This window comes from Cupressus sempervirens, chromosome 4 (genome assembly GCF_028749045.1).
Source record: "Cupressus sempervirens isolate cs-2001-9-10 chromosome 4, ASM2874904v1, whole genome shotgun sequence".
NCBI classification, from domain to species: Eukaryota; Viridiplantae; Streptophyta; class Pinopsida; order Cupressales; family Cupressaceae; genus Cupressus; species Cupressus sempervirens.
In genome coordinates this window covers 458,970,455-459,114,633 of record NC_143121.1, presented here as the reverse complement: position 1 = coordinate 459,114,633, position 144,179 = coordinate 458,970,455, and the positions used below count along the sequence as shown (strand labels likewise).

The following is a 144,179-nucleotide window of genomic DNA, read 5'->3' as shown; positions in this document are numbered from 1 at the left end:
ACGTAGCCCAGGGATTGGGTGAACCACGTTAAATCTTGGTGCCTTGTGTTTATTTCTGTGTGTTCTATTATTTTCTGTTATTGGTTATATTTGCATGTAGTTTTTTATTTCTATCCATGGTTTTTTTCTAACATAATTTAGCATGGGATTTTGAAACATATCAAACATGGGTCTAGATAATTTTTTGGTTTATTGTTAAAGGGTTTAAGGTGAAGAGTAGTTGTAGAGTTATCGCAGAAAAGGAAGTTCAAATGCTCATTATTGAAGAAGGGGAGGTAGAAATTGGCAGAATTGATATGGGTGGGGACCTGAACAGGATGGAGCCCACAAAGATAGAGAACTTCAAAGATAGGATGGTCACCTGGTTTTTGCTAAAAGAAGGGGGTTTTCTACCCCACATGCAGTCGATGGCAGGATATGATGAAAATTGCGCCCTCCAATTTGTTAATGGTTGGAACGACTGCAAGGTCACCGTTAATGGAATCACCTTCCAAGTGACTAAGGAAGTGATTGCCATGGTGACTGGCCTTTCAATGAAAGGGAAAAAATGGAGAAAGGTCACTAAAACTGCAAACGAGGCCAGTATGAATAATTTCTTTGCAGAAAATGAGGAGTTGATTTGATATAGAGGATAGTTTAAAAGGGACAAGCTACCAGCCCCATGGGACGATGTGTGCTTGGTCCTCATGAGATATCTGACACTAGAGGGCAGGTTCGGTGTCTATTACTACTACCATTTCCCTTTGTTAAATCATTTTAGAAATAGGGATTTCATTTCTCTCTCATTTTATCTTCTACATTCTCTTGAGGATATGGTAGCAGATATTAGGGAAAGAGAAGTAAAGGGCAAAACTATACCATAATCTATCAAGGCCTAATTTTTCACCTCTACTAGTTTCACCTTGCCCTATGTCCCTCGAGGGTGGTGGTGGTGATTGACAACTAGTGCCACCGCCAGAATTCACCCCCGAGCACTAGTACTGGTACTAAAATTCACACCCCGCCCTTCCCCTGGTCAAGAAAACAAGAAAAAGAAAAAACCTAATACGATTGTGAAACAAAAGGGAAATAAAAAGATTAAAGTTGAAAAACCCATAGAGGTGGATGAAGAGGATTCAGAGGAGGAGGTTAGAGGCAAGGCAAGGAGGAGATCTGGTAGACTTGCCTAATCCCAAGCAAGGCATAAACAAAAATCCAACAGATTTAGAGTGGAGGAGGTTGAGGAGGAAAACTTAGAAAATAATAAAGAAGAAAGAGAGGAGGAAGAAGAAGAAGGTAAGGAGGAGGTGGAAAGAAGTATGAACTCATAAGATAATTCTATTGATAATGCACAGACTCAGGTTTCTACTAGTAATGTTGATACCATGAAGATTACACATGTGTCTGCAAGCTTCTCCCTCCAGCCCATAACCTTCTGTGAAGAAAGCAGCAAAATGGACACCTCCCCCATAACTATCTCATCACTAACCAAGGAAAATTCTAAGGTTTTTACTAATCCAAAGGTTTTGCAGGATAAAATCCAAGTCAAGAAAACTGAGGAAGCAAAGAAGGTGGAAATGGAAACCATGAAAGAGACTGAGGAACAGGTGGAGCAGTATGCCAAATTAAAGAAGAGGGTTACATTTTTAGAGGAAGGTTTCTTCACCTTCTCTAAATTTAACCTCAAAGTCACCCACGTCACAACCACCACCCTCTAGCTGTTGGTGCAGGAAAAGGAGGATACGGGAATGGATATGGAGGATCATAAGCTACTCTTCAAATTCCTTGCTAATGACTGGTCTCAGATTCTACTGGCTGCAAAGGGGAAGGAAAAAAAATTAATTGAGTTTTTTAGTTTAATGGGATCCTCAAATCCAAGACTTTTATGTTTATCTGTTGTTTTTGGTTTTGTTAGTATCCAGTTGTATTTAAGACTTAGTGTTGGCTTGTTATGCCAATAGTTATCTCGATGAACTTCCGTAGTTTTAGATATTCTAGTCTTTTTAGTTTAGTTGTTCCCAGTACAATGCTGATTAGTTTCTAGTTGAAAGATCTTTGGTTTTTTTAAGCTTTAGTTTTTGGCTTGCTGATTGGACATTGCTGGTAATGTGTTGGTTACCAGCTTTTTGCTTGTAAGGGCCGACCCCCTAGTTTTGGTCGCTTTATATTTCAAAAACAATATAATGGGTAAATATAATTTAATCAGTAATATTTACTAGAGCATCTGATTAAAATGTCAAAAATTAAATTGAACTATATAGTTAATATAGTCATTAAGTGAAAAATCAAAAAGTAAACTCAACTTAAAAATATAACATAAAGTGCACTATAGTTACTTTAAGTGAAAATTTAAATGATAAAGTAACTTAACAACATAACATAAAGTGAATTTAAGTTATATTTTTCAAAAAATGAATGTTAAATTAAAAATATAATATGATATTTTTAATTCGTGTTGTTGCATCAAAAAGGTCCACTTTTTGGGCACTAAAATGGTCATATTTTTTTACTAACAACTCTAATTAAGCTCTAAGTTTGATAAAATCAAAGGTTTAACCGAAAGCAATGACTTGAGCAAAACCAAAGGACCAAAAACCAAGAAATACACACTCAAAAATGAAGAAAAGGACATTCAAGGCCTCAAAAATCAAGCATGGGCTTGACAAACAAAAAAAGAAAAAGACTTGACGAAAGCCTTCTATAAAATAATTTTCTACATGAATTGGAGTTGATTGATCGATCAATATTAAGCAATTGAATAACAAATTCAGCTTAGAGAAATGCGAAACTAGTTTGAAAGAGTTTTGTATTGTTACCTACATTTTGTGGTGACAAAATGCAGGACAACAATCCTCACAGTTCAAGTCTATTGGACTTTTCCTCTTGGGGTTTTATGAGATATTTCCAATTTTACCATTACCCCTAGTGAAAAAGTAAATCCTAGAACTTTACCCCAATCCCTTATAAAATCACATAAATAGGAGGCAAAATCAAGAGCAAAGGACCCACATTTTATGCATCCTTACTATAGACATTCTAGAGCTAACAGTTATCAAGTTATTAGTATCATTACTATAGAGTATTTTTAGCATTATTTAGCATCATTTAACATAATTTAGCATCATATTAAGAGTACTTTCATATATTTATCTTGATAGATCCATCATTCATATAGATCTCATACAACTTGTTCAAATATTCATCATATCATCATAGATCTATATGATAACTTAGTCCTATTCTAGGACTGTCACTAAGATGTTTATCTAAGAGCAATTTTAGCAGTTGTAGTTAAGGAAACATGGGATGTTCATGAATTGTTAATTTGGTAGTTATTTCTTGGGTCTACTTTAGATTTACTATCATTCTCTAGCACTTCACACCAAGGTCTCATGAATATGTGTTTCCTCGGGTACAAGAAGTAAATCCATGTAGTATCAAGGACATCTACAATACATAAACCAATAATATGCAAGAACAACTCTCATAACAATTCTCTAACACTCTCCCAAGTTTTCCACAACAAATAAAGAAAATAGATGAAGGAACAACCATGTTATCTCTCACAGAACAAGCATAAACACAAACCAATGATCACAAGCTCCAATCAATATTAAGACAAATGTAAGTGAAATCAAACATCTAGGAAGATAAACAAGACCAAAGAGAAAAAATGCAAATCAAGCCTTGTATCATGTCCTTCTACACACACCTCTAGAGGTAAACTATGTCAAGTATGATCTCCTCCATAAAGCCTAACTATAAAAACCACAACAATTCTCAAGCTATAATATATAACTAATCATGGATGTAAGCCTCTCACAAGAAGATCAAACCTTTTAATCATTCCTAAACCAAGGAATATGTCCAATATAAAACCATCTCCTAAAATCAATGAGAATAATGACATTGGCACACGGAGATAACCAATGTGCATTAAAATCATCTCTCAAATGAACCCTCTATAACTGACTCATATACCATAGCTCAAGATGCATATGAATGAAAGACAAGCATAAACATAATGCACCTAAGAGAAACAATGGGTTATATCTCTCAAGTAGTAAATTTCTAAGTAGACCAAGAGTGGGGAATGAGAATGCTCGTCAAGATATCCAAATATCCAACTAAAATTAATCCAAGAAAAATCTCCTCTCAAGTCCATATCAAGTAAATTCCCCTCAGACTTACTGCTAAAACTATCAACTAACCCAACAAATCCATTTCTTATCCAAGAGAAATCATCGTTACCACCATCTCTAAGTATTTACAAGCACCTGTAACCAATCAATCCTTGCCAACTCCAAATGCAACATAGTAATATTATGAAGTATCCAACAATTGATCAATGTACTGAATAACAAGAGACTAAACCAAGATTAATGTCAAAGTTCTAATCATGGCCTTATAAACATAAACATAACAACATGATCTAAAACATCTCAACCAATGAGATAACATGCCCCATATGAACATACCATGGCATATCAAAACTCTAAACACATATCAAGAGTATACCATGACATAATAATGAAACCACCCTATCACCAACGATAACAGGATGAATGAATGTAATGCAAAGATTTACTAAGTTTGTCAAACTTTTTTTTTTTGAAAGATAATAACTTAACAATAACAATTATAAAATAGCAGAAGTAATAATCACATACATAAAACCATTGTAAACATATTAAAATTCTTAAGGGTCACATGACGTTGAATCACATTTAAGTTTAAAAAATACTAAAATTAATATAAAATAATTCCACATTTAAATGATAACTATAAGTACAAATTCTATTTAAACAATATACAATTACAGGATGTCGCTTGGCAATAAACAGAATGCATAACCATCCACTATACAAGTCACAGGGTATGAGAGGTTGAGATAATATATGTCATGAAATAGATTACATCATCTTGTAGGATCTATGAAATCAAGTACAATACAACAAGGTATAACCATCCAATAGAAATATAAGATCAAATAGAAAGAATCAACTACAGAGATACATCTAGCAATGACATCCAATGGTCAGATCTCAATGGTATAATAAAATGAACTACCACCCGACCTCATGAAACCCAAAAAGGCCCACTCCCACAACATTAAGGAGATAGTCTCAAGTCCCAAATAGGATAATAAACTCAAAAGTCAAAACCAACATCTAGGTTCAAGGAATCACCTGAAAGAAAACTATCTCAAAGGGTACCAAGACACAAGTATCAACTAATCCTAGAGGAAATACAAACACATAGGAAATCTACTATGTAGGTGGGCAAGTGTCATCGCATGAGCCAACTCTAAGGTTAGCCAATCTAGTCTTTTAATAATCTGGACCGCCTAGTGCCTCTATGCGGCATTAATATCCTTTCGTACAGACAAAGCATACTAACAAATCAACTCTAAGGTTAGCATGGTATTCTTTTAATACTCATGACCCCCTAGTGACTTTTTGTGATAACAATACCTTATTAATTCATTTTTGAAATGTTATCACTTATTAAAATAACATATAATGGGTTACCTACCAGGCCTCAGCCTCCATTGCAAGCACTTCCCAACATGACATACAAAAAATCTACCCTAAGCTTAGCAAAAGCAAAATATCACCAATGACCATAAACCACACATCAATTCTTAAACAAGCAACTGGAAAGTACTAAAATATTATCAATCAAAATCACAAATTCCACCAATACGATCATCCTAGTAGGATTGATCCAAAATCAAGTACACATAAATCAAATCCATGTCACCACATGACTTCACCAAAACAAATCATTTAATCACCTCAGTCCTATACAAGCAACTGAGGAGCAATCATAGATAACTAATCGAAGACTGAAAAGGTGATACCAGAAAAGTCGCACCATTCACTTCAATTCGGAAAGCAATAACAACCATTTGAACAAATTCCTCATAGAACACACATGATGCATTACCATGGTCAAGTATAAAAGATCGCAAGCAAAGCATCATCATGACTTCACTGAAAAAACCTCCCAAGCCTCTAGTAATACAACCTGATTGGTCAAAGCTAAGTCAACCTTGAAACCCAACACACAAGAATGTATACAACTAACAATATAGCCCTTAGTTTTCTTTGGTTTTTAAAACACACAATTTGAATTAAAAAAATAAGGTTCAATTTTTTTTTTCAATGTAAATTTTCAATTTGATAAAGTTTGTAAATTTCCCCTATAATAGAACCCATTTCAACTTTTGAATATAATCACCCAATTACCACTAATTCACAACATCATGTCTCTGCTAGGATTATAAAATGAACTAAAAAATAAAAATGAATTTTATTTAATTAATTTTGTTCTAACATTCTTTTAACAAATTAATTAATTAATAATTAAATTATTTTATTAATAACATAATCCTTTAATAAAATACTTAGTAAATTGTAATAAAAAACTATTAATAATATATATATATATATAATTAAATTTAAATTAATTTAAAATTTAAAATTCAAATACAATCTAAATTAAATTAATTAAATTTAAATTAATTTAAAATTTAAAATTCAAATACAATCTAAATTAATTAATTAAATTTAAATTTAAATTTTTTAAAATGGTATTTAAGGCCTGTCGACTGGCCTTTAAAAGGGTTGTTGTCGCAGAGGTCTACAGCCGCAACACCTGTTGCATGTAGCCGCGACTAGTACCATCATTGGGAGGGGAGGTGGGGTGTGGGACCCGCCTCCCTCCCTATTTTATTTTATTTTTTTAGTATATAAATATTTTTTAAAAAAATCCAAAATAAGACCCCTCGTTTAATTTTTTATATATTATTTTAAAAAAATTGTGAACAATACTCTGATAGGGAAACCCAAATAAACTAATCAAATTTACATTCTAAATTTTGATTTTTAAACGAAAAAACCCCAACTAATTAAAATTTACTAGCAGAGAGATTTTCCAAAAATTCCATTCTTCAAACACAGATAACTTTGAAACGAAAATAAACTTAGATTCACAATAGGATTTCATTAAAGAAATCAAACAAATCAACAATTATCCAAGAATGGATCTATCTAGACACGAAGTAGACAGAAGATTGGAAAATGGAAATCTTATTGCATAAATTAACCACAAGATTCTACCTGAATCTGATGCAAACATGCAAACACGCAATCGCATGAAGAACACGAGAAAACCCCTTTCTTTTGAAAATAGCTTCTCCAAAACCTAGTCATTGTAAAATGAGCTCCAGATCTTTGATAAAGAGTTCTCCCCTAAATCTAGGGCTCTGATTATGCAATCACGAGAGGGAACTCACTGATCAATTTCTTTTAATATTTTATGCACACTTTTTGGCAATTTAAAATATTTTTCTTTGTCTTTTTAATTAATTTATTATATTTTAATTTCATGCATAATTTTTATGAAATTTAATTAAAATAAACTTTATTAAATTATTGCTTACTCCCTCTTATTATTTTGCGAGACGTTTTAATAATATATTTATTAATTTAACTAATAATATTATTTAAAGTTTATTATTAAAATAAAACTCCTAAATATTTATTATTAAATTTAAATATGCCTAAATTAGAACTTTAATAAAATCTTTAAATTTAATTTTTTTATTTAATTAATTTCTCAATTAATTAAATATAATAAAATATTGAATTTTCTTTATAAAATTTTCCTTAAATTAAATCATTAAATTATCTTTTAATTTGATTTAATTATAATAGAAAATCATCACACACCCACAAAACTAAATACGACAACTCAACTGAAGACAAAGAACATAATCAAACTCTAGGGTCAAAGTCACGAATTCATGTCACTTGACAAATTCAAACAGGTGAAACTAACTTACATACTTGTCCTATTTTCTAGGACAATTGACATAGGTTAGGATTTGGACTCAAGAGTTATCTCCCCACTTATACCATCGAAATATTGTGATAAGGTATGCTCATCCTAGCAATTCAGAGAAGTCGATACCTGATACTTGTGATTTGTATAAAATCCACACATGTACAAATACATATATTCTAAACTAAATAGGCAATGGTAGGAAGTGGTACATCATGTAGATTCCAACTAGTAGGTGACTGCTACTCCCTTCCTCAACCACATTAGAAGCATCATACATATAGTAAAATAAATAGGTACACCATACACATGCAAGTATGGGGTAAGTAACCATAGAAATTGCATATAAATCATTCCTCTAACTAACATCATGAAATAACTGAAAGTCATTGAATGAAAATATATATCATCATCAAAATAATCTTAAAATAACTAAAATAACTTAGTAACTCGTCACATATATATAAACTGAGTATAAAATACATTTAATCTAATCTAGTAACCAAGTGTCCATAATCATAGAACATAATTAGAAAACTAGCCTAAAAGAATTTGGCAATACAATAGAAAACTCAAGTAGGGGTAGGCATTAAAAAATTATAAACTACACATTTACCAAGAACCCTATGAGTCATCAAGATGTGACCATCTTCACACACCATGAAGATAACCACCACCAACAAGTGCACTATGCAAATTTTTAAGATGCTTCTACAATAACAAGATCTAAGACATCCTCCTACATTTGCAAACACTCGATAAATATATCAATACCAATAACTCCCACTCAACGGTGGTACCAAGTCACCCACGACATCATAAAATCCAACTTCTACATGAAGATCCCTAAGGTATACACACACAACCTAAGTGTTATTACCAAGTGAAACCAAGATCTCCAAACAAAGGAAGATCCAAATTAAACTAGGAACTAATCTTGCATTACCGCATCATCATTGTCACAAGCTCCTACTAAATTGTGTATCCAAGCTATGCATGACATTATGATAAAAAATGTTCTCTAACCATAAGCATCAACCAAGGCATTAAACCATCAAATAACTCTCCTCAAAGAAGAAATCACACCATGATTATCAACTAAGAAGATATACCACTATAACCAAATTGGGAATCCAAACCAATGAACATTGACAAAGTATCTATATATATCCAATCATGTCATGCAAAAATCCATGGCACCATGATCCCATTCATGAACCAAACAACTAACTCTCAAAGTGTCCAACCTGTTAGCATAAAATAATCAATCAAAATCATCTACCATGACTATGCCTAGTATCAACATCTCATCCCTTCCACATGAAGAAAAAACATGTGACTAAGGGCATAGACAACCCAAATCCAAGCCACTAGTTTGAATATGCATACATAATAAAATATCAATGGGCAAAAATAACCTTTATCCTAGCTATAAATGCAACTTGTAAGTAACACACAACTTTCAACACTACACAACTTGCAAACCTAATAAGTCATTATACATATCCAAATCAAACACAAATAACCATGTCAAAATGAGACCAATTTGGTATATATACTGAGTGTACATTGACATAAAAATCTCAAATATCCAAAAATATACCATGTCATAAACTCATAATGTTACCATGGTCAATATAAACCATAAACCATTAATATCAATATATTTCCAAATAAACCATGCGAAACATGTACCAAATCTAAATCAATGTGTAGAGCTCTCCCAAAGCTTTCCATTGGCTATTCAAAGTCCAAAATCTCACTCTATGTGCCCAAAATTGTGCTAAAAATAAACAACATCTAACTTTTGGGCTCATTAAATATGACAAAATGTCAAAATCACAGAATTAATCCTATACCAAACTATAGTGCTTTGAATAATCTTTCCAATGACTATACGAAGTTTGAAATCTGATGTCTTCAGTGAAAGTTATGGTCGTTTTAACAAGACGACCTTTTTACTTTTTTTTTTTAAATGACAAATTTTTTAAGAAGATTAAATTTGATGACCGTCATAACCTGCAAGTATTTGTTTTTGCATTTTGTCTTACCACGTCCAAACTAGGGCAAATTATTTATCAAAATTTATGAAATGACCAACCTGTATCTAATGGTGAGGCCTATTTTTGTCTAGGAGGTCATTTTTGCAAGCTCCCTTATAAAACTGTCATTTACATGATACATCCAGCAAAAAATCTTTTTACCAATTGTTTTACATGCCCAAAATTTGTTAACAACCCATCATAGCAACAAACCCATAACTATCATATATGCAATGAACAACCTACAAAACCCATATATCTTACCCTTTCTTTTATTCTTTCACGCATTCCCACAGATTTAATCTAGGGTTACAACAACAAAACCATAGCTCTGATACTACTTTCGCGAAAACTTGCAACCAAAAACATCATTGTTTCCATATAACCCATAACAGATTTGAAACAAATAAATGCTTGGACTCCAATGCTAGAGAATGGACAACATACTAACAAAATGTGAAACACAATATACTTTAGGAAACCCTCGTGGATGGGAAAAAACATAGCCTATAAAAGCATTCATGATCAAAACACAGTCCAGGAAGATGCAGAGGGTGTTGGCACAAGCAAAAATGGGAAAATAACGAAATCCATTTTTTTGGTATTTTCTATGTTCTAGTATTTTACATTTCCAGAGGCCTCTGGGGCATTTCTAGACTTCAGTGAGGTAAAGAAGTTGAAGGACCACACTTGAGATTTTAGACGACAAATGTAGAATTGTGGAAGATCTTTCTAGAAATTTTAACAGTTCGTGATTTCAAGCTATGACTAGAAAATTATGACTTCTACAAGTAGAAGTAAATTTAAATATAGATTTTTGTAGTTTTTATAGTTATTAGAGTTTATTTTGTAATTAATCAGCTTATGGACTTTTCTTTTTCATATCCAAAGGATGATGGTGACCCTTGGGATCCATCAAACTTGTATAAACTCTATTTTTTGAAATGAGTGGATCACTTTTTGACTTGCAGAAACATCTACTGTTGCATTTAAATTGCTTTCAATTTAGTCACAATACTACAGGTTCTACATTAGGTATTGCAATTTGAATTCCTAATTCATATCAATTTGTCACCATGTATTATTCAACAAAACACCATTATAAGACAACCATGGAAGCCTTTAAAGCATAACCACAACCTAGAAATCTATGTAAACATGCATGAATCCGCACATCCCATGCCATGCTTCCAACCTTTACAAATGTTGCCTTGGATAACTTATCTCTCCTATCTTACTTTCTCACATCAACAACTACCCTTTTAGTTTCTTTTATAGTATCAAGATCACACAAAACCACCAAGTGGTACTACATAAACCATGTGTTACCTAACCCCCATTGACCCACATTTAATTTGAGCATTTAATTATTTTTCTCCATTATTAAATAATTACATCAAATATTATCACATTGTTTTGATTAAATAAAAATAGGTTTTAAAGGACTCGAAACCATTATACAAAGTATCATAGAAACAAGAGCATAGAAGCTTAGAAAAACATAAAGCCTTAGAACCTAAAATATAGTAGATAAAATAGACTAAAAACAAGAGGCCATAATACAAATATGCCAAAAAAGACAACAAAAGGAAAGCAAAAAGACAACCCTGAGACACCTACAGAGTCTTCAGAAGGTCCACTACTTGGTCTACCAGGATGTTCATGTTTTCTATAGAGGCTTTCATATCATCCAACTTTTTTGCTTCAACATCCTCACTCTTCTTGGAATTAGCCCTTGTACACTTGCTAGGACCTTGGTCCTCTTTTATATCCTTAGAGCCTTGGCCTTTACCTTGTTCAAGCTTGTTCAACAGGGTGTTAAAATTGTCAGCCACTGTCTTCAAGATAGTGCAATTTCGATCGGCCAATTTCTTAACCGTTTTCTCTAAGTTAACCACTCTATTTTCTAGTCCATCCACTCTTTTTTGTAGGTCTTTTTCCTAGCTAATCCATATTTTTGTTCTTGGCTTCAAGTGGTGGAACATGTTTCATCAAATTCTTCACCTCTTCAACATTGCCTATAACCTCAAATAGTCTGTTAATGTGTTGACCCAACCTTCTCTCCCCCCTAGTCGTCCTGCTGAGCTGATCAAAATCTCTCAAGATGTCCTGCATCTGCTACTTTAGATTTCCAATATCCTTCATCATAAGCCCTGGTTACCAAAGATTCTTGTCAGAAACCCCTAGTCTTCCTCATCCCTATCATGCACAAGGTAATCCTCAAGCCTCCCCAATTTGTTCCTATCCATCTCAGTCTCCTTAACCCCTTTATCAACATCCAAATCCCAAGAAAGCTCTTTTTCCCTATTTTTCCATCCTATTAATTAGGATTTCATCATCAAAGGGAACAAAATCCCTTTCAACAATCTTCCCCTTGTTTCCTAAAACCTTGCCTAAAATCCCTTTTTTCTCCATACCCTCTTCCTATTCCTCTTCAGAATCAGTGTCTTATTCATAATCAATCTCCTTATCCTTCCTTTTCTTCCTATATGAGCTCCCTAGATCACATTTCTTCCTCTTCTTTATCTCAACCTCAACAACCTCATCCTCTATATCCTCATCAAATTCCTCCTCTGATTCGCATCCTTCTGTCTCATGATCTAAAGATTTCTTGCTCTGATGGGGTCTATCCACTTTTTTGGATTTCAAAAGGCTCATAACAAGAACCATTAAGCCCTTAAGACAAGCATGATCATCCTCATAATCATTTTGAATGGCTAAAATAGTGTTACCGAATGATTGTCTGAGGTAGAAGGGTAAATTGAGCCTAACCCTATGCCTAAAATGGTTCATAAAATTGTGTCCATATATCTTAGTAAATTGGCCATCTAAGGTAATATACTCAATCACCACAAACATTACAAACCTCTAAGGGTGAGAAATGGAGCCAAGGCTAAAGTATGAATTACCAATTTTCACTAGTCTGTTGCACTCCTTAGTTGTATCCGCAAACTCTTCAGCTGCCTGATTTGAAAAATTATCACATTGTTACAATACAACTCATCAAGCATATCCATGGGAATCTCTACATGTTGCACATCCATCTAGGCACAACATTACATGTTAAAATAAAGTAATATAATATAAACAATATTATGCAATGTGTGCAATATACACAATCTTAGCAGAAGGTTCACATAAGAATGGATGAATGTAAATGCAAATGAGGAAGTTTTAGGCTTTAATATGTTTTAGGTCTATTGACTTGAGTTTTTTATGAAGCAAAATCTATTCATTTTATTTTTACTTATATTTTTATGGATTTAATTAATAAAACTATTATTACATATTAATAATATATGATGTATGTGATGTATAAATTATGTTCAATAGATATCCAACAAATGTCTATTAAACATGACTTATAAATAACATATATCAATTATTAAAAGTAGTGACTTACAAAAAGAGGATTTAATACAACAAGTTCTAAAACTAGGCGGAGATAATTACACCTTTGAAGATTTGAGAAGAGATATGTTAATAATTGAGGATGAAGATAAGAGAAGTAAAGCTTTATAGACAACCAAATCTAGAACAATAATAGGTCAAGGAGATGGTACTAATTTGGGCAGAACATGGAGTATACCAGATTTAGCAAATAATATACATATAGATAATCAGATAATCCTTGTAGAATAGATAATGAAAGAATTAGAAAATGAAGAAAAAGTCAAGAAAGAAGGAAAATGATCTGAAAGTGCTTTAAATGCATAGGAGAACATAGAGCAATTGGGTATTTTGGTGAATAAAGAAAGGATAAATACCCCTAAATATGGTAGATTGAAAGCTAAAAGAGGAAGGAAGTCTCTTAAAAAACTCAGAGAAGTAGATGGGCAAGTAAAAGAACAACAAAAGATTAGTCAGTTACTTAATCTAGGGAAGTGAAGAACCTTCCGAAGGCAGCATGAAGATCACTACCTAGAATACTAGGGGCTTAAATGTGCCTAACAAGAAAAGCTTACTAAAACATAATTTAAAACAATTTTATTCTAAAATTATTATGTTGCAAGAAACAAAACTGAATAAGGAAGAAGAATTAAGCTAGAAAAGATATTAGGTATTTGGAACATTAACTTACATGAATCGAGAGGAGCCTCAAGGGGATTAGGAATGATTTGGAATCCCAAGAAAGTAACTCTAAATGTAGTAAATTTAAATAATTCATGGATGAGTAGCAGAATTAAAAGCATAAAGACTAACTTATAGCTCATTTTAATAAACATATATGGACTGACCCATAACATAGATAAAAGAAATATATGAGAAGAAATAAGTCTATTTATAAAAAATCACAACAATGAATGCATTCTTATAGGTGGAGATTTTAATACTATCATGAATATAGGTGAAAATTTTGGAGGCATCCAACAAATTTCCCACGCATCTATGGAATTTTAAAAATGGATAGACCTTAATAACCTATTTGATATTCCTATTAATAATGGCAAGTACACATGGAATAATAGAAGGAAAGACTTTTCTTTTATCACTGAGAGACTAGACAAATTCTTTGTCAAAGGTGAGCTAGGTGAATTAGATTTAGATTTTCAAGCCTCAATTCTACCTATAGCAGGATCGGATCACTATCCTATTAGAATTGAATTTATTGAACCTACTAAACCTTTTAGAAATCCTTTTAAATTTGAAAAAATGTGGTTTTTAGAACAAAATTTTATGGAACTCATAAGAGATTAGTGGAATCAAGCCAATTGTAAAGGCTCTAAAATGTACATATTTGTGTCTAAGATGGAAATGATTGAAGAAAATATACTTAAGTGGAATAAAGAACAATTCAAAAATATATTTAAAGAAAAAATAGATAATGAAGAAATCTTAAAAAAATTAAACACGTGCGTAATTAATAAAGGTATGAAAATGAGAACTTTTTTCTAGAAAAAGAACTACTCGCTAGGTAGGAAAACATTCTAGCAAATGAAGAAGTCTCTTGGAGGCAAAAATCAAGAGAAAAATGGCTAGAAGGAGACCATAATACAATTATTTTTCATAATAGCACTCTGTACAACAGAGCTAAAAGCAAAATTATAAAAATTAAAGACTTGTCAGGCTCTATCACTAAAAATCCTGACAATATAGCAAAGGTTTTTGTAGATCATTCCAATAATCTATTAAATAATTTTGATATCTCGAATATGATAGCTCAAGAAAATATGCTTGAAGCCATACCAAAAGTGGTGTTTGTAGAAGATAATAATGTATATATCTCTGGAAGAAGTTAGATTTGTGCTACTCAACGTGACTCCTGATAGTTCTCTAGGTCCAGCTAAATTCTAAGCTTTCTTATAACAAAAATGTTGGGATATTATCAGAATTGATCTTTGGAAAGCCATTGAAGCATCAAGAAATGGTGGATCATTACTATGAGAAATTAATAATACCTTTCTCACCTTGATGCTCAAAAAAGATGATCTTGAAAACCCAGGGGACTTTAGACCTATAGCTCTTTGCAACACCACTTATAAAATCATATCCAAAATTTTAGCAAATCAAATGAAATTGATTCTCCCTAAGCTTATATCAAAAGAACAAACTAGTTTTGGTACCAAGAAGATCAATTCTAGATGGGATACTCATTATAAAAGAAACATTACACTCAGCCAATAAGAATAAAATGGTAAGCATGTTCATGAAACTAGATATTCAAAAAGCATGTGACATGGTTGATTGGAGGTTTCTATGAAAAACCTTTGAAGCCTTTGGATCCTCACACCAATGGATTAATCTTATCTATCAATGCATCTCAACAACTAAAATTTTTGTTCTTATTAATGGAACTCTTGAAGGTTTCTTTGACATATCAAGAGGTATAAGACAAGAAGATCCCCTATCTCCTTTCCTATACATTACCATGGCAGAAACCTTCGGTAGAGCAATTTCATAAACTCACATTGATGACAAAACAAGTGGAATTATCATAACTGATAATGTTCCTAATATAACTCATCAACAATATGTAGATGATACCATTATACTAGGAGAAATTACAATAAAAAAAGCCTTAGACCTCAAGTCAATCATTCAACAGTATATGGAAGCTTCAGGTCAAAGAGTGAATGCTAAATAATAATAAAAAATTCATTAACACCAAATTTGAAATAGAAAAATAGATATGTAATATTATGAGATATAAAAGAGGCACATTCCCATGTAAATACTTGGGAATAGAGCTAGAAAAACGTAGTAAAACTAACAAGGGATGACATAGTATCCTTGATAGAATGGATAAAAAGATAGGAGGTGGGAAAAAAAAATGCCTCACAAAAGCCGGTAAAGTTACAAAGATCAAAGTAGTCTTATTTTCCCTCCCAACCTACCCCATTTCTTGCTTACCTCTATCGAAAAGCATTAATAAGAAGCTTGAGGCAAAACTCAAAGCTTCTTTTAGAATGATGCTAAAGAATATAAAAAACTACCTCTTATAAAATGGGAGAACTTATGTAAACTAAAGGAATTAGGAGGTCTAGGTATCAAAAACTTAAGTTGGCAAAATGAAGCATTAGGGGCCAAGGTGACTTGGTGACTATTCATAGAAAGAAATAAAAAATGGGCAATTTTTTTGTATAAATAATACCTAAATGCATCCAATCCTTACTCCTTGTTTAGAATGAGGATCCTTCCTAAAGGATCTGAAAGCTAGAATTTTATAGTAAAAAGAAAATATTTGATTAATAAATATCTTACTTGGGATGTTAGTAATTGTGATGAAGCTTTCTTCTGGGAGGACTCTTGGGATAGCCACCCCCCAATAGATAACATGGGTATCCCAACTATTCTTAAAGATCAATTAGTCAAACTATGGGGGTGTAAGGTCAGTAATTATAAAACTAAAAAATATATTAATGGTAGTATAAGTTGGGAATGGAAAACTTTGGAAAATATTGACTTGGAACCAACAGTAAAAAAGGTTTATGAAAACATCATTGATAAGAGGAAAATAAAGCAATTAGTGAGAAATGACAAACTCATATGGGCAGCATCAAAAGATGGTAGGTATAACATTAAAAATGGATATAGAGTAATCACTCATTCCCAAAGGTGGGAAGAAGTTAATACTCCCCTTAAACTTTGTGTGGGGCTCTTCTTGCCTGCCAAAGGCAGGCTTCTTTCTATGGACTGCCTCCCAGAATAGGATTCTAACTACTGACAGACACAAAAAGATGGGCATTGAGGGTCCTTCAAGATGTGTGCTATGTAAGCATGACAGTGAAGATACTGATAATCTCTTATATGATTGTCCATTTATACAATATTGTTGGGAATGACTCTAACATATGCTGGGTTGGACCGCTCCTTTGCTAGAATCTCTGGATGATCTTCTTAGGGGATGGTCAATTGATAGTAGTAGTTGTATCTATGGTAAACTCTAGAATATTTGTCCATCTATCCTTGTTTGGGAAGTATGGAAAGAAAGAAATAGAAGAATATTTCATGATTAGGATATGACTGTATGTGAGCTTACTAATAAAATTGAGGCTTGTATTATTGAAACTTTAAACTCTCACCTTAAGAAAATCTCGAAAGAGGAAGGATCATTTTCAGAGTGGGATGGTCTAATTAAAAAGAGTTGGAATAACCTAATTAATCCCCTGCTTGTGTATAAAAAAAAGGCGAGGGACAAGTGTAGATGGATTCCACCCCCTAGTGGTTGGACCAAATTAAATTTTGATGGAGCCTCGATAAGTAATCCTGGTACTGTTAGAATAGGATGCATCATTAATAATGATTCTGACAATTGGATTTCTAAAATGGCCAAATCAATAGGATCAACTGCACGACAACCTCGCTAAATTAGAAGCCCTTCAAGAAGGTCTCCAAATTTTCCTAAATCTAAGTATCTCAAAACTTATTATTAAAGGAGATTCATAGATTTTCCTAAACTCCATTAGAAAAAGGGAGACACCAAACTGGGTTTTAAATTCTAAACTGGAAGAAGTTCTAAATCTCCTGGACCTCTTCGAAGATATTCAGATTCTACATATTTTATGGGAAGGTAATAAAGTGGTAGATCAGTTAGAAAATAAGGGTGTTAATGGTGAAAATATCTTAATCTATAATTATAAGTAACTTAACTAGAAATTGAATAGTCTTCTTAACCGAAATTGGATAATGTAACTCTCATTCTTACTAGTTAAATTATCCCTAATGGATAATTTAGATAATAAGGATACTAACAAATATAACTTTTAGCTGCTTCATAACTTTGGATAATATTGACTTGGAATTAGCAGTTAAAAAGGTTTAATGTTGGTAATTGTGACAAAGCTTTCTTCTAGGAGGACTCTTGCGATGGCCACTGCCCAGTAGATAACATGGGTATCCCAGTTATTCTTAAAGATCAATTAGTCAAACTTTGGGGGTGTAAGGTTAGAAATTCTAAAACTAAAAAAGATATTAATGGATAATATTGACTTGGAACCAATAGTAACAAATGGTTTATGAAAATATCATTCATAAGAGGAAAATAAAACAATTAGTGAGAAATGAAAAACTCATATGGGCAGCATCAAAAGATGGTACGTATAACGTAAAAAATGGATATAGAGTAATCACTCATTCCCAGAGGTGGGAAGAAGTTAATACTTCCCTCAAACTTTGATGGGACTCTTCCTGCCTGCCAAAGGCAGGCTTCTTTCTATGGACTACCTCCTAGAATAGGATTCTAACTGCCAACAAACACAGAAAGATGGGCATTGAGGGCCCTTCAAGATGTGTGCTATGTAAGCATGACAATGAAGATACTGATAATCTCTTATATAATTTTCCATACATACAATATTGTTGGGAATGACTCTGACATATGTTGGGTTGGACCGCTCCTTTGCTAGAATCTCTCGATGATCTTCTTAGGGGGTGGCCAACTGACAGTTGTAGTTGTATCTATGGTAAACTCTCAAATATTTGTCTATCTATCCTTGTTCAGGAAGTATGGAAAGAAAGAAATAGAAAAAATATTTCACGATCAAGATATGACTATATGTGAGCTTACTAATAAAATTAAGGCCTGTATTGTTGAAACCTTAAACTCTTACATTAGCAAAATCTCAAAAGAGGAAGAATCATTTTCAGAGTGGGATGGTCTAATGAAAAAGAGTTGGAAAAACCTAATTGATCCCTCGCTTATGTATAAAAAAAAAAGGCGAGGGACAAGTGTAGATGGATTCCACCCCCTAGTGGTTGGACCAAATTAAATTTTGATGGAGCCTTAAGAGGCAATCCTGGTATTTCTAGAATAGGATGCATCATTAATAATGTTTCTAGCAATTGGATTACTAAAAAGGCCAAATCGATAGGGTCAACCGCTGAAACCTTGCTGAATTGGAAGCCCTTCAAGAAGGTCTCCAAATTTTCCTAAATCGAAGTATGTCAAAACTTATTATTGAAGGAGATTCACATATTTTCCTAAATGTCATTAGAAAAAAAGAGACACCAAACTAGGTTTTAAATTCTAAACTGGAAGAAGTTCTAAATCTTTTAGACCTCTTCGAAGATATTCATATTCTACGTATTTTTTGGGAATGTAATAAAGCGGTAGATCAGTTAGCAAATAAGGGTGTTGATGGTGAAAACGTCTTAATCTATAATTATAAGTAACTTAACCAAAAATTGAATAGTCTTCTTAACCAAAACTAGATAATGTAACTCTCATTCTTATTAGCTAAATTTTCCTTGATGGATAATTTAGATAATAAGGATACTAACAAATACAACTTTTAGCTACATCATAACTTTTAGATATCTATGCACATATATGTATACATTAACATATTATAAATATTTGTGTGTGTGTGTGTACATGTATAAACTTTGGAACATTTGCACCTCGATCTTTTTGTGGGAAATCAAGAAAGAAAGAAATAGAAGGATATTTTGTGAAAAGAATTAACAAGTTCTATGCTACTCAATAAAATAGAACTGTGTATAGTGGAAGTGATGAATATGCATCTAAGCAAGACGCCAAAAGTAGAAGGGGCATTTTCAGACTAGGATAGTACAATGAAAAGAAATTGGAATAATTTGATCAACCCACCATGAGTGTACAAAAAGGAGTCAAGAGGCAAGGGATAAATGTAAATGGGAACCACCCCCCTTAGGTTGGTCAAAACTATACTTTGATAGGGCATTTAGAGGCAACCCTGGGATCTTAGGGATAGGATGTATAATAAACAAGGACTCAAGGAGATGGGTTATCAAAAGAGCTAAATAGATGGGTAACATGAAGAATAATTTAGCTAAACTTGAAGCCCTCTAAGAAGGACTCAAATGATGCTTTGATTTAGGTATCAAAAGACTCATTATTGAAGGAGACTCTCAAATTGTTCTTAACACTTTAAGAAAAAGAAACATCCCTAATTGGGTATTAAATTCAAAATTAGAAGAAGTTTTAAAGATTTTTTATCTCTTTGAGGAAACCAAAATCCAACACATATTTAAAGAAGGAAATCAAAAAGCCAATCTTTTAGCAAACAAAGGGGTAGATGGGGAAGAATTATTAATTATTAATCAAGACTTTTAAAGATTTAAAAATGTAAATTTAAAAATAATAATAAAAAAGGATTTTTAATTTAAAAATAAAAACAGTTATGACAATAAGACTTCCATATCTAAAAGGAAATCATTTTAAGAATTAGGAAATTAGTAAGTTTATCTAGGAACATATTTTTGAATCCTATAAGTTTTTATCCCTAGTTCTAATCTTTCTCTCGGCCTCTTTTTTACAATTTTTTTGTAACTTCCAACCTATGTAACCTCTTTATTATTCCCCTTAATTTTTCATCATTGCTTGACACTAGGTACCATCTTGTATCATCATTAAATGATTTTCCTTTATTTGGCATCAAAAAATGACGTCAAGTAATCTCAACTCTTGTGGATCCTTCCTTTGAGATTGTTAGTTTTCTATTTAAATTTGTCTAAATTTTTGTTGCTTATTTTGCCTTGACTCTGTTGAGCCTGATTTAGCTATAGTATTAGTATGGAGACCAGTGTTAATTTATTTCATTCCTTAGAGGTTCGTACCATGGCATTTAGAGGTAACGTTAAACCAGAAAGATGGAACCATCTTTTAAATCCTGTTGATGACATGACTAGGATCACTATTAACCGTGTCTTAGAGGAAGATGTTTTCAATTACGACTTCTCTTGGAGAACCAACAACGACATTGTAGGTTCCTTTATAGGGTCTTTGGCCAGAGCCGAACTGGAGAAGTGGGTGATTACTAGGCTTTGCTATAATGTATTCAATCCATATTAGTGTGTAGGTCTTGAAGAAGTTGTTAAGAGTATAGATAAGAAGCTTAGAATCCCTCTGTTAGAGCTTTACACGGTGCATCCACTTGGGAGCTTCGAGCTGGTCATTGTCCTTAGATGATCCTCTCTGGTAATTTGAAAGAATGCCTTATTTTTTTAGGAGTGGCCAAAAATGGAAGCTAGTATCCATTTTCTTCTCAGGTGGAGAGGGATTATAGAAGATCATAAAAAGGCCTAGCTCAGGCATTATATCAACATCTTCAATTCCTATATTAAATTAGGAGTGGAGCTCGATAACCAGGAAGCTTTGGATTTTTGTATCCCAAATATGGAAAAGTCCAGTAGGGAGAAAAGCTCCTACAAATTTCCACCCAAACTTCCAAACCGAGAACCCTAAGGACATAGTGAAAATCATCATCGTGTACTGGAAAAAGGAAGCTTAAGTTTGTTGGCTTCTACTACTTGATAGTTTTTTGTTTTTTTTAGATGTTGAATTGTAATCATCTCGACCGCTAGATGGAGGTTTTTCTCTTCTTGTTCCTCCTTTCCTGCCTTTTGGCTTCTCTGTGTTTTGGACGGTATCAGATTATGTCTCTAAGTTTTTGCCTTGGTCATTGTTTGGGTCCTATTTTCTTATTTAGGCCCTTCCTTTCCGCCTTGCTTCTGTTGTTGTCTAGTACTGATAGGATTCTCTTGCCTTAGGCACACAAAATTGATGTAACCCTTGATCATCTCATTTCAAAATAGAATTATAGTTCTTGATGAATTTGGTTTTTAGTTTTGTCAATATCTGTATGATGCATTTAGGCTCTTCATATTTGTTTTCTTCTAAATGTATGAATAATGGTAGAATCTTGGTATTATCACCTTCAGAAGCTAGTAATATCATTTTGCCAGTTTGTATTTCACATATTTCAACTCATGTAGGAACAATCATATTTAAATTAAGAAGTTCAAAATTTGAAAGAAACATATAAGGAAATAAATCAATCAACTATAGCAAGCAACATTAAAGAGGCAATGAAATCTTTTAATGAAAATTTTTAATCACTCCTAACCCTTCCAAATATAGTACAAGTATAGTATGATTGGTTTATTCACTAATCTGGACAGTCTAAGCTCGTATAAACATCAAAAGAACACTAACATAAAAAATTGATAAATCAACCAGTATTTTACCAATTCATAATAATCTACATATAGCTAACAAGAAAAGTGTTGAAATTTGTTATAGAAAAGGTTCTATTATCCAATCTTGTTTTTGATCCCTTCATTTATTCTTTTGGACTAGTACTACTAACCCCCTTGTGGAAAGAAAGGTCTTCTTTGATGTGTAGGTTAGTAGAGAACTACTATCTCAGGAGGTATATTCAGTTTCGACTAGCATCATAAGTCTAAATTTGGAAGACAAGTTGAATATTACAAGAAAAGTTATTCCTGTCAATATAAGATCTAATAAATGGACATTGTAAGATCTTATTAATTTTGAATTTACTGGGGAATGACCCTTTTAAAATCTATATAATATAAGACTTTGGTCTTGGGAAAGATTGGAGGTTTTCTTGCTCCATTCCTTCCTACCAGTGCCCATTTGAACGAAGAACAATGTAACTTTATTTTTAACACTTAAATATAATATAAAGGCTTCGACCGTTTAATGATTATATACATATATATATATATATATATATATATATATATATATATATATATATATATATATATATATATATATATATATATATATATATATATATATATATATATATATATATATATATATATATATATATATATATATATATCAATATCAATTATTATTATTAAGTAATAATTTTCCATCTAATACATGCAATATTGAATTAATTATATTATTCACTAAATACTGCATATTATTAGATAAAATTAGGTTTTATGAATTAAATCTTATATATAAACATATAGTGTAAAGATTTAAAATTAATTTTTTAAGAGATTATACCTTTGTATATATGGCAAAAAAAAGTGAATGTTTTCTCACAGATCCAGTACACTTCTAGAGGGAGATTTCTCAGTTGGGGGGTAATTTTGGGCAAGTCGGTTATAGTTTTAGAGTGATTCCTGGTGATCAGTGAGTTAAAAGCACTTTCTTCTCCATTAGATCATGATTATTCTTAGTTGTCGTTCCCTTTTCCTGGGGCTTTTTCTACATTTGACCCAATTCATTTATGATTTTTTGAGTGGTTGGAGTTTGATTGGAGTAGAGTTTCCATTATACATCAATTCAAGGAGTTCTTGGCTTTGTTAGCATTCAGTTTCTTGCAGTTTGATCCCTCATTTCTCAAACTTCTCAATTCCATTCGACCCTCTGAGTTTGATTTTATTTTACATGATGTATTTTTTACCTCATTTTATGACTGGCTTTATATTTTTCTTTCCTTTTTCACATTGCAATTTTGGGCATTATTGTATTGGAACACATTTTTGTAGATTCTTGGTGATGAATAAAAGGTACAAATTTCCTATCTATTGCTTATGATTTTATGCATGGTTTTGAGTTATAATTGAAACTTTGTGAAGTAATTTTCCTTTTTAAAAATAATTCCTTACATTCTTGATTCAGGAAACACATATTATAATACATGACATTAGGTGTGTTGTTGTTTTTAAAGATTTTTGTTGTGAAATTATTAATATTTACTTCAAAAAATTTGGATCTAAGAAACCTCCTGATTGAGTAATGTTTGTAGAACATGCTCAATGTGGGTGGTGAAAACAGCTTATCCATCTCATCATTTTGTGATTGTGCAACTTGTATATCATTCTAAATTTTGGTGTATAACCTTTTAGTCATAGTTTCGTTTCAATCCATTTTTTCCCATTTCCCTTGAGCTCTAGTTTATGTATTTCCAAGGAGAATTGGCTCACATCCATAGATTGGTCCTTGCGAAGGCTTTACTCACAAGTAGAGGATCTTTCCTTGTGTCATGGAATTGTTGATTTCACATTCGACTTATGGGTGGAATCCCCAACGATAACAAAATTATTATCTTGACTAGACGAATAAGATAGACCAACACAAAAGAAAAAGAAATTGGAAATGTAAGCCACTCCCATCACAACCAAGCCAAAGACTCATGCTATAAGATGTTTTCCAATCTAACTAACTCTCCATGTTGAAGAGTTAATGCCTTCTTGGAAAAAGACATGGTTAAGCCTAACACTCTAGGCACCATTTGTGATCTACCTATCCAAACTCCAAAATATAAGAACATAACCCTTAATGTGCTACCCACTATTAACATATGTGCCTTCACTAAACATGAGCTCTTTCCTAACACACTAATACCAAAACTAATTAGAGTAGCCAATAACAAGCTCCCCCATCTCCATGCTCCAATAAATATGTAGGAGAAAGACCCCAATTGCTGGTTGGTTTATTGTATCCTTCACATAAGAGATCCTAGAGAGGGAAATACTTCCCTCAACCACAACTTCCTTCTCCATAGCAAATGCCCTTACAACTATAGGGACCATGGAAGAAGACAGAGAAGAAATCCTCTGGAGCCATTCAACTCGGTGGTAAGTTGAATTTCTCCCCGATCTAGTAAAACAACACTTGCATCAATAATAAGCATCCACCACAAGAAAAGGACCACAACAAGTCCTTCTAGAGTGTCATCATACGATTGACCATTCTAGAAAACAAAATTATTGGTCCCACAAAAAGGATTCAAGAGCTTGAAAGAAAAAGGTCATCACCTCCAAAAAAACCAAAAAGAAAAGAAAATGAAATGAAACACACCAAGTCCCCCTCTTGGTAATTTTAGAACTCCTCTTCACACCAGATTAATGTGAGCAAACCATAAATCACTAAAGAACCATGAAGAGCCCACAAACCCTATGATGAGATACTCCATAGACATGTAATACTACATGAAACAAAGAGAAAGTCAAGGCCATTCTCATTAGATATGTCCTCAAAGAAACCAAAGGAATCCATGTTTCACTTCCTTCCCAAACACTTAAGGATGAAGTTAGTCACTGTTAAACACAATCCCCTATCACTAGCAGGAACGCCTTCACAATTCTATCCAAGGGTTCTCTCGTAATAAGTACACAACCATGGAAGAAGCTCCACAATAAGACCCATAAAAGAGCTTGAAACCAAGGAAACCATAAATGAAAAATACAGAAGAAAAACAACAGTGAAAGACATACAAACATAGCAAGGGAAGAGAGAGAAAAACACCAACACTTGACAACTAGGTAGTGCTTAGACCAAGGAAGAGCTTCAAAGCCCAAGTCAAATCACTTCTAGCACAGACAGAGTGGTGCAAGCATCTTCTTTAACTCAAGAGACCACTAGGGTGAGAAATAATCATGAGAGAACCAAAGATATGAATCATGAACCCCACTGAGCTACTCAACAACAAAAGCCCAACAAATAGAGGCCACTTCCACGTAGGGCCCAATAGGAGGATAAACATCAAAGAACAAGGCCAACACCACCAACAACCAATACCATGAGATGAGAAGGTCTTTAAACTTCACACGATGTCAATCACATATTGGGGCTCTAAAAAATACATCTCCAAACCCCTGCGAGTAACAAAGACCACACCAAATCTATCATCAAGGAAACCAACAACCAAAAAAAAAATAGGGCCTCCTAATAGCTTGAGAACACCTTAAAAAAGCAACATGGGGCAACATGAATAAAATCCAAATTATTAGTGCAAACATCAACAACCCATGAAAGAAAAACCTTCCTAGCACTCCTCACTTGCAACACTCGATTACTCTACCACCCAAAATCATGGCTCTAAGTTCTCTATTTAAGAATGTTTTAGAAGCATAAAGAATTTGAGTTACTTGAGAGTTTTTATACAGTATATGTTAAAAAGATGTCATATTATATGTTATTATTGATACCCAATTCTTGTTTGGTTAGCTAAGTCAAACTATATCCAAACAAGAGCTCTTGTAGGGTCGGAGTCCCTTCCTTATGAAGGATTGAAAATAATGAGCAAGAGATAATATGGAGACCAATGGTTCCACTCCAATATATTGAGTACAAGAGAGTGAACGAACTTAGAGCATTTGCATGAAGATGGAAACATAAAATTGAAGGCACAAGCATGAAAGTACTCACATGTTAAGGCATTCCAATTCATGCTTTAGTATAGTGTAAATTAATGGAATCTCTATTTTAAAATCCATCACATAATTATTATATATATTTGGATTGTCACAAAGATTCAAATTTTTAATTTTTTCATATTATAATTAACACATTAATTTTATACTTAGATTTTTACTTGATTATTTTATCACACATAAATATTATTAAAAAATTGACTCAGAAAAATTTAAATCTTAAATTTAATTTTAGATGATTACTATTTCAAAGATCAAAGTTACATTTATATATTAATTTACAATATAGTTTAAAAAATAATTATGTAAACTTACTAATAGGTTTAATTACTTTTTTCAACAAAAACATAATAAATGAGACAAATTAATAAGAGTTCTATCAGAGTAGGAGAATAAGAAGAGAAAAAAAGAAAAGATTAAAGTTTTGTCATTACAAATTAAGAATATTATATTTACTTTTTAAAAATTTAATTAATTTAAATTTTTAAAATAATTTTAATATATTTGATAGTTATTTTCTATTGTTTAAGCTTGGCAATCTAATTAGAAATTTGATATTTTATAACTTATTAATATTTAAATAAATATTTTATTCATTCAAATAGGCTCTGTTTCCAAATATAAATAAAAAATTACAACTATAGAAACGTGAAGATAGCCAGGGTTGGTTGTCCATGTTGCCAACTGTGGATGGTGGTACTCTATTTACAATAAATACATTAATGCACATGCTCACTCTTTGATTGTTGTATTTAGTAAATTTCAAATATTATTATTTTATTAACCAAATGCAAGAGATAGATAGATAGATAGATAAAAATTTAACGTCCACGAGGCCAAAAAAAATAGCCTATGGGACAGCAAGACAACTCAAGCAGACTTAAGTAGCGATGTTCGCCTCTTGTGTAGACTAATGATGAGCCCCCCCAATTGCTCAATGTACTCTTCGTTGAACAGGTTATGCCAAGAACTGTCACATATAGTATCCGCAAACTTATCCCTGCTATCCTTGTAGGCCTCACATTCTAGAATAAAGTGCTGTTCAGTTTCCACTTTCCCAGAATTGCAAAATCTGCAAATTCTCTCTTCCCAAGCCTCCTTTGGCCTCTTCCAACGCTCGGTCTCACAACGAAGTTGGTGAGAGTTGGTTCTCAGCTGAGCAATAAGAATTTTAGCTCTCCAAGAAATGTTGGCTCCTATGTACACTTTTTCGAGTTGATCACAAGTGGGGTTGAACTCATTTATATAATATAGTTTCTTCCTCCCAATCTCGCTTCCCCAATTTCTCTTGTAGAATTTCTCCATAACAAAGACCTTTATTTCTTTATTACTTGTGGGGCACATATTGAAATGAATATTCCATTTACTCATCCACTTGATGTTTTGTTGCATCCATGTCCTTTTTCGCTTACATAGTGTGTCACTAAAGACAACTTTCGGCCATCTATCCTCTTCCATTTTTTCGATTCTTTTTAGATAGCTTAAAAGGCGAACCATAGCAAGTGCCTCAATAGGCGCAGCCCCCATTTCACTTAGCATGATGTCATATGGAACAGTGCTTTTAATTTTAAACTTGCTTGTAATCAAGCGCTTTTGGATTCCTTCGATTTGTTTCCATTGTGCTATAGTAGTGCTGCTGGCCCATAATTCACACCCATAAAGAACAACTGGCAGCACAAGAAGACCAAACAAGGTTTGAATAGTTTTCCAATCCCACAACTCCGCTTCACGGCACCTATTCTGAAGAGCGTAGAAAGCCTTCCATCCACCTAATGTCCTTTTATACACACAGCTAGACCAGCTTAGTTTATTGTTGAAATCGATGCCAAGGTATTTATATTCCGCAACTTCTTCGAGAACACCTCCATTGTAATAAAATTCATGTTGATGTTGTTTTTTATTATTAGAGAAAATCATAACCTTGGTTTTGCTGATATTGACTTGCATCCCCACCATTCTACAAAAGCGCTCGAGAGAAGATAGATGGTCTTGCAAACCACAAGCAGATTTGGCAATTAAAATGAGGTCGTCCGCATATAGGAGTAGCTTTATAACAAATTCCCCTAGCTGAATGCCTTCACGCTCTTGCGTGTTTAACCACTCTTCCAGTTTGTCAATATATAAACCAAATAAAGTAGGGGATAAAGGGCAGCCCTGCTTGACCCCGATGTCGCTCCTAAAACATTCTGAAATGCCATCTGAAGTTCTGATTTTGACTTTCACCTCTTCGTACATTCTATGAACAGCAGCTCTGAGATGCCTAGGAATCCCCAATTCTTCCATCCTCAACCAAAGCTTGTCTCTCGGAACGGTATCAAAAGCCTTTTTGAAGTCAACAAAGCAACAAAAAACCTCTTCTTTTTTCTCCCACTCTTTTTCAATAATGTGTCTCAGAGTGACACAGTGATCCACTGTCGAGTGCTTTGGCCTAAAACCAGCTTGCCCTTTAGCATGTTTATGATTTTCTTCTGCCCATTTGCTGATCCTAGTTTCTATCATACTGCCAAAAAGTTTAGCAAAGAGGGGATTGATCATTATAGTCCTGTAGTTGGAGGGATTGTTAACATCACCACTCTTAAAAAGTGGTATTGCAAGGCTGATTGTCCAATCTTTTGGAAACCCTTCCTGGCAGATTTTGTTGAAGATTTCAGTGATGTGCGGTGCAAGAGTTTTCATACCCCACTTCAAATATTCAGCTTGAAGCGCAACAAGGTCTTTTGCTTTGCCTCCACCCAACTTCTTAATCCCTGTCTCTATCTCTTGCACAGTAAAAATATTTGTGGTATCATTGACCAAAGGTGGCTGTCCCACTCCACCCTCTTGTTCATAAAGTTTCTTAGCATAATCAAACCATTGGGTGGCAGTAATATTATTTTCAGTTTGCTTCCTCCTTGGTTGGAGTTCTTTCCAAAAACGTTTGGGGTTATTTCTGCCCAAGAAAATTAGCTCCTCTCTCCTTGTGGACATAAAATCGATTTTTTTCTTCTTTAGGATCTGTTTGTAGGTCTTAATGTCAAGGTTAGTTTTATTTGACTCCCTTAGATTTCTCCTAGCCCTCTTGCATTCTTTATCAAACCATGCATTGGCTGGAAAACAATTAGTTTCAGATTTTCTATTTTTTGCTCTCTTGCATTTTGAAAGAGCCTTGTGAATCAGATTTGATAAATCATGACTATTAACACCATGCTTATACATAGGGTGTCCCATACAAAGTTCCTCAAGAGCAGCCCTGAAAGTGTTACTATTTTCTGAAGTTAACAAAATTCTGCCCTGAGAAGGTGGGTGTTGAGGGCCTTGGATTTTTGCCCCAATCCGTCTATCCTTTGCCCAATACAAATTTACGTACAGTGGTCTATGATCTGATTTGAGATCCCAAATGTGCTCTCCAATTTCAACTTCTTCAATATTGTTATACAAATGCTGCGAACAAATTACATAGTCTACCACACTTGCCCCGTTGTATGTGTTGCAAGTGAAATTGCCCGACTTAGCCCATCTAGCCAAACCATTACAGATTATTAGATCAAATGTGCCACACAAAGTGATCAATTCTTCCCCAAAATGATTGCAGCCTTTAGCATCTTCGGATATTCTATCCCATGGATGATTTCTCTCTTCTGTGAGCCAAATAGGGTTATCATTTACTTCGGAGCTGAAAATACTTGCTTGCCAATTTGCTGTCCTAGCATTGAAATCTCCAACGAGAAGGACATCCCCACGTTGTGAAAAAACAGCAACATCTTTCTTTAACGTAGCATAAGGGTCATTGTGATCTAAACCACACTTTTTATAAATTTTAGATACTTGTGGAGCAAAGTAACAAGCTGCAATCCTGAGAAGAGTGTTATTTTCCACGATTTTGAGCCATATAAATTGTTTATTAGAATCAGTCTTTTCTAGCTGAATGACACGACCTTCTTTTTCTTTTACTAGAACCATTATACCTCCATAACCTTTACCATTTCCCGCTGCCTCATTCCACACTGCCATCTTCCAGTAGCCTTCAAACAATGGGGTCTTACATCCCTCATGCTCATGTGTCTCTATGAGACAAATAATGTCTTTGCCTTCCGCAATAGGCCCTAACCCAGGCCCACGTCTCCACGGATAACCTCTGCAATTCCAACAAACTAAACTTAAGGACGCCTGGGTTAAGCTTGATTGCTATTTATTTTGATGCGAAAGACTCAAAGTTGAGTTATTATCGCTAGGTGTGATTATGGATCTTGTTGTATCGCTGCCTGTTAAGGTGTTTGTTGTTGCACCTTTGTTGCCTTCTTGCTGCCCTTCATTGTAGCGGTGGCCAAAATGAGCAATAACTGCTTTTCCCTTGAACATCCAAGCTCTTTTGCCTTCATTTCTAGCTGATCTGATTTTTTCCATTTCCATCCTTCTTTCTACTTGCTGTCTCATAGTTAAATCCTCCTCTAAAACAAAGCGAGAACCCCACAAAAGCTATTTTTTGTTAAGTAGATTTTGTTTGTCGCTAATGCTGAGCATGACTACCTTGATTGGCCTATTTCTCTCAGCGTGTGGTTTGCCAACCCTCCAAGCTTGGCAGATTTGTCCTTGCCACAACAACACATCTTGTAGGAAATCCCTCGTTAGGTCAAGGGTATGTTCGCCTTCCCCATAGTCTTTTATCCCCTTGATAATTATATTGGATGCCCTAAGCTGCCTTTCCTTGACCTCTTTGTCTTGCGTGTTCACACGAATCTTTGCCTCTTCTCTTGCCATATCAGGGTGTTTGCTGTTTTTGTCCCAAGTTTTGGTGACTTCTGCAAAACTCCTTCTCTTCTCTTCACCATCTACCTTTCCTGGCAAACTAGTGTGAAGAATCGTTTTCTCCTTATTATGAGATGACTCGGTATTTGCTGTGACCTTGTTTGTTTCCAATGTCACATTCAGGTTTTTCCATTCATCCTTCATATTCTGCCATTCAAGCTTTCCGGCTAAAAGTGTTTCTTGCAACGTTGAGATTTGAGCTTTTAAAGTGTTGTTATCATCTGCAAGAGTTTTATTTGTTGCAATTAGCACCTGTATATTGCGGTAACTTTCTTGCTCCTTAGCCTCTAGGAGCTCCAACCTCCTCTTGGCCCTCAAAAGTTCTTGCACATAAAGATCTGGGCACCAAGCGAGAGGTGTGGAGGTAGGGCTGTAACTGACAGACTCATCGAAGTTATTACTACCATACAGATGACTGTCACCACTTAAGTGTGGAGGAGGGCACATTTTGACTTGTTTATGCAATCTCTGCCCGTGTTTTTGCTTGTCCTGTGACCCTTTCATACGAGCAAGTCTACGTTTTAAAATGCCCTTGAACTGTTTAACATTGACCCAGATATATTTTCCTGTCTTGCCAAGTGATGCCATTTTGACTTGCCCTAAATGGTTAGTTTCAAAGTGTACCATAATTTCTTGACCGTTTTTTACCAATGAGATGGTTTGTTTTTCCATGGTTTGCATATCCACCGTTTGTTTTCTCATTTGTGTATCCTCAATTTGTTTTTCCATTGATCAAAAGAAAGAAGGGCGAAACAAAAGCTAACAAGAGCAAATATATAAAACAAAACCAAAAAGTGCACCTTGAAACCCCTGGCTTAAGGCCTGCCACTATCTTGCTGTGAGCTGGGCCCCAGTCTTCGTTTTATCCTTGGAAACGGGCCTACCTAGGATCTGAACCCTGTCTGGTATTGTGTCTGCTGCCCTGGTCCCACTGTTTCTTACAGAAGCGCCCACGCTGATCAAAATGAAAGTTTAATAAAAAAAAAACCCTCAAACACCTGTCCCCGCTTAAAATGCCCGCAAAATCGATGACAACGCAGCGAAAAGCGTTCACTGGTGAAAATGACAACCGTGCCTTTAGCTTAAAGTGTTAGCATACATTTTCCACCAAAATAAATCCTTTCACGACCGCATTGACCGTTCTTTCAACCATTTTTCGCCAGAAAGCTGTCAGAATGCAGAGAAGTTGGTCCCCTGCGCTATTAACTTCTCTTCCAGCGATTTTCAGACCCCTGTAACCTCCATTTCCGATGCCCTCGCATTAATCTCCGAACGCATTATGCTAACGCAGTATTCTTCAATCTGCTCACCTGCTAACGAAGTACCTGAAAGGAGGACTCGCTGATGATGAGTGCACCCTCGAGATCAAACTCAAAGCCGACCCCTTTTTGAACACAAACGTGGGAGAAGAAATGGGGCAAGTTGAGGAGAGGTTGTGCCCAAAAATGAAATGTCTCTACTCGAGTTGGCTCCTTCTCACAAAGAAAATAATTCATAATTTTTTTTCCACTTATTTTCTATATTTAAAAATTAAAATTACTTGCAAGAAAAATGTTCTGACCAAAAAGATAAAAGTTTTTTTCCTTAAAACTTGATTTACAAAATATTATCGATAAGAATTTTAGAACTAAAAATGATATTTGTCATATAATTAATTACAGGGGTCTCATGAAAATATTAGTTTATATAGACAATGACTAATAATTATTATTTAAAAATATTTTTAGTTCAATTTTTATAAATTGTATTAATGTCTAAATTTAATTTTCATAATATAATGTAATTATTATAAAATTGATATTATTTTATATCAATTGTAACAATATATTAATTAATTATAATAATATGAGATACAAAAAAAAACCAAATTTATTCATATTCATAAATGATAAATATTATGATATTTAATATCTCTTTACATATTTTACATGTTTAAATAAAAAATAAATTCTAAATCTAGTTAAGTGAAAGGGCCCTTGATCTAGGGATCAACCCCCCAGTTTGAATTAAATGACATACTCGATCTATTTAACCATACAAATGGAATGTGAGAGCAGAAATTAATTCTAGAACAAATGATTTTGGCGGGAATTTATGGAATTTGAGATACGAAGACAGCGAAGGAAACCCTGAAGAGAAAGGGTGAGGGTGGATGGGAAGGAGCAATGGAGGATTTTGGCGGATGGGAGGATGTGGACTTGGACGAGTCTGACCTTGTGAAGAAATTGCAGGCCTCGCAGCGCCCCCCGCACAATCAGCGCAACAAACAGCCTGTTTCTCAGCACTCAACTCCTCCTTATAACAAGGCTTCTGAGGAAGATACACGAAATGTCAGGGCGCCTCGCAGAATCCCTGGCCCAGCTGGAGCCCTTCTGAGAACTTCTTATTCAAAGGACGGCAAAACCTCTGTAAATGAGCAGCCCGGACCTCAATCTTCTGCTTTCGGCCCCCAAATTGACTTGGATTTTGAACAAGGTCCGTGGCTCTGCGCAATGGATTACTTGCACAGGGAAGATCCTGGTAAAATTTCATATGCCTCTTATCCCCCGATGCTTTTTCTTGCCAATGGAACCGTGGGAGCTTATATTTGTTATTGTATCAATTTTTAAAATATGATATTGAGAGTTCGTGAAAAAGGGTATAGCTATGCTACATTCACATGTCGAGTCACGTGGGGATGCGAGTGTGGTTAAAGGTACATAAGTGTGAGTTTTCCGCTGGCTTAAAACTGTAAAGAGGGAAATAAGTTTAATCGATCGTAGCATAAACCTCAGTGACTGTCAAATTGTCAAATATCGTAATTCTAATACATTATTACTATTAGCAAAAAGACATATTTATGGTTGGTTTTTTTGTACGAAGCGTAAGGTTGTGAATCTTTGGATGCCTAATTCCATTTAGCGGTTCTCTTTCCACTCGTATTTCTGCGATGCTGCAACTGGCAGCTGAGTTGCCCTGGCCTGGTGACAATCCTGTTGGCTTTCACATGTCGCCTTCCTTCATCTAATGACTAAGCTTAAGTGTAGCCGCAGCAAAGGTTCACTGTTGGTCTAGCAGCATGCTCTCTACTTCTAAATTCAGGCGGGCTTGAGTTTTTGTGGAAAACGTACCAATACAAATAATTCGCATTTATAAGAGAATTCAAGGGAAATATCCCCCTTTGCACACTGTCTCAAAGTAATTTTTCTACTAGTTTCCCGTTCTGAATGATAAGCACGACAAGGTTGTGAAATTTTATCCGTTATTTTTATCCCAATATCGACCCATCCGGGGAATCGATCATGAAAGTCCCCATGTAAGCCTGCTTATATCACCGACTGACTGTAGAAGAAGCTGGACTTTTTCTCCGTCTCTTGCACGCATTGAAAAACTTTAAAACATTTTTAAATAATTACACCGATCTGTGAATGCCCAGGACTTGGTGTTATTAATGTCGTCCAATAAGATGATAGTGACTTCTTTGACAGTCACTTTCGCATCTATGTGAGTCAGTACTTTAAATCTCATACCTACAATGAGTGCAATCTGGTGGAAAAAGGCTACAAGGCTGCAAAAACATAAAAATATCGGACGCATTGATAGGTCAATGACAGTGCCAGAGATCTTCAAAAGTCCAAGAAAGACGCGAGAATTTTCAAGAACGAAGACCAGAATTTTTTATGCTCCCCTCATATTCTCCAAGCTGTGAAAATTAACACTATTGCAGTCACTGATTATTAATCTCCTATTGTAAATGATTATTAAATTGTTGGAAATAATTCCCAACTAATATCAAAAAATAATACAACTGCAACTTCACCAATAAAAATACGGAAAGAAATTCACAACACAATGAACACAATATTTTCGGACAAATTGTCCCTGGAAAAACCCCTAAGGAAAAACCAATTCTACAGATGAGGAATTATATTAAACTTCAGCAAATCAAGAGATACAAAATTCTTTGCCTCTCACTGGCAGAACTCCGACAACCTCCTAATTTCTCTTGTTGATATTCCCCACTCCTATTCCCACGCTAACACTGTGCCCTTGCGAACACTGCAAGACAATTTGCTATCACTGCAAATGCTTCTACAAAACTTGTTTTTCCAAATGACCCAATGACCTTTTTTTATACTACTCTGTTGGAAAACCAACGATCGAGATTAAATCAAACCAACGGCTGAGATTAACACAACTCAACAACCAATTATAGAATTGGTTGCAAGGTGTCCAAAAGGAAATCACTAAATTAGTAAATAATTATCCTTGCATAATAACCATTTACTAATTCTCGGCAAGTGGACAAACAGCTGTCCAAACTACCCATAACTAATGCTGCTATTTTTAGGTAAGGACGAATAGTTGTCCAAGCTACCCATAAATACTACTACTATTTTCGGGTCAGAAATAATAGTTGTCCAACTAACAATAATTAACGCTCCCTCTTAGCGAGGAAGCTGTTTTGAATGACACCCATCTTATTTTTGAAGAAGATAAATTTGGCCTTCCCTAAAGCCTTTGTCAGAATGTCTGCTACCTGCTCTTCTGTAGGTATGTATTGTAGCTGAACAATACCTCATTGTACACAATCCCTAATGAAGTGATACCTGATATTTATATGTTTAAACCTATCATGAAACACTGGATTCTCAGACAACTTGATGCAACTTTGATTGTCATAATGTATCACAGTAGTCTCAACCTTCTGACCAAACAAGGCTACTAACAACTTTCAAAGCCATATAGCTTCACATGTCGTCATGCTAGCTGCTATGTATTTTGCTTTTGTTGAAATTAGAGCCACATACTTCTGCTTCTTGCTGAACCAAGATACAACTCCTGATCCCAAACTGAAACAACACCTTAAAGTGCTCCTTTTGTCCATTGTACTTCCTGCCCAATCTGTATCAGTATAGCCTATCAACCTGATACCTTCACCTCGGACATATTTGATCCCATACTCAACTGTACCATGCAAGTAACGCAATACATGCTTGCCCGCTGTCCAATGCATTCTCTTTGGTTCAACCATGAACTGATTAAGAGAGTTTATTGCAAATGCTATATCTGGCCTAGTGTTGACCAAATACATAAGCGAACCAATCAACTATCTATATAAGGTGGGATCTACATTCTTCTCCTTAGATGTATCTACCTTCCTCCAATTCGTGATCATGGGTGTAGACACGGCTTTGCGATCCTCAATCCTGAATCTCTTCAAGATTTCAATGCAATATTTCCCTTGACCAAGGAAAATCTCTCCATCAGTCTGCCACACCTCAATACCTAGAAAGTAGTGCATAAGTCTCAAATCCTTCATCTCAAACTCTTCAGCAAGGTCCCTCTTGCAATCCTCTATGCGCCCTAGTGAACCTGTAAGAAACAAGTCGTCCACATCAAGAACAAGAATGATAATCTCACCCCCGACCACCAAGTAGTAGAGGTTAGCATCCGCTTCACTCTTCACAAAGCCCATTTCCTGCAAATATGTATCAACACACTCATACCATGTTGTGAGAGTTTGCTTGAGTCGATACAAGGCTTTCTTTAATTTGCACACGTGGGTCTCTTTGCTGTGTGCTACAAAGCCTTCTGGTTGCTCTATGTATACCTCCTTCTTTAACTCACCATTAAGGAATGCTGTCTTGACATCCATTTGATGAATTTGCCATCCCATCTGTGCTGCAAACGAGATCACAACTCTTATAGAAGTATACTTGGCCATTGGAGCAAATGTCTCCTCGTAGTTTATTCCCTCCTTTTGAGAGAACCCCTTGGCCACGAACCTCACCTTGTATTTCTCGATGCTACCATCTGCACCATGCTTTATCTTATAGATCCAATCTGATCCAACTACTGCTCTATCTGTTGGTCTAGGAACTACCTCCCACACATCATTCTGCATTATTGAGGAATACTCCTCAACCATAGCATCTCGCCATACCTGATGCTCTGCAACCTCCTAATAGCTAGAAGGTTCACTATTTACCTATTGACTAACTAATGCCACATAGTCATTGAACTTGGCTGGTTGTCTTTGCTATCTAATAGTCTTCCTAGGAGCTCCCACAAACTCCTGAGTATCCCTTTGTGTATCTAGAACCTCATGGTTCTTGCTGCCAGCTGTAGAGGATGAAATGTCAACCTCTAAATCCTTTAGATGCATTTCATGTTGCACCTGTTGCTCCATACTCTGTGAATCTTCACTACCTGAGCCTACACTTGTACTGGTAATTATACTTGAGCTTTGCTGCCCTTGTCTTGGCTTTGGAGCTTTTGCTAGCTGCTCACACTAATCATTAGCAAGCAAATTTCTAGATCTCCTAAATGCCTTGTCCTCCATGAACTTGACATCATGTCTGACAATAATTCTTTTAATCCCTGGAATGAAGATCTTAGATGCCTTTGAGGTCTCACTGTACCAAACAAAGTACCCCCTCTTTGTAGTCTGATCTAACTTCGTACGTGTATCTCCAGGAATATGACAATATGTCAAACTCCTGAATATCCTAAAGTGACCAATATCTGGCTTCTTCCTTGTGAAAGCCTCCTCCGGTGTCATCTTCCCTAGCACCTTGTGTGGAACTCTATTCTGAATATAGACTGGTGTACTACACACCTCTGCCAATAAGTAACAGGGCATGTCTTGGTCATGTAGCATAGCCCTTGCTGCCTCTGATATAGAATGGTTCTTCCTCTCAGCAACTCCATTCTATTGTGGATTGTGTAATGGGCATCCTGGAAATGCTTTGGTACCATTGTAATGTAATGGGCTCTGATACCACTGTAATGGGCCCTTGTAATGAGCTCTGATACCACTGTAATGGACACCCTAGAAATGCCCAAAAATTGAACCAATTGTTGAAAGCGATTTTAATGTCTTTGCGTAGGTTTCAATCCACATAACATGAGCAAGAAGGAATTTATGCAAATTGAAGATAAAATCAAATACATAGTTCTCAAGATGATAAAATCAAATACATAGTAATGTATTCCAAAGGCCAAACTCGAAGGGAATGACGTCTAGAATGTTACAAGAGAGGATGAAATCTAATGCCAAGACTGAATCTTTACTCACACCTCCAAGCTTTTATCAAATGCAATTCACAATCATCTGATGCTAAACAATGACTCTCCCACCTCTATTTATACTTTTCCTACCCCCTTCTAGAAGGAAATCAAATATTAATTAATTGCAAGTACTAGAAGCTTCCCCCTTTCGATAATTAATGCACTCTCTAGAAACTCCTCCCTTGCAATACAATAATTAATTGTGCTTCTAGAAAATTAAATTACTAGAGGCTTCCCCCTTTCCAATACTTAATACACACTCTAGAAGCTTCTCCCTTGTAATACAATAATTAATTAAATTAATTAAATATAAAGTCACTTTTTAATTTTTTATTTATTTAATGACTTAATAGTAATTTAATTTAATTTCATGTAGCATAGCTCTTGTTGCCTTCGATATAGAACGGTTCTTCCTCTTAGCAACTCCATTCTGTTGTGGATTGTAAGGAATAATCCACTCTCTCTTGATTCCTTCTTTGGTACATAACTCTTGGAAGACATTCCCTTTGTACTCACCTCCATTGTCTGACTGAAGAACTTTTATCTTCCTTCTTGTCAAATTCTCCACAAGAGCCTTAAACTCTTTGAATCGACTGAAAACCTCATCCTTGGTCTTCAAGAAGTATATCTAGGTCTTCCTGGAGAAAAGTACTCATATCCTCTAAGAGATTTTGTTGACATTGGTCCACAAACATCTGAATGTACTAGATCAAGAACACCCTCAGATCTGGTGTCACTCCTTGGAAAAGATGCTTTTTCAAACTTCCCCAACACAAATCCCTTACATACATCATCATGCTTTGTGCTCACCTTTGGTACACTTATCACCGTTTCATGAAGCAATTTAAGTGCTCCATGATGAATATGGCCCATCCTCCTATGCCATAACTCTCTAAGATCTCTAGGATTACTGCTGCTCACGAGTGCCTTAGGAGTATCAAACTGCAACCTATAAAGGCGACCACTCCTAACTCCAATAGTTACAGGTGATTTCCAATCCTTGTGCTTAATCAACAAATTTGTCCCTCTAAAGAGTACATTATACCCCCTATCCTAAAGAACAGATACAAAAATCAAATTCATACTTAAGCCTGGCACATGCAACACATCATGAAGTGGAATTATCTTTCCATTCTCCCTTTGAAGCTGAACAATCCCTTTCCCAACTGGGTTGAGTTTGGATAAGTTTCCCATAGATATCTGGATGTTGGTGTCCTCCTCCTTGTAATTGGAGAAGTACTCTTTAACTCCTGTCATATGAAATGACGCCCCACTATCTATATACCAAACACACTGTGAGGTTGAGCTAACCATACAAGCTATGAGTGCAAACTCATCTTCCATTCTACTAGAGAGTTCTTCCACACTTGCTGAAGCTGCTACTTGCTTCTTACCCTTCTTCCTTTTTGGGCAATCACTAACATAGTGGCCAAACTTGTGACATCCAAAGCACTTGACCTTAGAAAGGTCCTTCTTCTTTTTCTCACTTTGTGAATTTGATCCTTTGGTAGATCCCTTCTTTGCTTTCCCTTTACCCGCTAGGGTAACGTTTTCCTGTTCCACCTCACTTTTTTGACTCTTGTTGGCTCCATTGACAAGACTTAGTCTAAACTCCTCCTAAGTGAAATCAGTGCATAGTTGATCCCAACTTGGTAAACTATCTCGTCCACTGACAACTTGAACAAAGACACTCCATTGTTTAGTAAACACATTTAGGGCTATTTTCACTAGCTCGTCATCATTGGGACTATCTCCAACAGTTGCTAACTCGTCCTTGACAAGTCTAAGCTTGGTGAGGTAACTTGTAACGTCTTCTCTCTGGTTCATACAGGTATTCTTTAGCTTCTCTCTAAGAATCATCTTCCTATTGGTGGTAGCATTCTGGTACTGATTCAAAATGGTGTCCCACATTTTATTCGCCGTATCTAGATTTGAGATATGTGGAATAATATGATCATTGACACCATCAAGGATAGTCCTCCTCGCTTTGGCATTGTCCTTATGTGCTACAAGCTGTGTTGCATCCGTTGGTACAGGTACAACACTGGTAGCATGATCCTTGATACCATTCTCTTCCAACAATAAAGAAATTTTGGCCTTCCAGACACCAATATTCGAGGCACCATCCAATCTGTCCTGATCTCTCAAACCATTTGAAACCATCTCAAGGGATTAAAGCAATAATAAATCTAAAGAGATCAAAATTTCTTTCCTAGGGCAAAACTCTTCTACCTTTAACGATGCTCTGATACCATGTGAAAATTAACACTATTGTAATCACTGATTATTAATCTCCTATCGTAAACGATTATTAAATTGCTGGAAATAAATTCCCAACTAATATCGAAAAATAATACAACTGCAACTTCACCAATAATAATACGAAAAGAAATTCACAACACAATGAACATAATATTTTTGGACAAATTGTCCTTGGAAATACCCCTAAGGGAAAACCAGTTCTACAGATGATGAATTATATTAAACTTCAGCAAATCAAGAGATACAAAATTCCTTGCCTCTCACTGGTAGAACTTCGACAACCTCCTAGTTTCTCCTGTTGATATTCCCCACTGCTATTCCCACGCTAACACTGCGCCGTTGCTAACATTGCAAAACAATTTTCTATCATTGCAAATGCTTCTATAAAACTTGTTTTTCCAAATGACCCAATGACCCCTTTTTATACCACTTTGTTGGAAAACCAACGGCCGAGATTAAATTAAACCAACAGCTGAGATTAAGACAACTCAATAGCCAATAATAGAATTGGTTGCAAGGTGTCCAAAATGAAATCATTAAATTAGTAAATAATTATCCTTGCATAACAACCATTTACTAATTCTCGGCAAGTGGACAAACAACTGTCCAAACTACCCATAACTAATGCTGCTATTTTTAGGTAAGAACGAACAACTGTCCAAGCTACCCATAAATACTACTGCTATTTTTGGGTTAGAAATAACAGCTGTCCAACTAACATTAATTAACACAAGCCAAGGTGACCTATGGTTTATGAGTTCCCTAGTTTGGAAGATAAGTTTTTGTTTAAGGCTCAAACTCAATTGATTAGGTGAATGATTTGATATTTCTCTTGACTATCTGCTAGATTCAGTCTCACAATTGCTTGTTTGACCACTTTGATAAAAAAGCAAGATAAATTGATTAGAGAGTCTCCCTGCTTTGAAGAATGTCCTCAATTTCTAGGGTGATGAAATTCTCTGAGATGTCATTATAAGATAAATCAGGAGCATATTTTCCACAAAACAATAGTATATTATCTTTTCTTAGTGCACTCCCCTCATAATATGACAACATCCACATATAGGATTCTCATATCCTATTCTATAGGTAACTCCCCAAACAACTACCTATAAATATTGAGTTGTTTTTAAAAATTCAGTACATACCACTCTTATAATAACCTATTTTAACTAACTATAACAAGTAATTTTATGCATCCTATGCTGCAATATTTCTAACATCCCCCATATTGCATCATTCTCCAGATGGGGATAATTGAACTGACAATACTTGAGGACCATGTTTAGTAGTTCAGATACGATATGAGTAGTGACATACACATTTACTCTTGACAAACAATAGTGGAACTATCCTCACTACACTTTGCTTTCATCCAAAGATAGGGACAACCATATCTACCCATGGAACCAAGGATAGGGAATAACAACAAGAAAACTGCACAAATACTTTGAGCAGTGTCTTCTCAATCCTTTTGGCTTGGATTTCTCACATAAGATCAAGAAGAAGAGAAATATTGATGCAACCACGGTTGCAAATGCCTCAACATTGGTCATTTCGGTAAGACATCAACAATAACCCAAACATCAAGAATGCCAAATGAACTGAAAATGTATACATCATATAAACATTTAATAATGAACCAAATACGGTTACAAATGCCTCAACAATACTCATTTCAGCAAGGCATCAACCGTAATTCAAACAACAAGAATGCCAAATTAACCTGAGAACAAGTACTCAAATATTAGCACAAGTTGTTTTCTGTAATAGAGTTATTGTCAAGACTTACCCGTTGATTAAGTGTCCATGATGTTCGAGCAACAAGCAATAATTTTTCTTCAAACAATCCATCAAGCCTTAATCCATTCAAGGATGAATGGTCACAGCAGAAGGCTCAGCAATCCAGTGTAAAACTGTGGAATAAATTAGTGGGATTGAAAAATCAATTGCCATGGTGGCAGGAACAGCTTCAATGCTGTTGTTTGCATTTCCGAGGGCATGTATAGTTGCTTCTTTTAAGAATTTTCAACTTGTTTCAGCTACTGAGCCCACTCAGCCTGTGCCTCAAAGTGACCATGACAAGTGTTTGCAAGGTTTGTCACCATCAAATAAGGCAGTTAACAGATGGAATTGTAACAAAAAGTTGCAACCAGCATATCTACCTAATGCAAGAAGAAGACATAGGGAGCTTTGCAGAGCAGCTATTTCAATGTTGTCAAATTGATAGCAGGATTGAAACTATACAAGGTGAGCTGATATGTAATTGTATTTGTATTTGTATTTGAGGTCTCTCATTTTAATGCATGGGCCCTTTTGTTTTAGTAAGGCCATTTTTATAAGACCATTCATAAAGCTCCTTCATTAGTCTAGGTTGGTTCATTTCAAACAACTAATTTTTTTTTTTTTGTATTGTTCAAGGATTGGAGGTTTTCTTTTCTGGTTCTTTCCTCCATGAGCTTTTGAACCAGTTTTTATTATAATACAATATCAGTGGCTTGCCACTTTTGCCAAAAATAATAAACATAAAATGAGCAAGGTATGAGGTTTGTCAAGGCAACATCATCCAAGTGTTTGTTGATGTTCATTGGAGAGAGGTCATCATGGGAGTGCTTTTCCGTCAACCATAGGGCCAATTACCCACCACCCCTGTTTTTTCTTGATAAGGTGGGGCCCTTCTTTTACAAGTGTGTTTATAGCATAGTATCCCATTGGTTGGAAAGTAGCGGAATCTTGTATTAGAGGTTCTAAGTCAATTTGGAAATTTAATGGAGCTAATGTTAGGCATTACAAACATGCTAGCATTATAATTTCCTCCTTTTAAGATGACACAAAATGTAATAGCATGTAAGATAAAACCCTTTGTACTAGAAGGAAAACCTCCCTTGCAACAAAAATATAACCCTATAGCTCTAAACAATTGGTTTTTAGTGTGAAATGCAAACAGACTTAAACACCCACTTGGTTTTTGGGTTCTTGGGCTAGGTCAAAAGGCTTCTCAACACTTGTACACAAGATGGGAGATATTTACGTCTTTCATCTTAAAGAAAACAACCTAAATGGCTAACAAATTCGTCACTCTTTCTAGCTGAAAAATAAAAAATTAAACAGTGCTACTATAGTTCAAAGATTGAGTTGGATAAAACATATGAGATATTATGAATTGAATATGGAGATTTGTACAAAAGCTAGAAAGCTTAAATCAATAGTTAGTGCAATATAAAGCTTGCCATAAATATCAACCAACCAATTCACAAAATCACATCACAAAAAACACTAGTTCACTTGAACAACATTTTTAGGAGAGAAAAAGATGTAAAATAATAATTTGGTCATTTATCTAAATGCCAAAAATACTTATCCGTAAGTGCTTACAATACTTTGCATGAAAGATAAATAAAAGACAACTATAATTCCTATGCTAAGAATAGTTTGCTTGTGCGCAAAACAAGCTTTAACATACAAATTTTTCAAATGCATAAAAACTAAAATTAGAAATCTCTAGATAGATTTTGAATAGATATCTCTATAAATTGACCTTCTGGATGACCAGTTAATAATACTTGTCTCCCAAGGTAGCACAAACTTAAAATAGTTGTAACTGAAAATAACAGTCTAAAAATAGTTGTGGCCAAAAACAACTAATTTATTAGTTAGCTTCTTACATTGCTTCCTTTTTCTAACCATGATAAATCTTTGAAGAAGCCATGGAGCCCTAATGACCATTGATGACTCACTAGACAATCTTCAAAAAATCCTTTATAGAGAAGGTCCCAAAGAGTTCATGTGAAGTGTGGTTGTTCGAGATAAACATTTGCACATTTCTAGCATCATTAAGTTTTGATCCAATCAATATTTTCCGTATCCTTGAGTGCATTATTCATGGCATGTACACAATACAAGGAGTCCACTAACTAATTCTAAGATCACCCCTATTAACTTTTTTGTAACTTTACACGCATGGGCTGCATTTGTAACTAGCTGGACTACATTTTGAGGCCGAACCTCTTATATAACATATTTAAGGGTCTAAAATTGAAATTTAGTATCCTTGTGATGCCTCAAACAATTAAAAACCTAAAAAATGAGGGCCATTTGTATATGTAACCATGATATTCATTAGTGTACATTGAATTACTATTCTAGTGAGTTTGGAGCATCACTTCTTACCTTGCTTCCGTCCTTATACTCCAACATCCTTGAACTAGAATAAACTCGAATATGTACATCTAACCTTTGCAATGCAATAGAAATAGGACATGATGACTCTTTTGCCGTTGTGGCAAAGAAGCATATATAGGTGCATTTTTTTAACTACCACCCCATGACTAGCTTATCATGCTCTATATTCAAGATTTTTGACAACTTGTCACGTCCTTTGCATCAGGTATGAAGTAGGTGGACATTAACTTAAATACAATTTTGAACTTCAAGCGTACAACAATACCACTTCCATAATCTAGTAGTGACAAATGTCCAAGGCTTTGCTTGTAGCTTTGTCACAAATTGATTTATAATAGACACAGGATCAAAGGGCCATGTAGCACATTTTTGCAATATTTTGGAAGGGCAAAAATGTTTGGGCTCCCAATATAACTATTGACTATTAAACTAATATTATAATATTGTTATAATGGTCACATTATTTTGTATTTAGAACTTCCTTTTATGTCTTTCATCCTTTGTTAGTTGTAGGAAGTTTCCTTTTTGTCTTTCTATTTTTGTGTGTCAGTTAATTTAGTAACTTTTTATTTTGTTATGGAAAGATCTTGTAGTCACTTGTTTAAGGAGCTTTCTTGTCCTTTGTAATTAACCAATTATATCTATCAATTATCATTTCATGTTTTGATCAAGTAAAAATAGGTTTTAAAGGACCCGAAACCTATACATCAACAAAAGTTTAGAGATAAGCATGAGAAATGAACATCAAAGAAAAGTATCTAAAAACAACAAGAGACAGACTTCCAACAAAAACATTCAAGAGGTCACACAAGACAGAGCTAGAAAGAACAACAAAAGTACAACAAAGGAACAACAACTTACTAGCTAAGAAATCTTTATCAGGTCAACAACCTGATCCACTAGAGTTTGCATGCTTTCAGCAGCAGCCTTCACCTCGTCCTTCTTACTGACTTCCTCATTCTTCTTAGAGTGAGCACGGGTACGTTTACTTGGTCCCTGAGTATCAGCCCTTGGAGGAGGGGAATCCTGGCCCTTATCAGACTCATTCCTCTTCAAGAGATTACTCACATTGTTCGCCATTTGTTTGAACAGTGTATCCTACCCAGTCTAGTTTCCAGTTTCGACACCTTCCCCTGAATGTTGCTAATTATCATTTCATGTTATTATAGCCTATAGGTTATTTTTTTGGTAATTTTTTAAATTTGTAGTTTCATAATTCTCCTAAAACTCCATTTTTTTTAATGGATTTTTAATGAAAAATCTCAAAGAATCTTAGAATTTTTTCGGACTTATTAGAAGAATATTTTATTTTTACAATATTTTGTTGGTTTGGAAAAGAAAGATTTAAATGCTTTTTTCTTTGGCTTTTTAGAGTATTTTGGTGTTGTTTTTCAAACTCGTAGAGGTTTTTTTGCATTTGTTCCAAGCTTGCATGATGTTTTGGATGGAAATGTGGAAGATTAGTAGGCAAGAATGCTCAGATAACGAGGAAATAAAAAAGTATGTGAATGAAAGGTTTAGGAGTCTCATATGGTCAAAACAAAAAGGGCGCAAAAAAGATTATTATATCAAAGAATTTAACCCAATGAGGGAGTATGTGGAGAAAGCATACATTGGAGCAAATATCAATTGGAAAGCAAAAATGCTCATTGCGCAACTTAGAATGGGCTCTTATCACTTGAGGTGTGAAACGAGTAGATGGACACTATCAAAGGAAGAATGGGAGGAAAGAATATGTTTATTTTGCAACATGGGAGTCATGGAGACAATGACATCTTATCACGGAGTCCCTAACATACATTGACATCCGCTCTAGCTACAAGGATATCCTTGCAACCGCCAATTTGGATTTTATTTTTGAGGAAACATAGCTAGATAGGACAACAAATTTAATGATCAACATTCATTGTAGAAGAGCGGACCTAAAGAAGTAGTTTCAAAAGGCTTCGGGTCCTCTTGCCCTTTACAGGTGGCGTGTTTTTTCTAGTTGGTCCCATAGGCTACTTTGGCCTCGTGGACATTATTAAAATTTGTCATTCATTCCATAGTAATGAGACTTGCTGTGAGTCAGGCGAGTTGTCTGGGTTGGCGAGTCAAGTTACCTTGGTTGGGTCAAAATGACCCATGACCCTGACTTGATGGGTCTGTTAACATGAATGCTGATGATACTACTTTGGAGGAGTATCTTGAGCATTGGAGAGTATTGACATGTTGCAGTCATGACTGTGTTTGTCATTGATGTCAATATAGCACAATTTCTGTAAAGACTAGTTGAGTAGCAGACAAATATTTTGATGGTACAAACAATGGTTTGATTGTCTCGTGATGCGTCGTTATGGACATGTTCGGCATAGTGTCCTGATGACGTGGTCAAGTGCGCAGAGTTTGAGTCGAAGACATAAGGAAGTTGTACTTGATTTATAGAGAGCAGTTCAAAGACAGAGTATTGGGAAAAAAGTTCTTGATGTTTGTTGGCTATCTTACATTTGAGATATAATGAAGAGTTGTGCAATCAGGCAATGACAAAGGACAGTTAGTTGATGACATCAGCATGTGCGCAAGTCCTATTATTGCACGTGCGAAGTTTTATATAGAGTGTGAGCCGACAGTGCTATTGTAATTGTAATTAATTAATTATCTTATTATAAATAAATGGGAAAGTCTCAAGGCCGACTCAAGGAATTATTATGAAGATATGGTATAAAGGAAAGATGTTTTCCTTGATTGTAAAGGGTTTTGAAGTATTGTGATCATTGTATGAAGTGCAAAGTGTGAAAAGGAGTAGACTGCTTACTAAATGCATGTAAGCGATCCAAGGGATTATTGGATGCGAGATTTGTGATTTGGTTACAAGTTCAGAAGGAGCAAAGGTTCGATTGATAGGATAGAGAAAGAGGAAGGAATAGTATAGTACCATTTTATTATTCTGCAAGGAATAATACAGAGATAATTTGGACAATGGGTTCATTGGTCTTCCCCTTGAAGTTGTTTGGGCAATGGGTCCAATTGTCTTCCACAACTCCTAATAGGGTTGGAATCATCTAACAAGGATTCAAAGTCTCCTAATAGGGACTCATTTGTATTGAATGTATTCATAGACTCCTAATAGGGTCCATCCTCTAACAAGGAACATTTATATTAGTACATCATCTTGTGGGTACCATCCCTACCGGAGTTTTCCCTCTGATCAAGGGTTTCCCTAGTTAACATATCTGGTGTTATTGTGTATGAGTATCTTGTTGTGATTTCAGTTTATATTACTCATATGGTTAAGTTTGTTTAAGATTTATACTTGTGATAATAGTTGGATATCTGATTCACCCCCTTGCCCCCTCTCCCCCACCCTCAATTATATTAGTGGACTATATATTCTAACAAAACTGGGGTGACTTGACTGATTTTTTATTTTTGTTTTCAAAATTTTCTTAATACATCTAAAATTTACCTTTGTACTTATGTAATTGATGTATGTTATGTATGCGATCAAATAACCTTCTATTTCACGATGTTATTGTGTCTTTAAGCTTTATTTAATAATGGGTACATAGAATTTCTTTAAATCCTAAAAATCTCTAAATTTCAAGGGTTTTGTCACTTTGCCGAGTCACTTTCAAGTCACAGGTGAGTCCGAGCCTGTTCACGAATCGAGTTACCCTTGCCGAGTTCGAGCCGGGTTTGAGTCTTGTTACTTTGATTCATTCAATCAAGCCTGTTTTCTCTTTTGTTGTTTTGATTGATACACGTAGCCTTTAAGGCTTTTTTGCAATTATTTGTGTTGTTTTTATAGACAAAATAAGCCAAAACTATTTTAGGGTGTCGTTTTTGTAGATCCGAAGTTTTGATGTAGATCATGGTTGTTTTTTGGGCTGTTTATGCTTCTTTTTCTCTTGTGACAATTTCATAGGCCACAAATTGAAGTTTTCCATTTATTGTAAAGGGTTTTGGTTGTCTGTGACACAACCTAGAGTTTTTGTGCTGTTTGTAAAGGATTCTTATAGTTTTCTAAATGTTTATGTTGTGCTTTTTGAGTTGCAATTTTTTCTAGGCATTTTCCTTTAACGACCTAGTTTAATGGGTTGCGTGAAGGATCTGTGAGCGCCATGCATAGGATATTTTCCCCTATTTTTTGAGTATTGCCTTTGATCCGAGTTTGCTATACTACATGGAGGGCTTTTTCACATATTTTATAGAATAAATGTGATGTTTTTTCGTAAGTAGCATCTAGGTTTTTGCATTTAAAAATCGTGATCATTCTATGGGTTTTGCCGGATTTTTTCCACAACAGTTTTAATGTTTTTGTGAAAGGATTTTGCTTATTTTTCCCCCAAAAAATATAGTTTTTCTTTATCAAGGATTTGTTTTTTGATGGCTTTTTCTTTTAAAACTTGTAGAATTTTTTGTTTTCCCCCAAAATGAAGGTTTTTGATGACCCTTTTCGCAAAATTGTGAATTATACATCTTTAGCAAACTTAGTTGACAATTTTTTATAAACTTGTGGTTTCTTGTCAAGTGTTTTTGATTGCTTCTCAAGGTTCTAGAGTGTACACAAGTTATTGATGATTTTTGTACAAAACCATTAGTGTTGTTGCTTTTGACAAATATTGGCAAAATTGTTGTTTTTTTGAAATTGTGAAGTTTTTGATGTTAATATTGGTGTCTTTGGATAAATGGAGGACTTTGTTACCTGAAATCATGTTGGAAGGGTCATGGTAAACTTGGTCATATCTAGTAGTTTTGTAGCGCTAGGGAGTGTCTTAGCAACAGGCTCATGTTGCCAAGGGAAGGGGGCAATTATTGCATGAAGTCTTTTGTAGGGTAGTTTGTATTAGAATATTATAATGTTTCTTTAATGATCATCATAGTTAGTCTTTAGTTTATTAGGTAGTTTCTATTTCATTCTTTTTTTCTTGATTGTTTCTTTTAGAAACATTGTTTCTGTAAATCTATATAAGGAGCTTTCATCTCCTTTGTTTAACACAACTGCAACAACATTGATTTACCATAATAGTTAGAAGGATGACCATTAAGGGAGGATTTTAAAATAATTTTGCAATATGGTTGTAGTGGTCATCCTAGTTTGTATTTAAAAACTTCGTTTTATGTCTTTTGTCTTTAATTTAAGAAATTTCGTTTTTGTTTTTTTCTATTTTTTTTGTCACTTGGTTTAGTAATTTTTTATTGTCTGAAGTTTGCGTTGGAAGTTAATCATTTGCATAGCAGTGCTTGTACATGAAAAAACATTCCTATGAAATACTAACATGAAAAACAATGGAAACTGTGCTGCGGTTGACTGTTGTAGGTTTGATGCTGACTCCAGAAAGGGCTGCTACAGACAACTGATCAAGTATATGTTTCCAATGCTCTTCTAACTCTTACTCACATTCATCGATGGTCTGAATTGGGGTTACATCGTTGCACCCCTAAAAGTACACCTCCAACTTAGTGTAAGTGGACAGATATTAATATGAACAGGTCTGCTATACAGTTCTGATCATGACATAGGTCTGTTACAGCAACATGCCACCTTGATACAAACTCCAATATTCACCAAATCTTCTACAAAGGACCCAAATTAACCCAAAACCAACCTAGCACTGATATATTTCCCCAAAATGACATAAAGATGAATGTTCCAGGTCTGTAATGCAATTTTTAGATTTTCCCAACACCTTTTAAACTGTCTGCTATATGACTCGAGTGTGTGTATGACTGTAAAAACATTCTTAAATTCATGATTCATAACGTAATGTTGCCAAATACTAATTAGAGGATCCTAAATAGCAGGATTTTACTATCTGACAGTATAAGCTGCTAGGACAACCTTGGTGTTGATTTTCTAGATCGTTTTCTGCAAATGTAATAACACTGCCATGATATTGGTGTGTTCCAAATGTAGATTTGAAGACTTATAAATATGAGAAGAAGAGACATGTCTCTATATGGTAAATTATAAGTTAATCATCATTAGACAATATATTACGAATAATATATATATAGAAGAGTTTGTCTAATTGATAAATAACAAATGGCCATAGAAGGATTATCTCCAAGTCCATTAATTTGACTGAAGCTACAATATTTAACATTCCCTCTTAGCTAGGGAGGATTGTTATAGAACACATTACAATCTGAAGTATATGAAGAGATATCATCTCAGTATGATATTTCTGGAATGACATATTTAAGGATATCAATATATATCCATCAATTTATGTTATCTTTCAATATAATCTGAAGTATGCTTCAACAAGAAATATCAATCATATGATATTCATCATCTTTATATTCTTTTGGTATGTGTACTGGCATCAAATCCTTCATGCCTACCAAAATAATATGTTACATCCTAGTAGGATATGAGTTATTTGATTTACGACACTCCTGCACAACAATTTAATGAAGTCGATCAGATAAGTAGTAATCAACATGTCATGAACTCTATCATGATCTTCGCACTCTAGGACAACAAATAAAGTCTAATCATGATACACTCATTATCATGACTACCGGCAATTTGAGACAACAACTTAATGTAGTCTGTCATGATAAAAGGTCAAGCTATTGATAAGATCGTCACCTTACAATAGCAATCCTTTGAAAATACATCAATGAAAGATCGTCACCTTTCATGACATAACCCACACATGCAAAATAGTAACTACCACGAACCAAGTCAGAGGGTGGAACAAGGGCTTTCACCTCAAATTCTCTCTCATAGGGAATAATGCATTTTAAGGAATTTCACCTCGAACTTCTCCCAATTTGTAGACTTTATCAGTCCAAGGTTGCTTTTGATGTAATGTCAAACTCCCTCTGAAACTAATATCAACCTTTTGACTTTCTTGGACAAGGTTGTCTCTAATTAAGTGTCAGACTCCCTTTGAATCTGATATCATCCTTCTAACCTCCTCGCAACAAGTCAAGTTGTGCTTCCCTAATTCAACAAGTATCTTGATAGGATAGGGCCTTCCAACTTACGTACATGATCATTGGAGAATCCATCTTGACATGGTCTACTCCATCTAAATCAATACGATCAAGATCACCAAAAGTTTGACTGAAGCATATCTTCTATTTGCTTCCTCTCTTTGTCCAAGGTTGCCTCTAATGAACTGTCATGCTCCCTCTTGATATATAAGGTTGCTTTAAGAGCCTCACTTTATCTAGATGATCATCAGATGACTAATGAATTTGTCATCGAATTGAGTCCTACACAATATTTGGTAGCATGCTTAATGTACCACTTCTTTCTTGAAGAACATCCCTTCAAATCCTTGATGGTGTCTCTTCTCTGACATCTTCACTTTAAGGATAGTTCATATGGGAATGGAATTGTTAATAATTCCTCCCCACAATGTGACATTCCCACTTTTATATCATTTAACAATTTTGCTTCACATCAAATATGAAAAACTTTTTCCTGGGGATCAAGGGAAAGAACAAGAGCATAATAATAAAGAAAATAACTCTTATATTACATGCATGGAAATAGTTAAGAGATTGACTATAATATGCAAATGAAATTTGTATTCAAGAGGGAATAACCAACAATACTTATGTAATCTCAATGCAAATTTTAGTTGGCATTTGTAATGATATGAAATTCACACCACTTTACTCTCTTGGGAATCCTAAATAAATGAGTGTTGCAATCTTAAAGATGCCCCTATAACTCATTATTTAATGGCTCTTGTCAACAATCAATTTATGTTGAGAATATGGTGATTCTTTTGGTACCAATAGACAATATCTGAATAGATGTATTCCCTTGCTTGTCCAATAAAATATTTGTTATATTCAAGTTTCTAATTGGAACTCCAAGATAGTTTTAATTTAGACTCTAAACTCTAACAAATCACCCAATAAGGATTTGGTTTTACTCAAACAAATTTTGAGAAACTATAGGTGTGACCATTATATATTTAATTAAAATTTACAATATTAATCTTTAAGTAGAGTGAGCAATTAGAATTATATTCATTTGCTAAACAACTAAAGTCAATGGCATCTATATTAAATGACAACCATCCTTCTTGAAAGGATCATTTCTCTCGCTTCACTATTAAATTCCATCTCAACTCAATGCTATAGAATCATTTATTTAATTTCATAACATAAGTGGAGCATTATATATATAATTTTTAATAACATAAAGGAAACTCAGAGATACATTACCTTAGTTTACCTTAGTATGTGTGGGCCCCAACACACAACATCTTTTTAGCAATCTCCACTACATGCCTACTCACCGGCTATGGGTCTCATCACCCCTTAGTAATTTGTGGATGATGTGTGTCTTGTGTAGTAATTAATATCCGCAATTATATAAGATAATATAGATAAATGTATATACTTTAAACATATAAGCATATATTCCATCTTTTGTATATATATACACTTTTAATCTATATTTTAATTTACATCTTATCATAATTAATTATCGAATTAGTTCTTATATATTATTGAGAAGAACGAATACATATGTAAAATTACTATTCTCCTAAATATTATTCTATTGATAAGAACAAATACATATGTAAAATTAGTATTCTCCTATATATTATTCTAGTGATAAGAACAAATTCACTACCTATAATGTGCGATACCTCCAACACTGTGCCCCCTTGCCTTTGCTTTAATGGTGAGGTGGGTCCTATCCAATCTTTTAGAGTCAAACCCATTTTTTATTATTCTTGTAGGCCTAAGTGGAACAGGGCGCATTGGGGTTACTAACCCCACGTTGGTTGAATCTCGTGGTTTGTGGGTGATATTCAGATTGTATTGGTTTGACCTTTTGTCTCTGAGGGTTCCATTGTCCAATTTGGCTGTGCCAATCTTAACTTGGGCTCACCATGTTATCCTCCTTTATCACCTTCAGTTATTCCTCTGGAAATGTAAAGATCACCATTGTTGTGTTTGTTGGTTCCCAAAACCGCAGATTGGAATACTACGAACCTTGCCTGCTTGATGCTGGGATATCCAATTGGTTAAGGCCAACTTGACGGAATCGATCAATGCGACCCAAATCCTCTGCGCTTCCGGCTCTACAAAATCGAGGCGGGTGTACCTAATCTTGGACAACAGCCTTATATCCAAGATGCTTAAAGCAGATCGGTTAAAACACGAATACGATGAATGATTTCAAAACGGCAAGAATTATAGAAAGCTTTAAGATTGCAAATTACGAATTAAGAATAAAAGTAAATACTTGTATGAATGTTTTTTAAATAAAAGTGATTATTACAGATGATTGCAAAAAATGAATATATTAATTCTTCAATGGAAAGAAATGAAACAATTGCTAGCATATGGATTATGGATCAGGAGTAAAAGACCAATGCTTAATTAAATGGGTAATTAGAGTCAACATTATAAGTTGAGACATACAACTTTATAAAGTTTAACATATTTAACTATAAACAATTTTAATATTTCAGACACGACGGATCAATTATATAAACGCAATTTAAACTAGTCTAAAATGCACTTTAACTCTTGTAAAGACAAATTAGACATAAATACAGAAACAATAAAATATTTCACGATATCTATGTTTATCAAATTTAAAATGCAATAATGATCCAATCCACTTATCCAAATATTAAACTATTTATAAAAAATAAATAAAAAACATTTACAAAGGACACAACTTAATAATAGTTTAAATTCCAATTCAAATAAAAATAAATACGCTTACAAATTGTGCTGGAAATAAAAATTATACGTAGAGACACTCCTTACAAATTATCCATCTACTGCAAATTTATCCGGACCGCATGAAATTTACCCAATAATCCACCCTCCACAGGCTTAGTTCAAAAGGTCATTTCTTTGCCAATGAGAAAACATAATACATCATAAAGCATAGGCTAGGCAAAATTTAAAAATATGAAATAATGAATTGTGTCCCTTGAATGATTTTTCATGTATTTATAAACAAGTGAAAGGGTGCAAATAAAAAGTCACCACTTTTCACAACACCTAATCGCACTTCAACTGAATGATAATGGTGTTAAAAGTTGACCATAACATAATCTTTATTTTTGCGTAATAAGACCCTGTTAAGAACTATGCAATGGTAATAGGAAGTTATTAAATATAGTTGCAGGAACCTCTGCGATTTGAATCCACATTCACCATTTGGCGCCTTTTCTTTGCTTTCGTATCCACCTGTTTGGATGTGTGATGGGCGGTTTGCATGACCTAAGCCTTTATCTCCATGAAATTGGGTGCAATCTTTTTAATTCCTGCGTGCATCTTCAGACCTGACGACACCATAAAATGAAGAGGTCACCTAGAGATCGCAACACATCATTCTGTCTCTTGTGTGTATGCCTTTGCTTTCTTCAGCAACTGTCCATGGTTGTAGATGGAGTGTATTTTTAACTGGTGTCAGAAAATTTTTCGTGCCCTCCTCTCAAGCGTATGCTTTCGAACTCGGGTGTCTTTCCATCGTGCCGAACTTGCAATCAAGCACAAGAAAACGTTATATATCAATTACAAATAACCTTCATCCTAAGCGATCTGGTGAAGCCTGGGCACAATGATAAATTTCGCAAACCACTCAAGAGTCTGCCAAAAATTCCTCTATTGAGCACATCGTTCAGACCTGCAACAAAATACAAACTAGCATAAGATATGATTTACTAGGGGAAAAGATTCATAATAGATAATATAATTTTCCTGCCCAAAAGGCCCTGTGAAGACTGGGAGTTAAAATCTCCGATATTGTGGATGGGAGATAAATACAATAGTGTTGAGCTCATCTGAAAAAATTCTTCCTCTGCCAACTGGGACTCTTGTAACTGCCAATTGGGTCTTGCGCATAGTACCCTTATCTGTATTTCTTTTTACATAGATAGCTGAAGAATATCCCTTCACATTCCACTTTGATGTATTCTCCTCCAGTCTCAAGATTGTCATCTATCACTTTCCAACCATGGAATCCATGCACAGCCTGGCAGACATCATACCTTCATGCAGCACGAGCTTCAATGTCTACACATCCCATCCCTTGTCAATAAATAACATTCTAGAATTGCTTAAACATCAATTTCTATCCTCTCCTTTGTGCAAAATAAAGACTTCTCACATTGCCTGCTCTAACTCATTGTGGTTATGAATCTTCCATTCAAAATGTACAACCATATTATTGCTGCTCTGATACCATATGAGGCTGCCTTGATGATGATATAATTAGATGTGAAGCAATATATACAGGAGAAATTACATGTATAGCTGTGGAATAATTGAACAGTTACATGAATAAATGTATATAGCGATGCAGGAAATTAATAATTATGCTAACTACCTTTGCCTCTGCAATCTGATAGCTATATCTCTTCAACTGCAGCCACTTAAGCGACAAGCTGCAGGCTTTGTATGAGGCTGCATGCTTCAAATACTGCCACCTAACTTCAGTAACTACATATAAATCTACAAAGAAACAATGTTCTGAACTACAGGTTACTTTTGTTGTCAGTTTCTGTGTGTGGCTCAGTTTTCACATTGTAGTGCATTCTTTGCATAAGACATTCCTTGCAATATTTCTGCATATAAATGACCCAGTTTTGCTGAATTACAACCAATCCAAAAATATATCTGTTTCGAAAGGTTTATGATCTGAAAATGAAGGGTAGCACCATGAGCCTCCTCGGTAAAGCAGGTGAGCTTGTAAATTCACATTATTAGACATTTCTCCTACGGACATATTATGACTGGAGCCTTGTTTGTTCAAACTGAAATTAATTTCTTTGTCACTGCTGCTGTAAATCACACCATCACCTATAATAGTTCTTGAAGATAAATGATTTTCTAAATCACCATCCAGACACATATTGCTTTCTACCATAGATATCTATCAACTTTGACAACCACTAGGAAACTGAGGCATCTAAAATTAGCTCTTAATCTGGTTTCTTCAACTGTGACAGAAGGAATATAGCCTGACTGCTGCATTGCTCCACCTCTCGGGCTGACAAGAGAAATAGGAGTAATACTCAAAGGTTTCAGTTGATAGTCAACTCCTCGATCTCTAGTGCCGTCTTCCCTTCATTAATGATGTTTTGGGACTCTAAATTTGCCAAAATTTGGAGTTCCATCAGTGTTGTCCTCTATTTTCTGCCATATTTACTATGTTCCTTTCAACATTATTGCCTCCTACGTCTGATCAACACAGAAGGAACGATAAGAGTCCTGTAAATGGTGCAACCAACGTCCTATCCGTCAACTGATGGTAGACATAGCTGAGGTTGATGCAAGCATATTGTATGTGTTGATCCAGATAGAGCGAAGCAGATTAAAACTTAATCCATTTAGAGGGTCTGCAGTATGCCGCAGATGGAATAAATCCGATCTGTATTTAGTTGCACAGTTTGCATGCATTTTCTTTGTTAGAAATGACATTTAAACCAAAATTTCCATCTTTGTGCATTTTTTTGTTTGTTTGTTTGTCTGTCTCCAATAATCTATTGTCAACTTTTCTTTATTACAATGTCTTTATTCAATTGACATGTGTCTATCCATATTGGAGGATGCACAAGAATTATCTCCTCGTGTATTCATTGCCAAATACAAAGCCTTCCTATGTGTTATGAATTTCACTTGATGTTGACTTAGCACCACCAGGTGTTCTTTTCTGTAATCTTTTCACGTGAATCATAGCTGCAGGATTATATAAACTATAACATACACTTATTGCTTACATTTGAATAATACATCCAGAATTTGTAAAAACTTTGGGTTATCAATCAGAAAGATACCCTTCATTCTTCTCCTTGATCCAATAGCTCTTTCTTGTTGCTTCAGGGTTTTAAGTATATAGTTCAGCTCCATTGTGATCTGCAATTCATTAGTGATCGCCAACATGTGTCACAAGTTTCCAGACTCGTCTCGCTTCAGTTTGAGGCTTTGCTCAAGGACTTCTATACATGACAATCTACACTCTAGGTGCTTCTAATATTTATGAATTCCAATGCACTCCCAAGATCTAGCACGATCTAGATTGACATGTGAGATTAATGCTACTTGCTACTGATTGATGACTTGCTCAACACCTCCATCATCTTTCAGATGCACGGTTATTAATAGTGTTAACTTATTCCACTTGCTGCCTTGGTCTTTCAATTTATTCCCTGTCATGTACTGAATTTGGTTTGAATATATTGAAAGCATTTTATGCTCATCGTCCAAGTATGCAAAGTATCTTCATCCAGATTGATCTTTGTACAAAACAATTTTATTTATTATTTCTCAAATGAATCTTTCTTTCATTTGCAGTCTGGCTTTGATACCATGTTGATTTTATAGATCATCTCTTGCAAATGTAATAACACTACCATGATATTGGTGTGTTCCAAATGCAGATTTGAAGACTTATAAATATGAGAAGAGGAGACATGTCTCTATATGGTAAATTATAAGTTTCTTTTTTTTTTAAAATTTTAAAAGAGGGGTAAACGCTTTGACTTGGAGCTATGAACCAGTGAGGCCACAAACGGGAGACCTCATCCCCATTAGATTTGAACCTTGATGGCAAGGATAACAACGCAACAACTTAACCATCACAACATGCCACTATTGGCATGGTAAATTATAAGTTAACCATCATTAGATTATATATATATATATATATATATATATATGTACGTACGTATGTATGTATGTATGTATGTAGGAAGGTTTGTCTAATATTGTCTAATATATAAATAACCAATGGCCATAGAAGGATTATCTCTAAGTCCATTCAGTCCGACTGAAGCTAGAACGTTAACACTTGGAAGGAAGGACCTACTTTAAAGTTAAAAACGAAAGCGTTGTAGAAGGTTTTTTTTAAAGTGCTGATGCAACATATCCTGCTGGGGACACCCATTTGTCCTGGGAACAGCCAAAGTATTCTTGACTGTTCCGAGATATATGGTAACCTCTAATAAATTTTTCGAGTGTCCACGGGTTTCCGAGATGTTTTGGTATGTGGACGGGTTTTTAAAAGTTGGGGACACGTCCCATGGTAACATTGAAATCAAGAAATACACAAGTAGGAATCTTTGTTCATAACTTTTGTCAAATAAGGATTTCACTTTTGCTTTTCTTACTTTAGGTCGCATGGAGTGCAAGAATATAGGATGCATGAATTAAAGTAAAAAATGTGAACATCTATAAAATAAGACAACTTGCTGTTATACAAAAATGAAATTAATCATTATTCATTGATAGGTAGGCCATAATAGTTATTTTCCACAAGTAATCAAATTATGATATTGCCATCAAGATTCAATTGTGTAGTTTGCAACTTGCTGCTATAAAGTTTAAAAAAATTAAAATTTGATCATTATTCAATGATAGATAGGAGATATTTTCCAGAGCAAGTCAAATTAGAATATTGCTATTCATTTGCAAAATTAAAATAGTGAATTTTACATTTCAAGTTCATTAACAACAAAGTAAATTGTAAGCCTCTATGTTAATTATTAAATTGTCAACTAAAATGTAAATCGAACAAAAGAAAAAAAGTCACGAAGGAGGCTTGAATAACCCTTTGAATCCTTTGATTCAATGGTGGATTGGCATCACTCTCCCTCTTGCTCTTCCTAAATCCAAATGCCTTCACTATCACTCTTGTAGGTTATAGTTGGAACTTTCTACTCTATAATTGAAAGTTTGGAGTGATTTGGAATGTGGCTTAGATGCCTATTTGTCCTGGTTTTGTGAGAGTTAAGAGTTTGGGTGGGATCCATGGGCCATTAAAGCAAGGCCTAAGGCAAACACTTAGAGTAAATTTTTGATTTAAAAAATAACTTTTTGTGTTGTGGGGGCTATGTTCTAGATGTCCGCTAGATGTTTCCTATACGTGGGATACATTTTTGAAATGCTTTGGAGTTTACAAATTTTTTAGGGATGGCTAAGGGATAGTCACTATTGGCTTGTTGTATTTGAAAGGCAACTGATGATGGGAAGGGGATTTGAGTGCTAGGGATATGTCCCATGTAACATAGCTTGACTTTTTTTGATTGGTAATAAATATATTGAGTGTATTCAGGGAATACTTGGCCCAAACCAAGAGTCTAACAATTAGGGTACCAACATCTCGAAGAAAGAAAAAAATCCAAAAGGATCCACAAGAAAATTGCAAATACAAAGCTCCTAAAACTAAATCACATAAAAACTAAGATCTAGTTTTGACATCCCCCTTATAGTGAGACGTGAAGACCATATCAAAAAAGTTATTTTTAGATTTCTTGTTTTTTTCCTTTCATCGTTTTCCACTCATCTTCAAGTTTGGAAGTCTCTTGCTATTAATCCAAAGCATTGAATCCTTAGTATCCTTTATACAATAACTCTTAACATATTTCCTCTATTCTGCTACCTCTAAATCCTTGTCCAATCTGCGAGACTCCACTGGTTCCGATTTCTCCTATCCCTTCAAGGTAGATAATTAGTTAGCTTGAGTTGGCGCTCGTCTCTCTAACCATGTCAGTATCAACATTGTGCACCAATGGTTGCACTTCCAGAGAGGAGTACATATGAGATTTGTGTCATTTCTATTGCCACAACCTAAAAAACTAACTCCTTTATTTTTTACCCTTCTCAATTGTGTAATGCTTATGCAAGGCATCTTTCCACCATGTATCTTTCTTAATCAGCTTGTCTTTGCCACATTGTGCAGCCATATGACCATTTTGGAAGCACCTTCTACACTTAAAGTGTACTTCTTCGTAATCCAAAGGTTCAATTTGTAACATCCGGTTTTCTTGGGTCTAAATTTATATCTAACATACTCAAAGAATACAATTATTACTTCATTTCATAGGAAGACAGTTATATCATTCATGTTTATGTGAATAAGATCTATCGTTAAAAACAGTTAGACAAAATTTCTTAACTTCAAAACTTGAAGTACCATCAAATGAAATTATTACAAAAATTGAAAACTACATACCTTTGAAAATTGAGATTGAAATCAACTAGGGATGCTTCTGCAACCACCCGGGTTAGTCCACAAATTACACAAAAACGACTTCTATCCAGTGTTGTTTAACCAATATCAAATGACGATTATCATTAAATACCATTATGTAAAAATAGGGCATCACATACCATTGTATCATTTAGGGCATTGTTTACTTTCGATTCATTTAGGGCTTCTATTTCTACTATTTCAATCAGGGCTCCAAATACCACAGATTCAACAAGGGCTTCCAATATCACAGATTCAAATAGGGCTTCCAATACCACATATTTAATTAGGGCTTTCGATACCACGGATTCAATTAGGGCTTCTGATACCATTGTATCATTTAGGGTTCTAGTCATCTCTCAATCAATTAGGGCTTCAGATTCCATTCCGTCTGAATTGCTTAACTATGACAGTTTCTCAAGATTAGATAAATACTTATATTCGATATTCATATAAATGAAAAACAATTCACAAATCTATCCGAGTGTAAAATTATGATAACAATGAATTTAACTCAATTCAATCTTACCTCATAAATAAAAATGATAATACTTGTTTTTGATAAATAATTGAATGCATAGCTTATCTCTGTTTGACTCATGTCCGATATCTTGAGTGAGGTGAAACATTGTCAGGGGCTTAACCACCCAACCTCGAACCACAACATATCCCCACACAATCTAAAACGAGAAAGGCCCTCCCTACTCGGAAGTGACAGGGAACATCTTACCATCCATTGGGCATCATGATATATAACACGCCATACGATTTGGCAGCAGGAGATCACCATAACATGAATATGCATGAGCTATTAATTAATTCATATTAAATGATAAATTTTGAAATGTCATAATTGATACTGGTTCATATTATTGATGATTCCTTTCTCACACCTCATCACCCATCTTCTCGACTACACAGCCGGGTGAGTCCCAGGTATCCGGAATTCTCAAAGCAGACAACTCTAATAATTATTCAAGAAGATTACATACAATCATCATTTCACATTTTGTGATTATATTCTTTAAAGATCTCAAATTTGACAACATTCTTCCTGAGTGAAACATGCATAAGCTATAAAAATGTTTTATGTATTATTTTTATGAATACTGATGTCAGCATTATTTTGTCGGTTCTCTTCACCTCCTCACTGTCAGTCGACTTGATTGTCGTCAGTGATTTTGTACTTTGTAGCTTTGGAATAGTTCGTAGTCCTCTATTTGCCAGTGGTAAAGACCGTTGACCGAATCCAAATCGATGTCAGCCGACTTGATTGTTGTTGGTGATTTTGTAATTTGTAGCTCTGGAATAGTCTGTAGTCCTCTATTTGCCAATGGTAAAGACCGTTGACTAAATCCAAATAGTCATTTGTTGATCCTCCCTCCAATCGCAGGACTCCCTCCTGATCCGGTTCCATACGCTGTCTGCCTTCATCCTCCTCTTCTTCGAAATCTGATGACAGGGCTTCTTCCCCGACCATTTGGGTGTGCAAATCGATGACAAATCGTCGGCCTTTACTTTTGAGTGACAAGGTGTTCTTCCAATCGTGTTTGACTCTGGCTTGAATAAGCCATTCGTGGCCAAGGATGGCATCGTATCTTTTTCTCTTTAACGGGATCACGACAAAGTCCAGTAGGAACGGTTGTGTGCCAATCATTACCGGCTGTGCCATCAGTACGCCGTCCGCTATGAGCAATTGAAATGAAGGGGGCCACAATGTCGGTTGCCCCAGCTTCTTCTAGGTCTCCTTAGGTAAGACATTTATGTCGGACCCATTGTCGACTATTGTGTTTGTGAGAAAGTGCGGATCGGAGCTGGGGCATCGTAAGAAGCAAATCATTTATCTTGACAGGTATCTCCGCTTGCAAAATTTGCCATACAATGTTTTGTTCTGCGGAGTTTCTTGCCAAAGTGCCGGTGGTGTCCTTCAACTGAGATGTTTCCGCCTGCGATGCCTTTCCAATCTGCGCCCGTGCTTCTCCAAATTTCCTCTTTTCCTCCATTGGGTCTAGGTACTCTTTTGCTTGCCTCTGCATAATCGCCAAAACCTCTTCTTCATCCGTCCCAACAGTGATCAAGTTTACTCCCGATTTTGGACATTTGGCATTGTCATGGTCGCCAGGTCTGCACCATCTGCATAACAATTTGGGTGTATTTGCAGTTGGACATTCTCGGGCAAAGTGCCCCCACAAGTTACATGCGTGGCATTGTACGATCAACCGTCTGTTCGCATCAAACTGGATTCGACTTCTGTTGGTATTGTTACTGTTATTGTTTGCATTGTTATTGTTATTCTGCCCATGTATATTATTCCTGTATCCTCCCGACATAGCACCAACATTATTGGTATTTCCGCTACTGCCTATCAGGGACGCCTCCTATGTAAGTAGTACTTGCGAAGATCCTTTGGTCTTCATGTTAAAGGGACATTCCTTTGTCAAATGGCCCATAATTTGACAAATGCCATAGAATTGGTTCTTTGGACAGGATCCTTTAGTATGACTGTTGGTCTTACACTCCGTGCACCACAGCTCATTGCCCTTTGTCTCCTTTTGCATATTTTTAAAATCCTTCATCATGCGGTTCATGTCCTTCTGTAGGGCGTGGTCCTTCTTGCTATTGTTTTCATCATCATTGGTATCCTCTCCTGAGGACTCGTTGTCATTTGAATCAGAGGAACTATGCTTCTTCTTTTTCGTCCTCTGCTCGCTTTCCAAGTTTAGTGTTCTGTTATAAGCATCTGTGTATGACGACGGCGGCACAATTTTCATTTTCTTTTGCAACTTTGGGTGTAGACCTTCCACGGACCATCTTTTCTGAAGTTCGTCCGCTGGCTTGTTTTCCATTTTATTTATCAAATCTTTTATTTTTTTGGTGTAGATGCGGACAGTTTCATTCTTCCCCTGCTTAGTATTGAAGATCTCGCCAACAATTTCATTATCATCGCGCAACAGTTGAAATTTTGCGAGAAACTCCTTTTTAATGTTATTCCAACTGTTTAGCTTTTGTGGATCTGTACTAGTAAATCAATCAATTGCCACACCCTGTAGGGTTGTCGGAAATTGCCTCATCTAGTCGTCTTCTTCAGTTATGCCATTTGCCCTCTAGATCGTTTCACATGTTTTGCAATGTCGAATGGGATCGACCGTACCATCGCCATCGAATTTCGGCAACTTTTCTTTTGGTCCTGCCATCACAATTGAATTTTGTAAATAGGCGTTGCTCGGTCCTGCAACACTGGTGTTGTTCACTCCTGCACCGTGGCTTTGCACTCCCACACCGACGGTCTGTACTCCCACACTGGCGGTCTGCACTCCTACACTGGCGGTCTGCACTCCCACACCCGCGGTCTGCTCTCCCACACCCGCGGTCTGCTCTCCCACACCGGCGGTCTCAACAGCTGCGAAGCTTGGTGAAGAAGGATCTTTTGAAGTTGTCATGTGTAGAAGTGTATCTCGGACGAAGAGTTCACTCCACGCTCGTGCTCCCTCGGCACTTTGAGCCGTGCGAGTCAATTCTCTTCCGTCTGGATTCTCTTCTTTCGGCAAATACAAATTCAAAAACTCCTCCCTTGCTTCTTCCACCAACTCCACCCGCTGTTGAGGCTCCTGTAACAATTCCTCCACGCTTCTGTGTCCGTCGGCAATCTTCTGAAACCTCCTTTTGCGTTCGGCTTGTTGAGCCAGAATTAAATTTTCTTGTGCACTATGGATTCCATCTTTTCCCTTGACCTTGTTTCGATCCTTGTTAAGTTGATTTGGCATTAATCTTCATTCCTCCCACCTTTCGGGTTCATGGAAGGAAAGTGATGCAAGAGGAGAAGACCAAATGTTGCTAGCCCTCACATCCGGTCGTCATCTGAGGGTTGTCGAGATGGGGATCCTCGGACATGTTCTCACAGACACAATAGTCGACGGTGGGTCCGGTGTAAATGTCTTACTCGAGGAGACCTGGAAGAAGTTGGGGCAGCCGACATCATGGCCCCCTACATTTCAGTTGCTCACAGCGGACCAACACGACATTAAACCTCTGGGCGTACTGATGGCACAACCGGTAATGATTGGCACACAATTGTTCCTACTGGACTTTGTTGTGATCTCGTTAAAGAGAAAAGGATACGATGCCATCCTTGGCCGCGGATGGCTTATTCAAGCCAGAGTCAGACATGATTGGAAGAAGAACACCTTGTCACTCGAAAGTAAAGGCCGGCGATTTGTCGTCAATTTGCACACCCAAATGGTCGAGGAAGAAGCCCTGTCATCAGATTTCGAAGAAGAGGAGTATGAAGGTAGAGAGTGTATGGAACCGGATCAAGAGGGAGTCTTGCGGTTGGAGGGAGGATCAATAGATGACGATTTGGATTCGGCCAACAGTCTTTACCACTGGCAAATAGAGGACTACGAACTATTCCAGAGCTACAAAGTACAAAACCACCGACGACAATCAAGTCGGCTGATACTCACCCTATTCAGGCCTCCAAACCAGTGATTCCCAGGTGTTATCAGATTAAAGATCACAACGATATTTTACAACTTCTTCACCACATACTTGCATCTTCGCCTGGTGAATTCCTTGGTGTTCACTTAATGAGATATTTATAGATGCCAATCAGGCTGTAATGGTTAAATACTGGAATGTTATTCTCTTGTCTTGAATCATTAAAGAACTCAGAGATATTATCTTTTCTCATATAAAGAAATTACGACAACTTAAAATTAGAATATGGGAGGCATCAGACTTATCATCTGTATTATGTTTTTCAAATAGAAATGACAAATTAAGAGATATGATACACTTGTTATTTGAAATAGAGACATAGCATTCTATGCTATTTCTATGAAACCCGATGAACATAGACGTTAGCTAAGGAGGAATTTCATATTCATTACCAGCCAGGAAAGGAATGAAAAACGGTTTGTGGAATGTATTAGAACTCTTACATGACTCTGCCTGATTAACTAAGTAGCTTGGTGTGTTGGATGAGTTCGCCAACCTTAGTTGAGACTCGTGGCAAGACCACTCAGCCGTATGCACAGTATATTTGCTATCGGGTTGTCTCTGCAAGTTAAATTGATTGCTAATAGGGAGGGTTCGAATGTTTGAAAGGCTTGAAAGCCGTGAGCAAGGATGAATGCTCATATACGTTTAAAGGTTTCATATTATAGACTTGAGCCAGACCTTACGGTTTCCTTCAGTTACAAGATCTATTCGAATTCCCAAGAAGTTTATATGAATTCCAATTATAAAAACGACCATGAAGAGAGAAAAGGAATAGAAGAAAAATAAGTTGGAAAGAAGAATTGGAAGATTAAAATTCAAAAATTATAATAATACAATTATTATAATTCGAACATTAATATAATGTACAACTATTAAATTATTAAATGATAATGGTGCTAAATCATTTTATATTTAAATGCACGTAATTAAATATTTATTAAAAACAATGACGAAAGATAAATTAAAATCCTTTAAGATACGTTTTATATTTAACTAAATTAATTTAATTAAATTATTAAATAACTCATGCAAGTCCTGCAGATGTATTCTATTTCAAATCGCTAGGTCTTTTACCCGTCTACCCAGTGATGATGATGCCCTGCCTAATTCTTTTCTAACAATGCTTCCACCCCTTCGACATGCTCCCTGCAAGGAATTTCTACGTAATTAAACTATAAATTATTTAATCATAATTAATCATAACAGTTAACCTTTCATCTTAATTCCATGAATTCGCGATTAATGATCAACTAACATGTCATCTTCACTTGAAATCATAACAACCATCTTACCATTTTGCCAAATTATATCAAATTAAATTGCCAGTTGACTTCATGTGAACCTCAACGACTATATTTCAAGCTAGGTCAGAAATTGGGATGTAACACAATCCAACAACCTTTTGAAGTTTTAAAGAGACCTCATTAGGAAGCTCCTCAGAGACATCCATTTGTATTGAGATACGAGCAAAGGTAAAGTGATGGAGATTTGAAAACTTTTCATTCGCCATCGGAAATCCCCTAGCAAATTTCATGCTGCCTCTAAAAAAGAATTAAACCATAAGGGAAGATTGGGAAGCCTTGCCCAAAGTGGAATCTTGTTGAAGACTTTAGTGGATAGGCATAAATGAGGATGTCAGGGTTTCAACATTAGAGTGTATTTGTCTTCCCAACTCCGAAAATGCTCACACAATCTTTTTTCTGTCCCGAACAGTTCAAAGAACGATAAGAAAGAATCCTTTTCAATAGGGTATATTTGAACACAACCTTTAAGAATGGTCTCCCAAAATTCAAAACTATATGCATGCAGATCAAGCAAGCTTGGCCATATTCCTTTGAACTGCTCAACGACACCCAACTCATATAAACTTGAGACATTGTGCGCAATCTACTCTTCAGCCTCTACATTTAGACCTACAACCACAATCTTGGACTATGGTAATGCAAACACACCAAAACCTTTGTGTTATTGGTGCTTGGAACTAGTTGCTTTTGAAATATCAAGGTCATTGCCTTGGGGTTCCTTAATGCCCTTCTTTACCATCGATCCTTGGGCGATTCCATTAGTTTGTAAACCCTCTTCATTCCACGCCTTATATCCAACCCCTTGTGACTTCCAAGTAAGTGGAGATGATCATTCGTCACACCTTCTCCATATCTACTCTTGTTCTAAGAGTCGCCACTATCTATGGAAGCATCACCATCCAAAAACCCTTGAAAGTCACTCTACTTCATTTGAAGTTGTAGACTTTCATTTTCGCCATCTGAAACAATCAATCATTGCTTCCTTCAGCCTGAAACCAACTAACATGCAACAGAAAAAGATCAAAATTCACCTTGATACTGTTAAATTGTAGCTTATGTCGGATTGAATTGTCCTAGAGTTAATCCTTCTATGGTTATTGGCAATCATTAATTATACATACTCAAATAGATCTATATATATATATATATATATATATATATATATATATATATATATATATATATATATATATATATATATATATATATATATATATATATTATGCTATATATTATATATAATATATTGTATGTTATACATTATACATAATATATTTATATATAATATAGATATGTTTTAATTAATGATTAATTAATATATATAACCATAGAGACATGTCTCTTCACAAGACATGCCTCTTGAAGATATATTTATATATTTTGGAAATCTGCAATTGAAACACATAGAATTACTACAATATTATTACATTTGCAGAGATCCTAAATCTAACATGGTATCAAAGCCAACTGCAAATGTAGAAGGATAATATAATTATGATGGTTCAAAGTACACAACATTGCATTCAACATATCTATGGCCTTCATCACTTCAACTACAGTGGTTGTCAGGTAGAAAATTAAACAAAAGAAATTGTAATCATCTGGAATTACAGAATTTGGGAGAAAGATAAAATTACAGAAATGGAAGAATATTAAAATATGGTGATGAAGAAGTTAAAAGCAAGGAAGAAATGATCTTCATAACTAGTGACGGACAAATCCTAAATGTTGAAGTGAATAGTGGAGAGGTGGTTGTGGGGGTCAGTGGCGACAATGTGCCTTTGCCCCGAGGCAAGGAATACATGTATTTTTTTCTGACATTGCCAAGCCGCTCTAGGAAATTTTTGAATGACATTGAATCGCAAACGATGCATAATGAGAAGAGAACAAATCTAGATTATTGTAGATCATTGTTTAAAGCTGCCACTCCCTAAAATATTATGAGTGTGTTACCAATTGTTGATGATCTTGTCCACAACTAAACCTTCCATCTTGCTGGCGAAATTGAAACCTGTGCAAAGGTAGACTATCAACCTGTAAAGGGTCACAACTGTCCACAGTATATGATTTACAGATCAGCGTAAATTGAATATCCCAAGTTCGAAGGAGAAGATAAGACATAAGAAATGGACGAATCAAATAAAGCAAATAATTATAACTCGCAAATAGGGGACTTGCCTGAAAGGACATTTTTTTTTTGTTGACCACATTAGGACTCAACAACTTTTGTTGAGCGAAGCATATTGGAATATTGATACACATCAATACACTTCTAAAATCAAGACTTTTGCGATACAACATAGAGTACATTTTTGAGAACAATATCTTGGGAGAATTATCACTATTGACATGTGCTCAACTTCCTATTGTTGTTAATGGCACATATATAAATTTCAAGTGCTTCTGATATTGGCAGAGGATGTTTATTTATATTATAACCCTTCGTATCCATCTGCAATACTTATAATAGCATCAAAGAAATATTTTCTTATAAATCGAGAAGGTCGACTATTAAAAAAAATAAAAAATAAAAAATGCTTCGAGTGAAGTATTTCATATGGGCATGAGTACTTAGAAAAAATAAACTGCATCGGAATAATGAGCCAGTCTATGCTAGATGCAATTCATAAATCAACAGAGAGATAAGAAGGAAGCACGACATACAGTAGGAAGGTTATAACAATATCCATCGGACGATAATCATTCAAAATTAGATTATCATCTCTGCCAATCGCAGGAGGATACATATCAATCAAAACATATTGCCACTAAACAATTGCAGTGATTTTAGAAGACACACAGAGCTCTAGAGAATAAAATAAAATAAAAGAATAAAGAACAAAGAATGGACAGTCAATAAATACATGGAGACGTGTATATACATCTCTTTGTATCTCATGTAATGAAGGAAAGACAAATCCAAGAAGATAGAAGGAAAGTTTAGGATAAAGAAAACTCCACACATTCACCCTTTGGGAACTCAGCGTCACCAATCTAATACTGTTGAACATTTGAATACCAAAAATTCAATATCATATATTTTGAACAGAGACTGACGTAAAGTACATAACCATTGTTTTGGTTATTGGGGAGAAAGGCACAATGATATGACATACGCTCAAATTAATAAGAAGACGATATACTAGAATACTCACATGAATAATAATAATCCATTACAAAGGAAGCCTCGGTGATAGTACACAAACAAGCATCATCAATCCTAGGGACAGGAGTACGTCACCATTTCTCTCCTACGTACATGAAGTGATAGGAATAAAAGGACAAGTTAGTAGAGTTAACAACTAATGGCAGTGTTATAAAATTAAGAAAATAGTAGGGACACGAAAGATGTCCAATGCATGAGTAAATGGAAAATGAGATTGAGCCAAATAACTAGAACTAAATCCCAACCATGAGCCATAATCACCAACATATATACATAGTCAAATAAATAAGCACCAAATCATGGACAGTGAATAATCAAAGAGGGAAATCATCAAAATATTATTAGGGAAACCAAAGATGTTACAAGAATTGCATTCATCCACTTTGAAATAAATAAAATAACATAAAAATAAAAATGAAAGTGACTTCGGATTGGTCTTAAATTTTCAAGGTGATGTTACCTTCATTGAAGGCATTTTCTGTGAATGGTTACCTTAACCAATGTTTCATTCCTCATTGGTGGCATTTTCATTTTTTAATGTATATGGACCTTAATTGGAGCAACTTGGATCAAGAATGAGATAAGTATTTGTTATCCTTGAGTATTAAAATTAATTACTTATTGTAGTCCCTCTCTTATTCGAAATTGTACACATACTATAAGAGTTAGTTGCCTTGATCTTTTCCTTTGTGTGTAAAGTTGATTCTGCAGGAAAAGAAGAATGACACTTTAGGTAGCTTATGACTCTAGCTCAAAAGAAGTTGTGATCAAGCTGGATAAAGTGAGGCTTTTGAAGCAAATGTCCTTGATGATTGAGATTATGAGTATCTTTCTACATTAAGAGGGAGCATGGCACTTCTTCGAAGGCAACACAAGCTTAGAAGATCAATACTCAGAGGGAGTCTAAAAATAAATGTGTATGACATTGTGATTTTGATGGGCCTACTTCTATGTACATCATGAGGAAGTATTGACTTATCACCTGAAGGTTGAAAAGATTAAGATATTCAAAGGAAGTTCAAAAGTTTTTTAATGAGTAACAAAATGATTTTAATGGGCCACACCTTGTGAACATCACAAGAAAATGAAAAGATCCTTGAATAACTTGCATGATCATAGACTAGGTACTGAGTATGTAAAATTGTTCGATGATATAAAAGTTGGAATTTCACATTGTAGGGGGTAAATTTAATAAACAATGTTGAAATTCCCACTTGAAACCATCTTTAGAGAGGAGATTTAATGATTTGACATTTATGGATTGTCATAGAAAGATAAGTAATTCATACTCTTGAGTATTATAGTTATCTACATACATAGTCTCTCTCTTTCTTGGTTATAAACTTATACGTACTATGAGAGTTAAACTTATACAAATGTTCTTGCAGAAAAGGAAAGTTGGTATGTTTGCTACCAGGATCATTGTGCAGGCTCTAGAAGTGAACATTTTTTATGATTAAGATTATGAAGAGGAAATCTGACATTGCTTCAGATTAAGAGGGAGCAAATAAGAACATGATTTTGTCAAATTTTTTATTCAGAGGGAGTAGATCATATCACTTCAGAGGTAAACTTGACATAATCAATGATTATTGTTTCTTATGCACTTATTGGCTAACATCATATGGTTGATGATTATATGCATACAGTGATAAATCTACTCTTGTAGAAAATGCTCCATGACTTAATGTCATGTGACCTTATGATACTGGTGCATTTATCATAAGGATGAGTTATATTAGTACATATGAGCAAAGTGCTGATATTTTTACCAACCCTCTTGCAAAGTTGAAATTGTGTACTTCAGAGGTAAAATTGATATGACTTTGTTGTAAATGCATTTATTAAACTATATATTCATGAATATAAAATTATTTTTGCTGCAAGCTTGTATTGTGAAAAGTAACGACTTTTCTTGTGAAAGGTGACGACCTTTCATGTGTTTTGATCCTATTATAAAGTGATGACTTTATTTTAGTTAATTTGTCTTCAAATAATGGTTAAATTTATTGTTATCTTTGTTCTTTGGGCCGGATTTTGCTAGACACATTGATAACCTTCATGGGTCTTTGGGCGATTGCCGGACACCATGAAAACCCACTGTTTTGAAGCTAGGGTTATCCTTGTTCTTCAGGTCGGATTTTGCCAGACACATTGATAACTTTCATGGGTCTTTGGGCGATTGCCGGACACCATGAACATCCATTATGTTTTGTTTTTTCTTCTTTCTTTCTCTTAGTTTTAAATATAATGATGATTACACCTTATTGTGTAAGTTAAACATATTTCAATTTCCCTTTTCTTAAGAGGGAGTATTGAGGATTCTAGTCTCTTAGGCCCCGTTTGGTTGCTGGAAGATGAGGGGCAAAATCGGGTTATCAGGGGTAAAACCAGGTTTTGCAGAAAAACATGGGTGTTTGGTTGGTTAAAATTATAACTTGGTTTTCAATTTCATCTTCCAATTTTGATCAAAAATTAGAAGATGTTTCTTCCAATAAAAAGGTGGAATTCGAAATTAAAACTAGGTTTTGAATTTTATGACAGTTTTTTTAATAATATTGTGGGGTCCATGGTACATTCATCTTCCGTGTCAACCAAACGGACCATTGGCTTTCCAAACCACAAAACCAGGTTTTCGAAAACCTGGTTATAAGATAACCTGGTTATGCCACAAATTCATCTTCCCCAACCAAACGGGGCCTTAGTGTATTGAAGTAAATTCCATATGTTAGTTTACATATGTGTGTTGATGAATTCATATTGATATGCCATTTCAGGGATATCATAGTGAAATGATATCTCCTTATACTCAAGAACATACTATGTTATATATCAATCTTCCCAAATAAAGAGGGAGTATTGAGATAGCTTTGATTGTATCTAGGTCATAGCTATGGTAGAAAACAATTGATATACATATTATTGTTAGAATCAGATATTGTTGGCATGTTTGTATTGACACATTTCGTGAAGCGATGTCTACTATAAAAAGATCACACCTATGATATAGACTTCTTGTTGAGACTTATATTATCAAAGGATAATGTATCTAGCGTGATAAATATATATTGAGGTCTTTAATATGACATTCTAAGATTATCACGATAATGTATTCTATAACGATCCTTTTGAGCTAAGAGAGAGTGTTAAATTGTAGCTTCTGTTGGATTGAACTATCCTACAGTTAATCCTTCTATGGTTATTGGCAATCATTAATTATACATACTCTAGTAGATCTATCTATATATCTATATATTGTATGCTATACATTATATATAATATAGATATGTTTTAATTAATGATATATATATATATATATATATATATATATATATATATATATATATATATATATATATATATATATATATATATATATATATATATATATATATATATATAAACATAGAGACATGTCTCTTCTCAAGACATTTCTCTTGAAGATATATTTATATATTTTGGAAATCTGCAATTGAAACACATAGAATTACTACAATGTTGTTACATTTGCAGAGATCCTAAATCTAATAGATACTGAGCCTAGTTGGGACTGAAACCCTAGCCCCCATACCATGGACTTTTAAACAGCTCCGCTACACCATTTTTGGCTTGTCAAGAATGCATAATTTGGAACATAGCTTATCTTTTGTTATTAGGGATTTTCTCTAACTTAAAGAAGGGTTTTACCTTGCATGTTGTTTGTGTTGTCTTGAAAGATCATTGAAACTAACACAGGGAAAGTGGGATGAAATTTGTCAATGCATAATGTATCTTTCATTTGGTGGAAGACCTAAGAAAGTAGAGTTAGTGGTCCTTCTAGTCCCACTTGCATTCTTTTGTGAATACCATCTAAACATATTAACATAGTGTGATTTTTGTTGTTAGTGATTTTCTCTTTCTAATTTGAAGAAAGGGTTTATCTTGTATGTTGTTTTTGTTGTCTTGATAGAGACAAATTGAAGCAGAACACATCGAAACTAAGATGAAATATGTCAAAGGATAATGTACTTTTCATTTGGTAGAAGACTGAAAAAGTAGAGTTAGTGATGCTTTTACTATCACCTACATTCTTTTGTGAATAGACTCTAAAATATTAAGTTTCACAATTCCAAGATGCCTATTATGAATTTATTTAATAATTATTTGACCACGAAGCTATGTCCCTTTTTAAGGTAGCCTCGTGCCATTGTTTCCTCTTGAGTTTATGCTTGATGCTTTTTTCGTATGATCCTTTCACTCAAAGAAATAATGGAATTTTCAACTGTTTGCTTTCTTTTTCTTGGCATTATTTGAACATCCTATTTTGTACTTCGTTGACAAGAGGGTTTGTAATCTTTTCATTTAAAGTAGTTTTGATGATTGTTTGCCAATATTCATGTAATAATCATCACTTATGAATGTTAACAATTCAGTACCTGTGCAGGACAACTCATTTTATGTCAAGAAGATATGTGTTATATTGGATGAGCTGATTGCTGGTATTAGATTCTTCAGAGAGGCCTTCTAACTCGTTATGATTATCTTGTGGGAAGCCAAGATTTCCATATCAAGGCAAAACAAATTTTCTGACCAAAAGGAGGATTGGCAGCATGCTCTCCCCTCTTCAATTTATTTATGATTTTTGTCTCTACTTTTATAAACTTTGGGGTGTGCTGTTCTAGTGGACTTGGCTCCGGAAGACAAAGACAATGGAAGCATCCGAATGGAAAATACAAGCAAAAGAATACTGAAAATCAACAAGCAATACAATCCATTCACCAGTTTTTACTGCTTTCTGTCTGAAATGAAATTATATGACCATTGTATTGGTTTTGTTCCTTTGTCACTTATGTTTGCTTGATTTTCAGTGTAATGTGCTATATATAGTACTTGAAATGCTACTTATGAAATGATGTATAATAGTATAAGAATTAATAAAGATGATTGCAATGAGTCGGATGATATCAAAACAAGTACAAAATCATGTACATACATTCATAAATATGCACATGTAGTAAACCCCCTTTCTATCACAAGTGGTGTAGCTGCGACTTTTGCTTGCAGAAACCCCTGATGGTGAGATGATGTTGTGAAGGCAGCGGCGGCGGGAGGGGGCTTGGGAATGCCAAGTACCCTACATGGGTGCATGGGGATTTTCGAGGGGACGTGTCCTTTTATTACTCAGAAAAAAATGAGAATGGAAAGAGAAAGGCTAGTGATAGTGGGCAGCCAGGGTCAGTTGCAAATTTGTTCACTGCACATGCATGAGAATTGACTAAGTGTTCCATTCGTGATTTCTTTTTTGCCCATGCCATCGCATTTCATGTGGTTTGTTCTCCATTCTTCAAGAAAATGATCAAAGATGTAGTAATATGATCCCTCTTTTGTATCCCTTGGAGATCATAAACTATTTACCCTCCGTGACAAAGAATTACTCCAAGGTGAGTTTGGTGTTAGAGGATATGAATTGTACTTGGATGAAGAGTTGCTGTTCCATTGTGATGAATTGATGGACTGATATTACACATTGGCCACTCATCAACATCATGTCATGTATAGTTGACTCTTATTTTCTTGGAGCTGTTGATTGGTTTTGGAAATACAAGGATGCAGATTTTCAGTATGGTATTGTAACAAAGGCCATAGAGGAGGTTGGTCCTTCAAATGTGGTTTAGGTGATCATTGATTTAACATGTGTGCAAATTGGCTGTATGATGGTGGAGGGTGCTTACAAGCACATCTTTTGGACTCTATGTTGTCTTCATGCTTTGAATAGTGCATTAAAGGACATGGAGAAATTGTTTTGGCCAAAAGAAGTGGTGACACAAGGTAGAGATATTCGGATGTTCATTTGCAATCACCACACCTTTCTCGCTTCAAAAGGTTTTCGAAGAAGGAATTTCTCAAACCTATAGATACCAGGTATGCCAACTACTACATTTTGCTAGAGATGATGTTGGCAGTGCGTGATGCTCTACAAATGATGGTAGTGAATTCATAGTGGAATAGATGGCTTAATGCAATCAATTTTGAAGGAAAAACCATCAACCAAAGGATCCTTGATGACAATACATTGTTGATTCTCATTTTCATCTAAAAATCTTAAATTTCTTTCAATTTTTAGATTTTTGAGTTTAATCTAAAAATTTCTAAATTTCAGTCATTCAATTTTTTTTTTGAGATTTTGACACTTTGTTTTTATTCTTATTGCAGATATGTTTGTGTTGGTACACATATGGACCTAGAATTTAAAATTTAAAATTTAGTTTTCGAACCAGTTTGAACCTTAGGTCAAAGTAGTTCAAAGTGGTTCAGTGGTTCAAATCGCTCATCCTGTGGGTTCAATACAAGCAAAGTTCAAACTCAGGGTTCAAAGTGCAGATTTGTTAGTTTAGGAAAGTTCAGAATGCAATTTTGAAATGCAGATTTAGTTTCCAAAATTTGGCGTCCAAAGTTTGAAATTCAGATTTCATTGGTTTGAAGGTTCAAAATCAGAGGATCAAGCTCCATAGATTTTTGTTTCAAGGTCAAGCACAAATGATTAATTAGAAGTCCGGGTTCACAATTCAAATTGCATAATTAAAATTGAGTTTAAGAGTCAAGGTTACTCTTACTCTACCTCAACAGATTAAAGACTTGCATATTTAGTTTACCCTATCAGGTTTTCATGACCCATAATCTTGAATCCATGCACGTGGAGTGAAATACTGTGTTTCATCTTGAAAAGGCATATGATTTTGGTGTTTAGGCATAGTGATTCATCATCCTCAGCCTGAACATCCCTTTCATTGAATGTGAGAAACAAATATTTTAATCAAGCTCACAATGGAAGGAAATAGATATGGTGAAAAGGAAACCATGAAGTCAAGTGTTAAGTGCATGAGCTCAGCTCCCTTAGCAGAATACATGGCATGAAAGTTGTCAGCACTCACTCAAACATGGTCTTGGGTGGAGGCACATAAGTACACATGCAAGAATAAAACCCGCAAGCACGGATTCTCTGATGACAGAAAAACAATCATATTTTGGGGGTCATATCTCTCAATCCGACCATTGGATCAGGCTAAATTTTGGATGTGTATGGCCAAACCTAGTTCTCTAAATCTTCTCCAAAGCGTTTTGTCAGATTAATTATGGATCAAAAGTTACAGGTTCTTGAGTGCACCACTGTCGGATCAGCAATAACAGTCATAAATTGCAGATGACAGAAAAACAGTCATATTTTGGAGGTCATATCTCTCAATCCGACCATTGGATGAGGCTGCATTTAAGATATTTGTTGGAAAACCTAATTATCTAAATCTTCTACAATTTTTTTTATGAGATTCATTATGGATCAAAAGTTACGGGTTTCTATTTGCACCTCTATCAGATCAACAATTTCACAAATGCAGATGACAGGAAAATAATTCTATAAAACCTCTCCAAGCGGTTTTTCTTGATTATCTACGGATCAAAAGTTACAGGTTTTTGAGTGTAACACTATTGGATCAACACTCTGTAACCAGAAAATGCCACCTGTCAGCATACTTTAAATGGTTGTGAGATGAAAAAAAAGATCCGTTATGTCACTTGTGGAAGAGTATATGGGTGCATATTTTAATATGAAATATGATTATTAATCTATTCATATTTCTAATGTTTGTAAAACATTAAAGCTGATAAGGGGATACTTTTCAAGAATCGGTTATGATAGCGATATAACAGTTTTGAAATTCTTTATATTGGGAATGCAGCAATGTAAAAAGGGTTCCATCTTTTCTCTCGGAGGCTGCAGACTGTGGGCTACAGCAAGGGAGAAGTTTTCAGAGTTATGCCATTTTCTTGTGAAGGTTATAGGGGGCAGAGCAAGTTTCCATTTTCCTGTTCTGAACTGTGTGTCAGCAATAGGAGAATTTTGATTTGTTACAACTTTCTTTAATGGTGATTGTAATTGCAGATGCGTAATAAGGTTTTTGCATTTTTTATGCTTTAGGGAAGGGAGACTTGAAAATTGATTGTATATCAAAACTTTGAGTTTGAGTGATCCTCTTTCCACTAATTGTGATCTTTGTGTCACTTTAGTTTTCTCTAAATGTGCTTTTACTATCATTGTTTCTTGTATACATTTAGATTGCAATACATCTTCATAGCTTTGTTTCTGCACTTTCTCAAGAAGATGGAAAATGCATTTCTTGATTTTGTCCTTTATAGCATGTTGGGGTGAATGGAATTTGTGTCATTTACCATTTATTTTCTTGTAGTTGTTTAGTTTTTTCGCATCTGCTTTGTGTTTACAAGTAGATGTTTGAAATCTTTTTGTGCTTTCTAGTTAAAAGCATACACAATCAATTCGTTGTATATCTTGCACGGGGAGTTGTACCCGATAAAAATTCAGAGGAAGGTTATCAATCGAATGATAACCTGTCCAACTGTTGGTGCTGATCAATCCTCTCATTGGGGCGTTCAGGGTTATATTTGCATGTATTTTCTTGGAGGACAATCTATTCACTAACAGATTTTTGACGACTCTACTAGGGAGATTCCCTTTGAAAAAGAACCTAAATTTTAAAAAACAATGTATAAAAATTGTTCTTCCACATAACGAGGTCTTCTCTGTACTACAATCTAATCTCTGATTTGAAGATACTCAAGAAGACATAATCTCAGAGTTGGTTTCAATTGCTTGGGCGTTGCGCAGAAGTAACCAACAATATCAACAAGTATTGGGTGTTTTGGAAAGAGAAGAAGAAAGGGCTGAGTTGTTGAGAGGGATACCAGAAGTTCAAGAGGAAGCAGTTGTGAATAGACTTGCTCAAGCACCTGCAAGACCTTGAACCTAGAACTAGGAGGTAGAGCTGGCTACTCATAGAGACACAAGAGGGGAAAGGGAAAAGGGGATTCTTGATGAGAATTTTGAGCCATTGAAGAATCTAAAGCTCTTACCAGACTTTAACAACCCTAAAAGGAAGAGTATCAAATCCCAAAGTAGACCCAGTTCACCATTGAAGCAATCTCCTCTTTCACCATTAGTGCAATCTTTGCTTACATTGAATACTCTCGTCCTTGCTTTTATAACCGTCCAACCTTTGCAAGTTGTACTACCAAACATTGTTGTAAACCAACCATGGGGGCAAAACATAGGACCATTAAATTTGGGTGTAAATCCTACACCATTACCCAAAGGAGCCACTGAAATTTTACCCAAGTTTAGTGGAGATGGTAAGATTTCAACGGATGATCACTTAAGTGCCTTTCATTCTGCTTGTGCTGTTATAAGTGTCCCCACACAAGAAGTTGTTGTAAGATTGTTTGTGTGGACATTGACTGATGCCGTTGCAGATTGGTTTAACCACCTACCTCATCATTCCATCACCTGTTGGGATGATATGAAAAATGCTTTTGAAGATAAATTCAAGGCTCCTGAAAACGAAAGCTCTCTATTTTTCCAACTTAGTCAGATGAAAAAAGCGATGCATGAACCTATGAGGGAGTTTGTTGCCAAGTTCAATAGATTGATTTAAAGAATCCCCGCTACATCTAGACCTAATGCAGACAACTAGAATTCATTCTTTATAAATGCTGTTCATCTAGACATAAGCTTTCATCTCATAAAGGATGCATGTGCTGATTTAGTTGTCACCCAGAGACTGGCCATTCAATTAGAGGATGCATTTATCAATGTTGGTAAGTGGAAATGAGAAGTTCAAACCCCAGGAACAATTTCGTCCTCTAATTCTACTGATCTTGTTCTATAGAAATTGATGAATGATGTAGCGATGATGAAGAGACAACAAAACAAAATGCATGGCCCTTACCAAACTCCTTATCAGGACATTCATATATAGCAACGACCTCAAAATTTTGGTAAAACTCCCCTGTTGACTGCTCCTCAAATGAGACTACAAATTGAAGAAGCTCCTAAGGAAGCAATGTGTTCTTTTCATATGAGTTCAAACCATGATGAATGAGAATGTCCTGATTGGCTCAATTGTGTTCAATTAGTAAAGAATGCTCTTGCAGTAGAGCAAATATCTGAAAATCAGAATGTAGAAAATGAAAATTCGGGTGCCTATTTTCTTAAGTATGAATCTGATTCAGAAAGGGGGAGTAACGTTTTTTATGACAATTCAAGATCTTGCTTGCACGGTGATGACTAGAGGGCAAAGAAATCAAAATTCTTACCCAGGAACCAACCCAAATGTGTCAAGTTCTAAAGGTAAGGAACATATACATGCTGATTCAGCAAAAACTATATAACCAAGAATCTTGTCCAGAACATAAACAACGACTAGTACTTTAGCTTTTGATATTGTTGAATTTTGCAAATCCTCTTCCATATCCATTTCTCCAGCTAAGTATTTAAAACTTAATCCTAAAGAGTTGGACAAGTTAGTTCAATATGTAAAGGGAGGTTCTACCACTAATGCACATTTTGTTGATGTTTCTGAGAACTCAAAGGCTGTTAATGAACCTGTTTTTGTGTCTGAAAGGTGCACTAACAATGCCTCTTACCACGAGGCAGTTGCTAACTCTGTTCACAAGGAAACGAAAGAGAAAAAGCCCAATCTGTTTTATATATCATTGCTATTAAATGGCCAAAAGCTTAGTAATTGCATTATTGATTCTGGAGCATCGAATAATATTATGCCCCAACCTGTTGCAAAGGCTCTCGGTCTGGAGCTCACAAAATCTTTCGGGTGTTGCTATTCTAGGGATGGAAAACAAGTGTCCCTAGTCGGTTAGGTAAAGGATGTATAGGCTGTTCTCTATGCTTGCCCAGAAGAAAGAGTGAAACTCACTATTCTTGTAGTTGATATACCAGCCAGCTATGGAATATTGCTCAGCAGAACCTTCTGTAAGGATATGGGTGGGGAAATTAAAATGGATTGGTTGGAAGCCTATATTCCAATAGGAAAGAAGAAAATAAAGCTGGAGCCCGAGCCAAAGAATAAGTATATAGTAGTACCTTCAGATAATCCCAAAGCACAAATATTGTATGAGGAATATCAATTTGGAAATTATATTATTCTACCTGAAGAACCATGCAAAGAAGAAGAGATAGTAAGTTCTGAAGAAGCCTTGTGGACTCTAGAATTCGATGGAAGTTGTTCAAATGCAGGTTTAGGCGCGGGTGTTGTTCTCATTTCACCCATAGGGGATATTTTCCCTTTCTCTTTCAAATTGGACTTCCATAATACCAATAACACTGCGGAATACGAAGTGCTGCTTCTAGGTCTGCAAGAAGCCAAAGCAAAAGGAGTGAAACAGTTAAAAGTGAAGGGTGATACTGAACTTATTGTGAAGCAGGTAAGAAATCAATTTTATGTTAAAAATGATAGACTGAAGCATGATAGAAACTTGGTTTGGGATGAAATTGAGTCCTTTGAAGCTTTTTCTATTGAATTCATACCTTGTACCCAAAACACTAAAGTTGACTCTTTAGCTGTTTCAGCATCACTGTTGTTACCACATCCATAATTTAAGAATGATATTGACAGGATTGAGATGATCTATAGGCCTAGGGTTCCAGACAATGTTAATCATTGGTAGGTTTTTGATGATGATATTCAATTGAGAGAGTTCCTTGAATGTGCTGGTAATTTTGCTGATATCTTCTTTGAAGGATCTGATTATGAGTGTAAATTAATTGGAGAGGAATCAACTGAATTTGGAGAAATCATTCAACTCAAGGGTAATAGGATTCCCAAGGGATTTATCTCTCTAGAACACCTGTTCGGAAGGAAGGATGATAGCGCCTTAAAAAGGGATGTTGACTCTGATAAAAATGCTGGAGAACATGATAAAGTTAATATTGGAACCGAGGAAGATCCTAGATGGATTTCTATTGGTAAGACCTGTTCAGAGAGGGACAAAGATAGGCTGACTAAGCTTCTTACTCAGTATCAAGATATTTTTGCCTGGGGGTATGAAGACTTAAATTTTTTTAGAAATGGGGAGTTTGTCCATTATATACCTTTGAAACTAGAGGCGACCACTTTCAGGCAAAAGCTCAGGAATTATAATCCTAAAGTATCTGAAGCCATTTTTAGAGAAGTGGAGAAAATGTCAAAGGCTCGCATAATATACCCAATTCATCATTCAACGTGGATAGCGAATATTGTCCCTGTGAGAAAGAAAAACGGTGAAATAAGGATTTGCGTGGACTTCAAAAATCTGAACCAAGCGAGCCTCAAAGACAACTATGCACTCCCCACTATGGATCATATTTTGCAGACGGTTGCTGGATCAGAGGTCATGTCAATGCTTGATGGCTATTCGGGGTACAACCAAATCAGTGTTACACCAGAAGACCAGCATAAAACAACCTTTATTACTCCTTGGGGCACATTTGCTTATAGCCGGATGCCATTCGGTTTGATTAATGCAGGAGCAACCTTTCAAAGAGCAATGAACTCATCCTTCAAGGATTTGAGAGACAGGATAATTGTGATATATCTTGATGATTTGACTGTTTACTCTAGGAGAAGAAAACATCATTAAAGGGACTTAGAAAAGGTGCTAAATAGATGTAGACAACATGGTATATTCTTGAATCCTAAGAAGTTTGTGTTCTTTGTGGAAGAAGGTAAATTGCTAGGGCATATCGTCTCTAAAGATGGTATAAAAATTGATCCAAAGAGGGTGAAATCAATACAGAAGCTGGCTTTGCCCACCAATAGAAGTGATTTGAAGTCCTTCGGTCAAATCAATTTCTTATGAAGTTTTGTTCTTGAATTTTCTGAGAAGGTGAGATACATGTTGAATATGATGAGTGGAAAACATCCTTTTAGATGGAAAGAGGAAGGTAAGAAGGCTTTTGAGGATATTAAAACAACTATTGCAAATGCCCCAATGCTGGTAAGCCCAAATTTTGAAAAAGACTTCATTATTTATTGTTATGCTTCTGAATATTCCTTGTCCAGTATTTTAACTCAACAAGATAATGAGGGTAATGAGGTTCCAATCGCCTTTATGAGTGTTCCATGAAAGAAGCATGAGTTGACCTATACTTAAGCAGAAAAACACGCATTTGCTGTGGTTAAGGCATTGAAACAATTCAGGTATTGTATCTTGCATTCTCATTCAATTGTGTATGTGCCAGAAACAACAGTTAAGAGTATACTAACATAGCAAGAAGTAGGGATGAATAAAAGGGCCGTATGGGTAACTAAAGTTCAAGAGTATGACTTAACTATTAGGCCTACTTCTTTGGTGAGAGTGCGTGGCTTATGTAAATTAATGGTTGAAAACAAGGATACATTCCTTGATGAAGCCGAGGAGAAACTTGCTATTTTGTTTGTTGGCCTTACGGACCCCTGGTTCTCAAATATTGCATATTTTCTAACATATGGTGAATGTCCCTCGAACATGAGCTATAAGGAAAGGCAAAACCTAAGGTTAAAGGCTGCTAAGTATGTCATTTCAAATGGTGTTCTATATAAGAGAGGAATTGATGGAACCTTTTTAAGGTGAGTGAATGTAGAGCAACAAGAAAAATTGTTAATGGCATATCATTCAGAGGCTTGTGGAGGACACTTCTCATCCATAGTGACTGCTTTCAAAATCCTCAAGAATTGCTTCTATTGGCTAGGTATGTTCAAGGATGCTTATAAATTGTGTGAGAAATGTCAGCTTTTTATTGGTCGTCCTCAACTAGCAGCACTACCTCTTAGGCCGGTTGTTATTGATGAGCCCTTTCAGCAATGGGGTATCGATTGTGTTGGACCTTTAAATCCTCCATCAAGTGCTGGACATACATACATATTAACAACAACAGATTATTTCACTAAATGGGCGGAGGCTATTCCAACTAAAAAGGCCAACTCCTAGGTAGTATGTGATTTCTTGATGGAATATACTTTTGTCAGATTTGGGGTTCCTCAAAAGATAGTTTCAGACAATGCAATCTACTTTTCATCTGAAGAGATCTCCTTGTTTTGATATGAACATGGCATATTATTAGCCCATTCTTCAGACTATTTCCCACAAGGGAATGGACAGGCAGAGTCCAACAATAAGAACTTGATAGCTATAACCAAAAAATTGGTATCTGACAATCCTCGAGATTGGCATAAGAAGCTTTATGAAGCATTATGGGCTGACAGGATTACCCCAAAAAGAGCTATTGGTATGGCTCCGTTTGAATTGGTGTATGGGATTGGAGCTCAAGTATCACTACCTCTAGAGCTGTATGCTGCTAAATTGCAAACTGTTGTTGAGGATCAGTTCTTTAAGGATACACTGGAGAAAAGAATAATGTACTTGCACAAGTTGGAATAGGAAAAGAACAAATTGGTTGATCATATTACCAAGCATCAGATGAGGGTAAAGCAGATCTTTGATAGGAAACCTAGACCATGTGGTTTCCTCAAAAATGATGATGTACTTCTCTGGGATAAAAGGAGAGAACCCAAGGGTGCACATGGGAAATTCGACTCTTTGTAAAGGTCCATTTGTTATTTCAGAAGTTGTTGGCCCCAATACTTTTTCGTTTGAAGTACCTGGATGGAATAGTTCTGCCCTTTACTTATAACGGGCAGGACTTGAATTTAATCAAGTTCTGAGTTTTAAAGTCCTCTTTCATCTACATAGCTTTTTGTTTCGTTTTTTTTGTTTTCCTTTCCCGTTGTTTCCCTTTGTGTTAGTTTAGGTTTGTCTGTGCTTCTAGTTTTTTGAGTTCTCTGTGTACTTCGCGTACACAATCCCTAGTCAGAGCCCTTGTTAGTAGTGTTTTGAGACGCCATTTTTCAAAGCTCTTTCCTTCAACTTTTGCCTATCCCTTTGTTAAAGTCTTTCCCTTGTTGCTTTGCGTATTAACCTTCTTCTGAACTGATTATTTGAAGTCCCTTTTGACCTCGATCGATATCTCTTCCCTCGAACCACTTTGAACCTAGTTCAAAGCAGTTCAACCAAAGGTTTTGTACTAATGGTTTTCTGGTAGGTGATATGTGTCAACTTGGTAGAATTTTCTTTTGAATTGCTTTGAACCACGTCGAACCTCGGTTCGAAGTAGTTCAAAGTTGTTCAATGACTGAGGTGTTTTGGCAATATTAAATTCTAGTGTATGACGCGCCGTCATCCTGCAAGGACATTTCTATTCCCAATGTGGAAAGTCATCATTATGGGGAAAGTGGGAAATCTTCAGCCGGAAAAGGGATTGGATGTCGCATTAAAATTAATCATTACCAATACATCCGAAAAGGAAATCATTAAATGGAAAGTTTATGCAACAAGGCTTTCGAACATGCGAACGTTAACAAGGAGTGATGTGTCATTAATGCCTTATAATAAGCTTGTACTTCCGCACGTAAGTACTTTCCCTTTAAAACTTGCTCGGCTTTCTTTTTTTGTTTGTCATGTGAAGAACTGAAAGTGTGGAGAAGAAGTTGTTAAGGGAGACAACGAAAATTGTTGATTTTTCAACAAAATACAGGTGAGAACTTAGCAATTCTTGTCTTGTTCAACAAATCTTTTTATTTTCCAGCAAATTTGTTTGAAGTCTTGTTGTTTGATTAAGAATGAGGTCTGTATTGCATTTCTTCGGTAATGTCGCAACCTTAGAATGTAGAAAACCAGTCATTTGTGATACGAATTTGCAAGGGGTGAAGTTGGAGAATTTACAGGCAAATTTTCTTGAATATGCTAATGAGGTGAATGGGTGTATGGAAGTCCTAACTAGTGGGTTAATTGAGGCTGCTGCTTTTCCCCCAACCTTTGTGAGTCCTGAACTTCTTCAAGTTTGTATTGATCACTACGATGTTAAAAGCAAGAGTATTGTAAGTAAAGATGGCAACATAATACTCTCAATTTCAAGAGATACTATTGCCTCTGTACTATGTTTGCAAGAGATACCTTTGGTGCATTTTCCCCTGTTCAAGCCCAAGCCAAATATGAAGAAACCCCAAATCAATTCCGCAATACCCTAGCTAGGAAATGGACTGAGACCATGTATGGCGGAGGTTCTAGGCTACCCAAGGTCATCACTAAGGACCACCTAAAGCCCCATATTCATGACCTAGTGGTGTTGTTGCATAGGGTCCAAGGTTCAGCCGATGTGTTTCTTTTTGAAGAATGGATGTATAGGTACATAGAAATTATCTTGAAGGGTGAACAATGGATGGATTGGGCAGAGATTATTGCCAGTTCATTGAGGTCTCAACTCAAACGTGCTAAAGAATTCCAGGAGGATTTTTATATGGCTTCCTATTTAACTTACTGCATTGCCTACACTTGTGATCTTACCCCTCTTCCTCATGGAGTATGGAATGAAGAAATAATAGTTTTTCAGTATTGCCCTCTGCTACAGAACGATAGATGTAATAGTTTGCCTTGTTCTGTTATTTTAATGTCTATTTCTTCCTGTAATTTTGTCAAACAATTGGCTTGCAACTAAATTTCTTATGGTTTTCAGCTTGATTTTGATTCATGGTTTCTCAAGATTGTTTGTGTTTCATATGAGATGCAAACAGGAGGCAACATAGAACCATATGCAACTAATAACAATGACCATTCATTTATTTCTTGTTTCAGATTGTCAGAAAATTACAACTACCATAACAATCATATCTTTTCATTAAACTCAACACATTATATCAACTATAGGGTTCAATGATGGTCCATACCCATTGCAGCTACTGCAGTGTTAATAGTTCTGAAATTGGTACAGTAACTCGCAGCTACAGTGATCCGGACTGCTACAGTAACTCGCTGCTACAGTACTGCGCTACAGTGATTCAGACTGCTACAGTAACTCGCTGCTACAGTACCGTGCTATAGTGATTCAGTTTGCTACAGTACTGCGCTACAGGAACTTGCTGTTACAATGTTGAATCTCAAGACCATATCTTTCAATGGCGTCAAGATTGAAAGCGTAGAGGGTTTCCGTCCTCTAGGCTCGAAGAAATAATCTCCACAATTACTTCCAATTTCAAATAATATTTAGCATGCCCAAATGAGAGCTATCCTCTTTCTTGTGACCCTTCCTCACTAGTTCTATGCTTCCCTCTTGCCAATGTGGGATAATACATGAGTTTTAATGTTACTTTTTCCCTTTTACGAATGCCCATGTATGTATTTTAAAAGGGGGGACTTGATTTTTTATAAAGTGGCTTTATGAAACATTATAATATTTAATTTTAATAGTCACTTTATCGTTATAACTTCAAACATTAAAATAATATACCAAATAAACTTGGAATCCCCACATATAATAGCTCATCGGAAAGAGCTTGACAAAATGCATCTCATCTTGCCACCGAAAAATGAAGGCACTACATCCCTTGTTGGCTTACTAAAAATAGTAAGTCCTCCCCAAAACCCAACAAACGAACTCCATTTGGCCTGTAATTAGATTTGACTGGGCCAAATAACCTCAGGATCCCTTTTGAAGTCCTGGTTAGCCCTCGGGACCATGAAAAGAACGGGCTAATGACAACATATATCCAGACTGGCTAAGTGGGGGACATTACAATAGAGTCTTGGAAGATTTCAGGAAAGTTCACGACTTGTTAATGGAGAATGTTTATATGTCTCTGAAAGGAGTACCGATGCCTTGTCTCTGAAAGGAGTACCGATGCCTTGGTTATCTCCTGAAGCCCAAAGATTAATTCAGCAATATGGAAGTCACTTCATACAGTTCCCTAGGTTCACTTACTTGAGGGTAGGCGGATTCTAAGAAGAATCTACAAAGTTGCCACGGTATGCTTTGGACTGTTTAGAATTGGCCGAGATATGTAGGCAACTTTTCTCTGTTATAAAAGATAATTTACCGCAAGAGGATTGGGAAACAACTTTTCCTATCAAGCTAGGTTCCTTGGTTTGTAGTAGCATGATCAGTGCTTCTATTATTGGAAGTCTTACCATAGTAGAAGGAACTTTGACGGTAAAGGGTATGCAGTCCAGATTCTCAGCCTTGAAGTTCACCCGCCGGCAACTCCACAGTTGGAAGACCTATGGCAAGATTGTAAGGATGAAGGAGAAGTTTTGAGAAAAGATCATTCAAGGCTGACTTTGCAGCAAATCAATTCCTTTAGATTGAAGTTCAAAACGGAGGGAGTGGTTGAAGATGGCTCAAGTATAATTAAACCTGGCTGGGAAGAACCTAGTGAATTGGAGTCTTTGACAGTTGACTAGAATAAAGATGAGGAAGATGACATCAATCTAAGGGCTAGATTTATACTTACCTTCACAGATGATTGGTTAAAGAAAAAGAGCAAAGGAATTATCAATGAACCCTCTTTAGGGGTGGTTTCATTTTCCAAACCATCCCCATCTGATGTCCCACTTTCTCTTGTTGCAGGTAGTATATTGGCTCAGGATAAACAGAAGAAGACGCCCCTTCATTTGCAAACTACGGCTCCAAGGACTAGATCTCAATCTAAATTTGAAGCCCTGAAGCAACATAAAGTTCAGAAGAAGAGAATGTCGACTCAAGGGAAGAATTCAAATGATGGCCTCAATTCCTTAGATGGTGCGGATGGTGATGTTTATTTCATCAAAGCTCCTAAGTTAGATCAGCCTAGATTCCTAACTCCTACTAGAGATGCCCAGGCAATGTTCGTGAGCCCTGCTATTCCTTCTTGGCTATCTAACACAATCAGCAAGAAAAGGAATTTGCAACCAGTGTCCACACCAGTGAAAGACATCGTCCTTAAATATGCAGCTAGAGGTTTGAAGGTAAAGAAGCTGAAAACAGACGCTCACCTCACCAAGGACCTGGTAACTGGAAAGATCATTGCTGAGATAGCTACCTACAAGCAGAAAAAGGAGTCAGGGGATATTGATGACAAAGGCTTCAAGGTTTCCTTGGTTGAATTGGGAACTATTAATAGAAGCATCGGTAACCATTTCTTTAAATTCTCTGCTGATCATATGTTGACACAATCCGAAAAGGATAGCAAAGAGAAAAAGGAGCTAAAAGGCATGGTAACGACAATGGCTGCATATATCGATTCTTTGATGAACCTTGGTGCATTGCCAATTGTTCAAGCCCCACAACCCTTTGATCCTAATTCTGTAGGAAGTCAACAATTAATGAAGCAAATGCAAAAAGGTAGGCTGTTAGCTGATGTCGTAAAGGACTGGGTGGACACTATCATGAAAGAAGGTAATAAATTTATTTCAGAATTTGTTAATGTTTATGCTGAGGGAGAATCATTGCTGGGAGAAATCCAAACTTAGTTCCAGTTTGGGAGACAAAGCTAGGTCGATGTCAAGCAGTTGTTTTTCAAGTGGTTGAAGTTGAGAGGTTCGGGGTCATCAAGTTTTTGAATGAGAACCTAATGAAAAATGTGGATCCTTGCATGTTGTTCATTATGAAGAACAACATGGGCTTGAAGGAGTCTGTTTACAAGGAAACGATTAAAGAAGTGCAGGGCATAGAAAATAAAATTATTGAAATGCACAAAGAACTCCTCAAGGATATGAAGGTAGTTAATCCTATAGTTCGACGACGAGAGCATGGATGCCGAGACACTAACGAAGAGCTTCAATGAAGCTGTGGAACAAATCAGGGATGGTGAATTGCCAAGTGCCAACGATTTCATTGCGTTGGCAAGTATTGAATCGATGTTGTGTCTCAACAAGAACCTGATGCCGCGTTAGAGTTTAAAGATAAAGGAATTCAAATGGCAGAAGGACGCGTGTAGAGCCCCGATTGCTAAGCTTGAAGAATCCACACTCCCACGCGATGCATGAGGTTATGAATACTTTCCGAAGCTGGAAGCTGATACGTTAGACTGTTGGCGAGGAGGAGAAAACTTGCGGCGACGCTTGAATTGAACCGTTGCTTTCAGTTACTTTTTGGCGCTTGTTTTTAAATAGTTTTCTTGTTTTGTTATTGTTTCTTGTTTTAACCGAAACGATTGGGTTTTGATGGAGGCCTTTCGGATTTGTATGGAAAAACTATAAATGCTGGGGCATTGAACTGGTTTAAGGTTAGCAATAGATAGTTAGAAAATAGATAGCTAGAAACTCTGATAGGTAGATACTTTCATAAAGTAATCAAAGGATAGTATATGGATGTTTTGCTTTTGAATGACTATGTGCATGCAGAAGGTTTAACGTATATATATATATATATATATCATCTTGAATTCAGCTTGGAAACTTGGTGTTCAAAGTGTATAGACTATTGTTACTTTGTGAACTCTAGTTTATTGGTTTGAGATATTTGATTGCTGTTCTTATTGTAAGTTCTTTTCAATTAAGGTGTTTGAATGATTGATATCGGTTTATGGTGTTATTCATTCTTCTAAAGTAGATTTTCTATATAAGTATATTCAAATGGATGTTTCTTTGAGATTTTTGAATTGATTTTTACCTCACTACCTAAGAGTAGTAGAGAGATCCTTACGCGCTTTCAAGTAAAAGTGCAAAAGATAATTTGAATTAATTGCAAACCTAATAAGGGAGCTGTACTTGTAAGAAATTCAGAGAGAGTCAAATAATATGAGATTTTCTCAACTGTTGTGGACATTTTGTAATTTCTGAACCTTGGGCATAGAGTAAATTTATTAAAATCGTTGAAAGGACAATCTGTTCAATAACAGTTTGCTTCATCATCTCTCTTGTTGTAGATGTCATAAGATGCACTGATACAAATACTCCTAACCTCAGAGAGATATATGAGACTATGGAAAACATGCTTGAGAAGATGTAGCAAATAATTTTGGCTGATGATAATGATTTGGCCTTTAGATGAGGAGCATATTAAGCCAATTTTCATGCAAAGGTGGAATGTTGTAGATACTCCACTTCACATGGCAGCTTATGTGCTAAATCCAAAATATAATGAACTTTGGGTTGGAAGGTTTGCTCCTAGAGAGATTGATGAGGTGAGATGTGGGATTATGAAGGCCCTTCAAAAGATGTATTCATCTTAGGAATTTGGTACACTTTGTGAGCATGGGTTGCCTTTACAAACCTTCATAGTCCAAAATTTAGCACACTAGAGGTTAAGATGGATAGAGCAGTAATGGCACAAAAAAAACCCCGTTCAATGGTGGCAATGACATGCGACAGTTGCACCACAGTTAAAGATACTTGCAATTCGTCTTCTCTTTGTTGTAGAGACGACTTGTTCTATATATAGCTTTATCCACTCCTAAAAGAGGATAACTTGTAAATGAGTGGAGTTAGTGACTGTGCTTAGTGCTCTGTGACTTGTGGATCGTAAGACACCAAAGTACTGACAAACCCCAACTTTACAGTGAGATATTGATCCCAACACACAACTGTGATTGCTTGACATTTCGTTGGATGATGCAGCCTTCGAGTCTTAGTTTGACTGTGATAGTGACATTGATATGTATCAATATTAGGGGCATCCATCGTACTATATTTGTTGTCATTTTGACTTTGAGTCTTTTGACATTATTTGATACATTAATACCATGATAATTGAATCTTGATATACGATATGATACTTTAACTTTTTATTTTGTTGAAACTTGCTACCTTTGCGCATTTTGATACGAATCTATGATTCTTTTCATTGTTTCATTGAGATATCTATGAATGTATGAAAATTAAGTTTGAACTCTTATTTGATTCATTTGATGTCAATCTCATCATATGTTCCTATTCTACGATGATTCGATTTGATGAATGACATTGATAATTAATAATTGTGTTGCTAATGAATGTTACAATGTTATGCAATTCTGAAATTAATGAATATATATGAAAATCACACAGAGAGACACACACACATGCACACACATGCACATGCAACTGCATGCGTGCGCACACCCACACCCACACCCACACCCACACCCACACCCACACACACGCATGCGCAACCACACACGCACACTGTACATGCACGCCAGACGCGCACATTGCTCGCATACACACACATGCACACACAACCACATGCACACACGCACACATGCACACACGCACACATGCACACACATAGGCCCACCTGCATACACATGCACAAGCATGTACAGTCGCAGACCCACGCACATGCACACACACGCACACTCACTATGCTTCAACCAAAAAACACGTCCTGGAAACTTTTCCCCTTGGTCACGGAAATTTAGGGTACAATAGAATAAACCAAAAGTATCAAGTCGCTTTTCTTTTTTCTTTTCCTAATTCACATGCTATTAATATTTGATCAAAATGTCTAATTCTTTATTTGACTAATTTAATATTTTTTTCCCGTATGTATAAGTAGAATCTCCTAAGGTAAATCATATTTGCATCTTGTATTTTAAGTATAAAGCACTATTTTGTCACAAATACTGCTGTTGCAATATTTTATGGCTGAATAAATGAACATGCCTATTGTTCCCTAATTTATCCAACTTTAGAATGATACCTATTTGGGCCGTTTTGATCCCTTTCGTTCTCTTAATTGAAATCATTTTCTTCTCTTAACACCTCACATTTCTAGATTTATTTTCATTTCAATCCATTGCAGGATTTTTTGCCAACTGAATATTATATTTGGGGAAAACAACTGAAATAGCAGCAGGTTTAATTAGCAGTCTCTTGGATTATTGGAATGCTGTCTCATATTTGTGCATCACAAATCTTAACAATTTTGTCATAAGGTGTCACTGGTGATCGCTTGCTAACTAGTTCTTCTTTTTGCCTTGTTAGAGGGGAATTTATCTTCAAATTCAACAATAGATTTCATTAAAAAACGTGGAAATATAGATAGAATTCCTCAGGTATGCTCAGGCTGAAAACTCTAAGTTATTGTTGAATGTATTCCAAAATAGACTGGTTCAACTCCTAGAATTATCTCAAGCTTAGTTCTTGTGTATTTGTGGTATGCAGGTTTTAGGAATTATCAAGACATGCATGCCAAACAAGTTACGTAGCGTGTTTGTCACACTGAAGGTAAAATGCTTCTTTTGATAAGTGAAGGTCTTATATGGATCAAATAATGAATTTATTTGTTAAATTAAGATGCTTTTTTTTTTTTTCCTTTTATAGGATCCTACAGGAACCATTGGTTGTAGCATTCATCATAAAGTCATGGAAGAATCACAATTTGTCAGGGATATTTCAGTTGGCGCAGTGCTTCTTCTCCGTCAGGTGCTTATCATCTTTATTGTGCTTAACATTGTTGTTATAGATGGTATGCATTGTTAATGTTTGATGCAGAAAGAGTACTCAAGGGTTTGCTGATTAAAACAAATGTATTACATGAAAAGTAGCTTAGAAAAAGAGCGGAATTTGCTATTTATCTTATACCAAATTCTTTGTTATTTCTTGCTTCATATTAAGCTAGGGTGTTGAACAATTTGGTTTTGTAGGTGGTGGTGTTTTCTCCAACTCCCTGGGCACATTATTTGAATATTACCTTGACCAATATTGTGAAGGTATTTTTTTCTCGTTTTTTAAATTTGATTGTCATTTGAAGTAATGTCTTACAAAAATAAGGCAGTCTTGAATTTTGAGTGTGTATGACAAAGTACTGTGCATATTTGGGTTACACCATTGTTTTAGTCTGGTGTGCCATTTTTAACATTACTGGTTCAAACTATTTTTTAGCAGAATGGTTTTGAAGATCTCTAAAGTGCATAATACATTCACAATGCTTACTTGACATTTTATGTGTTTAAAATGATTCCCTCTATTGGAAAATTGTTCAACTTGAGCGAATTATGTTAAGTTTGAACTATATCACTTTGCTTCCAGTATTTATGCATCATAACAAATTAACGATTCTAGACAGATTATTTGTGTCCGTGTGTTTGCATTGTTTCTAACTTTCTGTTATGTTCTTGCAATCTAGTTGACCATTCACAACTGATACTGGATTGTAAAGGAGAATAATGGTAGAAAATATATTACTAGTAGTGCATCACAGAGCATTATTCCAAACTAATTAACATATACATTTATTAGAAATTTTTACCATTTATGTTTGTTCTTGTGTGTCTTGCAAGACCTCTGCATCTTTTGGTTGCTTTTAGTGATAAATTGTTTTTGTGATTTCAATCTCCTTTTATTTGGAAAATTAATAAAATTCTCTCTAGTCTAAATTATTATGAATATTTCAAAGAAGAGAAGGGCTAACAATACCCATCATGAAAAGACCTTCCTATCAAGGAAATGTCGACTCTCCCTTTATCTAAACAAGCCAATAATTGTCACGTCACATTGGAGAAGGAGATGGAGCCAGCCCATGGTGGAGGCTATTTCGATATGAAGCAAAGTGCCTAACCTGCAGAGCATTCATAGGTTTATGTACCATAACAGAACCTCTTATTTATAGGGTTTGGTAAACAAAAATTAACATCTTCAGTACCTCACTAACTAGAAATGATTACTCTCTTTTCATATCATTCATAATTGCTGTACCACAATTGTTTCAAACAAATTGTATTTCATCATAGTGTACTTTTGACATCAAAATTGGACAGACACAATGTGCATGTGAGATCATAGGAACAATGCAACTGGGGCAACATTGTAGCAAACTTGGTATCCAATGGCCAACAATGTTATTATAAACATAAACAATTGCTGGAACTGTATATTATGACCATAGCCTCATAGAAGGCTTATTTGGCACCATCTCAAGTGTTCAATCGACGGTAGCAAAAAATAGTGTCAGGCAGACATATTTGCTTTGGTTAATTCTTTACTAACTATTAAAAATTAAGAATGCTGCGTCCTAAGGGTGTATGAAGGTTTATCCTTCAAAGCCGAGAAGGGATGAAATGAAGCTGTTGTCACTGGAATTTTGATGGAGCTGTGAGAGGTGACCTATGGTTTGACACTGGTTGTGTGTCCACGGAATTCTAATGGTCATATCATTGTTGTTGAATGCAAGACACTGGATGGCAGGATCGATAATGAAGTTGTGGTCCAAGTAGCATTGCTAGGGGTTGAAATGCGACACAAAGACTATAGGTGGACAAGTGGCATCTGGAAGGAAAATCCCAAATTATTGGGAATGCCATTGCGTCAGGAATATCATATGCATGGTGACTCCAAATAATTATAACAGCAATCAAGAGGAAATTGTTATCATTCCAGAATTTCAAAATTATTCATATTTACGGCGAGGGAAACACATTGGCGGACTCATTATTCAAATTGACAATTGATGTGGCATCGGAATAGAAGGAAAAGATGATGATATCAGGGCAACCTAGTAATTAGAGGTGATATGATATTGTGAATTAGTAAAGATTTTGGAGGATGACAAAGGACAGTATTTAAATTCAACTTTGGGAAGGTGACGAAAGGGGATTTTATAGCTTCTGTCCTCAAACATACTTGTATTCAATCCAAATATTGATGGCACCTTATACATTCCCTCTTATGCCAATGGAATGTACATTTTATATGTTTGTTTATGGGCAGCAGTAGTAGGTGTTTCGAGTGTAGTGGAGCGCGGAAAGCACCATGGAAGCAAACTTCAGTTTCATTGCTACAAAGAAACAAATGACATTCAAAGGGCTGATGATAGAGGAGAGGTTGAGGAATGTTGTTCACCCCTTCTTTCTCAACACCATCTGGTCTATGTTGGGTGTCGAATGTCAAATTTCAAAGTTCCGTTGGTGCTCCAATATAGACACTGCAGCCCTCTTTTGAGCTTGGGGTCTATGTTTTGGATCAAAAGCTGAGCAAAATAGATTGTGGACATTGGCCACTAGTCTGTGAATCAGTGTGTAACCCTTTCATGAGTTCGAATCCTCTATCTTGAGTCTTCTTTGCTTTATCCTCTATTTCCTTGAGTCCCTTTTCAGCTAGCTGGATCATTTCTAGCTTGAACTGTGTGCTTTGGAACCATTCAAACAGAGGTTCATTTCCCTTCTTCAAAATTTTTGCTTCAACTGCTTCTTTCACTTTCATCTGGATGATCATTTTTAGAAGAGAGATGCAATCATCACATTTGACCCTTTCTCCGGCCAGAGTATTGCTATTAGACATGATGTTTTCCTTTTCTGTTTCCAATCTAAGGATAACATTACCGATTTGATCTATGATAGAAACTCCTGATTTGAGTTTCTCAATCCATTCCTTTCCAATCTGGCCGAAGTGTCTATCTTCCTGAAGTTGAGAAATGAGGGCTTGCGCTTCAGCAGCAGTAGGATTCTGGGTTATTGACACACCAGAGATAGTTGCCAGCGGGGTGACCAGTTGCCTGATGAACTTGTTCAACTCTTCTATCTCGGCTTTCATCCTAATCTTTGATAACTTAAGACTTTCTAATTGTCCTTCTATTACTTCATTACTTGACCTCCACAAGCCAACCTTTGTGTCATGTCTAGCCTCTCCAAGGTCAATTGAATGCAGAGTGAAATCATCAGCCGTCATGTCCTCGATTCTCCCTCCTTTGTTCGGCTTGGCATTTTCCATTGTCAAATGCCCTGTTTCCGGATCTTGCCCAAGTATTGACAAAGTCTTTTGCTTCTTAACTTTTGTCAATGCAGACTCGGAACGAACCGCGAGAGATACAGTATCTTTTGTGGAAGCACTTTCATCCTTTCTTTTTCTCTTCATTTCCAAAGTATCTTCCAACTAGGAGTCTGTACCTATCACTTTGGGGGCCGTTCCAAGTGATTCTATACTGAACATCTTTTTCTTAATTGGAGTTATTGTTATAGCAGTTGAAGAGAAAGGATTCTTCAAATCTTGAGAGATGAACTTAGAAGAAGTCTGGCCTTTCTCCACTTCTGAAGTTTTCTTCGCTGCCTCATCTGACTGAGTAGGCTCACTACTGCTACTCTTTCCATACCCTAAGTCTACTATCTGTATGGGGGAACCACTTGGCATCAGAAGTGAAGCACTTAACTAATGGAACAGGGCTATGATGAGGAGATGGAACTGGAGTGGTATGAGGAGAAGGAACCAGAGTAGTATAAGGGGATGGGATTGGAGTGGAAGCACTGTCCTTTGGCTCCTCCATCTTCTTTTCTTCAACACCAGTCTGGGTTCCAATGATTGGGAGGGATCCATCATGACAGGTCTTATCTATGGGGACATTCTTTTTTGGAGGTTGATCACCTCCACCTGAAGGTTGAGCTGACCCTTGAGTGGAGGCTATGGTCACTCCTGGTGTAGCACTCTGAGATGAAGTAGGCGTTGTAGTTGTTGGAGAAGCTTGAGTGGCTACACCTTTACTTTGGCTCTTCTTGGTAGTCCACTCAACCTATTTCCTCGTTCTTTTGATGATCCTAGCCATCATGATATCATGATTCTCTTCCACATCTACAAACGGCTTAGAACTGATAGGAATCCCCCTTAACTTAGTCAAATATGTATTGCTATACATATTTTGACCATCATCCTCCAAGCCTTCTACATCAAAGTCAATGCCATATGTTTTGATCTGCTCCACTGTGAACCTAACGAAAGCACGATCTTTGCTCTGGAGCTCATCTTTATAGTCCGTCCAATAGTCTTCGACAGTGGTAACATGTTTGATCACACTGCCAATCTGCAACACCTCTCTTGCATATCCATTTGGATTGAACATAGGTCTCACAACCTCATTCTTCTAACTTATACTTGGTCTCAAATGCTTTGAGCATGTTTTTAGCATTAGAGCGAGACTCGCAACTGTAAGCTTCAACCTTCATAGGGAATTCATACCCTTTCTTCTTCAAGCTTGCGCTCAACACGTTCACCTTGATCGCTTGCCTCATGATCTCTATCAGCACAATCAGATCACTTGGGTATCTGGGCAACTTCAAAGAAAATCCGTCGAAAGTTGCAAGAGACAAATATGAAAAGGATGAGAACTGAATAAAATAGCTACCAAACTGATTGATGGCCACCATTGCCTCTGGGCTGAACCTCCTCTCCAGGCATCCTTGGATTTCTTGACAAATCTGCATTGTAAATGAGTCATTAACTCTGACATATTCTGCATAGCTATTCTGTAATTGCAAGCATGGATAAAATTCATAACTTTTCACATCATCAGGGAAGTTCTCTATTTTGGGAAGGCTTGGCCAAAATTGTAGAGAAGCTAACATATAAATCAGGAAAGAAGTCATGTAAAAGGTATTGTAAAACTTTGTGGCGCTGAGTGCTCTGGACATATGTTCACTTACCTCATAGGCCCAATTAACATAATGTGTATCTGAACATATAATTTGTACCAAAAAGAAGTACTATTGAACAAAATTGAGTGCTTCTACCTCACCTTTCAATCTATGTAAGAGAACCAAAATGTCTACGATCTCAGGCTTGAGATCAGTGTCGAAGAAAGTATTAGGCACCTTACTCATAGCTCCTCGTGGCTTTTGGAACCAAGACCTCATAATTTCTTTTCTCCACACCATTTTCTTCAAGGAGAACTCGGACATGGCTCCTCCTACTGTCAACTCAAAAAATTCTTCTCGCTCTGGAATCCAGAGGCAATTTACTACAAATTGCCTATCAATAGAGATTAAAACTGTATGGTTGGGTAGAAAAATTTGTCTGGTGTCCAGGTTGTAATGATTTATACATTCAACAATCAACTTAGGAGCTTGAACCACCACCGAAAATCCAGTTGCCTCTACTAGCTCGCTTCCTCAAAGCTTTTCAGTTATGGGGTGAATTGGTTTTGACCTCAGTCTCCTTTGAAAATCTTGCACGCCAAAGAAATGGAGCGAGGTGTCTGTAACATTCTGCAATGTAGACTTGATTCCATTCAGCCCAGCGAACCTGACGAATCTAGTTGCCATTTTATCTGAGGTAGAAACGAATTAAAACATTAAAATTGAAAGCAGCGCAGAGAGTAGAATTTGCAAGTATAAGAGGTTTGAAAATGCTAGACAATTCAATAGCATAAAAGTTCAATAACAAGCAGTAATTTGAAAAATTGTTATGTTTCTCTCTACATAGAAATCCTAATTCACCCGTTAATCTTCAAGGTCCGCGCCACACAAGTGAATTAAAGGATAAATTCGTTGGATTAGTAAATGCGGGAGTTTCTAACAAACTTTTCCATGTCTTTTCACTATTTCCGTTGGCCCAATGGTAACTTTCCTTCATTACACACTTACCTTCCCATTTTTCACCTAGTTCCGAAGAATTAAGAACGGGGTACTCTGTAAGTAAATATCTGCAAAGCCAAATTCTGCTCAATACACTTCTCCAACCGTGATTAGCTTGTTTCCATTATCATCCTTAAGTATTTTGTGACCAATTTATGTGCCCGACATGCTTGCAGAGTTGATTTCTCACTAGATGTGGAAAATCGCCTTCAAGGGTTGGAAACCTGCCGAGGAGAAAGCGATTTCCATTTTTTCGCCCTTTCCTTTATTTTCACTTTACCCTTTAAGTCAATACACCTCTAAGTTTCGAAAAATCTCAAAAGGGTTGTGAAAGTGGAAGAGGAACCCACTTACTTGTTTTTCTCTCTCACAAATGCCTTTATTGGAAAATTGACTTCATGGGTCGAAAGCCCGCTATGGAGAAGTCACTTTAGAGTTTTCCGCTAGAGGTGATTTTGAGCACTATGATGAATTTTGAGTGCCTTCCAAGGCGGAAGACTGTAATGCAAATATGATCTATCCATAGAACAATTCATTTCCTTCGTGTTTCAGCCTGTAAGCCTCATTTGTTGATCTCTGTGGAAAATCACCTTTAAGGGTTGGAAACCCGTCGAGGAGAAGGCGATCTCTATTTTTTCGCAAGCGTCGTACTTTCACATGAAAAATATGATGAACCATAAATAAGTCCACTATCGAAAACCACTTTGTGAATTGCCAGAATCTCCATCAGATTAGGTCCTAAACTACCCACAAACTCATGACATAGAGGGAACCCGCCCGGCCATTTGATGTGAACGAAGGGAAGAATGGATAATCCGATGGAGAAACTTTATACCTAAGAAAGATTAAAACTAGACCCAGGCACACCTAGACTTAACCAATGATAGGACCTTTTCCACTTTGCATCAAGGAGTCGGGATGAAAAGTGGGGTAATAGCTGGCTCTGACTGGGGACTTGGGTAGAGCATACCCAAGTGAGGAACTCAAAATCTTTGGTTTCGCAAATGAATAAAAGGTTGCAACACAACAAAACAAAAATAGGGGAAAAACAAGGAAATAGAGGCAAAGGAAAGAAAACTACCTAGGAAACACAGGAAGAAACTAGAACTAACTAAAATACAATACAGAGGTTACCTGTTCTCAGTTTGCAATCTGGTAAAGTTTCAAATCCTGACCATTGTAGGTCAAGGGCAGCACTTCTCCATCGTGATAAGCCAGTTTGAAAGAATTATTTCCAAATGCTTGATGAATTCTGAACGGACCCTTCCATAAAGTATCAAACTTCTTATGCATACCTTTTGGAGCGCTTCGTTTATCCCGGAGTAACACACTGTCTCCTACCATGAATTTTCGAGGTCTTGCTTTCTTATCAAATAGATCCTTCACTCGCATCTGATGTTGTGTGATGTACAAAATCCTGTTCTCTAGACTGTCTTTATAAATATCATCTTCAATCACTGTTCTGAGTTTATTTGTGGCTAATTCCAGAGGTAGGGGGAGATTAGCCTCAGTCCTGTAAACCAATTCAAAAGGAGATATGCCAATAGCCCTTTTAGGTGTCACTCTATTTGCCCAATGCTTCATGAATCTTTTTGTACCAAGTCTTCTGATTATTTGAAACCAATTTCTTAACGATATTCATCAAATTCTTGTTACTAGACTTGGCTTGACCATTTCCTTGAGGGAAATAATCGGACGAATGACCGACAATGATCCCATAATCAAAGCAGAAATTGGTAGTTTCAATTGAAGAGAAATAAGCTGCATTGTCCATCACTAATTTAATGGGAACGCCGAACTTGACCAATATGTTCTCTTTTATGAATTCGCATACCACCTCGGAAGTAGTTTTCTTGGTAGCTTTAGCTTCTACCCACTTAGTGAAGTAGTCAGTAACAGTTATTACATATTGGTGACCGGCATTGGATGCTGGATTAATTGGACCAATTTCAACAACTCATTTCCTTCTTGCGTCAGCCTATAAGCCTCACTTGTTGATCTTTGCAGAAAATCACCTTCAAGGGTTGGAAACTCGCGGAGGTGAAGGCGATCTCTGTTTTTTTGCAAGCTTCGTACTTTCACATGAAAAACATGATGAACTATAAACAAGTCCACTATCGAAAACCACTTTGTGAATTGCCAGAATCTCCATCAGATTAGGTCCTAAACTACCCACAAACTCATGACATAGAGGGGACCTACCCGACCATGTGATGTGAAGGAAGGGGAGAATGGATAATCCGACGGAGAAACTTTATACCTAAGAAATATTAAAACTAGACCCAAGCACACCTAGACTTAACCAATGATAGGACATTTTCCACTTTGCATCATGGATTTGGGATGAAAAGTGGGGCAACACCTAGTTCAGACAGAAGAGGAGGAGCAAGAAGTTTCACCAGATGTGGGAGAAACCCTCATGATGAGAAGATCAATGATCATTCCAGAAAAAGATGAGGTTCTTGTAAAGAACTTTGATGATTCGTGGCTCTGGACCAACATCTTCAGAACTAGATGCACTTCTAGTGGAAAGGTATGTCAAGTTATTGTTGATGGGGGTAGTTGTGAGAATATGGTGTCTAGAGAAATGGTAGAGAAATTGAATTTACAATGTGAAAAGCATCCTCGTCCTTACCATATTGCATGGTTTAAGAAAGGAAATGAAGTAATTATTGATAAAAGATGTTTATTTAGATTTACCATAGGAAAATTTTATAAGGATGAAATATGGTGTGATGTTATCTCAATGGATGCTTGCCATATATTGTTGGGAAGAGCATGGCAGTATGATAGGAAGGTCATACATGATGGGCAGAAAAATGTTTACACATTTTGGAAGGATGGCTCTAAAGTGGTTCTCTTGTCGCATAAGGATGAAAAGAAGAATGAAACCATGTTGTCTACAAAAGAAGTTGTCAAGGAAATGAAAGTAACAAGATGCTATTATGCACTAGTACTAAAAAGAGGAGAAGAACAAGAAAACTTGATGCCACCCAAAGCAATGAAGGTACTGGAGGAGTTTGCTGATGTTGTTCTTGATGAACTACCTGATGGTCTCCCACCAAAATGAGATATTCAACATCATATTGGTCTTATTCCTAGAGCAACTCTACCTAACCAAGCAACCTATCGGTTGAATCCTACACCACATGCAGAGTTGAATAAACAAGTGACATAACTAATGCAAAAGGGTCTAGTTAGAGAAAGCATGAGTCCTGTTGGTTCCCAAAACCACAGATTGGAATGCTACGAGTCTTGCCTGCTGGATGCTTGGATATCCAAATGGTTAAGGCCAACTTCATGGGATTGATCGATGTGATCCAAATCCTCCGTGCTTCTAGCTCTGCAAGGCCAAGGCGGGTGCACCTAATCCTGGACAACAACCTTAAATCCAAGATGCTTAAAGCAGATTGATTAGAATGCGAATGTATGGAAAGTTTTCCAAATGGCAAGAATTATAGAAAAACTTTAAACTTGAAAATTATGAATAAATAAATAAATGTGATAATGTTTTAAATAAAGAATGAACCCAACAAATGAATAAATTAATTCCTCAATGGAAATAAATGAAACAGTTGCCAGCATATGGATTATGAATCAAGAGTAATATAAAGACCAATGCTTAATTAAATGGGCAATTAGAGTCAATATTATAAGTTGAAACGTACAACTTTATAAAGTTCAATTTATTCAAACTATAAACAATATTAACAATTTAGACGTTACAGATTAATTATATAAACACAATTTTAAACTAGTCTAGGATGCACTTTAACACCTTTGATATGGAGACAAACTAGACATAAATACGGAAACAATTAAATATTTCACATTATCTATTTTTATCAAGTTTAAAATGCAATAATGACCTAGTCCACTTGTCCAAACATTAAAATATTTATAGAATTTAAAAAATAATTATAGAGGACACAACTTAATAATATTTCAACTTTGAAATTAAAATGATTATGCTAGAAATAAAATCACAATAAAAACATTCCTTACAGATGATCCATGTATTGCAAATCTATCCGGATTGCACAAAATTCACCCAATAATTCAATCCATGGGCTTTGTTCAAGGATTCATTTGTTCGCCAATCGGAGAATATAATACATCATAAGTGCATCATAGTATATAACCTGGGTATGTAAAAATTTGTAGGAATATGAAATTGTATATGTGTTGTCCTTACACTTGATTTGCATCATATATTTATAAACTACGAAAACGTGCATAAGGAATGGATACATACCTTCACGACACCTAATCTCAACTACTTACTAACGAAAATGAATATATAATTTCATAATCAAATATAACTTCCTACAAACTATACAATTGTATGACCAAGCATATGAGATGGGTCACTTAAGCGGTGAATCATCCATGCGATAAATAGTGCTCTCATCTATGCCTCTGCATAGCGATCAATTGTGCACTCTCGTCTCATGGATTCCAAGCAATTGGAAGATTGAATTCTCTATTGCTTATACTAGTGATGCTCCTCCCTATCGCACATCACATAGACTGAAATCCTCATGATTGCTATGTCTTCCAAGGGCACATGAATTTCGTTCTATATCTACCCGTTGACTGGAGCTTGGTATCGCTACTGCCATGTAGGGCTAATCCTTGCACCATGGCCGTTATTGATGCCACAATGGCTCCTTTTATTATTACTCGTGCATGGTGGTTTTTATTCTGTTTTTTATATCTACTGTCTATTGACATTGCCAACTATAGAACTTCGCATGCATTTGTTCACCTCTGCAAATTGGGGGGAATGTCATCCTACAAAAATACAATCTTAAGATTAGTATAAAAAATTATGATTTGTCCATCAAATCAATAAATAACGGCAAGTATGTTTGCAAATCCTTGGTCTATATTTTCTTCGAATGGAAAGTTGTCTAATGCTTCTCTTTCTCGAGGCATAGATGACGATGCTATTATTAGACTACAAATTTGAGTGCTTGACTTTTCCTCAAATTGTCCATTTCCAACCTCAATGTTGATTCCATCCGGCCCTGTGCATATTTGATCTAGTTTGTAAGTTTCCACGACTTTGCTCATCATTGCTTTGGAAAGCTTGAGGTTATGTAATGCTTGTTCACACTATAAGCTTCAATTTTTCCACCATTGATTCTGAGCATTTCTTTGCCGCAACTTGAATATCTTTGTATTCAAGAATATCAGATTCTTTGACCATTTCTTCTCTTTGGAAGGATCATATAGATCAATGTATGAGGAATGTTTTCAATGTATCAAAACTGCTCTCTGTTCATGGTATGATAAATCATTTGTATGCTTACCCATTGATTTTACTGAACCTGTTCTATATACATTGCCTGTCAAAACTGTTTGAATCATATAAGTACTCCCAGGCATTTATACCCTAAGAACAATCATCCCAATTATTAGTATATCCACTGAAAATGATTTTGGACATAGACAACTAAAACTGGAGAGTCAATAACGTTAATTTTAATTGATGACTGACTTTATTGTTATCTCCATAACTGAATAACCGTATTACAAAAACATGAGCATAATTGTGATGTCCAAAGGGATTCTTGTGACATAGGAAGGTATGTATTCAGTTTTCGTATTGAACACCATATCCAGTTCTTGACAGTTACTTTCTGTTGGTCTACGAAACTTAATTTTATATATTTGATACTCATTAATGCTTTATTACTGTAGCAGCAATGCCAATCAGTATAACAGAGACATGACACAATATAGTATTGGCATGGATTGCTATGGCATACTGTTCAATTTGCCAATACATGTATCTATGTTATGTGGTATAGTAAGATATTCCTTTGGCTATGCGTGCTTCTGTAGAATAGGACATTCCATGGCCCTAATGTCCCTTACTCTCCTAGGATGTAGCATCACACAGTAGTATGTTCTGCATGCATATATACAATCTGCTCCAAAATGATTTCTTAAATGAAAGCCGTAGTTTTTTGCATAAAATTATGCTCCATCAAGTCCACGTGCAGTACTTGCATTGTTGACTCCAAAGAAGGATGACACATAGAGGATGTGCACTGACAGGAGAGCAATTAATAAGATTACCATTAAGTAAGGGTTTCCTATTCCTTGGATAGAGGACATGATGGATGAATTAGTGGGGGCTAAGTATTTTAGAAAGATTGATCTCCGAAGTGGCTACCACCAGATCTGCATTCGAGAGTGCGATGAATGGAAGACAACATTTAAGACGAGATGGTTTGTATGAATGGATGGTTATGCCTTTTGGGCTTTCTAATGCACCAAGCACATTTATGCGGTTGATGAATATTGTGCTGCAACCTTATATTGGTAAGTTTGTTGTAGTTTATTTTGATGATATCTTGATCTATAGTAGAAGCAAGAAAGACCACTGACAACACATGAGGATCATCTTGAGTGTATTAAGGAAGGAGAAGCTCTTTGCAAACTTGAAGAAGTGTAGATTTATGCAAACTAGTTTGACCTTTCTAGGCTTTGTCATTTCTCAAGTTGGTGTTCAGAGGGATCCAAAAAAGGTAAAACAATCCTAGAATGACCCAATCTTTCTAGTATAACAGGAGAAAGAAGTTTTTATGGGTTGGCAACTTTCTACCGAAAATTTGTCCAAAATTTTAGTAGTATTGTGGCACCCATAATAGATTGTACCAAAGGAAGGGAATTCACATGGACAACGGATGCTGAGAATAGTTTAAAATTCTTGGAGAGAAAGGTAACTGAAGCTCCTATATTGACACTTCCAAATTTTGACAAAGTTTTTGAAGTAGAGTGTGATGCTTCACATGTTGGGCTAGGTGCTGTTCTTAGCCAAGCAAGTAAGCTTGTAGCCTTCTTTAGTGAGAAAGTGAATGAAGTGAGAAAGAATTATTCTACCTATGATCTGGATTTTATGCAATTTTTCAAGCATTAAGACACTAGAGGCACTATCTGGTCCCACACGAGTTATTGCTATTTATTGATCATATTGCTCTGAAATATCTCAACACACAAAAGAAGTTGAATAGTCAACATGCTAAGTGGGTATCCTTCTTACAGGGATATACCTTTGTTCTGAAACATAAGTCTGGAAAACAAAATCAGGTTGCTGATGCCTTGGGTAGGTGTGCTACACTATTAACCACAATGGAAACTAAAGTCATTGATTTTGATGCTATTAAGGCCTTGTATGAAATTGATGATGATTTCTGGGAAATTGTAGAACAGTTAAAGGCTTCATCTTTTGGTAAGTTGGATCATGTGAAAGGTGACTATTTTATGTAGGATGTTTGTCTCTTTAAAGGTAAACAACTATGAATACCAAGCAGATCTATGCGGGAAAACATTATTAGGGAATTTCACAGTGGTGGACTAGCTGGACACTTTGGAAAAGACAAAACAATAAACTTAGTTGAAGATAAGTATTTTTGGCCCAAGATAAAGAGGGACATCATTAAATATGTGGCAAGGTGCATAATTTGTCAAGTGGCTAAAGGACATTCACAGAATACAGGAATCATACATGCCTTTACCAGTACCCACCGAACCATGGACTGACTTGAGCATGGATTTTGTATTGGGTCTCCCACACACTTAGCAAGTTAATGATTCTATTTTTGTGGTTGTTGATTGATTTAAAAGAATGATCCACTTTATTGCTTGTAAAAAGACCAATGATGCAACTAGAATAGCAGAACTATTCTTCTTAGAAGTTGTTTGTTTACATGGTCTTCCAAAGACCATTACCTCTAATGGAGATACTAAGTTCTTGAGTCATTTTTGGAGGGCTTGCTGGAGGAAATTAGGAACAAAGTTACAGTTTAGTAGTGCCTGTCATCCTCAAACTGATGGACAAACAAAGGTAGTCAATTGGAGTTTGGGAAATTTGTTATAGTGGGACTTGGCATTGCCCCAGGCAGAATTTGCCTATAATAGTTCTGTTAACAAATCATCCGACAAATCTCCATTTCAAATTGTCTATGGTCAAAGCCCTCAGGGTGTTCTAGATCTTGTGTCATTTCCATTGGGAGACAAAATTAGTGATGATGTTAGACAAACGTTACAGGATAGTAATGCAAGTTACAAGATTGTTGCAGATGCTACTTGGAGACAATAAATATTTGCTGCAGGTGACTTGGTGATGGTTTACTTGAGGCGTGAACGGTTTCCTACAAGCACATATCATAAATTGAAGTATAAAAGGATTGGGCCTTGCAAAATTTTCAAAAAGATCAATGATAATGTTTATGAGGTTAGCTTACCAACAAATCTTGACATCTCCTTTGTTTTTAATGTTTCTGATCTATACACATTCCATGGAGATGTTCCAAATACAGATCACGTACAAGGAGTGGATTGGCAACATCACCTTCCCAATAAAATAAGATAAGATAATAATATTAATGTCCAACAAAAAATTGCAGGGGTTTATGGGATTGAGCATACAAACAGAAGAGCCGGCCAAAATAGGAACACCAAATGGTGTATGAGAAGAAACAAAACAAAACACTAAGCCAAAGAAACCAAGGAAAGGACTAAAGTTCCTTCCTTGTTACAAAGAAATCAGCAACAAAAAGATATAAACGTGAACGATCCAGAGTCTTAGATTGTCATCGAGAACCGCTAGAGCAGTGCAATTGCCTGGAAAGACTAGTGCAGTGTTTGATTGATCTGGGATGAGTGATACTGGATGGCTGCTCCATAATATTACCTTGAGGTATGAGTGATTGCAGGGTATGCTCACAAAGTTGGGTGGCTTTCCATAAATAAAGTGCAAGACATCGTTGGTCAATATAACTAAAGAACGTTGAAAGAGGAAAATAATCTCTAAAAAGGTAGTAAAATCTCCCTTTGATCTCATAGTAGATAGGACAACAAACTATAAAGTGGGTCTCAGTCTCAACCTCTGCCAAAGTACACAAATGACAAATCCGATCCTCTTGAACCATATGGTGATCGGTTTGAACCCTGTTAATGTATAGATTAGTTGAAGGGTTATTAATAACTCTTATATTGATTTATGTTATTCTATATAGTTGAGATATTTAATATACTCATATATATATATATATATATATATATATACACACACACACACACACACAAACATAAATATGAATACATAAACAAGTTGCGAATAATCTAATCACCTCTCATCGTTATATTATAATCTCCTTCATCGATGAATTCGGGTGTTGACATTATCACATTAGTTATGTGTCTCGACGTTTGTCAAACATTAGTTTACGTGAAGTCATGTTCGATAGACGTGACTCAAATATGAGTCACGGCTATCGGTCGTGACTCCTAAACAAAGTCGTGGACATATAAGATATTGTAAACCGCTGACTTTGTAATATACAGCGAACACATAAGTAATATAAGTCTTCAAGTATACATTACATAGCAGCATATATCTTGAGTATATATATTGCAAAATCTTAGATTACTTAATCATCTTCAGGGCCGGCCCATCTTCAGTATTATATTATATCTTTGCCTTGAGTAGTTATTCTAAATAATATAAGTTTTCAGTCTGATGCTTGAACATGGTATCAGAGCAGGCTTAAAAGAAGTATCTTGATATTAGACTATAAAATTTTCTAGGTTATAGAAGCATCAGATATTGTTAATAAAATGGTGAACGGCATGAGACTTGAAGATAGGCTAGAAGGTGATTTAGATTTTGCAGGCTGGAAGCTACGTCTGAAACTTATACTTAAAGAACATGGTTTAAATAAGTTTATTGAAAAATCTAACCTGTCACCTAAAGGAAATGATGAAATAGAAAAATGGGAAAGTGATAACAATAAAGCTATGAAAATTATTGTGGACGGTGTTAAAACTCATCTACTTCTTGTAATCTCAGAACTAGACACTGCACATGCGATTTTCTATGCTGTTGAAAATATGGTTGAGATAAACAATACTGTTCGGATCATTACATTAAAGGATAGAATGTCAAATATTAAAATGAATAAAGGAGAGAAAATTTCCTCTTCATGAGAATAACCAATCGTCAAAATCAACTTTCTTCTGTAAGACATATATGTGATGGAAAGGAGTTAACAATAATGGCTCTAAAAGGTCTTCCATCATCATGGGATACCTTTAGACAAGGAGTATGCTCTCGGTCTAAGTTACCTAAATTTGAAAGACTAAAAGCTGACTGTATACAAGAAGAGTGTATGCAAGTAGCTCGAGGTCAAAATGTTTCCTCCTCAAAAGAAGAAGTAAATGCTCTATCTACTCAAGTAAATAAGAAGAAAAGAAAAATCAAAGGAAGGAAAAAGCACACTGACTTCTCCAAAATGCAATGTTATAGGTGTGATAAATTTGGACATCCAGCATCTAGATGTCCTGATAGAGTTAAGACTCAAGCCTCATTTGCAACCACTCAAATCTCTAATGGGAGTTTTGAACATAATGCCTTCTATTCAGCACTCTCCAATGAAGCATCAACCAGATCAAGCACTTGGGTAATTGATAGTTGAGCCTCTCGACGTATCACAAGTTTTAAAGGGTAGTTAGACTCTCTACAAGAAGACTATGTTGATGAAGTAACCATTGGAGATGATTCAAGCTACTCCGTCATGGGAATAGGAACATGTACCATTCATCTGAAATCAGGGAAAACAGTTGAACTTACTAAGGTACTATATGTACTCGGCATAAAAAGAAACCTGCTTTCTATCTCTGCTCTTGAAGATGAAGGACTAAGGATTACATTTATGGAAGGAAAGGTCTTAGCTTGGCCTAAGAACTCTAACATTAAAAATGCATACAAAATTGGCTCAAGACATGGATGTCTTTATCAGGTTAACTTTGTCTCTCATTCAACTCTAATTCATGATTCCTTCAAAGAAAATGAAATCTGGCACTGTAATGGACACCCAGGAATGCCCAAAAGTTGAACCAACTGCTGAAATTATATTAATTCTAAAAATGCTGTAATCAAGTACAAAGAGATGTATTCCAAAGGCCAAACCCTAAGGGAATGACGTCTAGAATGTTACAAGAGAGGATGAACGTCCTCTAATGCAAAGAAAGATATGTGATTCACACATCCAAGCTGTTATCAAATGCAAGTCATAATCATTCGATACAATAATCTCATGCTAAACAATGAGACTCTCACCCCTATTTATCCTATTCCTTCACCCTTCTAGAAAGAACTAAAACATTAATTAATTACAAGTGCTAGAAGCTTCCCCCTTCCAATAATTAATGCACTCTCTAGAAACTCCTCTCTTGCAATAATTAATTGTGCTTCTAGAGGCTTCCACCTTTCCAATAATTAATACACACTCTAGACGCATCTCCTTTGTAATACAACAATTAATTAAATTAATTAAATATAAAGCCACCTTTTAATTTTAATTTATTTAATGACTTTATAAGAAATTAATTTAATTTTTTCTCATCCTCCACTTAGACTTTGGAGAACGTGAAGGCCAAAAGATGGGATCATTACAAATCCGCCCTCCTTGAAATTGCTTGTCCTCAAGCAATTAAGTAACGTAATGAACTTCAACCTCCACCTGCATCCCAATTGAAGTAATATGTGATATCCCTATGAAAGTTAAACCAACTGCAAACCCGCATCATTAGGACCAACCCCTGTAGCCTAGCATTCAAAACTTGTGTTGATGAAGTCAGAATGTCACCATAAGGCAACTCCATAGAAGATCTATGAAACGTCTTCTTCCCTGTATCCATCCACATAATATATATTGGAATGGAATGCATATTATCACCATCATGCATTGAAAAAGATGTCGCTACAGGTGAACCATATGTACTCATGCTAACTGTATCAACAATAGGTGTTGCCGCATCGAAATATATGGACATAGGAACAACATTAATTGCTGCAACAGAAAACTGAACTGAATTTGTAGTTGATGAAAACTCATAATCATTAACATGTGTGGCTTCATTAGAAAATACATCAACCACTGCATTTATACCATTGAACTCCTCATTGGATGCTTCAACTGACATAGAAGTGGCTGCTGATATGATAGTATCCTCGCATTCTCCTAATTCCACTATTGCTACGTCATCATCCCCTGACAAGGCTTCATATGTGGTCTCCTGACTTTGCACGCATGTCTCTACTGACTCTGCCGAAATGCCCACATCACCAACATCATAGTTGGCTGGCTCTATACGTGTCTCGATCCCACCTGAGAAATTGACTATCTTCTGCTCTGGAGCAACGTACAAATCATCAATGTTGATGCCCATATGTCTAGCCATAAGTTGCAACATCATATCCATTCGCCTATTCTGCTCCTGTTGCATACGTTGCCTCTTCTCTAATGTACCCAATAATTGTCTAAACATCACATCTTGATCTGGACTAATATACATCTTTATCCGGCTATCAATATGATCTCCACAGGATGGCAGGACTTATAGCTCTGATACCACTGTAATGGGCACCCCTGGATGTCCCAAAAAACTAAACCAAATTGCTGAAAGGAATTATGTCAAACAGTTTGCATTCAACTTCTTATTTCTCCGTTTAATGTTTTTAAACCCCTTATAATTCCGGAAATCAAACATTTATTGTTTGTTGTGTTTCGTGCATGGAATTGGTATCATACAACATAAACAAGAAAGCAACTACAATGATATGCAAAGTGGAAATGAACTGCTGCTAATAAAATGTTATTTTCAGAATTCATAAAATCAAATACATAGCAGATTTATCAACTCACTAATTACTTCAGCAATATTGTCATAATACTCCAGCCCATGCTTACGAACTTGCTGCTACAATACTTTGTCCTCCAATCAGTCCACTACCTTCATAATACCATTCCCTCCAAGCGGCATAAGCGTCAGACAAGTAGTGAAGAAGATATGAGCAAAATATCAAATCTGCCTGTAGCCGGAAATGCAACTAAACTGCCTGATAATGAAGCCAATAAGAAAGAATTCCAAAGGCCAAACCCCAAGGGAATGACGTCTAGAATGTTACAAGAGAGGATAGACGTCCTCAAATGCCAAAAACAAAGCTGCAACTCACACACCAATTTCTTCTCATATTCAACCTGTCTAATGAAGCCACAAATGCTTCCTTTTATTCTATTCCCACGGGTCCCCTCAACTCATATGGGCAATGTGGGATAAAAGATGTGTAATATAAAACATATATTAAAATACCCCTTATGTCTCCCTTGGGTACACATCACCATAAAATAAATATTAAAGTAACACTTTAATATTTTACAATTAAATTAGACGTTACTTTAATAAAACTTCAGGCATTAAAATGTATTAGCAATCGGACTCCGAATAATGCGAGTGATAGCTCATCGGAAAGCTCTCACCGAGGAGTATCGAATCCAATCACCAAAATTGACCTGCACTGTGTCCTGCCGACTTATTAAAAATAGTAAGTATGCCTGAAACTAAGTAAATCAACTTCGTTTTGGCCCAAACTGGAAATGACTAGGCCAAAACACTCCAAGATCCCATTAAACCCTTCGTTAGCCCTCGGGACCATGTAGAACAAGGCTAACGCGCACACACTTGGTCAACTGCTAAAATGGGGACATTACAGGCACATGAGATTAGGTCACCTTCATTTTCGAGGACTATCTTCTATAGGAAAAATGGTAACAGGTATATCTGAGCTTAATCCATATCATGAAGGAACTTGTAAAGGTTGTGCTCTAGGAAAGAATGTCAAAACTACATTCCATAATAGTCAAACCAAATCCAAAGAAATTCTAGAACTTATTCATTTAGACTTATGTGGTCATATGTTAGTTCCATCTCTAGGAGGGTCTCTATACTACATTATATTTGTGGATGATTTCTCTAGGAAGACATGGATCTATTTTCTTAAAAGTAAAGAATCTGAGGAAATCCTTTCTAAATTTAAAGAGTTCAAAGCCATTGTAGAAAACCTTTCTAGAAAGAAAATAAAAGTATTAAGAACAGACAATGGTAAAGAGTACATTTCTGATATCTTTATAGACTATTGTAAAACTGTTGGGATCAAGAGGGAGTGTTTTGTTCCTTACAATCTGCAACAAAATGGAATAGCTGAGAGGAAAAATAGGTCTATAGTTCATTCTGCCTAAGCAATGCTTCATGATCAAAGTCTTGAGACTTTTCTTTGGGGTGAAGCTTCAAATACTGTCGTTTACCTTCAAAATAGATGTCCCCACTCTTATCTTGAATTTAAAACTGCTGAAGAAGTATTTACCGGGAAGAAACCTGATCTTAAGCACCTAAGAATTTTTGGTTGTCCTGTCTATGTACATATTCCTAAAGAAAAGAGAACCAAATTAGACCCCTTAAGAAAGAAAGGTATCTTTGTAGGTTATAGTGAAACCTCAAAAGCATATCGCATCTATATCCCTGGACAAAGGAATATTGAACTAAGTCGAGATGTAATATTTGATGAAGATTTGGCCTACAAAAGATCTAAAGATGAATCAAATTCAGAAGAAACTCTAGAAGAACAAAACCCTGATAATGAGAGGGAATCTCTAATGGAGGAAGATAAACAATTTGAACCTATGGACATTACTCACACCTCCGAGGAAAGGAAAGACCTTTATGGGCCAGAAAGCTAAAAATAATTCCATTCTTTCAGATTTCATTAGGGAGAGGAAACGTCCTAATATATACTCAAGTTACATTGCATTAATGAGTGAAATTTCCAAATCTGAACCATCTGATGTAAAAGAAGCGATAAAACATCAACACTGGAAAGATGCATGACAGAAGAATATAACTCTATACTTAAGAATGATGTTTGGAATATTATTCCTAGACCGAAAAATAAATCAATTGTTTCCTCCAAATGGCTATTCAAAATAAAACATGCTGCAGATGGAAGTATTGACAAATACAAAGCTACATTTGTTGCTAGAGGATTCTCCCAAAAGGAAGGAATAGACTATGATGAAACTTTTGCTCCAGTAGCCAGATATACCTCAGTCAGAACTGTTTTAGCCATTATTGCATCCAAGGGATGGAAAATTCATCAAATGGATGTAAAAACTGCATTTTTGAATGGTGTTATAGAAGAGGAAGTTTATCTTGAACAACCAAAAGGATTTGAAGTGTACAATAAACAAACTCATGTATGCAAATTGAAAAAGACGTTATATGGATTGAAACAAGCTCCCCGAGCTTGGTATGAATGGATAGATCAACACCTAACCAAACTTGACTTCTCTAAAAACATTGCAGATCCAAATTTATATTACATAGTAATACAAGGGGATATGTTAATTATGGTTTAATATGTTGATGATCTTTTGATTACAGGAGAAGATCATTTAATTGAAAAATGTAAACAAGCTCTCATATCTGAATTTGAAATGAAAGATCTAGGAATACTACACTACTTCTTAGGACTAGAAGTATGGCAGCATTCTGAAGGGATCTTTCTAAATCAAGGCAAGTACACTCTGGATCTACTTAACAAATTTGGCATGTTGGATGGCAAGGCAATGAAGACTCCTATAGAAACAAATCTCCTGAAACTAAAAGAAGCAACTGAAGATTTTGAAAGTGTTGATCCTACTTTATATCGACAGATAATTGGTTCTTTAATGTATTTGGTGAACACAAGACCTGACATTTGTTATGCTGTAAATGTTCTCAATTAGTTCATGAGCAAACCTAAACAAACTCATTTGGTGGCAGCAAGGCACATTCTCAGATATCTTAGTGGTACTATTGGATATGGTCTCAAATACTCTAAAATTGAATTAAATTTGAAGGGATATACAGATTCTAATTGGGCAGGAAATTCAGAGAATTGTAAGAGCATTTCAGGATGTTGTTTCACATTGGGCTCAACAATGATATCTTGGTTTAGTCGGAAGCAGTCTTCAGTAGCACAGAGTTCTACAGAAGCCGAGTACATAGCTGCATCTATGGGAGCATGAGAAGCTGTATGGTTGAGGAAACTTCTATTTGGATTATTTGGGAAGCCTCTTCCACCTACTACTATTTATTGTGACAACCAGAGCTGCATCAAGCTATCTCTTAATCCTGTGTTTCATAACAAGTCAAAACACATCGAGATACCTTACCGTTATGTGCGAGACATGGTTGAGAAAGATGTAGTCAAGCTAGAATATATTAGTACAAAGGATCAAATTGCAGACATTCTTACCAAACCACTTGCTAAGACGAAGGTGGAACTTTTTCGTAAAGAACTTGGTATGATTGTAAAATCTGAGGACATGTCTCAGAGAAATTGATTAGTGTACATTATTTTTTTATATATTATAAATAAAACCTGTGTTAAATTCTTAAGAAGTGACGACTTCAAAAGGTTTTTCACTTGTATCAGGAGAAGTTGTTGTAACATGACGTCCTTACAATAACTTGTAGCATGATTCATTTTTTGTGAAAGTGTTTCATGTAAGGGCTTTATCTTGTAAATCAAACAACTAGGCGGTTGATATCATTAATTTGATTATCTACAATTTGTTTGTATTGATATATTTTCGGTACTTGGTGTATATCATGCCCTGATATTTTGATAGGCCATTACCACACTGAGCATTTGGTGATCATCATTAAGTTGATGTTTCTGATAGGCCATTGCTTTTGAGAGATTGGTGAATATCATGAAATTGATATTCTTGTAGGCCAAACTCTCACGTGTTACAATGTTTTATATTTGACATTGGATAAAAGAAGTTTTCTGATCAAAGATCTCTTATACATGTATACCCTACTAATCTAAGAGGGAGTGTTAATGTATAGATTAGTTGAAGAGTTATTAATAACTCTTATATTGATTTATGTTATTCTATATAGTTGAGACATTTAATATACATACATACATACATACATACATACATACATATATATATATATATATATCCTAAAATATGAATATGAATACATAAACAAGTTGCTAATAATTTAATCACGTCTCATCGTTATATTATAATCTCCTTCATCGATGAATTTGGGTGTTGACATTATCACATTAGTTATGTGTCTCAACGTTTGTCAAACATTAGTTTACATGAAGTCATGTCCGATAGACGTGACTCAAATATGAGTCACGGCTATCAGTCGTGACTCCTAAACAAAGCCGTGGACATATAAGATATTGTAAATTGCTGACTTTGTAATATACAACGAACACATAAGTAATATAAGTCTTCAAGTATACATTACAAAGTAGCGGATATCTTCAGTATATATATTGCAGAATCTCAGATTACTTAATCATCTTCAGGGCCGGCCCATCTTCAGTATTATATTATATCTTTACCTTGAGCAGTTATTCTAAATAATATAAGTTTTTAGTCTGATACTTTAACAAACCCTAAGACAATGAGAGCCAACTCTGAAAGAGCCCAAAGAGAATCGCTGAGTGTGACTCCAGCGCCAATAAAGATAAGTAGGACGAACAATAATACCATTCTGAATCTCCAGAAAATGCTTAGCATAAAAGGCCATCTTAGGACATAATCCACTAGAAGGACTACTCCTAGTAGTGATAATGTACCATTTGTAGATATCTTGTCTAACATGCTCATTTAATGTTTGTCTTCAGGGAAGGAGGTGAGTAGGAGCATCCAGCAAGAACTGATAAGGAGAAAGACGATCAATATCAATCTCGATCGAACCCAACAAAGAGGTGGCCTTTCCCAATAAGAAGGAAAAGATTGCCAAAATTCTTGACAAGCAAACTACCTCCACAAGGCATGGCCAGCATAATAGATACCTGATACAGTGGGACGGGTTACCTGAAACAGAGAGTACATGGTTATTTGAGTGGGCAATAATGCAGTTATGTTCGACAAAATTGGAACAATTCATAGACAGCCACTTGCAGGAGCTGTGTTTCTTTCAAGAAGGGGAGAATGATGCATCAACTTTCGGGAGTCATAACTTTTGACTTAGACTTGGGTTTTCTCTCAAATTCTTACAGTGGTTTCGTAAGGAGGAGTTTGATGACTCGAGAATTCAGCTTTGCTCCATTGTGTCCAGAATTTTTTTTTTCCAGGTCCTAGAAAATCCATTTAGACTCCCAAAACTCAGTTGTCGTAATCTTTGTTTTTTAGAGTTTGTTTTTTATAATGACTTCAAATGGATATTTTCAAATTTGAAGATTAGTTGGCAAGACAAGTTGTCATAGCTTAAGGAAAGTCCAGTTTTCTTTTCAGCTTTTTTGGAGTTAATTTCAAAGGTTACCTAAAATGGCAAAATTGAAAATTTGTTAAAATCTGCCAAAAAGGGTAATTTTCTGTTTTTCCGAATTTAAAGAGTTTATAGTTATTTAAGAAGCTACAAAATGATGTAGAGGGAGGTTGGTTAATGGAAGATATGTTAGTTTCAAAACATGTTTATTTCATCTGTATTTTTCTATATGTTTTCCTTCTATAGAATGCATTACTGTGAATAGGTACTTGGGTACTGCATCTGAAATGGACAAACATGTTTTTTTTAATTGGAAGAAAGAATATAAATTAGAAACAAAAATAATTACAGCAGTGATGTGCAAAACAACATCCTCAAAAGCACATTAAAGCTGCTGTAGAAACTAATCACCAGTCAAATTTACATTGCAGAAAATTATATTCAACTTTAAAATGTTCTATCTTCCTCTAGAGGTGCTCTAAAATATGATCAATGGCTTTCCAAGTTCTCCATCAGATGTAGATCGATTTAATCTCATGGTTAATTGGATGTTGCATTGTGCTTGAGTTGAGAAACAATATGTTCTGCCTGCACCTTGTCGTCCTTGTTTCGATCCTTTAGCAAGCTGATAATCCAAGACATTTGAGTGAAAAGGCTACAACAAGTTGTTTGGACATCAATCTCAAGAGGGGTAAATGAGTGAGAAAGGGCAGCCAATCATTTGAACGTCCAAATGTATTTTGTTAATGTTATAATTCTGTCGGATAAATTATATTATATATATATGAGTATATAATATATGACAATGTTATATATGGAATAATTATCTTATATTAAGAGTGATATATATATATATATATATATATATATATATATATATCACTCTTAATATAATTTTATATATATATATATATATATATACACATACACATACACATACATATATATATATATATATATATATATATATATATATACACATATACATATATATATATACACATATACATATATATATATATATATATGTATATATATACATATATCTATATGTATATGTATATATATACATATACATATATGTATATATATGTATATATCTCATTATAATATATTGAGAGTATATTAATTGTGTTATAACTATAAATAATGTAAGTTAATATATTCAAGAGACATGTCTCTTCAAGAGGCATGCCTCTTTATATCATATATATATTCATTGGAATAGTAACTTGAAAAACATATAAAAATTCTACAAGTGCTATTACAAGTTACAGATCCTATTTCACTAACATGGTATCAGAGCACGTTCAATCTTAGCGATTTTTTTATATCTGTATGATGAATAGAAAAATACTGTGATATTTTTTCCTGAGTTGAAGCAGAGTGAGGGCAGGTAAATTGTAGACACAAATGGAGATGGCCTTCAAACAGGCAAATACTGCTAGTACTGAATTGGAATGTTTTTGAGCATTACACAAGCAAGAGGAATTGACAGCTTCTACCAGAATTGAAAGCTTGCAATAATCAGTCAGGCAGAAAAAAGAACTTGAAAGACAACTACAAATTCGATACGAAAATCTGCTTGTGGAACAAGCTAATATGGAGAAACTTTAACAGGAATATAAGGAAACTACAACTCAATAAAATGATACTAGCACTGTAGTTGACAGAAATCTTGTACCGGTATAGTTAGACTCGCACCAGGTTGATATGGATATATTAGAAACTGATAAGGTTGTGGATGGCAATAACCTTGAACTACAAAATCTTCTTGGCAATTGCTGATGTTCTGCCCACTTATGACTGAGCATGGACTAAAATGTTTTCCAAGTTACGGTCACTGTGTTGTGATACTAGTAGCATAAACTTTTAGGTTTATCTTCATGCAACACTACTGTTATTTGTGGCACCTGTGAAAGCTAGCAAGAAGTAGAAGCCGAAATTAAGAAATACGAAGAAATATTAAGGAATATAAATTTCTATTTTATGTCTCCAGTGATATAACAGTTCTCATCATATGGAAGACACGAGTTGTTCAATAGAAACAATGATGAACATATAGCGAGAAGAGTTTAGAGTAAATGCGAATGGTGATCATTATTAGATTTTAAGCAGCGATTTATATTGATAACAGAAACTCTTCATCCTTTGGAATATCTTGTAAATCATTTAAGAAACATTATTAGTGAATAAATCAAGATAATGAACTCAATATTTTCAGGTCTTCAACATCTTTTGCGATTGATAATAGATATATTGTTCTCTGTTCAACATCTAATATTTATCTGGGGTCTGAATGGAGTGCATTTTGCCCATCATTGAATGCCGCATATCTGAACATTGTGTGGAGTACCGAGACTTTCTGATTTTGACATGTGTATCCGAAGTTGCGTAGGGCCATAGTTCAAGACTCTTGAACTAACTTTTTGTGCTTCTATAATCTACTGAGCTTAACTCTGGTAATTGAAGATTTAAATGGTGAGACATCATTGCAAAATGGGCCAACACGAGCATTCAAGCTCCCTGTCGAATAGAGTTGCACAGATATTGTGAGCATCTTGTCTTTAAGAATTTAAGAAATTTTGAGCACGGTGGTCAGCCCATATATTGTTTCTTAATTAAAATTTTCAAGGTAGTTGGAATATTTTGGTCTCGAGCATCTCCCAATTGGAGAGAGCATTTGCCCCTCTGTAGGGTGTAAGGACCTTCAGATCCTATAAATAAATTAAGAAGTATTAAGAATGATAACTTTTTATGATAACCCAGTCTACTAGTTTAGTGTGAGATATATATATATATATATATATATATATATATAATTTTTTTTTTTTTGTTTTGCTCAGGAGAAGTTCTATCCCAGTAAGATAGATGCTTAGACCTTGTAAGCGGCCATCTATGGTCATACCTCTACTCATACGGATAGGTTAACAAATAAGTGACCATAACTCCGTACCTCCATCCATTCAGGATGGGATAAATACATAAGCGGCCTTCTCAGGTCATACCTCTACCTTGACGGGGTAGGTTAATCATAACAGATAAGTGACCTAGAATCCGTACCTCCATCTTACCGAGATGGGTTTTAATAGAAGCCAGAAATAAATATGGCTCTGATCAGAGTCTTTCACCCTTCGGGACCAATCCGGGTCCGGGTGACTTGCAGGAAATTACACAGACTGTCCATGTCTGAGCCAAGGTTCCTTGCAAGGTTTAGTGATACCAAAAGACCTACACCTTTCCTTGGTTGTCGGGCCTTTTGCCAGGTGTGAGGCCACCGAGTAAATTACTAAGTCCTATACCCCTTCTCGGGTTTCGGGCATCCGGCCAGGTATAGATACCTTCCTGAGGCTTATAACTTATTTTAGATTTTTCTTTCGTTTCCAAGTTCTTTACTATAATTTATATATTGTCGATGATCAAGAATCTATCCTACCTAAGTCCAAAGTATCTGTGCTCAGGAGGCTTACTTCACCATCCAGGCTGCCTACATACCCGTATTTGCGGGATCAAGATATCAATGGACTACGCACTCTCTACCGATATGTAGTTCTGTATTCTATTTGTTTGATGTGGCTGTTTGTCCTATGACCACTAGTGAGCTTTACTCACCCAAATAGCTCTTCGCTGTCATACACCCTCTTGGGCGAATCAAGCGGTTACTAAATTTATCACTATAATATCATGGTGAATTCTTGGATTGAGGTTAGCATTTAAGTTAGGTGTATGGTTAACCTATGAGCGTCCTAGCTCACTCATACCATATGTAGAGAATTTCCCAACAGCAGTAACACATCATGCTGAGATAACATACTATACTTATACTGCAAAAGGGTTCAGAGTTTGTTTAGCACCAAAGAGTAATGCTTGACATGAAATTTTAGTCATTTACTCACTTCCAAGACTCAAACAAAAGATGGTTTTACACAAATGCCATTCCTTTCTATTTCCATTTAATATATAAAAGAAAATTCAAGCACTTGTTTAAAGATTTTTTTTTGTTTAGATTTCAGTTTTCAAGTAAAATCAAGGTTTGCAACTTTCCTTTTGAAATAGAACTCAGTGAGTTGGAAATTGTTAAATTACACTGAACTTCTGCAACTCTATATTATCGCACTACGAATTTCAAAAGCAATTTTCATCCAAGTCATATATGGCACAATTCCTAAGTCATTTCCTTACAACCCAAAATTCCAAATTTGCGGAGTGAGAAGAACTCAGTATTACTGTGTCCAGTAATTAGCAAAGAATACTGAAAATGACACTTTTAACTGTTTTGCTGTCATGCTAATGCACAGGTACAGCTGGTCACCCTCAATGTGACATAATGAACAGAGCATAAAATTACAGCCCAGAACATCCCCAAACAGTAGGGTTTGCTGAAAATAGCAATTTTGTATATACTGATCAAACTATTTTTGATAACCTTCCCAATAGCACAAAACAGTAATATATGAGCATTCCTTAATCATAAGTGACTTCCAGTCTTAAGAAAATTAAACAATTTTTGCAATATCATTTTGAAAAGAACTATCTATATCAGCCAGAGTTTAGGTATATGCTAAGCAATAAAACAAATTAGAATCACCCCCCCAAAAAAAAAACAAAAAACGTGTTCAGCTGTAGCTTTACAAACAATCAACAAACTATAATTCAATACGTTTTCCTATTAGCTTTCAGCTGCAACAATTTTTGGACAATAACTAAAACAAATTAAACATACCTGGCTTTAACTGAAAAGGTTAGAAAAGAATAGCTTGAACGTAATACCAAGCAGCCACCTCTACTAAGCACAGTTCTCCTTTTCCGCTAAATCAGTGTGAAGTTGAAGTTTTTTTTTGAAAACCAAGATCAACTAAAGTTCATTGAAGGTCTTTTAATATCCTGTGACTCTTGGCAAAAATGTTTTTTTTTTCTTTTCCCTATCAAGAGAATGACTTGCTTCTTTTATCCCCATTTGTGGCGGCAAAACCTCCACCCTTTCCATACTCACGCTGTCCTTTTGTGGTCGACCTAGGTCTGATTCACGTCTTTCCCAGGAGTCCACGTTGCTAGTTTCAAGAGAGGCCACACCTGTAGCGTCCACATGCTCCCTCTTCTTCCTGGGGCGACACATCTCTGCTCCAGTTCCCATGTATCCAGCGTTTTCTCCTCCAGACGTAAATGCCCATTCCCGTGGTCTTTTTAAAAAAAAAAACAAACTCTATCGACCAAGTGTTAAATATATTTTAATCATATTTCATAACTTTTGTTTATTGCATTAGACGTCCCCCCAATATTTTAATTAAAAGCTTAGTTCTATATTTTGAAAACATTTTATAAAAGTTTTGTTGTTTTTTTTTAAAAATTGATTTTAAATTCGACTACGCAATTTTCGTGGTTGACACGATATTTAAACAAAAACACATTATTAAATGTTTTTAAACCTAATACCACCTTATTTAATTAACATATTAATAATAACAAAACAAAATAAAAATAACATTTCCTTATATATATATATGTATACTACAAAAACGTACACAATGACTTTCGCGTTTTTAAACAAAACACAAGATAAAATGAAATATTAATAATAATAATAAATTTTATTTAATCACGACAATTATTTCAACCAAGTAACTTCATCGACATCCCATTATACATTCATTAAATAATCGCAAAATTTATTTATTTTAAATTAAATTAAAACAAAACACTTGAAATATATTTAAATAAACACAAGGAATTATAAAAGACAAATTTATTTATCAGAATTACAACAAATGAATAGTATAGGGGTCGTGGCATAGGGGATTGCAGAGCAGCCTTCACTCGTCCTACCATAATTTAGTGTGGATCAAACTACAATCAAAGGTGGCAAAGGAAAATTAAACTCTTTTACTCACCCCATGTGGATTGGTCAGCAGATTTACATGGAAGATGAGCATATATGTGTTGATACTTGACGCCCAGCATGGAATCCTCTGACATGGGCTCACTAATCAGAAATGTTGAGAAAATACTCGTGTAGAAATCAGTGGTTGTGATTAATGTGTGTGTTTCAGTTCAATTTCACACTTGGTGCAGTGACTTGTTACCTGTAGTTGGATTCGTGTTGACTGAGCACATAATGTGCCACAGATGGGATGAGCCTCACAATGGACGCTTTGTCGTTGTACTGATTGGGAGTATTATATATGCGTTACAGTCTGCATGATTCAAACTCAGTGAATTGACTATAACATCGATGTTGAAAAGGCAAATCATCCAATTCAATGTATTTGAGTTCACGCACAAAGGGCACTTGGAAATGATAGTGAAAGATGAATCGTACAAAGCTACGAAGGAAGTTGATCGGTTTCACCTGGGTTTCTTCCTAAGCACACAAGAGGCTTGGATCCATGTCCTTCATGAGCTCCAGTGTAGCAACATCTACTATGTCTTCAAGAGTACACTCATGATCGAGAAAAGTTGAGATGAAGTCTATCATATATGATGAGATACAAAATATGTTCAATAATATAAGAGTGAGAAATCTAACATTGTAAGGGGGAATGATAACCAATGTTCTATTTCCATTTGAACTGTCCTTATATGGGAAGTAGACAAGACGTCCTCATTGGAGTAACTTATATTATTATTGCAGATAAGTATTTATTATCCTCGGGTATTGCATGTATCTATTTATTGTAGTCTCTCTCTTATTTTATATTTCTATAATTACTATAAAGAGCTATTTGCCTTGATCTTTTCCTTTGTCTCTGAGGATGTTCTTGCAGGAAAAGAAGATTGGTACATTAGGCATGCTACCCAAATATTGTGCAGACCCAATCTTATGATAGTAGCTTCAAAGAAGCTGTGATTTAGGATTCATTACTCATCTGACGATCAAGTTGGATAATTTGAGTCTCTTGAAGCGAATATCCTTGATGATTGACATTATGAGAGGGAGTCTGACAGTTCACTAGAGGCAACCTTGGAGAAAGAGAGGGAGCAGAAAATAAAATGCTTAAATCAAACTTTTGATGATCTTGGTTCAGAAGGAGTAGACCTTGTTGATGGATTCTCCACTAGTTAGGAACTTTAACAACTATAGGACTATGATTCATGGGATAAAGTCTCATGTTTGTAGGCTGGATGACCTTATGCTATTAGGATACCTATTGAACTAGGGAAGCATTACACGACTTGCTACCAAGAGGTTAGAAGGATGATAACAGATTCAAAGGAAGTTTGACACTTCATCGGAAAGAACCTTTTGCTAAGAGGTCAGAAAAGGTGATATCAAACTAAGAGGGAGAAACCTTATTCTCTGACATGTTTTATGGTGAATGTTGTGACAACACCACATGACAGTATTCATGGAGACTTCATGGGAACTTTTGATGTCATACATGTATGAGCCTGTCCCCTGTGTACATCATGAAGAAGTGATGACTTCTAAATGATTATCACTTGTATTAGGCGAAGTTGTTGTAAAGTGACGTCCTTACAATAACTTGTAGCATGATTCTTTTTTTGTGAAAGTGTTTCATGTAAGGGCTTTATCTTGTAAATCAACAACTAGGCGGTTGATATCATTAATTTGATTATCTACAAGTTGTTTGTATAGATATATTTTCGGTACTTGGTGTATATCATGCCCTGATATTTTGATAGGTCATTACCACATTGAGTACTTGGTGGATATCATTTAGTTGATGTTCTGATAGGCCAATGCTCATGTTACCAAATATGATATCAAATAGTAATTGGTGAATATCATATATTGATATTTTGATAGGCCAATACTTACATGATATCGTATTCTAGAAATCTTCTGAACAAAGATTTCCTATATATATTATTTTTGAAATATTACCTATGGTGTAATATCTATGTGTTTTATCCTTCTTGATTGAGGGAGTGTTAATGTTATAATTCTGTTAGATAAATTATATTATATATATATGAGATATATAATATATGACAATGTTATATATGGAATAATTATCTTATATTAAGAGTGATATATATATATATATATATATACTCATTATAATATATTGAGAGTATATTAATTGTGTTATAATTATAACTAATGTAAGTTAATATATTAAAGAGACATGTCTCTTCAAGAGGCATGCTTCTTTATATCATATATATATTCATTGGTATAGTAACTTGAAAAACATATAAAAATTCTACAAGTGCTATTACAAGTTACAGATCCTATTTCAGTAACATATTTAATAATAGTTACCCAACAAGAACTGGAAATCATATTGTGAACTCTTGAATATCCAAGCAAGGCAGCTTTCCAGGACCAAGGAAAATGAAAAAGGGCAGTTAGGGATGCGAACAACTCATTCCATATCAGTTTGACGTGAGGAAAAAAACCAAAAGCAATTCTTGAGAGTTTCAAGCTTATCACATAAAGGACAGGGAGGGGGGGGGGGGTTGAGGAATTTGAGTCGAGCCCGAACAGGGAGTTTTGCATGAAGGAGCTTCCAAGCAGTGAGTTGGGATTTTGAGTCAGCTTTAGCTTTCCATATTTGAAGGTGGAGTTTGTTTTGTCAGAAACGTTTAAATTTGCATCTCAAATAGAGTTAAGTCTGCTGGAAATAGACATGTTAGGCACAAGTTTCTTATGAAGAGATCTAAGAGGAAAGGTTCTAAGGCTGCAACCATTTGGCCATCTCCAAGCCTTGAGGAAGCAAGAGTGGAAAATGAAGAAATAAGGATAAATAAATTGGAAGGCACAAGCTTTTGAACTTCCAACATTGGAGCCTTGTGTCTATAACTTAGATTGAAGCATACTTTCAACTGATGCCAAGACTTCCATGAGAAGCGATCAGGGTCCCAAAGGTCTTTGAAAGTCTGAATGCCTTTCTTAAAAAGACATTTAACTTTGAATCTTGGAATCATAGCTAATGAGCTGTTATTTTCTTGAATTAATCGATTCCACCAAATTGATGAAGAGGCAAAGCTGAGACCATGGCTAAAAGATATGTCAAACGAGACCAACTTCTGGGAGACCACTTGCCAAGCCTTCCATATGCAGTTGAGTGGGGCTGATCCATGTAATTTAAAATGCGGGGCTAGAAGGATCTTGTCACTCCAATTAACCAGATGCCAATGCTTACGAGCTGAAGCTGTTTGAATGCAATATCAAACCAAAAGCTTGCAAGGTGCATTGCCTTCTAAGGCCCTTCCAATCCATTTGGCTGAAAGGAAAACCTCTTGCGTGTAAGGGTCAATGATGCCTAGTTCTCCGGCTGGCATACCTTATATATTACCCCATTTAGACTAAATAAATCCTCGGATGAGTTGCGTAAGCTGATTGTAACAAGTTTTGGAAGGCAGCCAACATGAGGATATATAAACATGACTAGCTGGGAGTATTTTATTAGCCACCTGGATGCGTCCAGCCATAGACATGATACGGTTTGTCCATGATAGTAGTTTGGATTTAAATTTGTTTAAGAACTACTCCCACATATCCTTTAAATTAACTCCTAATCCAAAAGGAATCTTGAGGGATCTAGCTATGACTCCATGTTTGATTTCGTGACTCTTTTGGGATCCAAGGCAGGTGGGGCTGGGACAAGTCATCCAAAATTCAGTATTGTGCATGGCAAGTTGAGAACCTGACACCGAGCAAGAGAAATCAAGAATTTCCAACAGATTCATAACATCATCAGCTGTATTTTGAATGAAGATCATGCTGTCATCTGCAAAATGGGAGTTAAGGGCAGCAGTATTGTCTGCAAGGGAAATCCCATGGATAATATTATTTGATTGGGCGTGATGCAAAAGTTATCAAAGGGCATCAACTATGACGACATAAAGGAATGGTGCTGAAGGGCAACCTTGACAAATGGGCTTTTGAAGAGGAAATTGTGGAGAGAGAGAACCATTGAGGAAATTGTGGTCCTAACATGTTTAGTTTCCCTAAATAATTATCTGTTGAAAAACAATACTTTAGATAATAGTTTTGAGACCTAATATTTCCAACAAAGTATCTTCTCAAAAACATTAAAATGTTATCATATTTGCAAAAATATTTAATTACAAAGCTTTTTTTATATTATTAGGTCTGACTATATGATAAACAATAATAGTAAAATATTTCAAACTTTATCTTGAAGGTAATATACTAATAAGTATGCGAAATTTCACTTTCATGAAAGGCTCCAAAATATTTCAAGTATTTTACCTTAAAGATTAAAACACGACTATAAATTTAGAACAAGAATTCCTTCTAAAAAGATATTATGCTTTGATAAATTGAATTGTGTTTAAAAGATATTTTATTTCAATATTAGGTAAACATATTAATGATCATTAAATATAGTTTTAGTGCTTCCGTAAAATATCACATTTAAAAATTATATTCTTAAATATAAAAACACAACATTAGTACTTATGACATAATATTTCATATTAAATTTAAAGTACTACTTAAAGTATGCTCTCATGCTGCTGCTAGAATTATCTTGGCTAGCAGCAGCTGCTCAATATTTTTAGGAGTAATATGTGGAGCTGATGGTCCCATGGAAACAAAATTTGCTGCTTCTTTTAAGCATTACTCTTAAATATATTTTTTGAATAAAAAATTAATATAATTTATTGTAAATAAAATATACATGCAAAATGTTAGGCCAATGAAAAGCAAAATAACTTATTTTTATGAAGACACTTCTAGCTTTTTTCAATAAGAAGTTGTTGCTTATTTTAAGCCCTCCTTTTCTCCTATAGCTTATTTTCAACTCCTAAACAATAGCTGCTCCACATATGTAGGAAAAGATTCCAATTTTTTCCTTTTTTGGAATAAAAAATATACATGGGAACACTTCAGCTGTTGCTTAAATTTAAGCAGAAATGACACTTAAGTGGCAGCATGGGAACATGAGGTTATCTGTTCGCTGTTTTGGAAGCCAAGAAAATTTACCTTGTGAGATAGCAGTATTTCGTTAGTTCACAACTCCCATAAAATCCCACCGCGATAGCCAAAGTTAGGTTTCGGGTTTCTCATCAGCAATAGTGTCATGGTGGAGAGCAATCATGGGCATGCTATGCAGTCGATGATGAAGATGAAAACTTTGGCTCATTAAATCGCTATTCATAGTGCTAGTGAATTAATCTGTTGTGGTTTGTGATTGCAGCACTGCATGTAGTGATTAAACTAACCCTGCACTCTATTGCCTTTTCGCCATCTTCATAATTCACCATGCGATTTGGTGATCCTTGAATAAATGAATGAATGAAAGATTTTTAATGACGTCCACAAGGCCATAAGCCTAAGGGACCCACATAAAACTCTTAGTCAATTTGATGTGATTTCTGCAAGCCGTCCCTTTTGTTGTGAATTTGCATAAGTAAAATGGTCCCCTTGAGGAGTCTTGGTCCTTCATAAAGGTCTTTTATGCTGCTCACCTTTAAAGTTTCTTTGTGTTGGTCGCGAATGCCCTTGTATGCGGTGCAATCCTTCAGATAGTGCCACTCTGTTTCCACCACGCCTTCGCTACAAAATCTACAAATTCTGTCTGCCCACTCTTCCTTAGGGACCTTTCATCTACTAGTTTCACATCTCAAACGGTGTGAACCAAATCTCAATTGGGTGATTACGATCTTTGCCTTTCCTTTGATCTCAGCTCCTAAATACTCTTTGTTGTCATGTTCGCATGTGAAATTAAATTCTTTGACATAATAGGTTTTTTTTCTACCTAACTGATTTGTCCACATGTTAGATCTAATTTTTTTTGCCACCCATCTTTTTATTTCAAAATTGTTTTCCGGGCACTCATGGTAGTCAATGTTCTATTTGTTGAACCATTTATCGTTTTGTTTTTTCAATATCTTCTTTCGACGAGCCAATTCTCCATTGACCACCTTACTAGGCCAGCGATGTGCATCCATTTTTCCCACTTTTTTTAGATAGCTCAACAATCTAATAATTGTCGAGGCCTCCACCGAGAGCATGCTCACCTCTGCTAAAATAATCTCGTATAGAACTCTTGATTTGATTTTGAGATTAGTTGTGATGAAGTGTTTCTGAATTCTTTCAATTTGCTGCAATTTATGGTTTGATACGTTGCTCCCCCATACCTTACTGCCATATAAAATAATCGGTATCACCAACAACCCAAAGAGGGTTTTCTTAGTCTTCCAGTCCCATAGCTCCACTATCCTGCACCTGTTTTGAAGAAGATAAGACGCCTTCCATCCCCCTTGTATCTTTTTTGATCTGCATGTTTCCCAACTCGGTCGATAGTGGAAATCTATCCCCAGATACTTGTACTCTTTTACAATCTTTAGCACTTTGTCATTAAATATGAAAGTGCATTGTTGTTTTCTTTTCCTCAAGGAAAATACTATGATCTTGGCCTTAGAATTGTTGACCTCCACCCCTAACTCTATGCAAAAGGTTTTTAAGTTCTTCAAATGTTCCCTCAGCCCTTGTGCTGTTTTAGCAATGAGAATAAGGTCATCAGCATAAAGAAGTAATTTGATCACATATTCATCCAGCCGAATACCCTCTCCATTGGCTTTGTTTAGCCATTCTTCTAACTTGTCAATATAGAGGCCAAACAAGGTAGTAGATAACGAGCACCCCTGTTTGACCCCCTATGTCGCTGCCAAAACTTTTCGACATGCCCTCTTTGGTTCTGTTTTTTCGCTTTAACCTGTTCATAAAGTTTATAAACAACAACCCTATACTCTATTGGGACCTCCAATTCCATAGCTTATCCCTAGGGACAGTGTCGAAAGCTTTCTTAAAGTCAACAAAGCAGCAAAAAGCCTCTTCCCCCTGTTTATCCCACACTTTTTCGATCAGGTACCTTAGGATAATGCAGTGATCAATAGTGGAATGTTTTGGTTTGAAACCCGCTTGACCCATAGCTCTTTTCCCTTCTTTTTCTGCCCATCCACTGATTCTCCGCTCTACCATACTCCCACAGAGTTTGTCTAATAGGGGGTTCACCATGATGGTGCAGTAGTTGGAACATCCCCACTTTTGTGGAGAGGAATAACTACAGTGGTGGTCCATTCTGTGGGAAAGCAGCCTTGCGTGACCATATTAAAAATGTTCTTGATGTGTGGGGTCAACAAATTTGCCCCCCACTTCAGAAATTCAGCTTGCAGCCCATCAATATCCTGAGCTTTTCCACTTGAGTAATGTCTTCATCAGAAAATAGTTTATCCGAGTTGTTGGTTGTGGAGAGTGAAACTTCGTCCTCTAGTCTCTCCTAAAGAGTCTTTGCATATTTTAACCATTGGGAATTCATAATTTTATTGTCAACCTGTTTTCTAGTTTGTTGTGACTTCCTCCAAAAATCTTTAGGATTGTGCTTTCCTAACATGATTAGGTCCTTCCTCCGATTAATCACATATTCTTCTTTTTTGGATTTGATCAGCTGTTGTATTCTCTTATGATCGTTTTGTTTTCCTTTCTCCCTTTAAATTTTCTTTTTGCGGCCTTGCATTCTTCGTCATACCATGGGTTAGCCGGAAAGGTGTTTGAGATGCTCTTCTTTATCCTTGTTCTCTTACAACCCTTAGCACTTCCTGAATTAGTGGGATCAGTGAACTGCTGTTGATGTAGCTTTTCTTATCTTTGTTTTCCTTGATATTCGTGATGTCACGATGCATTTGGATCTGCTGTTCCAGAGCGGTGCAAAATATCTTTTCATTTTCATTGTTTATAAGAATCTTGCCCTCTTTATGTCCTTTTGTGCTGCCATTTAGGACCTGATCACTTGTCAGCCTTTTGACATTCATATTGTATTTAATATAGAGGGGCATATGGTCTGAATTTAGTTCCATATGGTCTGAATTTAGTTCCATAGGACATTGTTTAATTCTGAAATCAGCTACCTTGGTGATAGTTGATTGCGAACATATCATATAGTCCAGTACACTTTGTCTGTTATATGTTTTACAAGTAATTTTGTTTGATTTTGGCTCACATCTTCATACCATTACAAACAACCAACCTTTGGAAGGATACCAGTAGCGGTAAAATATATAGATAGAATGGGATGAGGAAGGAATCTGTTATACCGTACTAATTTCCATCATAGTGAACAGGCAGCAGATATGCCAAAAGCGTGCAGATACTGCACAAATTATACGATCATTATAACATAATCCTTGGATTCCCTTTGGGGGCTGGGTGACGTGCAGGTACAATGCATACTCTTTTTCCTGTGGACTCAATGCCAAGGACACGTTCTGGAGCACGAATCTGGTTGTGCACTGGACTCATTGAAATAGCTATTTCATTAGAAGCTCCTCAATGTTGGACGCTTCGTATCAAGCTAACATTGATTTCACAGTGATGAGGGCTATCACCGTTGATGACCAATGTTGTACAGGAAAACAGGACCCCTGAGAAGAGTAAAGGTATTGGAATACGTGTTGCAGATTTGTATGGGAGCAACAATGACATATACTGTAGGCACAGTCTAAATGTATAAAGGTGAAGATCTCTGCTCTAATATTCTGTGGGGAAATAGTACAAGTGATATTTGTGGGTGCAATAATGTGGCAGACCACAAAAAGCTTCTGACAGCATTTAGCCTGCAGAGATTCATTTTGCTCTTTTGATGGGATACTATCTTCATCCCTTGTCCATGATCGATAATGCTTGATGTTGTGCCATTTCTCATTAATCATGCCATTGTGTGCATGGAGAAATACACAGATGGCACTCTTATTTGTAATTAGTGTCAGCATGTTTGTAATTCTTGATTATCGAGAGAATGACCCGAATCGCAGATAGCTTCACCAGGATTGATATGATCTTAATCCCATCAATCCCAATATAACAGAAATTGAAGAATGAATTATATATGCATCCTACAAAGTATATATATGGTCTCCATCAAATTGCTTGATGTTAATATTTCATGGCCATAACAATAATTCTGCTCCTGTAACACAGAAGGAGCTCCACGGGTCTTTCTTTGCATGATCGGACTTGCATTGATGTGACAGTCATGAATGAATTGGTGACACAGGGAACCCGATTATGAGCATCCCATAATTCTGAATCTTCTTACATTATCCAAAGATTGGGCCAGTAAAATTAATATTCAGTATGATTCAAGCAAGCAGGCTGGTTGGTGACTGCAACAAACAGATGCCAAGAAATATGTTGCTAGTGTGCATGTGATACAAGATTTATTTCTCAGGACTCCCTTGGGCATTTAGTTACGTGCTCCATATTATGAAGACCTTGAGAATGTTCAAGCAAGCAATTGAATCTTGAGAATCTGTTGCATCATTTCAAACCTTGATGCCATATTGTCATTTGGACCAATTTTGAAACAATTCTTTTAACGACTCTCTCCCTGACCTAATTCTCTATATCGCATGTCTCATCTAGAGCCATCGCAAAGTAGGGAAATCATTCCACCTGCTTGGGCTGAAAGAATCATAAGCATTGCAAAGCAAGATCGTATATTTCGAAGATTTTGCACAGATCTCCATTTTGATGTGGGCATATAGGATGTCTAGAGAGAATATATTGATGCTCACATTTATAGAGCTTTTTCCTTAAAGTTGAAAAATGCTATTTGAATGATTCATTTTAGACAAAAATCAATGATATTTTAGGAAAAATGTATTTTAATATGCAATAATTATAGTGGAATATGAAAATATGTGAAGAAATTAGGGTTCCAAGAGTGTGTACCTGGGATAATTTTGAGTGTGTGAATACATTCATGCCTGGTAATTGACTGTCCATATATCAAAACTGATATCTGTCGGTTAGAAATGTGAGGCCATACTTGAAACATGGGGATTGCACATGGTTGGACATGAATATTCTTCCTTTGGGGATTGCACATGGTTGGACATGAATATTCTTCCTTCGGCATAGTATCTGGAACTCTAAAGTTTTGCAAAATTTAGGGTTCCAAGTTCCAAGAGGGACCACATTGACCGTCATGGTGCATACTGTAAGTGTATACTACTGTTTATAATTTTATTACCATGTATTCTGCAACACTAAAGTCTCACTATGGGGTTGAGAGGGGTGGAGTCACTGCTATCAAGCCCAAATTAAGGCCTTTGAGACCACATGGACCTTCATGGTGCACACCATTTCTCATAATGTTAGTAGTGTGTTTTATTCAAAGCCAAATTCTCACATCTGACAAAATCTTCATGTGCAATCTAAAATGGTGAAGTTGAATAATATGGCCTATCTAATGATGAGGTTCATATGGTTGAAGACAGAATCATTATCTACTTTAAGATGATATTCCTACTTCATATCAAGAATTTCCTTAGAGATATTGGGTATTTTAGTTTGTGTGTCTCTCTTTTATTGTATATTATTAAGGATTCTATGAAACAAATTTTAATTCCCAGTTTTCTAAATTTGATACCCTAAAATAAATTTTTTTCTTGGATGCTGTTAAACTCCCTTGGACAGTTGCTTTCAGTTTATTATACATCTGTAACATTGGATTTGATCTTAGGTATTAAATGATACCTTAATTAAAAATAGCACGACTTCTAATATTTCTTGTTGCTGTTGTATATGGTTTAAACTTGTCTGTTATAGTGTTGAACCAATTTACCAAGTCTATCTCAACGTATAGAGTCAGCTTTTTGGCATTTTGCATAAACACTTTATTTGCTGCGAAAAATGATTTCAAGTGTTCTCATTGCCACAGGTTTTCAAAAAGGGCAGCTGTCTGCTTGAGAGACAGAAGGGAGCATCAGCCAGCAAAAATTGGAGAAGCCTCAGTACAGGTAAGCTATATATCTGGTCAGTTTTTATATTCTATTATTTTCATTATGCAGATACAAAATCAAGATTTGTATTTCCATTTATGCAAACTATGTATAAGGATCCAAAGCTCATATCCATTATCTTCAGATCATATATGTTGTGGGTATTATCATAGCTCTAATTTTTATGTACTCAGATATTTTCATGGAAGCCGGAACTACATCTTTATCAAATAAAAGAGCACCCCAATGTGACACCTCAATCAGCCCCAAAAAACAAAAGGGGATGGATCATATGCTGCATAGCAGGTTGGTCGATATGAGGGCAACTTCTACATCTAACAATGATGTTCATCAAGATCATGTCACCACTAATAGTAACTTGGAGGGGAGAAAAACTCCTACACAAGATGGCAGTCAACAAGCAATTCATACAAAGATTGCTTTGAGTAGAATTTCTAACATTAAAAATCCAGCTGCTAGAGAAAATCCAGAGGCAGGAACCTCCTTTAAATATGAGAATCTTGATGTGCGCTGCAACAAGAAGGCATCTATGCCTGTAACCATTGATTGGAATGATGAAGTTGAGATGCTCATGTCCGATGAGCTTGATTTTCTCACATAAAATTGTAACTGCAGAGTTCAAGAAAATATTCTTTCTTTGCAATATCATCTCATGTAAATTTCTAACTATTTTTACATGTACAGATGACTGAATTTCATTTTTAATCTTTTGTGAAGTGTAAAGAGTTGAATAATCTCAGAATGATGCCATCTGCTAACCATTTTTGTTCCCTAAATTTTAATGAGTTCATAAACACAGCTAGGTGAAATGAATTAGATATTCAGGGTAGCCACATAGATTGAAATCACAGAAGTGAAATATGATCTGCTGATAATCAGATAATTTGACAATTACAAAGCTTAATTTTTTTGGTGGTTTAAAACACAAGGCTCGTGGGGTTTGGACATGCATTCTGGACTATTTGGTTGATTAATTAAAATTGAAATAACTTTGAATACTTTGACTAGGGTTGAAAATTGTGTTTTCATGTAGTGGTAAAGAAAAGTTGGCACAGGTTACTATTTGTAATGTTCAACTTGGAAGAGTACTTAGAGACTAGCAGCGGTACCAGTTGAATCAAAGTTGGGAGATTTTAGATACTCAAATTTGAATAGGTCAGATTTTATCAAAGATATATGTTCTTATCCTATACCACACTGGTCCATTTGGAGTTTCAACTGCTAATGCTCTCTCTAATTTTGTTGCTTTCACTTGTTCTGATTATGGAAAGTTGGCTTGGATTATTATTTGTAATGCTGAATTTTACGAGTAGTGTTGAAATATTGCCATTGATGTCAAAGATATATTAATGAAGATTGCTATCATTAATGTCAAAGGAAAATTGAGGAGTCTTGAAAGTCATTGATGTCAAAGTTGCAATGATAAAGTTGTAATTGATGTCAAAACGGATAGACAACATAGAGAAAATTGTCATTAATGTCAAAAGTGTATAGAAGATTGAAGGAATGTCACATATAGTATATGTAATATGCAACCTTTCACATGAATTTACAAGGAAAGTTCTTCGAGTCAATTTTGCAAAGGAAAATCAATTCAGAATTAACATGAATATAAAGATATAATTGGAAATAAAAAAGGTAAAATCAGAGGACAGAATAGTATAAGACAAAAGATAATAAGCTAAAATAAAACAAGACAAAATAAATATGGCAGCAACTATATTCAACAAAGGCAGTGGTTATTTTAATAAAGGTTATGAACAAAAGGTGATAACTTTCTAAAGAGTTGTATCATTTCTGAGAGATGCCTCTCTTTGTGAAGACGTGAGGGCATAAAAGAAAATAAGAAATGTATGGAGTGTGTGTGACAACGAATAAGAGATAAGCGAGGAATAAAACAAGTAATTATCTACAGATGGTTTGCAGATTTGTGACATAGCCATTCAGATGGCTGTATCTATTTTAAATAGTTGCATCTTTTCATGAATGTGTGAACATGTATAGCGGAGTAAGATTTTAGATTTTGTAAAAAGAGCAATTTTTATGTAAACTAAATTATTGTTCATACACAGACAATTGTGTGAAAAAATAAATTGAAAAATCAGATATACACCAGTAATCTCATGTGAAGATTTAAGAAGATAATAATGTAAAATTATAAAGGAAATATATTCAGGTTTATGAAGAAATTTGGAGCAGATTTCTGGAAAGACTTAGAGCAAGTTTATAAAGGGTTATTGTGCAAGATTATAACAGATTAATCAGCAGTCTTTTGATGGATTTTTTGAAGGCCTTGTGAGCAAGTTCTTGAAGGCTTGCCTATTGTTAAGGGTGATGTCTTTAAAATTTCTCTCTCTTGGTAAAGTCATACAAACAAGTTTATGATATGTGAAAGTGCAAGTGGAGTAAAAAATATTGAACGAGATTATTTTAAAGGGTGTAAAGGATGAGTATGAAGTAGGTGTCTCATTTAGTAAGAGTTATCTCTCTTGACAAATGACATCTCCATTCATGAGATCGATGAAAATATAAAAGGCATTTGAGAACTAATGGAATCTTGGAGAGTAGAATAAACAAGCATACCAAATACACCAACAAATGAAGGCAAAATTGTTAGAATAGGATAGGCGAAGTTGAAACATAATGAAAAGAGTAAATGAGAGGTCACAAGTCAAAATTAAGAAGAGTTTCTAAAGCAAGATCTATTATTAGTTTGTGGCAGATTGGTAATAAGAATAATTGCAAATTAGTGACTAAAATTGTAGTAGAATTTGTGAAGAGAAATTGAATGAGGGATTGTTGCACCTAGGGAATAAGGGGTTCTTGCACCTAGTACACAAATTGAATGAGCTGTTGGTACCTCTTGTGGGGTGGCGCTCACAAATTGAACAAGGGCTTGGTGCCTCTATTATGTTGGAGCCTTTAAAATTTGTAAGAGAATCCTTATATAAGCAATACTTAGTTGTAGATTCCTCGTGCAGGAGTTTACACATAAATATCATGTGTTATTTTGTTCTTATGTACACGAGTTTTGATATTGAATAAATGATATTATTATTGATAATTTTTTTAAAAAAGATATCAAGTTAGTAAAAAGTGAAGACTATCACAACTTTGATTCATCCCCTCTTAGTATAATTGTGTTCATCAAATATTAGTAGATTGTTGTGGTACTAATTGCATCCAAGTTGAAGGAATTAGATATTATAAATAGGTTATGATATTTTACCAAAGGCTTGTGTTATTTCCTATACCACACCAATCGATGTGTAGCTGAACAACTAAAGTGCCCTCTAACTGTTGAGCCAAGAAGGGAGCCATTGTGTCCATGATATTTTTGCTAAGTTCCTGTGAGAACGAGAGGATTACAAGATAGTGCAATCCTATCCGAATTGGACTTACAATCTTAGAGAGCCAAACAAGCGCTGGCCAATGGTCCTTTGCTTGGGGAACCATTCATTACCCAGGGGAGGCATTCCATGGGGGAAGAAGTGTTGAATAAGGTTGGGAAACATGATACAACAATACCTACTGCACCATGTCACCCATTTGTTGGAGCCGTGTTGCTGCCTTCTTATATTCATCCAACTCCAGTTGTTGGCATCCAAGAGAAACAACTTAATTCTTCAGATCAAGCCCTTGAGGGGATGCACGCAACAATTGTTCCTACTAAGCTCAGTCCTAAGGTCAGGGATGGATCGGGTGATAGTATGTAGGTCCACCTTGAGCCTTCAGTGACTCCCATATTTTTGGTCTCCCTTCGAGGTGTTTGAAGTAAAACAAGCCCAAGTAGTGGATGTGGTGACATCAATCAAGTCATAGGTGGAATTTTGAGGGGATAGTAAAGTGCCAAAAATCCCCTCTAATACAATTTAGATTAGGGAAGATTGTGTCTTAGATAAAGTGTTGGGTGGTGTTGAGATGCATAGTCAGACTAGTTAGATTGCTAGGACTCCTTTTAGAAAAGGTCAATGCCAAATATCAAGGATTCCCTTAAAAGACTTGGATTTCTTTGTCAACAAAATCATAATACAAGTGTTTGAACAAAAAATTGAGGAAATTGCTGATGAAGAGATTAATGCTGAGGAGGCCATAATAGATTTGGGTGAGGACGTTGGCCTAGAGCAGAGGTATGAGGAAATTGTTGATGGTGAGCTTAATGCTAATGAACCCACATTAGATTGGGGTGAGGTGGGTAGCCTAGACAAGGAGATCCTAGATTTAGTTAATTCGACCCTATCAATAACTCAAACGGAGGCAAACACTTCACTCATTGGAATTCATTCCTCCACAAAGAATTCTAGTGGAAGACCATCTAAGAAGAAGAAACGTAAAGACAAGATTGCAATAAGGGTGCAATTGACCTTGAATTTTCAGAAGACTTCAAGAAGTATATGTTAGGATTAACCTCAGACATAAATAACAATTTTATGCAAATATAACCAATATCATAAAATAATAGATCACACAAAAGAGAACACAAGAAACCAAGATTTAACACGGTTCATGAAATCCCTAGGCTACGTCCACCAATATCAAGTCCAATATTATTATTATCCAATGATTACAATTTGCAGTCCCTTACAGCTCAATACCGCCACAAGAACCTTCAATATCACCATACATTATGAAATCCCTAACCCTAAGCCTTTTTATACAAGCTTTTGCCGCTTATAAAATTAGGGCTAGAATAAGTTATCCAATAGAAAAATAGCAACCAACACCCTTTCCAATATAAGGACATTTTTGGCTTTGGGGCCGCTACCTCCGAGAACACTCACAGGGGCATTGACCCTCGACCGCATCCTGTATTGCAACAGATCTCGTCTTGGGGGAGCTATCCACAAATCCCCATAGAAATAATCTAGGGGTAAACCACACCAAATAAATCTCCGAGTCTGATTAGACTCCACATCACAACAATGTAATAGATAGATAAATAGTGGAACGAGAGAGAATGACTAACCCAAGTGTATAATGAAGATAATGTCATGGAATGTTAGAGGAATCAATGCCTCTAAAAAATCTAGTCTCACCAAAGAGTAGATTTTGATTAGCAAGAGATATTGTTATGTTACAAAAAACCAAACTCTTGACTGGATTTGTGGAGCTAGTATTCAAGTCACATAAATCTTGGTCCATTTTCGAAGCTCCATCCATTGGTGCATCAGGTGGCCTTTCTCTTCTCTAAAAAAATAGTAAATGTCAAGTACATGTGGTCAATACTAATGTTAATTGGCTAGCTTCTCAAGTGTCCATTTTTTAATCTTAATTTTCTCTAATAAATGTTTTCTTCTATCTCAATTGTCAGTAAATAAAGGCTTTGGAATATTCTCTCCCAGATAGTTCAGTTGTTTGCTCAATCCAAAATTATTGTGGGTGGTGAATCTAATACAACATGGGGCCCTGAAGACAAACTAGGGGGTGTTATATAAACTCATAAAGTGGCTCAGGATTCCAATGACTTCTTAGAATGTAATGCTCCGCTAGATTGTATCCCTTCTAATGGAGTTATAACTTGGTCAAATAGAAGAAGGGGCTAACAACATCGAGGTGATGCTGGATATGTTCTCTCTTAACTCTCACTAGGTTCATGATCATGGTTGTTGTAGTACAAACATTATGAAGTCCATTGACTTTGATCACCTTGTCATTGAACTAGTGATTCTTCCTAAAACCAATAGATCCAAACTCAAATCTTATTTTAAATTCGAATATATGTATTTTTTAGGGATACTTTTTTTTGATGTTCAATTAGTGGTAGCTGGAGGCTTTGTTTGTGAAAGGGGTCTTCTATGTTTCAATTGTCAAAAAAGTTGGTATACATGAAGGCCAAATTAATTGAGTGGAACATGTTGGTTTTGGAGGATCACTGCAAATGTACTAAGCACTGGTAGTTGGGTATGATCACTACAAATGTACTAAGCATTGCTAGTTGGGTATGTATTTTTCAAGTGACAAATACACGTTTAGTCACACACACACACACACACACACACACACACACACACACACACACACACACACACACACATTATATCTCACATAAAAATATATATAGGGTTATCTGACAAAAGCTACCAAACATAAACACTCCCTCTTAGCTAGGGAGAATAAACATATTATCTCAAAGTAATATCAAGTTACCAAGATTAAAGATATCTTTGATCAAGAGATATCAATCATTTTGATATCAAGAGTAATGGTCTTCTAGAATATCAACTTATGATATTCACCAAATACTCAAAGGTTTGATATCACATATGATATTATGAGTATTGGTCTCCTAGAATACATGATATTCATGAATTACTATAAAATGTTCATATCATGAGTATTGGCCTCCTAGAATATCAATGATATTCACTAAATACTCTTTGAGTAATGGCCTTCTAGAATGTTGAGATGCAAGATATTCACCAATTACTGTGAGTAGCGGCCTTCCAAAACACATTTCATCTCATCCTTTACACGCACTTACACGTAAGCTCATCTTTCATCCACATTTACATGTCATCTCACTTCCCATTCCTCATTACATGTTGTATTTACATGTAATTCATTTTCTGTGTGATGACATCTTGAGAACCCATTTACATACATTTCCATACATACATTTCCATGCATTCCACTTTCATGACTGAAAGCATATTCCTCAGTTTTCATTCCTACTTAATGAACTATTTTCCATCCTCTACATATGCATAATGTCTCTTTTTGATATAATCTCATTGGATCCTTGAAGTGTCTGAACCATATTTTGAATCAACCTTAATGGCAATACCCTCTGATGATGTGTTCACATTTTGGAATTTTGTGTTGGAGCACAAGCACAAGAGATGCCCTCACCATCAAAATCTAAAGGAAAAATCAAATACCAATTTTATAAAGAGTTGGTTCATGCAACTCACTCTCACATCACATCCATTCTTTACAATGTGTTAAATTCAAAGATTAGACATGTGGACATGACCAATTTCTTGCGAAGGGTAGAAGTTCTTGTTAGTCATGAAATGAAACACATCAAAAGAAGTAATGTTAATTTGGTGTCTACGTTTCCCATGGCTGCCCTGGAACGAGAGTTTGTTCTTGGATGTGCTAAGCATTTTAGTCCAAAGTCAAAAACTATCAAGGATGCTAATGGTAATGTTATTATAAGCATTAATCCAAAGGTTATTGAGCAAATTTTCAATGTGCCACAAAGTGCAGAGTGCATGGATCTGACCAAAGAGTCATCTTTGGAGATATGGAATGAGAATAAGGGAAATTATCATAAGTATCTAAATCTATGTTGGTTGGATTCTAAGAAAAACAATTTCTCAAGATGGCCAAAAATCATTCATAGATCTAATTTCAAGACGGATTACAAAGACCTTATTATCCTTAGAAGGATATGTGGTCTCAAAGACTAGCAATTTTAAACCATGGATGTATAAGTTCATTTTCCAGATCATGGATAATAAGGAACATATCTTTTGGGGAGAATTAATCAACACTGCACTTTGTCACTAGTTGCTCAATGCAGGGACTTCAACGACTTTGTACATGAATTCATATCTTGTCTATATTGCTACTACTATAGGATATTTTTCTAGGCTTTCAACCAAAGGTGATTGTCTTCAAATTCCTGTTTGGGATTAGTATGGTCAGATTACTTTGACTAATAGTAAGTACCATTACATAAGAGTTCAAGATGTTTTCTTTGGGTATTTTCAATGTCTATTTGATAGACAATTATCCGTTAAAAGGGTATCTGATGAAGCTTGGGAGAAGGTAAATCAATATGGTTGTATCTTTATTTAGTTTCCAATCTTTACTTACTTAAGGGTTCAATACTTTAAAGGAGAGCATTTCAAAAAAATTGAACAAGATTTGATTTCTTCTTTGACTCAAGAAGTTAACACCTTGAAAGGGATTCTTAATGAATGGGATAAAATTGCTAAGTCTGGTCTGGATGCCATGGTTATATGTGACATTCTCCAATCTTGTGAAATGTTCTTCAGATATAAAGGAATTATGGGATACAAAGAAGAAACATTAAGAAAATTGATAACAAAGTTGTAGGCAACCCTTGGAGATTGCTAGGCAATAGAAACAAGAATCACATGAGACTTAGAGAAAATGGGATGTCAGATTCTTGATGAACATGGTAATCTTATTATAGTTGAAAGGATGACTTCATAATATACAATTAGGGTCAATATAGATTTTGATTCTGAGGATTTTGGTTCTCACATAATGAACAAATTTTCTTTGAATAAATCTTCCAAGAAACACTTGCAAGATTCTTTGGGAAAAAATTCCAAGGTTGTGTAATCACCATATGCAGATGCAATATGAATAGAGACAATATCAAAGACAATGGAGATTTTAGATCTTCCTAGAGTGTGTGATGTTATCATCAAATTTAAGTTACTAAAGAACAATTTTTAACATTGTTATTGTGTTTGTAGATCAAAGAGGATGTGTTGCATGAAATTATGTAATTACATGTAATGCGAGTTGCATGTGTAGTTGTATGTAAACCAATTTTTTATTTTTTTCTAGTTAGACTTAGTCAAGGTTGGTTAAGTTGCCCCCACTTTTTGCTCCATCTTTTTCTCAACTCTTGTGCTTATATAAAGGAGTTCTCTCTTATTGTAAAATCATCTTTTATTGTATGCAAGAGAGCTTTGGAGAAATTGTGTGTACAAAAGTTTGATTGTGTAGCATTGTTTTGATAGAAAAGTGAATAGAAAGGAATAATTGAAACTAAATTTTGATTGAGTGCAATTGGTACTTGTGCGAATTAGAAGCTTTGTCTGTGATTTGCATATGTTATCTTTGATTCACATGATCTTGTGTTCTTGATAGTTGAGTGCAAAATGAGTTAAGAAGTAATTGGAGCCAGAGCTTTAAGTAGGAGCAATTGTGTAAATATATAGACTAGAAGCTTTGTCTATAGCTTATGTCTCTTTCTTGTTTCACAAAATAATTAGGACATCTTTGCTTATAGAAGTCTTTGTGTCTCAGTAGCAAAGCTTATTCATATAGAATTATGATAAGACTTAGTGCCAGATCGATATATTTTCAGCTAACCTTTGAGTTAGTTTTGGTTTATCAGTATCACCATTTTCAAATTTTAGATAGAAGTGTAGTTAGAGATTTCACTTTAGGCATTACTCACTATATGGGTAAGTGGATTCTTTCCTGAAAGTTAAGAGGAAAGAATATTGGTAACACCCCCTTACAAAAATCTCTCAACTACTTTCTTACCTTGAAATAAGAATGTCTTCCCTTTAATGTAGGAGAGACTCTATGTCACACACTGTGGTTGGTCATCCTATTTTGTGATTGAATTTTACCCAAAACTGTTAGTTGTAAAATATCCACTGAATAGTTTTTTGGTGACTTTACTGGAGATTCGAATGCATTTGGAAGCCTCTTTCTTTGGTTTGAATTTTAGTTCCTTATTCTAATTGGCGTTATAGGTTGTCATACTGGCAATTTTTGAGCATGTATATTCTTGGAGAAAGAAGGGTGATTGTTCATCAAGTTCTGTTGAATAATTTTGGGCACAACAAGCTCATTTTGAACTGCTTACCAAAATTCATTTTCTCTTTCGTAGTACAAGCTATCATCCTTCTAAAAATAACACTATTATACCCAGTGAAGATTCTTAGTTTTTCCTAAAACCCCTTTGTTTCTGCTGCACAACTAGACCTTGCTTCTCATACTATTCACCCTCAAGTCATCAACATTGATGTTATCCCATGGGGAGCAACATTTGGTTCATTTAATCTTGCAGCACCCTTGCATGCATTACTAAAAGGTTCTCAAATTTTTTTTCCCATATTCTATGGGAATGGGAAGCAACACCCAGATGAACACATTAAAGCCTTCTACATTGTTGTAGGAGTATTTGACGTTAAACATGAACATATATCTCTAAGTCTTTTTATTTAGACCTTATAAGGCATAGCGACTGATTGGTTCTACAACTTGGAACCTAATTCGATCACAAATTGGGGGTCTTTGCATACTAGGTTTCTCGAAAGGTTCAAACCTGCAGAAGATGAGCATGCTCTCCTAGCATAACTTACACAAATGAAGAAGGAAGAAAATGATGGAATGTGGGAGTTTATTGCTAAATTCAATAAATTAGCGAATCAAATTCCTATTGCTTCTCAGCCCATTGCTATGAATTTGAAGTGTTTCTTCATCAACACTCAACTTCTTGAAGTTAGTTTTTTATTGAAAAGAGTTGCTCCTACAACGTTGGCTCTCATGCAATATCTGACAATTAAGATTGAAGATGATTTGATACTTGTGGGAAATTTTTGTAAAGATTCCAATCAATTTAAGAATATTTCCTTTTCAAAATCTTCTTCATTGGGTACATTTGTTTCATTGGTCTAGAAGTTAGAAAATGAACTTCTTGCTCTCAAAAAGAAAATATCTCAAGGGTCATTTGCAACACCATACAATGATATTCCAAGGTGACCCTATCCTAATGCTGCAAATAATTATGCAGCTAAAAATTAGAATAAGCTTCCTCCTCCTCCAAAGAGGCTTGCACTTGAAGCACCACCAAGTAATACAACTATTGGTTACTTTGAAGCTGGTCCAATGAATGATAATCAAGATGAATATCCTTCTAAGGATATTGTTGTTTTATATCATGATAATCGTAAAGCAACTGGTGACTCTACTATTGGGTATATACAATACATTGATGTAGTTCATGAAAATGATTTTGCACAAGCTTATGTGGTTATGAAATGTTCACAAACCAAGCTAGCTCAACAAGAAGAAGAGGTTGAAAAGAAGTTGGATATTCCTCAAATTCTTGTGACCATTGTGAAGAGGGGAACAACATTACCTAGCCTACCTAATGATCCAACTAAATAT

The 144,179-nt window shown here is 35.6% G+C and overlaps 1 protein-coding gene across 1 annotated transcript; it reads left to right on the top strand.

Moving 5' to 3' along the window:
• The first annotated feature begins 33,097 nt into the window (after positions 1 to 33,097).
• LOC149561959 (nuclear localized protein) lies at positions 33,098 to 133,999 on the top strand. The gene is made up of 7 exons (XM_089825485.1): positions 33,098 to 33,581; positions 92,059 to 92,129; positions 92,239 to 92,301; positions 92,398 to 92,499; positions 92,721 to 92,786; positions 133,208 to 133,286; positions 133,463 to 133,999. Exons 1-7 carry the CDS (start codon positions 33,227 to 33,229, stop codon positions 133,888 to 133,890), a joined length of 1,164 nt encoding a protein of 387 aa, XP_089681611.1. The 5' UTR covers positions 33,098 to 33,226; the 3' UTR covers positions 133,891 to 133,999.
• The last annotated feature ends 10,180 nt before the right edge of the window (positions 134,000 to 144,179 follow it).

Excerpts from the sequence above, each read along its gene's own strand:
- LOC149561959 (XM_089825485.1), top strand. The coding sequence starts at position 33,227 with ATGGAGGATTTTGGCGGATGGGAGGATGTGGACTTGGACGAGTCTGAC. Across the intron at positions 33,582-92,058 it reads CTTGCACAGGGAAGATCCTG|AGGGGAATTTATCTTCAAAT; the intron begins GTAAAATTTCAT and ends TTGCCTTGTTAG. Across the intron at positions 92,787-133,207 it reads CCTTGACCAATATTGTGAAG|GTTTTCAAAAAGGGCAGCTG; the intron begins GTATTTTTTTCT and ends TCATTGCCACAG.